The 139,800-nt window shown below is 36.9% G+C and overlaps 3 protein-coding genes across 3 annotated transcripts; all 3 read right to left on the reverse strand.

The window, feature by feature from the left end:
* Positions 1 to 32,712: 32,712 nt before the first annotated feature.
* On the reverse strand, positions 32,713 to 33,504 carry LOC142354215 (uncharacterized). Its single transcript, XM_075406467.1, has one exon. The coding sequence runs from the start codon at positions 33,502 to 33,504 to the stop codon at positions 32,713 to 32,715; it is 792 nt and encodes a 263-aa protein (XP_075262582.1).
* Positions 33,505 to 34,006: 502 nt separating this feature from the next.
* Positions 34,007 to 34,684, reverse strand: LOC142354216 (uncharacterized). Its single transcript, XM_075406468.1, has one exon. The coding sequence runs from the start codon at positions 34,682 to 34,684 to the stop codon at positions 34,007 to 34,009; it is 678 nt and encodes a 225-aa protein (XP_075262583.1).
* Positions 34,685 to 59,465: 24,781 nt separating this feature from the next.
* Positions 59,466 to 107,381, reverse strand: LOC142354461 (Na(+)/dicarboxylate cotransporter 3-like). The gene is made up of 10 exons (XM_075406763.1): positions 107,187 to 107,381; positions 103,102 to 103,353; positions 101,145 to 101,343; positions 88,879 to 89,010; positions 87,795 to 87,942; positions 71,334 to 71,604; positions 70,085 to 70,211; positions 67,893 to 68,065; positions 67,456 to 67,638; positions 59,466 to 59,698 (listed from the first exon to the last, which is right to left on the reverse strand). The coding sequence occupies exons 1-10, from the start codon at positions 107,272 to 107,274 to the stop codon at positions 59,568 to 59,570; spliced, it is 1,704 nt and encodes a 567-aa protein (XP_075262878.1). The 5' UTR covers positions 107,275 to 107,381; the 3' UTR covers positions 59,466 to 59,567.
* Between the last annotated feature and the right edge of the window lie 32,419 nt (positions 107,382 to 139,800).

The raw sequence follows: 139,800 nt of genomic DNA on the forward strand, positions 1-139,800 counted from the left end.
ACAGTGGATCAACCACCAATACCAGACTCAGAAAAGATGAGCCATCTGAAGACTCTGCTGACAGGCAAGGCAAGGTCAGCAATCTCTGGAATGGGCTATTCTGGACAGTTCTATGGTGCTGCATGGAGCATTCTGGAGAGGAAATTTGGAAGGCCTCATGTGATCATTGATGCACAACTGGAGAGTCTCCGCAAAGCAAGTCAGGTGAAACCTCACGACTCAACAGGTCTGATCAGTTTCTCAGTTATTTTTTCGAACTTTGTGAATTTGCTCAAAGAGTACAAGCAGATTGGTGATCTGCAATCGAGCTCGACACTCTATATGGCAGTAGATAAACTACCCCAAGTTCACAAAGAGAAGTGGTGGCTCTATGTTGATGATAAAGATAAAGATTGGCCTGATCTGATTATGTTTGAAAAGTGGCTATCTAGGATAGCATTCGTGCACGAAGAGTTTTCAGCTTTCAAGGGAGAGCGAAGAGAAGAAGACCGAAGAAGCGCAAATAGAGACGAACGGTTCTCGAAAACGTCGAACTTCAGTGCAAGTTCCAACGTGAAAGAAACGAAGCAAACGCAAAGTGATCACTGTCCGTTAGCTGATTACACTCATAAAATATGGAACTGTCCACTATTCAGGAACATGAGTGTGAATCATCGGTACGCAGCAGTGAGAAAGCAACGCTTATGTTACGGATGTCTAGGCAAAGGACATACAATCAAAGATTGTAAAGTCAATGCGTGCGGCATCAATGGATGCATCAAGAAGCACAACCGATTGCTGCACTCAGAAAACCAAATGCACGAGGGCAATCATGCAGTCAACGTAAGCGCAGCAACAATCAACCAGAGTAACGAAGTTACTAGCTTTCTTCAGATAGTTCCTGTCTCAATACAGAGCGGTGGCAACAGGCTGAACACATATGCTTTCCTCGATAGTTGATCAACGGTTTCATTCATCGATCAAAGTGTGCAAGAGAAGTTACGAGCCCAAGGCACCGATGTGACGCTCAACATAGCTGGCATACACGGAACGAAGGATCTGAAGACAGAAAAGGTTCCTCTAAAAATAAAGGGAGTACATTCAAAGGTGCATTCAATCGAAGCGTTTGCACACCCGTCAATCTCCTTGGGAAACACAAACTACAACTACAACAAGCTGAAGCAAAGCTTCAACCACTTGAGTGTTTTACCAAATAAAAGCTTCAACTTGATGGAAGTTGGCATCATCCTCGGTCAAGATGCTTATGAGCTACAACGCCCATTGGACTATAAGATAGGAACACGAAGTGAACCTTTTGCCGTTCTAACAGAGCTAGGATTGGTAGTCAGTGGACCCATGACGGGCAAAAGAAGACAAAATGTGTGTCATTTCGCCTTTACTGAAGATGTGAAAGTGGCTGAGAATATCCAAACCTGGTGGGACATAGAAACCTATGCTTCCAAAATCAACGTCGTCAGTCAGTCAAAAAAAGGAACTGCAGGCACAAAAGATGCTAGAGAGTACGACAAAGTTCACAGGCGAGCGGTACGAAGTGGGAATGCTGTGGAGTGAACCGGAGCCAAACCTACCGAACAACTACAGCTCAGCCTTGGGTCAGCTTTACTCATTGGAGCGAAGATTCCAAAGGGACCCAAACCTGAAGAATTTGTATCAACAGTCAATAGATACAGACGCAGAAAAAGGATTCGTAAAGATATTGGACGAGTCCGAAGTGAAAGGCAACTTCGGGAAAGAATGGTATTTGCCACACCATCCAGTGCTAAACCCGAACAAGCCTGGCAATGTAAGACTTGTTTGCAATGCTGCCTCAAAGGACAAAGAAGTCTGCCTAAATGATAAGCTACTAGCAGGACCTGATCTGCTACATGGGTTAATTGGAACAATATTCAGATTCCGTGAAGGACCAATAGCCCTAACAGCCGACATCGAATCGATGTTTCTACAAGTGCAAGTTCCCGAACAGGATAGAAGTTGCTTGAGGTTTTTATGGCGTCCAAGAACTAACGAACCTGTTCAGATATACGAATATCAGCGTCACGTATTTGGAGCTAAAAGTTCTCCAACTTGCGCGAACTATGCTCTCAAGCGAGTGGGACTGGACAACGAAAAAGAGTATCCAATAGCAACCAAGGCAATACAAAACAACTTCTACATGGACGATTTCATCAAATCGGTAGAAACCCCTGAAGAAGCAATTCAAGTCTTCAATCAACTACAACCTCTTCTCTCACTACACGGATTCAAATTGAAGAAGTGGATAAGCAACAACGATGCAGTTACCAAAGCAATCCCAGAAGACTTGAAGTCAATCAGCAACACAAAGCAAGTCGAAGTGGAACCCAATACGGAGGGATCCTCAGTGCTAGGGCTACAATGGACCGTTACTGATGACAGTCTTCAAGTATGCAGAGGTACAAACAAGGAAGTTGAAGCACCTATAACCCAGAGGAAGGTTCTGTCACTGGTATCTTCAGTATTCGACCCGATCGGATTGTTTGCTCCGTTCAGTGTTCATGTGAGACGACTTCTGAAAGGCATCTGGACTAAGAATGGACAACATTGGGACAACGAAGTGGAGCCTAGTGAAGAAGAAGAATTCCTGAGATGGAATGAACAAGTTCCAATAGTGGCTGAAACCAGCATCGAAAGAAGATACTTCAACACAGAGAGGGATAAAACCGAACTTCATGTGTTTGCTGACGCATCTGAAGACACGATGTGTGCAGTGGCCTATCTACGTTCACAACCAAAAGAATACTCAGCTGACTTAGCATTTGTCATTGGAAAATGCAGAGTGGCACCGATGAGGCATCTTTCAATACCGCGATTTGAGTTGCAAGCGGCAGTCATGGCAGTGAGGTTGAAAGAACAGATAGTCAAGGAAAATGAAATGAAGATAAATAGTTGCAGTTTTTGGTCAGACTCAACTACGGTATTGCAGTGGATACACAGTTCCCATCGCAAACAACAAGTGTTTGTGGCCAATCGAGTAGCTGAGATACTAGATACAACTGATGTATCGCAGTGGAAACATTTGAGCGGTATCAACAACCCAGCGGACATTGGCACCAGAGCAATCAACATTGAAGAACTCAAGAGAAGTGAGTGGCTCACTGGGCCGGCCTGGTTAAAACGACCAGAAAGAGAATGGCCGCAGCAGGTGAACCTAGTCTTTGCGTCAGATGAAGAGAATATACCCTCATCAGTATTCATGATACAGGCTGAAGAGAAGAAAGCTGTTATCCAGTGGGAACGATTCAGTAACTTCAACAGACTAGTAAATACAGTGGCATACGTACAGCGAGCATTGAACAAAGACAAACCTGCAACACTCGTAGTCAACATTGAAGAAAGAGAAAAAGCAAAAGCAACAATCTTCAAGTTACTACAGCAAGAACAGTTTGGTGAAGAGATGAAATCTCTCAAAGCTGAAAAGGAAATTCCAAAAGTCAGCAAAATTCTACAATTCTCCCCCTTCCTGGATGAAGAAGGACTTATTCGAGCCAAAGGCAGAATAGGCAAAAGTCAATTGGACTTCAGTGCTACATCCAATTTTGCTACATTGGAAACATCATGCGGTTGAATTATTCTTGCGAAACGAGCACAAGGACAATCAACACGAAGGCACTGAGCATGTGAGAAACCTTGTTCAGCAGAAGATGTGGATACTAGGCATACGGAACGCCTTAAGATCAATCAAAAACAAGTGCGTTACCTGCAGAAAGGGCAGAGCGCAAACGATAGCACCAGTAATGGCAGGTCTACCCGAAGAGCGGTTAGATGCTTCAACAGCCTTTGCCAATGTTGGAGTTGACTACTTTGGTCCTTTCATTGTGAAGATTGGGCGAAGAAATGAAAAGCAATGGTGTTGTCTCTTTACTTGTCTAACTAAGAGAGCGGTGCATATAGAAGTGGTACCCAAGTTGGACACAGACAGTTGTCTCAATGCAATAATGAGATTTATTGCCCGAAGAGGCAACCCAAGTACAATCATCAGTGACAACGGAACAAACTATGTTGGAGCTGAAAGAGAGTTTGCAGAGTACGTTGCGGCATGGAACAAAGAAGGGATCGAAGAACATCTAATTCAACGAGGAATCAGATGGAAGTTCAACCCACCCGCAGCACCTCACTTTGGAGGAGTATGGGAGCGGTTGGTGAGAAGTTGCAAGAAAGCAATGTATGCAGTGTTGGGGAACAGATCAGTCACCGAGGACGTTCTTTCAACAACGATGTGCATCGTTGAGCAGACTTTGAATGCGAGACCTTTGACTCCAGTCAGTTCAGATGTTAATGACTTAGAAGCATTGACCCCCAATCACTTCTTGCTTGGCAACAAGAACGTTTGCTTACCCTACCTACCATGCGCGGGGGAATTTGTCGATCATCGAAAGCTCTTTCGACAAACTCAAGCCTATGCAAATCTCATATGGGACAGATTTCGGAAAGAATATCTGCCAACTCTGAATAATCGGCAAAAATGGCGATCTACGGCGAACGAAACCCTTAAAGAAGGCGACCTCGTTTGGTTGATCGAAGACGGCAATAAGCGTGGATATTACAATCTAGGTCGAGTTGCGGAGACCATCGATGGGTCTGACGGTGTGATTCGGTCAGCTATAGTTCGAACGAACGACGGAGCGTACAAGAGACCAGTAGTGAAGCTCGCCCCAGTACTACCTGGAAAAGATGTTTTCGCTATGGAAAACAGGGCCGGCGATATTGCGGCTGAGCTTAACAACTCAGAAATCAAATTGAATAGCGCTTCAAGGTCATTTCAAGCCTTAAAGCTAGAATAGCACGACAAGCGAAATTTAATGCTACATTCTATTGAAGTCATACGGATTTGTTCATTTTCTTGAACATTTATATTTAGCAACTATTATTAGTACGCAATCTTCATTCATGAAGTCAAACTATAACTCAAACTCGAACTACCTCAACAACCAGCAAAACAATACTACGACTTAACAGTATTGCATCAGATTCTTTGCGATTGGATTGCAAATCAACCTGTTATTGATACAGAATATTCGACAAAACTTCTACATGGTTAACAAATTTCCCATGACATCAAATTTACACTGAAAAAAGTGACGTTATGGAAAAGTGTTCACATTCTGTCGACATTCTTATCTACCACCAATCAACAGTTGAATTTGACATGTAAATCCACGTGACTAGCAGCATAAAAGGAGCTTGAAAAACTACCAAAAATCAGTTGAAACTTGTTAATTTTGTCTTATTAAACTAACATACAGTGCGTATTAAAGCACACTTTCTTGAGCGGTAAATTACTTGTTGTCGTGTCTTGTTTCTGTAAATCATAGTAGTGATTGAACAGTCTTAACTTTACTTTGACTTGTGAAAAGAGAATTAACTTTGATAATCTCAAAACATTCTTTCTGAGGAACGAAGTTCCTAAGCAAGAGAAACTTTGAGCAAATCATAAAGTCAGTTTTTCTTACTGGTTTTAACGGAGCCTACTCTAGTTTAACATTGATGTTTTTGAAACCAATAGAGAGACTTGCTAATTCTGAAATTTGAAAAATATTATTATTATCAGATTTGCAACTGGTATGATATCCTGTTTTACAACTGCTTACAGCAGCAGGTTGAAACTTTGCATAGTTATAGCCAAGCTATAGGGCTACAATTTGTACGATCGGGAATTTCTATATTTGGTTTATAACTTGAGTTATTAACAAAAACTCAACAAAATTTTGATTGTTTCAATTTGAATTATTTTGTTATTCTGAGAGAAACAAGTTTGTTATACAGCAAAGCTGAGCAATTAGTTATCAAGAATAATTGTGCAACAAGTAATGCAACGGTATTCTACAGCATAGCGGATAATACAGTTCACAAAAGTTAACTGCAAAAACACAATATCCGGACAGATTTGAAACCGCTGAAACGAACTGGGCGGTGTAAAGTTTTCCTTGACTTTGATAGGAGAGCATCCGTTACAATGGCATGTACATACGTCATTGCAAAAAATCCCTTTTTATCTAAAATTATGAATATTGCAAAAAATCTTCAACTGGCTTCTCCTCCACGCCAAACATGAAATCATTTTCGCCGCGCCATAAAAAAACAGAGTTTTGCAAAACTTATAATTGAAAATTTATTGTTGATCTGAAAAAATCTAGCAAACGCGTCCAGCTCAATGGTTTAAAATATTTTTTAATTGAAAGAAAGGTTAAAATCATTAAAGTTTCCTGCTATCAAATTCAGTTATATAGAATTAAATTATATTTTATTACATTTTGATAATTATAAATTACATTTTGCTCAGTTTGAACAATGAATGTAGACCTGACAATCATAGTTATAGCTAAACTTTTGATTTTTTTGTTGACTCATTTCGAACTGAAGCCAGCATGTAAAACTGAAGTCCATTTTCTGTTTTGTTGTAACTATTTGTGGACTAGTTTAGGATGGTTGTTTTCCAATGCTTATAAAAAACGGATATTTTACTTTATTGCCCTCCTTTACTAGAAAAAAAAATTGTACGAAAAGACGATTGATTTTGTTTTTGTAACAAAAGCTTATCTCATTAAATGGAAAGGTTGGTGCGTACAATATTATTAGATGTGTGTACAAAATAAGAACACCCCCACATACTCAATAAACTGATTTTGATATAATTTGATTTTTTGGTTGGAGTTAGATTAATAAAAACTAGTTGCTTGTATGAATTAAAATGCAATTAAATAGTTTGGATTATCTCGAAGTCTCTCGTTTTTTAATTATTCGTTTCCAACTAAATTTTGCATCTGAGTTTCATATTCCAAGTAAAACAGCAAGAAAGCTATTAAGTGCATTGTTTATCACCCGAGTTGACGACAGAACTTAATATTAATCTTGTTCTCTCAATCTCTCAGCGTACCTTTTGTAGATTCAACAGAGCGCCCGGCTTTTGAACTCCACCAAGTTGTTCCCAGTTTGACCAACAAGGTACCTGTGGTTGTAGGTTGTGGTGATGCCTACAATGCTATGGATACTATGTTCTCCTTTTAAAAAATGCTAATTTTCCTTATACCCTCATTCACACGAAAAACCGTGTAATTTTTATCTCACGAGGAAAATTTTCTAGTGTGAAATCACACGAGAGAGTTTTAGAGTGCAGTAAAATATATTTTTCAAATTTGAAGATTGCAGTGCGCTTTGAGATTTTGTTTGATATGGGACAAGGCGCTCATTGCTTTGCTTGTTTAATAATTTTTTGATTAAAGGTTGTTTTTGTTCGACAGGAAGCTTTTCCATAGATCTGCCGAAAGTCTTCGGGTTCGAATTTAGCAGAATAACCTAAAAGTCGTCAGCGCAGGCATCTTTTTTGTCTTATGCGCTTCGGGAAAATCGTTGTTGAATTGAAGAAAGAAAAATGCCCCTAGTATTAATCCTTGTGGTACTGCGCTTGTTTCTTTTTTTTGTGAGTTGAAAATGTGTCCTCACTTTTTACTGACTGTTCCGGTTTTTATCAAAAAAACTCAGCAGGGAGAAAAGTTTTCATCCCATTCCAAAAGATTTGATCTTTCCAAGTAAATGGTGTTAAGGAAGTGTTGAACACTGTTAGAAATAACAGTGTTGGAAGAACTCCATGTAAAAACTCCTGTACGTTCATGTACATGTTTTGCTCGGTTTCTTCATATATTTGGTCCAAAAAAATGCATAAACGGAGACAGACGCAGCTTATGTTCCCGTTTCCTAAAGCTCTGTTGACATTTTGGTAGCTGATCTTTGACTCTCCCATTGATGTCGTCAAATTTGACATTTTCAAAAGCTTTGGAGCAATAGCATAGCACACGGATTGATTTGTAGCAACTATCTTCCTTTTTTCTCTGAATTTTGCTGTTATTTGGCTGATTTTGAATGTCTCAGTTCTTTGCTCAGTTTGAAAAAGGTTCTTAAGCCATCGCAATTTGCCGACATTCAGTTGCTTCAGTATTTTGATACTTGCCTCTGATGGAATGTGAATTTGTTCAAACAAAGGGTTCAAATTATGGTGATGATTTCCCTAGACGAACTGGGACGGTTATCTGCTAAAATCTTGCAAGATTCTTGCGAAAAACGGTAATATGCTACGATCTTGTAAGAGTCTTGCAAATAACGGTTATGTGCTGAGACGCAAGATTGCAGCGGTTTTCTGGTAATACACTTACAAGAATCTTACCAGACAAGCGTTTCATCTTTTTTGGTTAAAACACTAAAAAAAGACTGTTTCATTGGAAAACACAACAGAAAGAAAGGTAACACAACGAAAAAAAAAATATTGGTGTTTGACAGCATGGCTAACATTCAAAATTTTTATGCCGCTCAATTCACAATTTCCGTGGCCGCATTCTGTTGCTTCTTATCATTTGTATCATTTGTTACTTTCTAAAAAAATAAGCACAAAAACAGCACCTTTGCACCAAAAAATTAATGGAGAAGCAAAATGGATTAGAGATGCGTAAACCATCCAAAAAGCCGGTTGTATTTATAGCTTTAAATAGTAAACAGTGTTTGCAGTAGACCAGAGACACAAATGGGTGACTTCAAATTAAAAGCTATAGACTGACTTTTTGTTGTATTAGTACAAATGAGAGTTCCAATTATATACATAGTTCCAGTTATACACATAGATATTGAGCTCAGACTTGTTGAGACCATTTTTTAGGTGTTATTTGTTGTTTAAGCCCCTTATGGGCGTTTATAGGTATGTTCGGGGGTCATTTTTTTGTGTTTCAGAACGCTTTTTATAGCAAGGGTGTTGATTTTTTTTGTTTAAAATCTTTCTGGAACGAAGGATGTCTGGCAAGAGTCTTACAAAGTCGACGGTTATCTGGTGAGATTCTTATAAGAACAACGGTTATCTGCTAAGAATCTATCAAGATTAACGGTTATCTAGAAAAAGTCTTGTAAGAGCCCTTACAAGATTACTCATAATCATACAAGAGTCTTGCAAGATCTTAGCAGATAACCGTCCCAATTGTACTAGGGTTTTTGTACTTTTTGCGAAGAAATGATAAAGTTAATGTCGAAATAGTTCGCCATTCTCAGATTCAATTTTGTAGAATGTTTTGAATGCACAACGCGTATTTCTCTGTTTTGCTGAAGACCTCTTCTTGAAAAACATTTTTTATTCAAGATCTGCTAAATCGTTCTCATGTGATTTATGAACTTCTCTCTCTAATTTTTTATTTTTCAGGGGCATCTAGAGACTTGGTTTTCGTTGTTGCGTCTGTTGTTTTTCATTAGGTGAGATGTTTTTACCAAGAAATTGAGCAAAAGGTTCGCTTTGTTAACCGTTTGAGCAAATTTCTCAACTTTTCCTCACAACCAATCGCACTATTGCCCATCAAGTTTAATATATTTCAGAAACTGTAAGGGCTGAATGCTTCACTTTCGATTAAAATTTTCAGATTATCCCTTAAGTCTAGTAACAGCAATCGTTTAAAAGCGTCTGAAGGGCGTCTTTAGGCTTTGTTTGATTTTCGTTGCCGCCTTTTTTCATTAGGTGAGATTTTTAATTGCTGAATGCTTCATTTTCGATTGTACAAAAGCCTTCGATCGCTCCAGAAGTCTTGTTCGCAATTTCGTCTGATTTGTTGTTCCCAAAACAAATCAAATTTGAACACATAAAAGTGGTACGTTTTGAACTCAGAGAAAACCACAACAACAACAATACAAGCAAATATAAAGATTTTATGAGGACCAGTTAAATTTCGTTTAATAAAGAGGGGTTAACTGACATATAAGTGACCAAAAAAACAAAGCAAAAAAATCAAAGTTATTTCGACTACAAGACAAAAAAATGAAGCATATTAAGCTGCCTGCTGCAAACCACAGTTCAAAGCAAAATAAAGAGAAAAGCAAGCAAGCCGGAAAAAGCACATAAAGTTTACGGTTGATGGCTTCAAGAAAAGTTTTAGAACGATATCTTAAATTTCTGCATTAATGCTGCAAAGAAATACAGCATTCAAACCTGTTTTCAAAGTGTTCAAAAATTTAGAATTTTCGGTCCTAGAAATAATAAGGTTACAAAAAAAAGATAGCAGGTTATGACTTTAATTTTTTTTAACACACATTACAAGCAAGGACGAAAAGATTAAGAGTTTTCATGCAAAATCTGTGGTTTTTGCAACAATGTTACATTAACTCACCGGATTCATATCAAATTTTTATAAATTTTGCTAAGGTTGTTTTGATTGTACCAAATTTTTATGTTTCCTGTAATTTTATTTATCAGCAACTTCAGAAGCAGAATAAATAATTAGAAACAAACTTTTTTGCGTAATATTTCAAATCACGAAAAGAAAATCTAACGACTGTAAATTCATTCACTACGAAAAAATGATGCGTTAAAATTAACACTCTGTGCAAAAAAATAAACATCTTTAGAATTGCGAATACTTGGCAAAACGACTTATCTAATTTTCTAGAATTATCTTCATTTTTAAAGCACAAATTTTCTGTTGGATTTTGAACTCAAAGTTGACGTCTGTAGCCTACTCGGCAATAACCACCGCATCGTTAATACCAACATAAAATACACAATAATCAGTATAAAAATATCTATTCAGATTGATCCAAAAAAGGAGGCGACATATCAACAACCTGGTACTATATAAAAAACAGAAAAGTTGAGTAATTGAATATCTATAATGATTAGTTCTTTTTGAAAGATAATGCTCCAGGAAACGCATAATAGAAGGTGCAAATTTTTTGTACCAAGACCCGAATATTCTCATTTCAGCGGTTTTTGCGTAATTCTTGATGTTAGGTCAATCTGAGATCAGCGATGAACAGTTATTTTCCGAACAATTCTGTAAAGATTGCTATTTGCAGATTCATCAATTGATGGCAACTAAGAGAAATGAATTAACCAGTTCTTTTTTTTTGGTTAAACAACAGAAACGTTTGGTTAAATATTTACATTTTCAAAATTGCCTCTTAAATATATGAATAGTTTGGTCTTTATACTTCAGTAGAAAAAATTCCTAAAGCCTCTTACTTGTGTATCTATTGGAACACGTTCATGCAGTTTGACCATTTCGCTGCTTAGTTTTTCCTTAAATTTGTTTTTAGTTTTCTCTTTTCGGATTTCAATTGGCAAATTATTCCACTTCCTAGAAAAAATTCTGATTAGTGACCTGTCACTCCATTTGGATTGGCACTTATTCTTTGGAAAAAACTGGGCAGTTCTGCAGTTCTTGGTCAATTCGTACTTTTCAAGAATCCTGAAAGAGGAGTTTTTGGTTTCTCGACTACTCTCTTTATATTTTGAGAGGAGGTCAAAAAATTTAAGAAGACAAACTTTTTTAATGAAAAGCTCTGCTGGTAAAATTTTGTCTTTCAGTAATAGATCTCTTGCACTGTCAAACTTTTTGCGCAGGTGGCAAACCTTTATTCCCCAATTTATTTGTTTATTAACTCTTTGAAGTGACATAACCGACAACGATTGAAAAAAAATTGCACTGAAATTGAGATGGGACAAAACAAGTGATTTAAAAAGACCGATTCTTGCTTTTAGTGGTAGAAAATGTTTGACTAAATAAATTGACATAAGAGCATTTGCCATTTTTGTTAATGTTTTGTTCAGCTGAATGTCAAAACTTAGATTGTTATCAATCATTGTACCTAAATAACGACAACTTGTTTTTGGCTCTATGAAAATTCCACTATAATGAAATTGTTCAATTTTTGATTCACCATTTTTTGAAAAAACCACAATTTCTCTTTTATCTCTGTTTAAAGTTAGCATATTTTGTCTCATATTACTGTCAGTACTTTCAAATACACTGTTAATTTCGTATAAGAGATTTTCATCGGATTTGGAATGACAAATAATGCATGTGTCATCTGCAAACTGTAAAACGTCCTCTCTTTTTTTCATTTTTTCAGGGAAGTCGTTGATATATATATTTAAAAAAATTAAAGGTCCGAGAACTGTTCCTTGAGGTACTCCGTGATTTATTGTCACCCAGTTCGAATATTCAATGCCGTTCTTTACGCATTGTTTTCTGTTAGACAAAAACGATTCTTGCATTGCAATTGATTCCGTACTAAATCCATATTTTGTAATTTTTTCGAGAAAAACTTTGTGAGATATTGAGTTAAAAGCTTTGGCTAAATCCAAGAATATACTAACAACGGTTTCGTTTTCTTCTAACAAACTATTCACTGATTCTGTCAACGATATTACTGTGTCATTCAAATATTTTCTTTTCAGCAACCCAAATTGATTTTTATTGATTATTTCATACTTTTCAACATGTTCTAGCATTTGTTGGAGCAAAAGCCTTTCAAAAATTTTGGCAAGAGTTGGTGTAACTGAAATTGGTCTGTAGTTTTCTGCTTCCAGGGGATCCCCTTTTTTTGTAAATTGGAGTTACATATGCTTTTTTATGTATGTCAGGAAAAATATGTTTTGATATACATTCGTTTATTGCAAACTGTAGATGTGTTCCAATAGACATTTTGCTACATTTGATGGACCATGTAGTAAGTAATCCAGGACCCGCTGCTTTGTTTTGTGGTAATTGATCAATTACAGTAAACAGTTCTTTTCTCGTTATATGTCTGAAGGAAAACTCAGTTTTGTCAAAAGCAAAGTCCGGTAGCTCAATCTTTTCTGTCTCGCCTTCGTATAAACCTAATTTAGAAAAACAAATATTAATTGTGTTAGCATTTTCTTTTTGTCTTTTAAAAAATCTTGGTTGAACCGAATTCTAGAAATTTCGCCATTTTTATCCTCGGGTTTTATTTTTGTTTTAATGAATTTCCACTGTTGTTTTGAACGGGGAAGACTTTCGAACAATTTCTGCGAATAATTGTGACTCGCTCTTCTAAGTAGTCTGTTGGTATGGTTTCTCATTCTTTTGTATGATTTATATGTGTCAACTTCTGCTTTTTTCTTCCAAATATTGAAAAGCCTGTGCTTTTCGTTGATTAGATTCAAAATTTTTCTTGATAACCATTTCTTTTTCGTTGATTTTGATGATGGCTCTCCTAATTTGATGGGAGCTATACTATTCAGAATATTTTCAAACACAATTGAAAATTTTTCAAGAATTGAGTTTGCATTGTTTTGTTGATACATGAAACTCCAATCCGCGGATGCAATTTTTTTGTTAAGATTAGCTCTAGTAAATTTGCTAGTATCCCGGTAAAAAAAATTGAGTTTTGTTGTCTTCATAATCAATGTCCAGTGACGAAAGGAAAACTTGTGTAAAGTGATCACTTCCAAATAACTGCTCGATAACAGTTGTATCAAGAATTTGGTGATTCGGTGTTAAACAGTGATCAATTAGTGTTTCCTGATTTCCATTTGTCCAGGTTGGAGTATTTTTATTTACTATCTCAAGCCCATTGTTGGAAGCAAATTCTGTCAATAACTCTTTTTAACTTTGATTGAAAAAATTGATGTTATAGTCTCCGAATAGTATTACATTATCAGTTATTGAATATGCGCCTGAAATTTCTGAAGTCAATTGTTCTAGAAAAAATTCGCCCAAGTTTTTATTGGAACAATAAGAAACGTTAACTAGAAGTTTTTCCTTAAACGGTGCTTGTATTTCAAGCCATAGTGATTCAAAAAAACTTCTGTTAATAGAGTTGAGATCATTCCGTATTTTATATTTGAACGTATTAGGTACCCATATCCTACTCCACCACATCAAAAATTTTCGCAAGAGTTGGTGTAACTGAAATTGGTCTGTAGTTCTATGCTTCCAGTGGATCCCCTTTTTTGTAAACTGGAATTACATATGCTTTTTTGTGTATGTCAGGAAAAATATTTTTTGATATACAATCGTTTATTGCAAACTGTAGATGTGTTCCAATAGACATTTTGCTACATTTGAAGGACCATGTAGTAAGTAATCCAGGACCCGCTGCTTTGTTTTGTGGTAATTGATCAATTACAGTAAACAGTTCTTTTCTCGTTATATGTCTGAAGGAAAACTCAGTTTTGTCAAAAGCAAAGTCCGGTAGCTCAAACTTTCTGTCTCGCCTTCGTATAAACCTAATTTAGAAAACCAAATATTAATTGTGTTAGCATTTTCTTTTTGTCTTTTAAAAATCTTGGTTGAACCGAATTCTAGAAATTTCGCCATTTTTATCCTCGTGTTTTATTTTTGTTTTAATGAATTTCCACTGTTGTTTTGAACGGGGAAGACTTTCGAACAATTTCTGTGAATAATTGTGACTCGCTCTTCTAAGTAGTCTGTTTGTATGGTTTTTTAATCTTTTGCATGAGTTATATGTGTCAACTTCTGCTTTTTTCTTCCAAATATTGAAAAGCCTGTGCTTTTCGTTGATCAGATTCAAAATTTTTATGGATAACCATTTCTTTTTCGTTGATTTTGATGATGGCTCTCCTATTTTGATGGTAGCTATACTATTCAGAATATTTTCAAACATAATTGAAAATTTTTCAAAAGTTGAGTTTGCATTGTTTTGTTGATACATGAAACTCCATTTCGCGGATGCAATTTTTTTGTTAAGATTAGCTCTAGTAAATTTGCTAGTATCCCGGTAAAAAAAATTGCGTTTTGTTGTCTTCAAAATCAATGTCCAGTGACGAAAGGAAAACTTGTGTAAAGTGATCACTTCTAAATAACTGCTCGACAACAGTTGTATCAAGAATTTGGTGGTGTTTCGTTGTTAAACAGTGTTCAATTAGTGTTTCCTGATTTCCATTTGTCCAGGTTGGAGTATTTTTATTTACTATCTCAAGCCCATTGTCGGAAGCAAATTCTGTCAATAACTCTTTTTCACTTTGATTGAAAAAATTGATGTTATAGTCTCCGAATGGTATTACATTATCAGTTGTTGAATATGCGCCTGAAATTTCTGATGTCAATTCTTCTAGAAAAAATTCGCCCAAGTTTTTATTGGAACAATAAGAAACGTTAACTAGAAGTTGTTCCTTAAACGGTGCTTGTATTTCAAGCCATAGTGATTCAAAGAAACTTCTGTTAATAGAGTTGAGATCATTCCGTATTTTATATTTGAACGTATTAGGTACCCATATCCTACTCCACCACCTCTCGTTAACTGCGTCAATTTTGATCTACTTTGATTAACAAAGTGAAGATTGTTGCTTAAAAAAATTAAGGGTATCTTCTGATTATCGTTTAACCATGTTTCCGTAACAGTAAAGCGTGTTTGTCTGTTCTGCTGCTGCAAAAAATCCGAAATCTCTTTGTGTTTGTTGTTAACGCTTCTAATATTTGTGTATACAAAACATGGATGCAAGTTTCCATTTGCCTTATGTTTATCGTAGCTTTCAAATGTTTGTAAATTATGTACATTGGGCCCTGGATTAGATTCGACATCACCGCAAAGTAAAATTAAGTAGGTTATAGTTAGGAACTGATATATTATATTTAAAGACCAAAATCCATGACATACATTATCAACCATTGTTTTGGTTTTTGAAAATCAAATAAATTGAACTGCTTGGGTGACAATTGATTCAACACTTACATTTTTTATTTTCTGCAAGAAAAAACAAGCTAAAAAACACGAGAAATTTCAAATAGGAAAACATATGTTTCAAAGTCACCCAAACGCATTATATCCCATATGACCATTTCTGTTCCAGTTATTGAAGAGTTATTGACATTATCTATTGGCTGCTTTTTGATTTGTCACATAGATACGTTGCTGACAGAAGGTTGATACCCCACACTTGATATGTAATTTTTTAAGCTAAAAACCATTTTCTGGATTCCATTGTGATTAGGATGAATGCCATCCATTCGTATATCTACATTTTCCAAATTATAATCCAGAACTTTTATGTCGGCATTTTGAAACTCGCCGCGTAAATCATCTGCTATATCGTCTAAAGCCCGGTTAAATTTGTTTATTTCATTGTTGTTATTTTCGCGTCCAAAACTGCCGTTCATGAATTTGGGTAATTTACAAATCGCTGCTTTGTAAGGTTTTATTTTATTAACGCACTTCGATAGAACGACTCCCAACTCTTTAGCGGCATCTTCTCCTGTCGTACCTTGATCAATGGAATTATGCCCTGTATGAATAATCAGATATTCTGCTTTCGTTGATGGCGCATAATTGTCAATGATATTATTGATGTCTTTTATTGTCGAAGATGGATAAGAGTGAATAGCAGCATCAATACTGATGTCATTTTGGCGGACCAGTTTATACGAGCTGTCAGAAATAATTAACTGTTTTGTGAAACGAGGAATAAACTTTGGATAAAAATGACGGTTGACAGTGGATTTTACGACATCTTTTTCTGCTGTTTTTTCGCTAATTAAATTTGATATTAATTTACCATTCTGACTCCTCAAAAATTGAATCTCAGATTGAGCTTGGTTATAAAGTTCTTTCTGATGTTCCAATTCAAGCTTAAGTCTGTCCAATTCTTGGTTATTGTCTTGATTCTGTTTTGCTAAGTTAAGTGACTCCCTTCTTTGATTTCTTAGTTGCATCACCTCGCTTATTAGTTTCTCATTTGTCCATTTCGACAACCCGAAATAGTATCTTTCATCTTGATATATATGCTCAAGGGTGATTTGGTTTTAGTTTTTCGTGCATAAACCAGAAAAAAAAGTCTCGCCCTGAAAATGACACTATTTTAAATTAAAAGTTCAATTGGTTTGGTGTCACCAGTTTGAATTCCAGATATGGAATACCCAATAATTCGGTTTGCTTGTTGAAGAAAAAAAACTTGTTTGCTTTATCGCAAAAACAAAAAGGTCTTTGTCAGATAACGTTCTCAATGATTGGAAGCAGAAAAAAAATCTATCAGCGTGTTCTTTCACATAAATTTACGCTGCTGACTTTGCTTTTGACTGACGTTTTTTTGAGGATCTTTCACTGCGTATTTGAGGATCTTAGAAATAGCGATAAAATTTAGCTATTCCTAGAAGAGTTCCGGTGAGTTTTTCAACTGGAAATGTAGCAGAGTAAATAAAAGAAAGCGGGACAATATGGGGATTCAATGGATCCCCGGAGATTTAAATTCTGGGATCTTCTCCGTTTGCGCTCTAGTAAGTTATGCGCCCTGCAGTCGCAGAGCACGTGCCATTACATAGTAAATCATTATGTAAAAATATTGCACGTGCAACGGGGGATGCAAATAATATGCACCCACTAAGTTGGGGGGGGGGGGAGAAATGGAAAATATCCACTTTCCAAATGACTCGTTACAACCTTTTTAGCCTTCCATCGTTATGTTTGGTCAGAACAATAGAAATCACGGTCTGATCAGAAGTGTGTGTGTGTGTGTGTGTGTGTGTGTGTGTGTGTGTGTGTGTGTGTTTGTGTCATACAAAAACGCCTGACCCAATAAAATATTGATCTCAGCATGAGATTTCAGGCCGAGCTGCCTCAAAGAGCCCTATGTTGAGGTGCCAGTTGGATGTGACCTCTGATCAGACCGCTCCAGACCAAAGTATTATGTGATCAGAACATCTCAGATCAAAAATGAGTTTGAAGCGCACGCGCACTCAAAACCTAGTATGCTCTTGAAATGCGCTCGATGCTGTCTCTGGTCAGACCTTCCCAGACCGACGGCAGCACTGATCAGAACTAAATCAGAACATTGTCCAGACTTTTGTGCCACTCCGGCCTAGACCAGTTCCAGACCGTTGTCCAGACGATTTGAGATGCTTCCAGATGCTTGAAATGGCCATAGGTGGATGGCCACTGGTTCGTGATGCTATAGACAAAAATAGGCATCTTTTCTTTTAAAATGTTTCAAACTGCAGTTATTCAACATTCCTTGTAAAGGGATTGGCAGTTATTGCGCTCAGGTGATTCGCTTGATTCTGGTCAGCGCCCTCAGACTCTAGATGAGTCTCTGATCATAACGTTGTTTTATTCTTGCCTCTTGGCTGAGCCAATATTTCTCAGTAATAAAAAATACAAAAAAAATGCGCTCGAAAGGGCTCTTGAACAGATCCAATTGTACTGCAAATTTTATCTGATGATGCCAGAACTGGCTCTGATCAGAGCATCCAAGACAGACGTGACCTCTGTTCACACCGAAATCAGCCCTTTCTCCAGACTTTCGTTCGCTCGAACCGATTCCCAGACACTGAGCTTAGGTCTGGAAACACACCCTGTGGATTCCACTTGACTCCACGTGACCAGAGGTCACTACCGTCCTCACCTTGACCTGGAACATCCATCGTAAATGGGTTTGAACTCAAATTTCAATGCAACTGTTATATTTGACAGCTTACCAAATACTTTCATTTTGAGAGTATCCCTAAATGTATAAATTTTCCATTTTTTTGACACTGAGAAATTTTAATTAAACCCGCCAGTCCAGTTCTATTCGGCGACGTGATTGTTTTTGGCACCATATCAAGTTCGTTACATTGTCGTCTAATTTTGTAGTAAATGCATTACAATACTCTTTCGATGTCATATTTTGTAACGGGTTATTGTTGCAAAGACAGCTTGAATTTATCAGGTTTCTCTCCCCCCCCCCCCCCCCCCCTCCCTCCTCGCATTGTTTTTATGCTCTCTATCCGTGTTTTGTATCCACCTCAATAATAATTTATGTGTTGTTATATAGCATTTTATCATGTGAAAATAACACATACCCAAGAGGCCGTAAAAGTTATTAAATAACGCGTTCCTTAATCCCCGAAAAGCAGGCAAAGTGGAATGCGGGGATGGGAGGAGGACAAGTTATAAGTTTACGGACAAAATGTTTTTGATGAGAAAAAAATAGTTGCAAATTTACAAACGTTATAATTTTTTGCGTTTCGCATTATAGTCCCCCGCCTTTCAAATCATACAGCATAGAATACCGGATCTATTCTGCTCCCCCTCCCCCAGTGTTTTTATGATCCCCAGTTGCAAATAATATGTTGTTATATAGCACGTTACTATGTAAGAAAATAGCACGTGCGCACAAACTCAACAGAGATTTGGCTAATAGAACTTGTTTTTACGGTTGAGGCCCAAGACGATAGAAACCATTTTCTCTTTTCTTGGAAAGTCTGGACAATGGTGCAATCTGGTCACAGGTCACTTCGAGCGCAGAAAAATTCTCTGGCAATTGTCTGCGTTCATTCTGGCCATGGTGACACAAATGTCTGGACAATTGCCTGACAGAAGTTGATTTGGACCGGATGGTCTGATCAGAGATAAACTGAGCGTACCAAAGCCTGATCACAAGCTATTTTGGAACTACAACGCGGAGTGCTTTCATTTCATTGGTAATCCAGACTTTGGATCATAAAATAGGCAAGATGTCTGAGGATTTTATAAATTTAGCTGTTTCTAATCTAGAAACAATTAAACGTTAATTTTTGAATTTGACATGAGAAAGAGGGTGTTTCCCATTACAGCACCCCCCCCCCCCCACAATTCAATGGTCATATAACGTTTAGCCGCCAATCATTGTAATTATACCATAATTTGGGGGCTATATTTCGGTGAGAGAAAGGGGGGTGTAAAGGGAAACAAATAACTGAAAATAAAAAAAAACATGAAAAAATAGCAATAAAGCGAAATAGAATCAAAAAGGAAATAAATGGTTTTTCCCATTATAGCCCCTCATGAAAATATAGCCCACCATTATGGTATATTTATCGTAATTGGGGTGTTATAGGTTATCTGACCACTAAACTGGGGAGGGGGGGCTATAATGGCAAAAGACCCGACCTAAAAATTACTTGATGTTAAGTTTATGCATCGAAATTAGGATTTCTCAATGAAAAGAAAAAAGACTTCGGTATTGATAAATGCAGCTGAGAAATCAAACAAACGGAAAAAAGCACAAAATAATTGGATTTAATTTTCTTCCTAAGTGTCGTAAACCATGTTTCAATCCGTTCCGTTTTTCCGCTTGTGTCCTCCTCCAGGAGGAGGGGGGATTTACAAACGGACAAGATCCTGTTTTCCTTACTTGTCCACTTTTATGACTTTCTAAGTAATTCACATCCTTTCACGAAAACGTTGTGTTTAGAAAAACGAGCAAATTATTCATTACTAATCAACCATCAGAATAGCATTTGTAATGGTATATTCTTCTAAGCTCGAATCTTCAGCTCTGAACAAGTTGGTCAATTTATAAAGATCGTAGAGATCTTGAAGATCCCGAGGAATAAATGGTGTATCTGAATTCACACTGTTCTTGTGAAAAATTGCCGTTTGACGTTTGGAACTCACATCGAATTTAATTTAAATTTGGAATAGGAAATAGACGAATCTATTTCCTAACATATTCTAAGGTTTCTGTTGTTTTTCCCATTATACCCCCCCCCCCACGCAGGCTGAGAGCATGTAAAGTATTTCAAAACCGGGCTTCAATTTCGTGTGGGGCTATAATATAACCGTTGCATGAACGAATACAATTTCTATCTGGTGGCGGTCAAGCAAATAAGAAGTTCATGTACAACCATTAACAATCAAGTTTATTACAACAGCAGTTTCAAGAGTTTGTGAGTTTGAATTTGAATTTGTGACCATGGCTCTAAACTGTACAATGTTATTGAGATACGAAGCCATTTTAAACACCGTGGAGGGTTTTTACTGGCTATTCCTGATTTCTATTACTTGTCGTTGAGTACTTCTGGCTAGCCGCGTTTGCAGTTTTTATTGGACATTGTTGCGCAGGAAGGTAAGTTTTGTCTGAGAGGGGGAAGAAAGAAAGAATAAGTAAGTAAGAGAGAGAGAGAGAGAGAAAAAAAAAGAAATTTGATTAAGCTAGAAGTGGACGAAGAAGGGCTGAACATCAATCAGCTAGTCTAAAAAATCAGCAGGTCCAATGTGCTTTTGCAGTTGTTCTTTGGACATTGCTTTTTCTTTCCTATGAGGCGTAAAATTGTCTCAATTTTGTTTTTCTTTGTGCGCTCTTGATGTAGTCTTTTGCAAGTCGTATCTGAATGTTTCTTATAGTAGGTGAATTAGATTCTTCATGTAACTTTTGCACGCTATACCATCGAGGTTTCCTTAAACAAATTCTTAGCGCTCTGTTTTGCGCTTTTTGCATGATAGAGATAACCGCTTGCGATTGGTTGAGCCAGCAAGCGTTTGCATATAGAAATATATGTCGGATCCAGGACTTTTACAGGAGAAGTAAACTTTCCTGCTCAACATTGAGGTTGCTTAGACGCCACAGTTGGTAGATTCGCCTGTTTGCTCTGGTTGTGATGTCTTTACAATGCTCATTCCAGTTTAGGTGGGGCGTCATAGTTATTCCTAGGAACTTGATGGTTTTCGCTTCTTCAATTTGGTTTCCATTGATGTTTAGGCTGAGACTTAATTGTCTTTTCGAAGGATTTCTGAATAGCATGTACTTTGTTTTGGCGGGATTTATTTTGATTTCCAGCCTATCACACCACTTTATGAGTATATTGAGTGAGCCTTGGAGTTTGCTTTTTATTAGATGACTGAATTTTGGCCTGTAAAATAGTGCAAAGTCATCTGCGAACTGGGAAATTTCTGCTGGAGTTTCTGGAATGTTAGAGACATAAATCAAGAACAATATGGGCGCCACAACGCTACCCTGGGGAATCCCGGTTGTTGGTGAGAATTTTTCGCTTCTTGTTTTCTTGATTTTTACGTCATAGTTTCTTTGTGAGAGGAAAGAATTCACCCATCTTATGATTTTCTTCTTTTCTTCTGTATTCTGATTTTGTTAAGTTTGTCAATCAACCCTAATCTCCAGACTGCATCAAAAACAAGGAGCTGAGTCAAAACAAGGAGATTATCAGGTGTGCATCTGTTTGCTCTGTATGCACTTTGTTGTGATCCAAGGACTTTGTTTGTTTCACAGTGGTCTAGGATGAGATTTTTACCAACAGTTTCACAGACCTTTGCAATGCAATTGGTAAGGCTATAATTTTCTGCTTTCGTCCTGTCTTTTTGAGGCCTTGGAAGCATTGTTAATTGTGAGTCTTTCCAAATGCATGGTACGTAAGAATTGTTAATTGAGCAGGAAATAATTATGCATATGAAAGCTTTCATGTTTTTTGGTAGCGCCTTCAGTAGTTGATAGCCTATTTTGTCCGGCCCGGGACATGATTTACTTGTATGTTTCAAAAATTTATTGAAGTCTTCAACGTTTAAGAAATTGTCTTCAGTTATTTCATTTGGATCGGCTTCTAATAGATGTTTTGTCTTTTACTCTGTCTCGAGAAAATGCATCTGCAAGTCTTCATTTTCGTATTGGTGTTCTTTCATTGTCTCACTCAGTAGGCTTTTAAACACTTCACTTTTTTCATGGTCAGTTACAGCGATTTTGTTTTTAAAAGTTATTTGTGAATGTGATACGCTTGACTGTTGTTTATCGCTGGTGATGGTATTTATGGCTTTCCAGAACCCTTTATTGCCTGAGTGTTTCGCTGTTTCACTTATTTTTATATTTTGTCTTTCAACCGAACGTTTGGATGCGCTTCTGATTTCTCTTTGCAAGAAATTGATTTCCTTTCTCAGTCGATAGAAAGTGTCATTCTTTGCACTTTTTAGTTGCCTCCTTATCTCTTTCTTTTGCTTGATTAGACTGATTATTTCTGGACTAATTTGGTGACTCGTATTTTTTACGTATGATTGTTCAATTGATTTATGAATTAGATCGATGAGGCTATGGTTTATTTCATTTAGATTGTATTTGTTTGGATACATTGGTGGAGGCAAGCATGAATTTATGTAATTGTCTTTCGCATGTTTTCTGAAATTGACATTGGCTTTTAACTCGAATTCTGTTTGAATTTTAAGCTTCAATGAGGTAAGTGTCGCTGAGTGGTCGCTACCAAAATCTTCTAATACTTGAAAGTTGTCAAAATATTTAAAGACTGAAAGACTGCAGAAATGTAAATCAAGCATGCTTTGGCTCTTATGCTGATTAGAATGAAAGGTTGGATAGCCGTTGTTCAGTAGTTTGAACTTTCCGTCATCAATTATTTCCAGCAGTTTTTCACCGTTTTTGGTGTTGTATGTACAATTGGGCTCTTGTTGAGGGGAATTGAAATCTGGTGGCAGTCAAGCAAGCCGATAGGCAAGCAAGCCGAATTTTGAAAATGAGGTCAAGTAAGCCAAAAAATTTTCGGATACCCGTATTTTAAGTTGCCCCTGGCTTCGCTGCGATAACCGGCCCGCTATTTCCTGATTACATCCCACAGCGGATGCGAGGCATGGCCATGGACAGCGGTCCACTGAGGCTCGTACCCACTACATGTCTAAAAATGGACTTATTTTTGTTTCTTTGGTGCATTGGAATACCTTATGCACTACAATACTACGCGCAGTATTGATTGTAGCGGCTGACAATGTATTATTTCTGATAGATTAAAAAACTATTACATAACTTTCGGCTTGCTTGCCTATCGGCTTGCTTTGCATTCGCCTTTTCATCTTATTGTCGTCAGTCTGTTGCTTGATTCGTAAATATAATTCTCTATTTCTCTATCCCGCTCGGCCAATGCAAAGTAAGCCGATAGGCAAGCGAGCCGACAGAAAAGCATGCCGAAAGTTATGTAATAGTTATGTAATCTATCACAAATACTACATTGTTAGCCGTTACAATCAATACTGCGCGTAGTATTATAGTGCATAATGTATTCCAATGCACCAAAGAAACAAAAGTGCGTCAATTTTTAGACATCTAGTGGGTACGGGCCTCAGCAAACCGCTGTCCATGGCCATGCCTCTCAACCGCTGTGGGATTTAATCCGGAAATAGCGGGCCGGTTATCCCGGCGAAGCCGCGACGCGCGCGAAGCGCGCCCACCAGCCCGCCAGGGGCAACTTAAAATACGGCTATCCAAAAATTTTTCGGCTTACTTGACCTCATTTTCAAAATTCGGCTTGCTTGCTTATCGGCTTGCTTGACCGCCACCATCTCGCGCATGTAATTACTCCCCGTCTTCAAACTGTGGAATTCTGTCGCGCTTTCCCAATGCTTAAATTTGAACTAGGGCATACGGAAGAGGAAAGTTCACCCAAGTCGAAGTTTTTTCCCAAAAATAGCTCATAATCACGTAGACCCCAAAGCGAAGGTATAAGTTTATAGCAAATAGTTAGAAGTTCCACAAAACGACCAATTGAATTAACGTTTCAATAAACTGTATAGTGACGTTGCTTTGATGATGTTAACCTGATGATGTTGCATTCAACGTGTTTTGATGCTATACACGTACTGACAACCGACCCTTCAAAGCCTTGTGAATATTTTTGCCACTTTAAGTGAGTCTATATTTTTCACATTACGTGTGGCCTTTTAACTCTAACAAAAATACTATTATTTCCTAAAAAATTCCAGATCGTACCGGCAAATCAGATTTTTTTTGCCAAGTTAAAAAAAAGAACACTGAATTCAATCCATTATTGCTGTGCAAAAACAAATAAGTAGATTGCGCAAAACAAAATGGCAGTGCAAAGTATCAATAATAATAGCAATGTCATTACTGAAAAAAAATTTTATTTATTCGAATTGGAACCCAAGAAAAGTTAGTTTTTAAACCTTACTTGTTTCCAAGAAAAACAATCTGATAACTGCATGCAAGGGTCTCCTTTAAATTCCTCAAAAATATGATTAAAGATTTGTTTTTTGAATTTTTTTTTATTTTCGTTTTTCTTAAGAGACAAGGTAAAGAATTCCAGTCCTTTAAAGCTTTTCTAACAATTGAATTTTCTAGTTTTGAGCTCTTGAATTTATAGCCCCAGTACTCGAGTCCAGTTCTTTCATTTTGTTAATTTTCCAGGTTTTAAGTTCACGGTCCCTGCTTTTATCAAATGCTGGTAGTTGGTTGGTTTTAATCTTCCAGATGTAATTAATTCGCTTTAATATAAAAAATTATGCATAGGTAGAATTTTATGCTTTTGTTTCAGATCTCTAGATTAATTAAACTTTTTCCTTAAGAAGCTAGCTTTAACTGCCCAATTAAGTTGTCTGTCAAGTGTTAGAAAAAGATTTTGGTTGATAGACTGGATGATAGTTGCTGAATAATGTATGTGACTCAACACTAATGCGTTGAGAATAAATTTTTTCATATTGTCTGGAATTGTTCTTCTTATTGTATAAATAGTCTTAATACCGGCAGCCATTTTTTGGTATGTGTTTTGTTTCTACTTGGAAAGTTAATAATCTATCAATGTGGACGCCTAAGTATTTGATCGCCTCTTTTTCATTAATGACTACATTGTCAACAACCATTTGTGTATTGGCAGTTCGTTTTGTTTTGCTAAAGACTATGAACTCTGTTTTAGAGGCATTGAGACTTAACTCATTTGATTGGAAAACGGTAATTAACTTTTGTGTTTCCATTTCTAAACTTTTTTTGCCATCTTCGATTGAGGTATTGGATGCGAGAACGATTGTGTCATCTGCATATTAGAATTATGCTTTAGACTGTTCAAATTCCATGGATCTGTTCAGTTTGAAGATTCGGAATTTGAACAGTCCGAATCTCCGAACTGTCACTACCTACAGTCCATTAATATCAAGTTAACTTTTTGACTTTTATCGTTTAAACGTTTCAATTTTTATAAATTTTTTTAACTCCGTAAATTTATTCTGATTGAACAGGTGGTCAACACGTAGAGTCATACGAAATGATATCAATTTAACGGTTTTATCTATCTGTCTAATCTATTTGATGAATTTTAACAGTCTGAACTTTTTGAAGTCGATCCCTGAATCCCACGAACACTCTTGAACTCTCTTTAACCCTTCATCATCACGGAGATAGGGATGGAATCGAGAGTGGAATTGAGTGGATTCGGAGAGTTGCAAGTAAAATCGAGCGGAATCGGACAGTCGCAAATGGAATCGGTGGAATTAGAGAGTCACAAGGGAAATATGGAGAATCGAAGCCTAAGCCGAGTGCTTAAATTTGATTGGCCAAGTAATCTGACTGGTTTAAATTAAAGTACAACAAAAGCACGAAATGGCAAATTGATCAGTAAATCAATTGATAATCTAACATGTACGGTCGAGTTGCCTGTCAGCCTCCCGACAGAGGGAGGGGGATGTGTTCCACCAACACGGATTGAAATTTGATAGTACATAAAAAATTGCAATATAGAAACAGAAATAAAAACCGAAATAGTAAATCAAACCGAATAATTTGTATCTGAGTGTCATCCTCTTTATGACATCTGAGATGCAATATGACTCATAGTTTTTTTGTATGGTATCTGTGAAGCTGACAGAATCAGACTTTCGATTCACTCATGCCATATAATAAGCAACAACGTGTAAGCATTATAAACGTATTTATATTACGGCGGTCATATCAACAAGTGGTTTTTTTGACGGCAATTTTTGATGCTCATTTGGCCGGTATTTTGTCTGATAACGAATCAGTTCAATGCCAGTCACCATTTTGTAGCAATGAATCCAAAGACCCGAAAATTATTGAGCCGAATCAAGTCTTATTTGATACGTCCTATGATTAGATTTACTTAAAATTATGTTATTTGCACTTTTTCCGAGCTTTGTACATAAATTGGAACGATTTCTATGCGTATTTAAATACGCGATTTTGATTGGCTAATAAAATGATGAATTTTTATATATTACTCGCTTTACTCAGTAACAATCTGAGATGTCTTTATGATTGCCAAGAGAAAAAACAGTAACTAATTGTGTTTGTTATAAGCTTCTTTTCTCTCTCAAGAGTTGATTGAAATGTGTCCGGACCGCGCAGCATATTCTGGGAAAACTTCATATATCATGTCAAACCAAACATTATTTCATCAGTTTTCTATTTCTCCAAAAACATTTGTTCTAATGCATACGGTTAAATTCATCGATCAATTTGGAAAAGAACAATAAAAATAAATTTTAATTTTAAGATTTCAGTATATCTGGCAAGCAGTACCTAATAGTCCTGAATAATTGCAAATATAAAATAAATTTGGCATATTTGTATCTATAAAATCAAACAAAATTGAATTTGCATTAAAGTAGGCAGAACATTTAATTCTGATTGTTGAAAAAAAACGGTCACATGAATATCAAAAAGACAATCAAACTGTTTCTACTCCTTACATAAAATCTTTTTTTTCGATTGTTGCTGTTTCGCTATAGTTTTTGTAAAACAGCGATTATTTTGAGTTGTTTGTGATTTGAATCATCATAAGAAAACTCCCAAATCTGTACAACCGGTTGCTGGTTTATTCATATCTTACGTTTAGACCTCAATTTATGAAAAGACGACGCTCGACCGAAAACTAGTATGAAAAAACGTGCTCGACCCAAATATTTGGCCTCATAATAACCACGCTGGCATTTAACTAGGCCCAAATGTTCTGCTTGAAATTTGCTCGACTCAAAATCATGAATTTTCCAAATCATGAGTGGCTCAAGTGTCTTTTTTCTTCTCTTTTGTCTTGAGTCTGCAATTCTGGTGTGAAAATTTTACCTGCCATGTGATGGCTCATTCTTGCTTATAAGGTAGTCAGCATAAATCTTTTGCAATTCTCAGGAACTAGTACTCGATCAAAAATCTGCAATGTTTTTTTTAGAAATGATAATTCATAATTCTGATAGCGGAAATCCGCATGTTTATCATAACTGAGAGTGTAGAAGACTATTGAAATTTGAGCAACTTAGTTTCTTTCAAATAAGTAATGCGCAATATACTAGAGCTGCGATAACTGCCTTATCTTGAGATTTGACATCCTTGAAATTTTAGGTCGGTCCTTTAGCAGTTTTTCCACTGGTTTTTAAGTTGAACTGCTTCAGTGCAATGCCGTTTATTCTTACTCCGTTGACTCTTTTGCATGAACAGAAGAAGAGTTTGTTTAAAATGTCCAAATTTGCTAAAGGCAGACTTATGAAATTTTTTGCTGAGTCAATGGAAAGACCGCTGACTTTTCCTTGGCTGAACTATTGAAATTGTATTTCTTGACCCAAAATAACCATGAAAAAATTTTGTTCGACCCATGAAAAGACTTTTCCTCGAAATTAAGAAGGACGCCCGACTTTGTAGTTTTATTCAATAAAATTAGAGTTTTTGAGTCTTTTCAAAAGTCGAGGCCTAAACGTGGGACAGTTTCAAAGCATCTGTGTGGAGTTTTCATCAATAGGGAAAACGTAATACATTTACTGCTCAGTTGTATCAAGTTTTGATTTAAACATTGTTGTTATTGGGCAAAAAGATAATCAGCAAAAATCAGAACAAAAATAATTCCACAGCAAAAGGTCATCTGAATCAGCACTGAAAATATTTCTCTTAAATATTAACTTAAATATTTCTCTGCTTTGAAACTTAATTCTGGTTAAGGTTATGTATGAACTGTCTTTAGTTATGAAATAAATGCATTTTATACAAAGCTCTTTCTAAACTTTGTTTATCGGTAAAGAGATGAATTTATGGTCATTTTTATCCAATCATTTGCTATTTTCTTTACTATATCTCTATCATTTTCTCTGACATATTTGTTATAAAGTTTGAAATGGTCCTGACAACTATCGTCAATTGCGTACGATATGCAACGCACAGCTAGACTGTCGTTTTTCTGCAATTTTTCCCAGTTTAATTTTATCCCCGAAAACTGGTCGAATATCGAGCGAGATACTCCACAGGAATCTTCTAACTTTCTGTTTTCTTCCTTTAATTCGTCGATTTCATTTCGGCAATTATATGAGCTGCAATGTTGGGCTTGAAATTTTCCGAATTTTTGGTTGAATACGGCCAGAGAATGATTGTAAAACCAAATTGCTTTTTCATGATAAGACAATAAAGTTGACATGTTTTGCTCAGACATTTTAAAACTAGTCGAGCTTATTTTTTTCGTCATATATGCAAAATCGGACAAAGGCAAACAGGAATATTTATGAAGCATGATCAAACCTTCGTTTAGTTTTTTAATCGGAATGATTAAATCAAATTCTCGTGAAACATTTTCAGCGCAGAGTTTGAAAGTTTCAAAGTTGTGATGTCGAACGCACTGATCAAGCAGGAAAGATATTCCACCGTTTACAAACGGACTTACAATTCCACCAGACCCATCACTTTGTTTGAATTTCTCCAGAGTTTTAGAAAAATTTGCTGGATGATAATGATCCTCTAATTTGAGGAACCGTATAAGTGAATTGACTTGATCGGGGACATTTCGAACGGTTGATAACCATAAAGTTTCCCGCTTGGGAAAACGTTTTTTAAACTTAGGAACGTCCAGGCCCCAATGGGTAAAATGATAACCAATATTGGGTTGCCCATGCGAGAGATAATGACTGATTTCATCGTACTCCAAAATCTCGTATTTGTGATAATGGGTGGCAATTTGAGCAATAAGCGACGAAACTGTTGTTCCACCTGTTTTCGAATTTTTCGAAAACATAAACTTTGTTTTGTTTTTGCAGCTAGAAATTTTCAACGGCTCAAGAGAACTGATATTTTCCATTTTAAGGGAAAAATTGTCAGTAATGAAATATTTTCGGATTGGAAAAATATCACCTTTAAGTTTGTGAGTAATTTGCATAAATACAAATAGCATCACGATAAAAGAAACGATGAATACAGTTTTTATCGTCATAGTATACTAACAAAAATAACAAATTTTTATTTCAAAGACAAATTTGTGAGCAGGCTAAAAAATGCTTAGACCACATATATAAATGGTTATCAGTACATAGCTGTAACTGTACTCCAGTGACTTTGCCCTTGTCACAAAAAAGATGGAAATATTTTGCATCAAAACACGGTTGATTTAGTCAAAGTATAACGTGTCTGTGTCAACTTGAGATTTTGGTTAATGATATCATTAGCATGCGCTGTTTACAATGGCTTTATGAGGGGACCCCCCCCCCCCCCTTATGATACATTTACCATGATTGCGGGGGGGGGGGGGGTGGTTATATGACCACTAAGCGCGGGGGGGGGGGGGGGGGGGAGGGACTATAATGGAAAAGACCCAAAAAATTCATAAGTATTCATCAAAAAATGATTCCTGAGAAGTGAATAGTTTTCACCTATTTAGAAAAGTGGTCTAAAACAATTAGAGGACAACTTGTGATGCCTCGTTGATTGGTGTTGGGCGTCGTTTCAACTCTGCCCGGTCCGTATATTTGTACACTCAAATTAGTAAATTAGTACTCTAAATATTAACTGAGTTCTATATTATAAAACAATCTTTTGTGCGAACGTTGCAATAAACTGCGGACAGAGAATAAAATCTGTATAAGTCAACAATTTTATTTGTTCGAAACATGTGGCATCATTTGACGCAAAAAAGTGGTGGAATTAAAAATTCTTTATTAAACTTTTCTTCATTAAATGCTTTCGTATGATATACATCATGACATTATGCTAATAATAATAAATTGTTTTGTGGGGCTATTGGTGCAAAAAATATACAGTAAATGAACATAACTTCTAACGATTAGGCACGAGCGAGACATCATGACATGATGCCAATAACTGGAGTTTCAGTATATTTTACATTATAATTGTGTTAGGAACTTTATACCCTTTTTTTTCTAAAACCATTTTTGGCCGATGGACATCTTGTGCTGTGCGACACAATAGATACCGCAAAAAAATCCTAAGAGATGATCCGATTGTTGCCAAGACACTTTCAATTTTTGTTTATTTATCAATGAATTTGGAGGCTCTAAATTTTTAAATTTTGTTTATTCTTTCGACTTCCCACGCTTTTAAAAAGCCAGTCTTGCAGGCTTATCTTCGTCGCATTATTCCTTTGACTAGACAAATTTGACCAATATTTTTTGTTTGGTGTGTTTTAGATGGTTTTGTTCGGAAATCAAAAGAACTGAAAAGAGTTCTTTTATGGGATCGAACAAACAAAAAAAATCCACACAGGAACATTTTGTGGGAAACAAATAATTAATGGTTATTTTACAATCTAATCGTTTTTAGGTTTTAAATAATTTTAAGTCTCGATTTAATGAAGAGCAGCTTCCGCACTCATATAGAAAAAGAAAATGATAGATTTCTTCTCTTGGTCCAAAAAAGTTAATCAACGTTATCAAACGAAATGTTTCGAAAGTATTAGTGAAATTGTTTGTTTTATGTACTTATTTTGGCTATGAAAACACAGGTCAAAGCAAACTTAACTAAGTTAAAAATTAATGCTCACCTGATGAAGGCATAAAAGTAGGCAGCGCACATGCAACATTTAATTGTTTGAAAAAAACGTAATGAATTTTTCCAACAATCAAAAGTCCGTCGAGCGTCAGTTTTATTTAGTTAGGTTTTCCGATTGAAAAACAATTAAGGAAATTTCGAGGTGAAATAAAGTAATTTGTCATCAGTATATTTGATTCAACTTTGCTTAATTTTTTTCAGTTAGTTCAAGACATAATTGTGTTTCAATCTGTACGGTCGTCGCTTAGTTCATCAATTTTTCTTTGCATCGGATTATAGCGGATAGTTTCAGTTTACAAGACCCAATATTCATAAATAAAAGAAATGAAGAAAAAGAAGTTGTCAAAATAAATTTTTAAAGCAGCGAAAATTTTGATTCACAATTGATTCGATCTCATCAATGCAATCAAGTAGCAATTGTTCAACATTTAAAATTAGATAAATGAAGTGCAGCTGAAGAAGTATAAAAGATAACCAAAAGAGAGTTGAGACATTATTTAGATTTTGTGAATTGATCAGAAAGATATTTGGAATTTTTCTCTAGCTTTTGCGAAAAAATTTTTGAGTGAATTGTTCCTGACTCAGTGCTGTCTCTTTTTCTAATAAGTAAATAAAATCGTCTTCTTTTTTAAACTGGCCCTCTAATTTCCTTGCTTAAAAAAGTTATGCAAACTTGATAGTCGAAAAAATCTTTGTACTGTTTACATTGCGAAAAGAGAATGCTAGAAAATTTTGATTTGTTTGTGTCCTATTAAATCACCAGAAACAGAAAGAATCCGAAAAGCTTCTAATAAAATATTTTTGCTGGTAGTGAACTTTGGTAGTATCGAAACAGTTATTATCTCTTTTTAAGTTTTAAATCCAATTTTAAAAACAAATTAAAATTTTTTGTCATTCTCGCCAATCACACCTTAGAAAAGATCGCGAGAACGGAAAATGATGCTTCTCTTCTTTGCTATTTTAATTTATATACTTTATATACTTGTTCTGTTAGCGCAAATTTTAAACAAATTTGAGAGACAGGAAAAAAAAGTTTTCAAAGAAACAAGTTTTCAAACTTTTTCTTTCCAGGTGTAAAATATTTTTCATTCTTAATACGCTATCAAAAAAGAAATTCAAATAATTTGAGCTTTGTTGCATCAAAAAGCTGTTTCTCTTGTTTATTTGGTAGGAAAATGTTTATCAATTTTGTCCGCTCTCGTTGCGATAACTTTTAAAAAGGATCAATAATCGAAGTCATTATAAAAAAACTAAAAAGAATTCAAGACTTAATTTCCTGAGATCAGCAATGTATCGGTACAAAGTCGATATAGCAAGCAAAATCTTGTTTCGGCACAGAAAATTTTGTATTTCACAACGTATAAGAATCAATGTATAAGACTAAACGTATAAGACTCAACACTATATAAGACTCAACACTCATAACGTATGTAAGATTTAAATCAGACAACTAGCAAGGTTGTCGGCCAAACGTAACTGATGCTCTTTTCAAGGTAGGAATAGGTCAAAAATGCTATTAATTTGACCTCTGGATGACGTCTATATCAAAAAAGAGAATTGGTCTCACCGGTGTTCGAATCACAACCTCCTGATTAAGGGCCCTAGGTCCTAATCATTATGCTATATCCCAGTTGGAACAATCTGTGCGAACAAACAAGTATTATGCTCTTTTATTTACGCTTACACGCAGTTGCGTCAGCAACATCTTCAGGCCCCAAAACTGATGATTCGAAAATTCGTATCAAATTAACAATAGGACGAATCAATGAAACTGATTTTGTTTGAATTTGAGCGGACCGTGCGATGCCGTCGTTACCATAACGTAGACTTAAAATGCGAGCCAGTGGATGATAGCCTCTTGGGCTGTCGCTATCGATTATCCAAACTAGGTCACCGGTTTTCAAGATTTCATCTGACGGAGTATTCCATTTGTAACGACGATTCAATGGGGGAAGGTATTCTTTTAACCATCGTTTCCAAATGGCATTTGCGTAAGCTTGCGCTCTGGCGTATCGCTTTCGGTGATTGAAGTCATCGACAGGGTTGACTGAAGGAAGGCAAGTACTGCGATTCGCCAAAAGAAATTGGTTTGGCGTTAATGCATCTAAATCGTTGGCATCGGAACTTACGGAAGTCAATGGGCGGTTGTTTAGTGACTGTTCCACCAGACAGAAAGTAGTGAGGAGTATTTCGTCTGTAAGCCGACGATTGCCATGGATTGCGTAAAATGTTTGCTTGAAACTCCGCACTAGCCTTTCCCAAACACCTCCGTGGTGCGGTGCAGCAGGTGGATTAAACTTCCACTTGACTCCCTTTTGTGCCAACTCCGAAGCAATTTTCTGTTTGTCTAAGTTTAGGAAACATAGCAACAGTTCTTTTTCTGTACCAACAAAGTTAGTGCCGTTGTCAGAACAAATGACCAACGGCATTCCACGACGAGCAATGAAGCCTTCAATACCCATAACACACGAATTTGTATCCATCGAATGTGCAATCTCAACATGAACGGCTCTGGTCGTGAGACAGGTGAGCAGGAAACCCCACTATTTATCAGAGGAGCGACGGATCGTGACGTGAAACGGACCAAAGTAGTCAAGACCGACATTCGTAAAGGGCGGACACTGGAAGGCGAGACGTTCGGAGGGAAGATCAGCCATCATAGGTTGAACAGGCTTAGTGCTTCGTTTTCTGCAAAGGACACAATTAAAACGAATCGAACGGAGGATAGAATGAAGCTTCAGAACAGCATACTGCTGTTGGACAAGTGCGCGAAGATAATCGTTACCTTCATGATTTTGAGGTGCATATGGCGTAAGAAAACGTACACCAGTGGGTGTCGACCGTCGAGGATTATGGGGTGCTTCAAATTGAACTCGAGGTCGGTGAAGTGCTTAATTCGGCCACTGGAACGGAGCAGGCCACCGGGCACGACAAACGGCGAATAAGCGGCAATAGGGCTTTTTTTTACTGATTTTTTTTTGAGCTGCGGAATTGCATAAGCTCAGTTGGGAAAGACTCTGCTTGTGCAAGAAGCTGCAGTTTCTTTTCTGCTGCGGTAATTTTCTCAGGATCTACTATGTTTCCATCTACAGATCGATAGGTGGCGTGCTGTGGAAGAATACGTAGGAGATAAGCAACGATTCGAAGAAGTTTTGGATACGAACTGTATTTGCGCAGATGAATGCTGAAATCAGAATTTAAAGAGTTGAACTGTAGGGCTGAACAGTTGTCCAAAGGGTTGGGATCAGATGCTTGACGCTTCAACTTGACGTTTGACACCACTTCGGTGCCCGGGCCAAACGGAAAATCAGATGTACGAAGAAAATCAAGACCACGTAACCAAGCGCTGTTCTGCAACGCCTCCGAGGCCAACCCCCTCGTGCCGGCGTCGGCCGAGTTGTTCTGCGTTGCCACGTGATGCCATTGATCGACTGTTGTTCCCTCTAGAATCTCGAAGACACGATTCGCGACAAATATAGGCTGTTTTTCTAGGGAATTCAACCATTGAAGGCCTGTGATACTGTCTGTCCACATAAACGTGCGTTGAATCTGAATGGTGAGCGCCTCGCATATCTCTTCTCTGAGGCGGGATGCCAGCAAAGCCGCTTGGAGTTCAAGTTTAGGAACAGTGAGCACTTTCATCGGAGCTACTCGTGCCTTTCCAATGACGACGGCTAGTTCTGTTCTTTTTCCGTGGTCTGAAGAATTCACGAGAGCACGCAAAAACGCAACTGCGCTGAACACCTACTGTGAACTGTCACCAAGGACATGTAATTCCAAGTGCTCGAACGAACCGAAGAAGTAGCTCCTAGGTATTTTCATTAGCCCAAATTTTGGTAATTCTGAGCTCCAGGACTCGAAACGCTCAATCATTTCCTTTGGTAGTACATCATCCCTTGAAGTCGCAAGACATCTTTGAGAAGGAGCCGCGCTTTCACAGTAAAAGGGGAAACAAAATCAAATGGGTCAAATATTTTTGATACAAGACTCAATACCAGCCTTTGTGTAACAGCTTTCGAGGCATCACATATTGTTCCGCGGCTTACAACTATTTTGTGATTTACATGATCCCACTTCAAACCTAGAACGTGGGATGATGACTCCTCTTTTGAGGCGCCTATTTCTTTTGGAGCCTGTTCAACTGATTTGTCCTCCAGCTCTTCGAGAAGGCCAGGGACATCGCTGCTCCGGGTCGGTGGACTAAAATGTCCGCTCTCGTTGCGATAACTTTCAAAAAGGATCAATAATCGAAGTCTTTATAAACAAACTAATAAGAATTCAAGACTTAATTTCTTGAGATCAGCAATGTATCTGTTCAAAGTCGATATAGCAAGCAAAATCCTGTTTCGGCACAGGAAGTTTTGTATTTCACAACGCATAAGAATCTATGTATAAGACTAAACGTATAAGACTCAACACTATATAAGACTCAACACTCATAACGTTTGTAAGATATACATCAGACAACTAGCAAGGTTGTCGGCCAATCGTAATTGATGCTCTTTTCAAGGTCGGAAAAGGTCAAAAATGCTATTAATTTGACCTCTGGATTACATCTATATAAAAAAAATGGATGTGGTCCCACCGGGGTTCGAATCGCAACCTCTAGATTAAGGACCCTAGGTCCTAACCATTAGGCTATATCCCACTTGGAACAATCTGTGCGAACGCACAAGTAATATGCTCTTTCATTTCGGCAATTAAATGAGCTGCAATGTTGGGCTTGAAATTCTTCGAATTTTTGTTTATATACAGCCACAGAATGATTGTAAAACCAAAATGCTTTTTCATGATAAAACAATAAAGTTGACATGTTTTGCTCAGACATTTTAAAACTGCTCGAGCTTTTTTTTCGTCATATATGGAAAATCGGACAAAGGCAAACAGGAATATTTATGAAGCATGATCAAACCTTCGTTTAGTTTTTTAATCGGAATGATTAAATCAAATTCTCGTGAAACATTTTCAGCACAGACTTTGAAAGTTTCTAAGTTGTGATGTCGAACGCACTGATCAAGCAGGATAGATATTCCACCGTTTACAAACGGACTTACAATTCCACCAGACCCATCCTCCTGTTTGAATTTCTCCAGAGTTTTAGAAAAGTTTGCTGGATAATAATGATCCTCTAATTTGAAGAACCGTATAAGTGAATTGACTTGATCGGGGACATTTCGAACGGTTGATATCCATAAAGTTTCCCGCTTGGGAAAACGTTTTTTAAACTTAGGAACTTCCAGGCCCCAATAGGTAAAATGATAACCAATATTGGGTTGCTCATGCGGGAGATAATGACTGATTTCATCGCACTCCAAAATCTCGTATTTGTGATAATGGATGGCAATTTGAGCAATAATCGACGAAACTGTAGTTCCACCTGTTTTCGAATTTTTCGAAAACATAAACTTTGTTTTGTTTTTGCAGCTAGAAGTTTTCAACTGCTCAAAAGAAATGATATTTTCCATTTTAAGGGGAAAATTGTCAACAATGAAATACTTTCGGAGGGGAAAAATATCACCTTTAAGTTTGTAAGTAATTTGCATAAATACGAATAGCATCACGATAAAAAAAACGATGAATACAGTTTTTGTCGTCATAGTATACTAACAAAAATAACAAATTTTCATTTCAAAGACAAAATGGTGAGCAGGCTAAAAAATGCTTAGACCACATATATACGTGGTTATCAGTACATAGCTGTGGCTGTACTTCAGTGACTTTGCCCTTCTCACAAAAAAGATGGAAATAATTTGCATCAAAACACGATTGCTTTAGTCAAAAGTATATAATGTGTCTGCGTCAACTTGACTTTTTAGGTAATGATATCATTAGCAGGCGCTGTTTACAATGGCTTTATGAGGGGACCCCCAATTATGGTACATTTATCATGATTTTTGGGGGGGTATAGGTTATCTGACCATTAAACGCGTAAACGCGGGGAGAGGGGGGGGGAGAGGTGGGACTATAATGGAAAAGACCCAAAATGTTTGATCAGTAGCTATCAAAAACGATTCTTGAGAAGTGAAAATTTTTAATCTATCTAGAACAATTGTCTAAAACAATTAGAGGACAACTTGTGATGCCTCGTTGATTGGTGTTGGGCGTCGTTTCAACTCTGCCCGGTCCGTATATTTGTACATTCAAATTAGTAAATTAGTACTCTAAATATTAACTGAGTTCTATATTATAAAACAATCTTTTGTGCGAACGCTGCAATGAACTGCGGACAGAGAAAAAATCTGAATAATTCAAAAATGTTATTTGCCCGAAGCATGTGAAGGAGTTAAAAATTCATTATTAATATTTCTTCATTAAATGCTTTCATATGATATACATCATGAAATTATGCTAATAATAATAATAAATTGTTTTCTGGGGCTATTGGTGCAAAAAACATACAGTAGATGAACATAACTTCTAACGATTAGGCACGAGCCAGACATCATGACATGATGCCAAAAACTGGAGTTTCAGTATTTTTTTACATTATAATTGTGTTAGGAAGTTTATACCCTTTTTTTGTATAACTATTTTTGTCCGATGGACATCTTGTGCTGTGAGACATAGTAGATACCGTAAAAAATCCTAAAAGATAATCCAATCGTTGCCATGACACTTTCAATTTTTGTTTATTTATCAGTGGAGGCTCTAATTTTTTAAATTTTGCTTTTTTTTTAGTTCCCACGCTTTTAAAAGCCAGTCTTGCAGGCTTATCTTCGTCGCATTATTCCTTTGAATAGACAATTTCGCCCATCATTTTTTGTTTGGTGTGTTTTAGATGATTTTGTTCGGGAATAGAAAAAAACCCAAACGAGTTTTTTTATGGAATCAAACACAAAAAAAATCCACGAAAGATCATTTTGTGGGAAACACATACTTAATGGCTAATTTACAATAAACCTCATCGTTTTTAGGGTTCAAATAATTTCAAGTCTCGATTTAATGAAGAGCAGCTCCCGCACTCATATAGAAAAAGAAAATGATACATTTCACCTCTTGGTCCAAAACAGTTAATCACCGTTATCAAACGAAATGTTTCCAAAAATTAGTAAAATTGTTTTGTTTTATGTACTTATTTTGGCTGTCAAAACACAGGTCAAAGCAAACGTAACTAAGTTATAAATCAATGCTCACCTGACGAGAACATAAAAGTAGGCAGCGCACATGCAACAATTAATTGTTTGAACAAAACGTGATAAATTTTTTCACCAATCAAAATCCGCCGAGCATCGATTCTTTTTAGTTAGGTTTTCCGATTGAAAAACACTTGAGAAAATTTTGAGGTGAAATAAAGTAGGTTGTCATCAGTACCTTTGATTCAACTTTGCTTAATTTTTTTCAGTTAGTTCAAGACATTATTGTGTTTCAATCTGTACGGTTGTCGCTTAGATCATCAATGTTTTTTTACATCAGATTATAGCGGATAGTTTCAGTTTACAAGACCAAATATTCATAAATAAAAGAAATGAAGAAAAAGAAGTTGTCAAAAGAATTTTTAAAACAGCTAAAATTTTGATTCACAATTGAATTGATCTCATCAAAGCAATCAGGTAGCAATTGTTCAACATTTAAAATTAGATAAATTAAGTGCAGATGGAGAAGTATAAAAGATAACCAAAAGAGAGTTGAAACATTATTTAGATTTTGTGAATTGATCAGAAGGAAATTTGGATTTTTTCTCTAGTTTTTGCGACAAAACTTTTGCGAGAAATGTTCCTGAGTCAGTGCTGTCTCTTTTTCTAATAAATAAATAGAACCGTTTTCTTAAACTGGCCTTCTATATTCCATGCTTAGAAAAGTTATGCAAACTTGATAGTCGAATAAATCATTGTACTGTTTGCATCGCGAAATGAGAATACTAGAAAATTTTGATTTGTTTGTGTCCTAGTAAATCACAAGAAACAAAAAGAATCCAGAAAACTTCTAATAAAATATTCTTGCTGGTAGTGACCTTTGGTATTGTTTCTGAAACATTTTGCATCAAAACACGGTTGATATAGTCAAGAGTATATTACGTGTCTGCGTCAACTTGACATTTTAATTAATAATATCATTAGCATGCGCTGTTTACAATGGCTTTATGGGGGGACCCCCCATTATGGTACATCTAACAAGATTTTCGCTGGGGGGTATAGGTTATCTGAGCACTAAGCGCGGGGAGGGGGGTTGGGACCATAATGGAAAAGACCCAAAATGTTTTATCAGTAGTTATCAAAAAATGATTCTTGAGAAGTGAATTCACCTATTTAGAACAGTTGTCTAAAACAATTAGAGGACAACTTGTGATGCCTCGTTGATTGGTGTTGGGCGTCGTTTCAACTGTGCCCAGTCCGTATATTTGTACATTCAAATTAGTAAATTAGTACTCCTAATATTAACTGAGTTCTATATAAAAAACAATCTTTTGTGCGAACGTTGCAAAAAACTGCGGACAGAGAAAAAATCTGAGAAGGTCAACAATTTTTATTTGCTCGAAATATGTGGTATTTGACGCAAAAAAAAGATGGAATTAAAAATTCTTTATTAAACTTCTCTTCATTAATTGCTTTCATATGATATACATCATAACATTATGCTAATAATAAAAACAAATTGTTTCTGGGGCTATTGGTGAAAAAAATATACAGTAAATAAACAAAACTTCTAACGAATAGGCACGAGCGAGACATCATGACATAATTCCAATAACTGGATTTTCAGTATATTTTACATTATAATGATTTTAGGGTCCTTATACCCTAATTTTTTGTAAAACCAGTTTTAGCCGATGGACATCTCGTGCTGTGAGTTACAATAGATACCGTAAAAAACCCTAAAAAATGATCCGATTGTTGCCAAGACACTTTCAATTTTTGTTTATTTGTCAGTGAATTTGGAGGCTCCCCCATTTTTAATTTTTTTTTTATTTTTTTGACTTCCCACGCCATTTAAACGCCAGTCCTGCAGGCTTATCTTCGTCGCATTATTCCTTTGAATAGACAAATTTGACCAATATTTTTTGTTTGGTGTGTTTTAGATGGTTTTGTTCGGAAATCGAAAAAACTCAAAAGAGCTCTTTTATGGAATCAAACACACGAAAAACATCTACACAAGGACATTTTGTGGGAAACACATAAATATTGGTTAATTTATCAAATGTCTCATCGTTTTTAAGTTTTAAAAAATTTCAAGTCTCGATTTAATGAAGAGCAGCTCCCGCACTCATATAGAAAAAGAAAATGATACATTTCACCTCTTGGTCCAAAACAGTTAATCACCGTTATCAAACGAAATGTTTCCAAAAATTAGTAAAATTGTTTTGTTTTATGTACTTATTTTGGCTGTCAAAACACAGGTCAATACAATATTAACTAAGTTATAAATTAATTCTCACCTGACGAAAACATATGATTAGGTAGCGCACATACAACATTTAATTGTTTGAATAAAACGTGGTAATTTTTTTACCAATCAGAAGTCCGTCGAGCATCAGTTCTATTTAGTTAGGCTTTCCGATTGAAAAACAATTGAGAAAAATTTGAGGTGAAACAAAGTAAGTTGTCATCAGTACCTTTGATTCAAATTTGCTTAACTTTTTCCAGTTAGTTCAAGACATTATTGTGTTTCAATATGTACGGTTGTCGCTTAGATCATCCATGTTTTTTTTGCATCAGATTATAGCGAATAGTTTCAGTTTACAAGACCAAAAATTCATAAATAAAAGAAATGAAGAAAAAGATTTTGTCAAAAAAACTTTAAAACAGCTAAAATTTTTATTCACAGTTGAATTGATCTCATCAATGCAATCAGGTAGCAATTGTTCACCATTTAAAATTAGATAAAGGAAGCGCAGGTGGAGAAGTATAAAAAATAACCAAAAGAGAACTGAAACATAATTTAGAATTGTAAAATGATCTGAAAGATATTTGGAACTTTTCTCTATTTTGTGCGACAAAGTTTTTGTGTGAAAAATTTCTGACTCAGTGCTGTCTCTTATCCTAATAAAAAAACAAAACAATCTTTTTTTAAACTGGCCTTCTAAATTCCTTGCTTAAAAAAGTTATGCAGACTTGATAGTCGAATAAATCTTTGTAATGTTTGCATTGCGAAATGAGAATAATAGAAAGTTCTGATTTGTTTGTTTCCTAGTAAATCACCAGAAACAAAAAGAATCCAGAAAACTTCTATTAAAATATTTTTGCTGGTAGTGACCTTTGTATTACCGAAACAGTTATTATCTCTTTTTAACTCTAAATCTAATTTTCAAAACAAATTACAATTTTTAGTCATTCTCACAAATCATATCTTAGAAATGAGTGCGAGAACGGAAACTGATGCTTCTCTTTCTTGCTATTTTAATTTATATACTTGTTCTGATAGCGCATATTTTAAACAAGCGACAGAAAAAAAATGTTTTCAACGAGACTGAAGTTTTCAAAGTTTTTCTTTCCAGGTGTAAAATACTTTTCATTCTGAAAACGCTATCAAAAAAAGTTTCAAATATTTTGAGCTTTGTTGCATCAAAAAGTTGTTTCTCTAGTTTATTTGGTAGGAATTTTTTTTATCAGTTTCTTACTTGAGAAAAACGAATCAGTTTGAATCTAAAATTTGGGATAATTCATCTAAATACACGACAATATTTTTTTCATGCAAAAAATTAAGTATAAATATTTATCACATATTATTCAATGGTTATTATTGTTGATAATCTGTTAACCATTTGTTTTAAGGAAGTTCAGAATAAGCTGACTTCAAATTATTAAAACAATCGAAGATATAAAATTACTATTATGAATGAGATCAATTATGGAAATAAATGTATGAGCTAATCGCCCTTCACGCTCTAGTTTAAAACATTAAGTAAGCAGAATCGGAAATTTATCTGCTGCTAAAAAAATCCAGTCTTTTTTTTGAATCTTTGTGGAGAACAAATCTCAAATTTTGAGTTTGAACAGCCAAAAATAGTCTAAAGCGTCTTATATAAGAAAAACAACTCAAAGAAGAAAAATACTTCAAGAAGAAAAAAGGAAAAATTGTTGACTGGTGAATAATTTCCTCAGAGTTTATTCAAAATCCTTTTGTTTTATCAGCAGAAGTTTGGAAAAAAGATCTTGACCAAGAAATTTTTTAATCTTGTGCAACTATATAAACAGTAAAAAGTGCTGCTATATTGTCTCATTTTTTCATTTGTTCATACGTTCAATAGTTCAATTTTTTCTGATGCCATATTTTTTCTGAAATAATTTGCATCAAAAGACGATTGCTTGAGTCAAAAATATATAATGTGTCTGCGTCAACTTGACATTTTGGTTAATGATATCATTAGCATGCGCTGTTTACAATGGCTTTATGAGTGTACCCCCTTATGGTACATTTACCTTGATTGCGGGGGTATAGGTTATATGTCGACTAAGCGCGGTGAGGGGGAGGGACTATAATGGAAAAGACTCAAAATAGTTTATCAGTAGTTATCAAAAAATGCTTCTTGAGAAGTGAATGGTTTTCACCTATTTAGAACAGTGGTCTAAAACAGTTAGAGGACAACTTCTGATGCCTCGTTGATTTGTGTTTTGCGTCGTTTCAACTCTGCCTTGTCCGTAAATTTGTAGAATCAAATTAGTAAATTAATAATATAAATATTAACTGAGTTCTATATTATAAAACATTATTTTGTGCAAACTTTGCCATAAACTGCGGACAAAAAATAAAATCTGTATAAGTCAACAATTTTATTTGCTCGAAACATGTGGTATTTGACGCAAAAAAGGGGTGGAATTAAAATTTCTTTTTTGAGATTTTCTTCATTAAATGATTTCGTATGATATACATCATGACAATATGCTAATAATAATAATAAATTGTTTTCAGGGGCTATTGGTGCAAAACACATACAGTAAATGAATATAACTTTTAACGATTAGGCACGAGCCAGACATCATGACATGATGCCAATAACTGGAGTTTCAGTATATTTTACGTTATAATTGTGTTAGGAACTTTATACCCTTTTTCTGTAAAACCATTTTTCGCCGATGGACATCTTGAGCTGTGAGACACAATAGATACCGTAAAAATCCTCAAAAAGATGATCCGATTGTTGCCAAGAAACTTTCAATTTTTGTTTATTTATCAATGAATTTGGAGGCTCTAAATTTTTAAATTTTGTTTATTCTTTCGACTTTCCACGCTTTTAAAAAGCAGTCTTGCAGGCTTATCTTCGTCGCATTATTCCTTTAAATAGACAAATTTGCCCAACATTTTTTGTTTGGTGTGTTTTAGATGGTTTTGTTCGGGAATAGAAAAGACCCAAAAGAGTTCTTTTATGGAATCAAACACACGAAAAACATCTACACAAGGACATTTTGTGGGAAACACATAAATATTGGTTATTTCACCATAAACCTCATCGTTTTTAGGTTTTAAACAATTTCAAGTCTCGATTTAATGAGGAGAAGCTTCCGCACTCATATAGAAAAAGAAAATGATACATTTCATATCTTGGTCCAAAAAAGTTAATCAACATTATCAAACGAAATATTTCCAAGTATTAGTGAAAATGTTCTGTTTTATGTATTTTTTTGGCTATCAAAACCCAGGTCAAAGCAAACTTAACTAAGATATAAATAATTTCACCTGACGAAAACATAATATTGGGCAGCGCACATGCAACATCTAATTGTTTGAATAAAACTTGATAATTTTTCCACCAATCAAAAGTCCATCGAGCATCAATTCTATTTAGTTAGGCTTTCCAATTGAAAAACAATTGAGAAAAATTCGAGGTGAAATAAAGTAGGTTGTCATCAGTACCTTTGATTCAACTTTGCCTAGTTTTTTTTCAGTTAGTTCAAGACATTATTGTGTTTCAATATGTGCAGTCGGCGCTTAGTTCATCAATGTTTTTTTGCATCAGATTATAGCGGATAGTTTCAGTTTACAAGACCAAATATTCATAAATAAAAGAAATGAAGAAAAAGAAGTTGCCAAAAGAAATTTTTAAAACAGCTAAAAATTTGATTCACAATAGATTCGATCTCATCAATGCAATCAGGTAGCAATTGTTCACCATTTAAAATTAGATAAAGGAAGTGCGGGTGGAGAAGTATGAAAGACAACCAAAAGAGAACTGAAACATTATTTAGAATTGTGAAATGACCAGAAAGATATTTGGAACTTTTCTCTAGTTTTTGCGACAAATATTTTGAGTGAAATGTTCCTGTCTCAGTGCTGTCTCTTTTCCTAATAAGTAAATATAACCGTCTTCTTTTTTAAACTGGCCTTCTAATTTCCTCGCTTAAAAAAGTTATGCAAACTTGATAGTCGAATAAATCTTTGTACTATTTGCATTGCGAAATTAGAATACTAGAAAATTTTGATTTGTTTGTGTCCTAGTTAATCTTCAGAAACAGAAAGAATCCAGAAAATTTCTAATAAAATATTTTTGCTAGTAGTGGCCTTTGTTATTACCGAAACAGTTATTATCTCTTTTGAACTTTTAAATCTAATTATAAAAACAATTTACAATTTTTTGTCATTCTCACAAATCATAACTTGGAATTGAACGCGAGAACGGACTGCTTCTCTTCCTTGCTATTTTAATTTATAAACTTATTCTGTCAGCGCAATTTTTAAACAAATTGGCGATTTTCAGAGACAGGAAAAAATTGTTTTCAAAGGAACAGAAGTTTTCAAATTATACTTTCCAGGTGTAAAATTTTTTTTATTCTAAATACGCTATCAAAAAAGAAGTTCACATAATTTGAGCTTTGTTGCATCAAAAAGCTGTTTCTCTAGTTTATTTGGTAGGAAATTTTTTATCAGTTTCTTACTTGAGAAAAACGAATCAGTTCGAATCTAAATTTTGGGATAATTCATCTCAATACAAGACTATATTTTTTTCATGAAAAAAATTAGGTATAAATATTTATAACAATATTATTCAATGGTTATTATCTTTGATAATCTGTTAACCATTTGTTTTAAGGATTTTCAGAATAAGCTGAAGTCAAATTAATAAAACAATCGAAGATATAAAACTACTATTATGAATGAGATCAATCATGGAAATAAATGTTTGAGCTATTCGCCCTTCACGCTCTAGTTTAAAGCATTAAGTAAGCAGAATCGGAAATGTATCTGCTGCTAAAATCAATCCAGTCTTGTTTTGAATCTTTGTGGAGGAAGAATCTCAAATTTGAGTTTGAACAGCCAAAAAAAATCAAAGCGTCTTATTCAAGAAAAACAATCCAAAGAAGAAAATTACTTCGAGAAGAAAAAAGGAAAAATTGTTGACAGGTGAATAATTTCCTCAGAGTTTATTCAGAAATCCTTTTGTTTTATCAACAGAAGTTTGAAAAAAAGCTCATGACCAAAAAAAATTTTTTTAAATCTTGTGCAACTATAATAACAGTAAAAAGTGCTGCTATGTTGTCTCATTTGTTCATTTGTTCATACGTTGAATAGGTCATATTTTTTCTGATGCCATATTTCCTCCAAACATACGTCCGTAAGTCATCTCATTTGTTCATTTTTTTCATATGTTTATTTGTTTTCAGTTTGAAACGATACAAATGAAAATTTAATCCATTTTTGTAACATGCCAAGTAAAATATTTTTAAAATAGTGTTCACACCAAAGAGCAAATTTTTTTTTACAAAAAAAGCTCTACTGACAGACCAAATAGAATTAATTTGTAATTAGCTTGTAAAAACAAATAGTTTGTAATTGCTCTGAAATCTTTTGCCCAGCTTGACCTCATCAATTACCTATCTTACATAATTGAGACAAAGAGCTATGTCTCTGAAATTTGTAAGAAATACAAAGAATTTACAGGTTATCACCTTATTTGCCCAATGCATCCCCCAGTTACAATAACTGAGCCCACTCAGCTTCACTAGAGGGGAAAAACATCCAAAAAAATCTTGATTGTTGCTATACTTATAAGGTACTGAACATAACCTTTTGTCTCGTGGACAATGTTTTGAATTTTTGTCTGTCAATAAACAATTTCTAGGTAATAGTAACCGAGAACTCGTTTTGTGGAACTTCGCCAAGAATATGACAGCGTTGAAAGCTGAAGCAACTCAAGAATAACGCGCCGAAACTCTAAATTTGTGTAACATATACGCGTAAAAAATAATTTAAGATATTCGTTTAGAAACGCAATGCTACGTATGAAAAAAAGAAACATGATTCTATTCCTAACATCCGTATATGATCACAAGGGGTTAATCCGACTGGATTGAGCAATGAAACAAAAGAGGGCGTTTCGATTGTTTTCAAAATGAAGTAGTCAAAAATATCAAAATTAATATGAGCGAATCACAACAACTCCAGACCAAAGAAACATAATATTCTAAAAATATTCAAACTACATTTAACGTGCTCTTCGTATAAACACACAGTTCTCCTCTCGGCATCATATCACACCAAACTCAATCTTAAATATTCTAAATAGACAAAAAAAGAATAGTTTGATCAACTAACTCTAAAAAGCAAGACGATTAAAAGACTGAAGAAGAAATGGAAGGGTCAGTGATTCCGGGTAAAATTTGAAGGGACAGAAATCACATTTCCACACTAAATTGGCAAAAAAGAATTCAATACTAATAACAAACGCATCCATTTTGCAGTATATGGCACCAGCACACAGAAATGAACAAGCCAAACTAGCCAGATGAGCCAATAAGAAGGCAAGATCTCAGGAAAACTTGGCTTATACGGATCATATACGGATGCTAGGAATAGAACCACGTTGTTTATTCTTACCTTGTATTGCTTTTATAAACGAATATCTTACGCTGTTTTGGGTTTTTTAAGCGAAAATCCTGCACAAATTTAGAGTTTCGACGCGTTGCTCTCGCATTGTTTCAATGCTTAGACCTTTTTCTCTGAGATTTGAACAGCTGTATCAATATGCATTAGCTTTCTTAAACAATATAATCTCTACAAATCGGACTCTAACTTCACGTATCTTAGCGTTTCTTATCGTACATCTTATACAACTTTATTTTGATCGTAGCGCTGATCGTACATAATTCTGCGTTTCAGTCATTGTGTATAATTGCTTGCTTCTCAGTTCAGTATTGTCGCCGAATATTAAATTGAGCAGACTTATAACTCTTATCCGAGATTAATTACTAAATGTTGGATATCGAAGTTTCCGCAAAACAATCTGGATATCTAATCATTCTGCAAATATAAGAGCTTGTTCGAAAGTTGTTTTACGGCAGTAAATTTTGTACCCGAGAAAAAATTGGTAAGCTTTCTTATCTGATTAAAAATCTGTGTAGGTCTTGTAAAAAAACTTTCAGTTTTGAGCGCTAAATACTTGCGCAAAATGAAAACTATGATCTCTCTTCGAAAAGCAATATTCATTTTTTCAAAACAGGTATGTTTTTGTCCTTCTCAAACTCAAACTCTCATCGGTGTTAATATGTTTCACTTTCTTCGCCACTTCGATATGTTTTAGAAAACTTTGGTGTCAAACTTTTAAAATTCTGAGTAGTACTTTGTTTTTTTTTATTTTTGCCCCATCTGTTATATAAGCAATAAATTCGCCACTTTCGTTTATTTTTTTTCATCAACTTTGAAAAAATGCTTTAATAATATTAAGCATAAATGCTTAGGAAAAAGCTTAAAATATATTTTTCTGAAAGAGACCTTTCGGGTCAAGGCTGCTCATGTTTTTAAATAAAGTTTTTGTAGTTTTTTTTTAAAAAATGAAGGAATATCGAATGAAAATTTTTCAACAACTGGATAGTTGGCTTCGAACCTCAAGAAAACCAGTAAAAGAGTAAAAGTGTCAAATTAAAGAATTTCATCTAACACTGTTTGCAGTTAAAAGTAGCCAGATGTTTTGCCGTACTTTTTTCCGATCAGAGTAAAACGTTTGAGCTGCGTCTTTGTCTCCTTATGCTCTCTTTTGTCTCTTTATGTTCGCTTAGGTAACCTTGTTATAGTTATAATTCACCATTCGGCCACTTACAAATTTTTGTCAAACTCTGAAACGACCTCTCTTCTTTACAATGAGACTGAAAACCTGTGGGTTTCGGCACTGAAACAATAGACAGAGCAAATAAAACGTTTTAAAGGATCAGGTTGACTACCATAAAATAACTTACCAAGCATAAAAACGCCATATAAGAATTATATGGAAATTTACTAAAAATGCAATAATCACAAAAATTTATAAGTTTAGCTTCAGTTTTTTCTTTGTTTTGCCATAATTAATCATAAAACTGACCAAATATGGTATTTTACTAGCCATAAAACGGACCAAATATGGTATTTTACTAACCATAAAATGCACCATACATGTTACCAATAAAATATCAGCTTCTCCAAAAAAAGAAAAAAAATGGAAAACCTACTTATCACTACACAAGCCATATGCGGCAACTTACGAATAATAGCAGGATCATAGAACGAAAACAAGTTATGAATTTTATGGGCCATATATGGTCCGTTTTATAGTAATTAGAGTACCACATGTGATTCCTTTTATGGTAAGTAAGTTTGGTCGACTCGAGGGGGTCTTTCCCATTATAGCCCACATAGAATTATAGCCCCCTTATGGCATATTCATCATGATTGCGGGACCATGATTGCAGTAATCTGACCAAGCTGGTAGGGCTACATTGGAAAAGAATCGGAACAGTTGTTTACCAGGTTGACGTCCGCAACCCAAGCCAGCTCTGATGAGACCAACTTGGATTGCACACGGCGGGTAAAAATCCTTCCACAAAGCCTGGCAGCAGTACCAGCTACTGTCTGGGCAGTCTAAATAGTTTCCAATCCTACTGATCAGTGTATGGTATAGGGTCTAGAGTATGGATAGTCTCAATGGTCTGAAAGATAGGAGCATGGACGGTCTGATCAAAGCTTCTTCCAGGGTCGGGATAGTGTGCTCAGAACCGAAGGTCCGATCCAGAGAAAAAAAATCAGTCTCCTTAAAAGAATGTTCGTTGACCCGACAAAAAGACTGTTCGTTGAAGAATTTTTTCGAATTTCGATTGATGAGAATGGACGATAATGCCAGAGACTGGCCCACTGATTTTTGTGTTTGATAAAAAAGTTTTTTTTCATTGAAAAATATTAATCTCATAAAAAATATACGAAAGTATCGCAGACAATGAGAAGATGGAACACGCATTTGTCATTTGAAGAAACCTTCGGCATGCATGTTGTTTTTCAACGTAGGACATCTTCTGTACTTTTGATATGATCGGTATCGTGATATTAATCGTAAGAGACATTCAACATTGTCCATTTCGAACGTAAGAGACAATCGATTTCGTTGGCATGGAACAAAAGAGAGATTTGAAATTGTTGTTTTCAGACGTCAAAAGGATTCGGAATAGTCGATTTTGATCATAGGAATGATATGTCATCAACAGTTTTAAATGGAAGGGATCTGTGGTCCACTAAGAATTAGACCAATTATTCTCATAATTTCTAATTGGGTCATAAAAAAATTGGAAGGGGGCAAAACAGAATTGGAAGGGGCAAATATGGTATCTTACTAACCATAAAATGCACCATAAATGTTACCCATAGAATATCAGGCTCCTTCATAAAAAAATATAGAAATATGGAAATAAATATGGAAAACCTACTTATCATTACACAAGCCATATGCTGCAACTTACGAATAATAGCAGGATCATAGAACGAAAACAAATTATGACTTTTATGGGCCATATATGGTCCTTTTATAGTAATGAGAGTACCACATATGATTATTTTATGTTAAGTAAATTTGGTCGACCCAAGGGGGTCTTTACCATTATAGCCCACATAAAATTATATTCCCCCTTATGGCATATTTACCATGATTGCGGGATATAGGTAATCTGACCAAGCTGGTAGGGCTATAATGAAAAAGACCAGTAATGGTTATTTACCAGGTTGGCGTCCGCAACCCAAGCCAGCTTTGATTACACCAACTTGAATTGCGCACGAGGGTAAAACGCAAGAGTATGGATAGTATGAATGGTCTGAAAGATCTTAACAGAGCTATTTCCAGAGTCTGGACAGTCAGATTAAAGCTTCTTACATGGTCGGCATCGTGTGCTCAGAACCGATGTTCCGAGCCAGAGAAAAAAGCCAGTCCCCTAAAAAATGTTCATTGACCCAACAAAAAGACTGTTTGTTGATGAATGTTTCCGAATTTTGATTGTTGAGCCTGAATCATGCCTGGACCATGCCAGAGGCTGAACCGCTGATCTACAGTTTTTCGATTGCTAGAAAATATTATTTTCAGTGAAGAATTCAGAAAAAAATATACAAAAGTATCCCAGACAATGAGAAGATGGAACACGCATTTGTAAGAAGTTTTCGGCATGTTTGTTATTTTCAACGCAGGACGTCTTCTGTACTTTGGTATGTTCGGTATCGTGGATTTTAAATGTAGGAGGCAATCAACATCGTCCATTTTGAACGAAAGAGACACTCAATTTCGCTGGTATCAAACGTGAGAGAGATTGGGAATCGTGATTTTTAAACGTCGAAGGCACTCAAAATGCTTGGTTTTGAGCAAAGTAGCGATATGTCATCAACAGTTTTAAATAGAAGAGATCTGTGGCCTACTGAGAATCAAACCATTTATTCTCATAATTTGTAATTGGGTCATTACGGAGGAGGCAAACATTGAAGGGGGCAAAACAGAATGGATCCCTTAAATATTTTGGTCTAGGTACCCTTAGCGCGCCACCCGAGGTTTTCTGTCACCTCAAAGCGCAAACGAAGTGGTTCTGATACCCCCAAGAGTGACTCAAAATAATCTGATATTTTCCGCTTGGCGCTTTCCGCAGTTTACAAAGAGATGGAGTATTTTGAGAGGTCAGTTGTACTTTAAATCCTTGATTTCCCAAAACGATCATAAAAAATTTCCTCCATAACATACAAAGATCATATATGGTTTCAGGAGTCTCCTATTTCTCCATATTTATTTGATTTTTTAAAGTATGATGAGGTTTTTCCAGCAAGGATCATATATGATTTCCTGGGTTTCATTCAAGCACCATCCCGGGTCGAGGTGTCACCGCTAAAAATCGCTAAAAGATGTTAGATTTGCGGTGAATTTGAGAAAAAAGTGTAAGATTTGCGATCAATGCGCTCAATGCGGTGAAAAAAAACTTGTAAGCCGTGAAAAAATTTTTTTCACCGCTTATGCGGTGAAAAAAAATTTTCACCGCTAAAAATCGCAATTCTTACAAAAATTCACCAAAAATTTCACCGCTAATCTTACAAATTTTCATCATTGGAAAAGTTGTATTAAAAACATGCAAGAGTAGTGCTGAATGATCAGAAACCTCGTAATATTAAAAAAGATAAAACACTATAAGCTATGTCGAACACGCTTTCCATAGAGGATCACCTAATGGATAGACAATCAGCTTACGGATAAAAGATAAGAATATTAAACAAAGATGTTTTATTTTTACCCATCTCTGAGGATAATTGTTTTCGTACTTTTTAACTTAGAAGTATTATAACATATTGATCTCAATCTATGTGTCATTCTATAGGTAAAATTGAATTTCAGTGTTGACTCTGTCTTGTAAGTTAATGGGTACTGGTCGTCCTTTTTGATGTTTAGGGTAAAAATTCTTATTATTGTGTATTATCCCCTATATATTTAGAGAGTTCGAGTATAAAAAACTTAAACAATTTGGTCCAGCTTCTCTAAACAGTTATATTTTTTTGTTGGAAAAAGAACAAACGCAAACTTCCAAAAGCAGCGTTTTCTAATCGGGTCTGAGAATTATGATCCAACTAAACCCACAATTAGAATATAAGGAGTATGAAAAACAAAATTTTACTTCCAGCACCTGCTTTCGTTTGGCTTTCGTCTCCTTTTAGTTTCAAATAATCAAAAAATCGAATATTGTTTTGGTTTAAAAGAGCATCTGATTTTGTCGGTTCAAAGAGTCGTTGGAATGAAACCAAAATCAGTGTCAGAACTGCTTCAGTTGTGGAATTCATTACACACAACGAAACTTTTGTCCAGCATATCTCGAAGAATTTGTTCTTTTTTGGCTGCAAATTAGCGGGAAAATCTATTAAAATTAGTCTATTTTCATCGGTTCAATGATTTGTTGGTGTCATATTGAACTCATTGCTATATTATGTTTAAGCGTGGAGAGCGTAAAACACCAAACACTGGTGGTCCAGCTTCACTAGACAAAATTCAAAGTTACATCTAATTTTAGTTTCAAACAAGCCAACAGTCGGATCAAAAATATTTTATAAAAACTGGTTTGTTGGTTTAAGAAGTTTCAACAGTTAAACCAAATGCATAAAACGCCAACCATTGTCTTCAAGAAGTATATAACACTGAGTTTTTGTTTTAGCGCCTCTAGAAAACTTAGGCCTTAGTTAGGTTAGGTCAAAAAACGATGTTAGGTCAAAAAAATGATGTCATTGAATCAAACTCTCACTCATTTTTTTGTATGCACTGAATAGTGGTAAACCGATGTAAAGCTGACCTCAAACCAAGGGCAATTTACAGAAATTGTCAAACAAGTCAAAAGAGCATAAAACAAAAAGAATTTTTGGTATAGCTTGCCTAGCAAAAACAGTTCGTATTTCAATCGAAAATATCGACTTATTCGCTTATTCTATTTTCAAAAGTATAAAACTTTTATCGGGCCAAGGAGTTGTTCAAATCGAACCAAATTGATATCCCAGACTATCAGTATTATTTAGGTTGTAATGCAAAAAGATTGGTCCACCTAACTTTCCTAGAAAAAAGTTCGTTTTTGAATCGGAAATAACGACTTATTCGATTATTCTATTTTCAAAAATATAGAAATTTGATCGGATCAAGGAGTTGTTCAAAGTGAACCAAACTCGGTATAGAGGTGCACCCAAACCCCGAGTCACGGTAGCGCTTAAAAATTTTTTTTTCACCGCATTCTGACGGTAGAGCTGAAAAATTTTTTGTCACCGCTTCGTGGTAGCGCTTAAAATTTTTTTTCACTCAGTATAGAGGTGCAACCCCCCTGCCCCGTTGAGACGCCGGTTAGTCGGTTCCCCCCCCCCCATGGGATGTTCTGCACCTCATGTTGGGGACGTAGTTGGCACATGTCTGCAGCTGTCTGGATTGTCATTGTCAAAAAACCAGCTTGGGTGCTGGTTCAGGTAATGTAAAAAAAATCATGTTGCTTTGAAAACCCCGAGTCGTTGTAGCGCTTAAATTTTTTTTCACCGCATTCTGACGGTAGCGCTGAAAAATTTTTTGTCACCGCTTCGTGATAGCGCTTAAAATTTTTTTTCACTCGGTATAGAGGTGCACCCCCCTGCCCCGTTGAGACGCCGGTTGGTCGGTTTCCCCCCCGCTGGGATTTTGTGCACCTCATGTTGGGGACGTAGTTGGCACATGTCTGCAGCTGTCTGGATTGTCATTGTCAAAAAATCAGCTTGGGTGCTGGTTCAGGTAATGTAAAAAAAATGATGTTGCTTTGAAAACCCCGAGTCGTGGTAGCGCATAAAATTTTTTTTTTCACCGCATTCTGACGGTAGCGCTGAAAAATTATTTGTCACCGCTTCGTGGTAGCGCTTAAAATTTTTTTTCACCGCATTCTGCTCGTAGCGATGAAAAATTTTCTTTCACCGCTTAAGCGGTGAAAGAACATTTTTCACCGCTACTAGCATAATGCGGTGAAAAAAAATTTTTCAGCGCTACCACGAAGCGGTGAAAAAATATTTTCACCCCTAAAATCGCTAATCTTACAAAAATTCACCGCTAAATTAACCACTAATCTTACAAAAATTCACCGCTATGAACGCATTGAACGTTAAAAGATGCGGGCGCTTTGCGGTGAAATTTTTTTTTCACCGCTAATCACCGCTAATCTTACATTATTTATTGACCAAACCTCGACCCGGGATATACGACTACCCATTAATCATACAATGATCATAAATGATTTGTTCTTTTAGTTGTTGTTGTTGAGGATTTTCGACTGTCGTCGATGGGACGTTTTTATCTCTTGAGCCTTTACAAGTTGTTCAAGATATTTCTGCACTTCTGGCAATCACATTGTGTTGCGAAGTCAAGCTATTGAATTCACTGACACTTTCGTCTAAGTACGTACCTCTACAATAGTTTTTATTCGATTTTTGATACCTTTGTTCATCAAGAAGTTTGCTTCGCTATCAATTCTGCTGCCTTTTTTGCAATTTTTGAAGATGAAGTTTCCCTACGTTTTTTTCGCCAACAGAAAAGGTCGTATATTATTTCCGTCTCGTCTCTCCCCAACGTTCACTAACATTTGTTCCCTTCACTTCTTTTCAGAGAGTTTATGTCTTTCGCATTATACCCAAATTGTGAATTATACGCAAAAAAAAATTATCTTCAACAGAATTATTGTTTTCCTTAATAAAGAAAAATTGTTAAATAAAAATCAATGAGGTTTTAGACAAAACCGCAGCACAATTGATGCACTGGTGGAACTCAGCGAAAATGCTCGATTAAATTGGCTAAATAGTAAACAAAATATGATCAGTACTTTCTTGGATCTCAAAAAAGCCTTTGACACCGTGGACCACCAAATCTTACTAGCAAAGTGCTCCAGTTATGGTCTAAGAGGACATGTTTTGAAAGTATTGAAGTCCTATTTGAGCAGAAGATCTCAATACACTGAAATAGGCTCGAAGAAGTCATCTATGAGGAGCATAAAAACTGGTGTCCCACAAGGTTCAATAATGGGTCCCTTGCTTTTTATTATATACATAAATGATCTGACCCTCAAAACATCTGACATAAAATCCGTCCTCTAGGCAGATGACACTGTAGTTTACACAAAAATTGAACCCAAAACAAATGAAACTAAAATCAGTGTAATTTTTCAGAAAACAGCCTCCAGGTTGAATAGAAATCGACTGACTTTAAACGTTGAGAAGACAAAATGCGTCAATTTTTCTAAAAGAGTGCAAAAAAATTCAAAGAAAGGGTGTATATTAACAGTAAAACAATCCAAAATGTTGAAACTTTTAAGTATCTAGGGATTCAGGTAGACCATAAATTAAGTTTTCAAGAAAATGTTAAAAATTTAACGAAAAGAATGTTAGGTTTCTGCTCACTTCTCTACCGAATTAGGAAGGTCCTAACAACAAATCAGTTAGTTCAAGTCTATCGAACATATGTGCAACCAGTAATTCAATACGGAGTCTTAGTTTAAGCTTACACAAGCAACCAAATACTCAAACACCTGAATCAAATGGTGAATAGAATAGCCAGAATCATAACATTCAAAAAAAAATTTGACTGCTACTCTATAATGTATCAGAGCTCCACCTGTATGAAATACTCAAAATGGCAATAAACAAAATACGAAAAGAATGTGAAATCCCAGTTTTAAAAAACTGTATCTCAAGGGAAGAGCTTCTCAAAATAGCAAAAGCGCGAAACAGTTCTCGCAAATTGTGTTTATTTAAGAACAAGTTTGAAAGTTTCTCAGTGCAACCAAAAATTCGTGAAATGGTTAATTGCTTGCTTAACTTTTTTCCCAATTTTGTCAACTTTGTTTTTGATCTCTCAAAAAGGGCAAGTAAAGGACTTTTGTCACAAGTTTTTGGACTTATATATTATTGACAATGATGAGTTGCTATATTGGTTTAAAATGTGAGACCAAACCGAGTAGTAAACTCCAAGCTCCCAACAATTTGTTTTATGTAGCTAGTAAAATTTTTATTAATCTTTACATATAATCTTTGATGTTTACGATCTCTTTCGTTAGAGACACTTGAAAACAGGCCAACCTTGGCCTAAAAGTGTTCTCCCGGAGTATTAAATGCATAAATATTTTTCGATAATAACTTCTAAATGTAAGTTTTTTTTCTAATCAAAACTCTGGAAACAATTTATTATTATTATTATTTATTACGGTCACTGAGGATTGCCTGTTGGGATATACGATTTAAGGGGCTGACATATGCGTTTAATGGTCGCTACTCATGTGTCTGTGTTCTGGTGATGACGAGTATGTGTATGTGACTGAGGAAATTTTCGTGACTGTTGCAATTGAACTGAGACTGTTACTAAAAGTTGGTGTTCCATTTAGAAAAAAGTTTACGTGGCTGTGCTTGAAGTCACTTCTGGCGTTTATAGTCAATCCCATAAATTTGCAGCGCTATCGGAAGTTTCAAAGGTCAAAGTTCAAATTTAAAACTTGCAGCTATCCAGTCAAAAAACTGCCCATTCGCATGCCCCGAGCTTTTTAAACGTTCGCTTGCGTTGCAACCAACTTTATGGGACTTGCTATAGCGTGTCCCATAAAGTTGCAATAAGCGAACGTTTCAAAAACACTGTCAGTACTGCTCATTTGCATGCTCAATTGCATGTTTTGGTGTTTTCGGTGATTTCAACTTTATGGGACAGACTATACTTAGCCAGAAGTAAACCTCCGTTGACTTCCGTGTTTTTCTCACGTGCGCGTTTTGTGTTTTATAGTCGGTCCCATAAATTTGAAATAAGCAAACCCTCGAAAAACGCCAAAAACGTGCAATTGAGTATCAATGTGCTCATTTGAATGTCAACGTTTTATCCATTAATCTTTCTTTCATCATTTTTTTTCTACATTCGTGGAAACGTTCGCTTATTTAAACTTTTTGGGACACGCTATATATAGCGTGTCCCATAAAGTTGAAATAAATGAACGTTTCAAAAGCCACAAGTTGGAGTTCAAAGGTCAAAGTTCAAAATCAAAACATGTAGAAAAAATTGATGAATAGAAGCTTAATGGAAAAAACGTTGACAATCAAATGAATTTGATGCTATCTTGCCTGTTTTTGACGTCTCGCTTATTTCAACGTTATGGGACAAACTATAGTGAGTCCCATAAAGTTGCAACGCAAGCGATCGTTCGAAAAACTCTCGACATGCAAATCAACAACGAAATGCTGCTCTCTGCAAGATTTATATTTGAACTTTGACCTTTGAAACGTTCGATAGCGTTGCAACGTTGTGGGACTGACTATATTTGACGTAATGGTTCCTTGACTCAACTTTTGGCGTTTATAGTCAGTCCCATAATGTTGCAGCGCTATCGGATGTTTCAAAGGTCAAAGTTCAAACTTAAAGCAGGCAGAGTATTTGTTAAGTCAAAAAGTTGAGTCAAATCATTGTTCATTTGCACGTCGGGGTTTTTTCGAACGTTCGCTTGCGTTTCAACTTTATGGGACTGACTATATTGAGAACCACAAAGCGGTTCGAGATATAGTCAGTCCCATAAAGTTGCAACGCTATCGAACGCTTCAAAGGTCAAAGTTCAAATTTAAAACATGCAGATAGCTAGCAAAACACTGCTCATTTGCATGCCCCGAGCTTTTCGAACGTTCGCTTGCGTTGCAACTTTATGGGACTTACTATATTATAGGTCAGAATTTCGAAGAGACTTCAGCAGAGTTGCGTAACCATTACTCAAAGGAAACGCGCACGTTTTAAAATGCCCAAAGTCAACTGAGGTCAACTTCTGGCTAAGTAGCAACTTCTGGCACCGCAGATTTTCGGCATTTTAAAATTTGAATTTGAGTGTTTCAATTGAGACGTTGTTTCAATTAGTGTTCTTGAAATCTTCGTCTAATGCAATTTTATGGGACACGCTATACTTAACGCTGAAGATGAAGTTATCAACGTAGGTACTTCGCATCAGTATAGTCAGTCCCATAAAGTTGCAACGCTATCAAAGGTTCCAAAGGTCAAAGTTCAAACTTTAAACATGCAGAGATCAGTATTTCGTTGTTCATTTCTATGTCAAGAGTTTTTCGAACGTTCGCTTGCGTTGCAACTTTATGGGACTTACTATATCAACAAGCAAGGTATCAACAAGCATCAGTAATAAGATTTTTCACTCCCAATTTAAAATAGGGGATCTTTTACTTTTGTGCCCCCTACGCCATCTTAGTGAGTGCATATTATTCGCAGACCCCAGTCGCACGTGTCATATCTTTACAATAGTGATTTACTAATGTTATGACAAGTTCTGTAACGGGGGGGGGGGGGGGGTCAAACGTACTGGGGGTTCCAAAATTGCGTTCTTTAGGCATATCAAAGAAACGAATAAAAAGCTAACAAAGGGAGGACATTTCTTGCTATAGGTGTCTTGGAACCGTAGTGGCACTATCTACAGTCATAGTACTTGTGGTTCTGATGGTCTTCGCAAGGTCAAGAGGCAACAGGCAATGCTAGCCAGACTGAGGACGACCAGACAAGAAGTTGTCGATTGTAGTGCTAGCAATGATAGTACCAGTAACTCCACAGAACGAGAATGGAGAAAATGCCTTTTATATAAAGGCCAAGTACACTAGCCGTAAAAACGACAAGGAAACTGAGCAGGCTAAAGACGACTCAACATCGGTAAAACGTCGGGGCAGTTGTCGAAGATGAAGTTGTTGGTGATGATAGTGTGACTAATTCCACTGACCGAGAACGGAGAAATACCTATATTAAGGCTAAACACGCTACCCAGGTTGAGGTGGCCAGACCGAAGTGACCCCTGATCAGACGAGTTTCGAGCGCACACATGTTCCCAGTGTGCTCGAATTACATGGTCTGGAAAAAAGCTTCAAGCGCACTTTCGTCTGGACAATGGTCTGGAACTTGTCTGATCAGAGGTCACTTCGGTCTGGGACGATCTGATCAGAGGTCCCAATTGTCTGGGACCATTTGATCAGAGGTCCCAGTTGTCTGGAACTTGTCTGCTCAGAGGTCACTTCGGTCTGGGACGATCTGATCAGAGGTCCCAGTTGTCTGGGACGGTCTGATCAGAGGCGATTTCGAGCGCGACCTCAACCTGGATAGCCAGAAAGGACAAAGCAGCGAGCAAGAAAAAGGGGCGAGTGATGTCCTAATCTTGCATATCTCAAACGTTCTCATGACATTTTGCCATAGCTTTCTCATGAGCCATTTTTATGTCACTTTTGTAACCCTGGTCAATAGTGTGCTGTAAACCCTTATCACCTTATTATGCTTGCCATATAGGCTTGTTATGATTTCATGCGAATTATAACGACGGACTCTGTCATTTATGCATGCATATTTAAATAGCGTTTGGATAATTCACGAAATTTCTCATAACTTTGTTTTTAATAAGCAATGAGAACATAAGCAATAGTATATTTAGTGTATTTAGGCGAAAGAGTTTTAAAAATGGGGGCTGGGTAAAAGCGCTCAATTACCGCGTTTATCCGGCCCCAATTTTTACCCAGCCCCGTTCAGTACTGTTTTACAATTTATTGAAATAGGCAGTTTGAGTACTGAAATACTCTGGGTTGGGTTGTCAGCCCGGGTTTTAGAGTAGAGGCGAGACGGAACGTCGCGACCAAAATTTCATGCATACTATGATCTCGGTCTTAACCCTTTTCTGCGACCCAAATCAGTCTAGCCCATAACTGTATTACAGGGTTGCAGACCTCATTTTGGGTAGGTAAAATAAAGTTGAAAGCAAAAATTTGGTTTCAGTTTTTTTTTCAATATAGAATAAGGAATATTCTGAGTTTTTAGTTCTAAGTTTTCATATTTGACCAGTTTTCCACGATGTTAGGGCGATTGCTGTGACGTCATCGAGAACATTAGTTCGCCCCAAGTGAAAGCCCAGACTGTTGCAACTGAGAAGCAGAGAATGTTGAGCATGAATCCGCATTTGACCATGTCTCGAACTCGGAGCGTACCTTTAAAGAGTTAAAATTGATTTCATGCGAAAGTTACGCTACAACGCATTCCAACGTCAAAACAGCACCCACTTTTAAAAGGGACATCACCTAAACGAGAGCTGTAAAGCGTATCTGAAAATCTCAAAAAAGTCATGTTTTAACTTGACTTCAGAAGATTTTCCGACAGTTGATTAACTATTTCAGCTCAACCAACAGCAAAAAAGCGGCCAGGTAACCAGGACAAAAAGGTAAATGTAAATTCAAAATCTTGCAAGATTCTTGCAAGATGGATGCAAATCTTGCAAGAATCTTGCAAGATGGATACAAATCTTGCAAGAATCTTGCAAGAAAAATGGAAGAACTATGCATTCCCTTGCAAGATTTCTTGCAAGATTCTTGCAAGATTTTAAATTTTTTCATCACTAGGGGTACCTCTTGAAAACGTTTATAGTTATTAGTTGTAAACAGTTCAAGGAACTTAATTCAACTTATAAAAATGAAAATACCTTTAAAATTATGTGCCTGCTTATACTCTCTATGATGAGTGTTTTTCACAATTTTTGCATCGAGCTTAATGTCTCGGGAGTGAGTTTTAAAAATTTGAATCGAGTTGAGACGCCAATGATGACTTGGTTGTTAATTTCATTAATTTTCACTGGTCGTGGAAATGATAAGAACTTGTATATAGCTCCATAAAGCTCTTTAAAAAATATATGAAGTTCAAGCAATTGGAAATTAATTTTCGAATGGGTTACGTCAGTTAGTCAAAAACTGATCTTGTAACCAGCCTAAAATTTTTGACCAAATGGAGTGAAAAATGGCGTCACAAGCAAAATTCAGTTGATGAGTGCTCGGACTTGAGCATTTCAGCGCTGAACCAGCATATTTAAAGAGTATGAACATGTATTCAGTTCTGCAACATTGCATCTTCAGAACTTTATTTCTTTATGTGCAGTTTTTCTTCATCATGATTATATTGAGGTCATAGAGCTGGCCCATGCTAAACTTATGCATACCCCAAAATTAAGTCTGAGCATAGTAATGTCATAATTTTGTAACTTATAAGTGGAAATTTCTATAATAGTATACAAACTCTTTTTACTCAAGCTAGTTTGTAGGCAATTACCACAACGCCCATTTAGATTAGTGGTTACGACTTGCTACGCAAATTAATTGTTACAAGTACCAAAGTGGAATTTCGAATTGCATATAAAGCAAGCCTTGTTGGCGGGAATAATCTGATCATACTTTTTTCATGCAGCATAATTTACTAAAAAATGAAGACTAGCCAGTGTAATTTTAGACATGAACAGAGTACTGGCCATCCAGAAAAATAGAATGTCTCTAGACTGATTCAGCGCTGATTTGCTCTGCCACTATCCTCCGGCTGGCAGAAAACCTTGATAAGATCGCAAATGGAAAGATCGCAAGAACTATTGACAGGAACGATATATATAAAAAGCACGGTATCCTGGGTTGACCTCATAATTGAAAAGGGTTGAAAAATGACAACTTCATATTATGTCGTCTATGAAAATTTGTAATATTGTAATAATTTGTAATCATGACAATTTCATTACATGAATATTGTAATCTAAGAACTTTTTAGAGAAAACATGAACAGGGCTAAAACAAACACCAATTATGTGCGTATGATATATGAATGTATATATGAATGTACATATGATATCCCTAAATACAATCCAGAGCAGCTTTGAGTGAAAATTTGAAAAAAAAATACATGACATAAGCACCAAAGCTTTAAATGGAATTCAGTTTGTGATTGTCTTATTGGGTAAAAATTACAAAAAAATGCAGAGCATATGTAAAAGATGAAGTCAGAGTGCAGAAACTATGTGGCAGAAGCGCTTAAAACGGGAAATGTTAGGAGAGCGTTGAAGTTGTATAAAACTGGGGTGGCTAATTGTAGAAATAAGCGAGAAAATTGTGGAGAATAGGTCAAAAGAATTCACGAAAGTGAAGAAATTATGTAAGAGAAGTGTTGAAAGTCAGGAAATTATGACAGAAAAGCGTGGAAAAAGTAATGAAAATTGCTGAATGAGAGCGCACCAAAATTTGACAAAAAGTGCTCAAATGTGATGAATACAAGTAAGAAATACCCTTGTGATGAGTGAATTTAAAACTTGCAAGAATCTTGCAAGCTGATTCAAAACTTGCAAGGTTCTTTCAAGAATCTCACAAGATATCAATCAAGGCGAAAAAAATCAGGGTAGAAATGTTTTAGAAAACATCATTAAGGCAAATTATTATGTATTGAAGAATTTACAAAACCGAATTCATTGAAACAATTTTCAGCCCGGATTCAAAATCTTGCAAGAATCTTTCAAGAATCTTGCATGCTTTGAATTCTGCGAAATTGATTTGTGTATATTTGGCAGCTATAACTAACTGAAAACTAAATGAAATGACTGATATCAGAATCTTTGATGAGCAGAACTGAACCTAATTGATTTTTTTCGTAAACGCGTTTTGAATTTGAAATCTTGCAAGAATCTTCCAAGTTTCTTGCAAGATTTTGAATTCAAAAACAAATTTTCGACAAAAAACTAGAGACATGTCGAGCCAACCAAATCCGTCCTTTTTAAGATTAAGTAACCTACTCTAGAGAGCGACGAAAATAAACACTTTCAATTTTTTTCTCATTTTTTATTCAAGCAAATTCTTTCTAAAGAAACAATCAGTTGGAATATTTTGTTACTGATCCTATCGATAATTGAAGATCTTTTTCAGTCGTAAAGATTTTTCTGATCATTTTTAGGTCCAATTATCTTCCTAATGAGATTTAAATGAACCTATTTGACACCTTCAGTTGATAGCTATTAATATTAATGTCCTTTAAGTTATTTCATTCGAAAAGTACTGATAAATTTTGAAATTTCTTTCATTCCAATTATAGTTTAGGCTCATCATACAGAAAGTCAGCCTCACTTTCTGACAACCTATTTGCAGTATTGTTTTCACATTTGTTTCTATTGTCTGGTTTTGTCGTTTTGTTTATTTTGGAAAACTGTGTAAGTGCGGTTTTTTGCCGTACTGTATCAGTACTAATATAGGTTACTCTATCAATACTCCTATAATTGATTTCAGTAACTCCGCCACTGCCGGTCGTAAGGCCGGAATGAAAACAGAGTAGCGAAGAAAATTATACCGGAAAATCTCGAAAAAGTCGGTTTTTAAATTGACTTGAGATCATTTTCCGATAACTTCTTTGCTGTTTTGTTTTCATATTGATTTCTTTTGTTTGGTTTAGTCGTTTTGTTCGTTTCGGAGAACTGTGTTAGTGCGGTTTTTTGCCGTACTGAATCAGTACTCCTATAATTTATTTCACTAACTCCGCCACTGCCGGTCTCCAGCCCGGAACGAAAAAGGAGGAGGGATGAACCACAAAAATCATACTAGAAATCTTGAAAAAGTTGATCTTTTAACTAGACTTAATTAGATTTTCCGATTTTCCGACAGTAGTTTAACTATTTCATCTTGATCAACCGCCGAGTGCAGCCAGCGAAACAGGTAACAAAATATCGAAGGATTCAAAATCTTGTAGGAATGTCACAAGATATCAATCGAGGCAAAAAAAAATCAGGGCAGAACTTTTTTAGGAAACATCTTTGAAGCAAATTATTGTGTATTAAGAATTTACAAAACCGAATTCATTGAAAGAATTTTCAGCCCGGATTCAAAATCTTGCAAGAATCTTGCATGCTTTGAGTTCTGCAAAATTGATTTGTGTATTTTTGGCAGCTAAAACTAACTGAAAACCAAATGAAATGACTGATATCACATTTTTTGATAAGCAGAGCTGAACCTAATTGACTTTTTTCGTAAACTCGTTTTGAATTTGAAATCTTGCAAGAATCTTCCAAGTTTCTTGCAAGATTTTGAATTCAAACACAAATTTTCGACAAATAACTAAAGACATCTTGAGCCAACCAAATCCGTCCTTTTTAAGTTTTATTAACCAACTCTAGAGAGCGACGAAAACAAACACTTTCAATCTTTCTCTCATTTTTTATTCAAACAAATTCTTTTTAAAGAAACAACCAGTTGGAATATTTTGTTACTGATTCTATCGATAATTGAAAATCTTTTTCAGTTGTAATGAATTTTGTGATCAATTTTAGGTCCAATTATCTTCCTAATGAGATTTAAATGAACCAATTTGACCCCTTCAGTTGACAGCGTTTGATATTAATGTCCTTGAAGTTATTTCATTCGAAAAGTACTGATAAATTTTGAAATTTCTTTTATTCCAATTATAATTTAGACTCATCATACAGAAAATCAGCCCCTTTTTCTGACAACCTATTTTGCAAAATTGTTTTCATATTGGTTTCTATTGTCTGGTTTTGTCGTTTTCTTTGCTTTGGAAAACTGTGTAGGTGTGGTTTTTTGCCGTACTTTATCAGTACTACTATAGGTTACTCTATCAATACTCCTATAATTGATGTCAGTAACTCCGCCACTGCCAGTCGAAAGCCCGGAATAAAAACAGAGTAGCGGAGAAACATATTTATACCGGAAACTCTCGAAAAAGTCGGTTTTTAGATTGACTGGAGATCATTTTCCGATAACTTCTTTGCTGTATTGTTTTCATATTGATTTCTTTTGTTTGGTTTAGTCGTTTTGTTTGTTTTGGAGAACTGTGTAAGTGCTGTTTTTTGCCGTACTGAATCAGTACTTCTATAGTTTATTTCATCAACTCCGCCACTGCCGGTCTCCAGCCCGGAATGAAAAAGGAGGATGGATGAACCACAAAAATCATACTAGAAAATCTTGAAAAAGTTGGTCTTTTATCTAGACTTAATTAGATTTTCCGATTTTCCGACAGTAGTTTAACTATTTCAGCTCGATCAACCCCCGAGTGCAGCCAGCGAACCATATAAAAAAAATATCGAAGAATTCATAATCTTGTAAGAAACTTGCAAGATGAATTCATAATCTTGCAATATACTTGCAAGTTGAATTCAAAATCTTGCGAGATTCTTGCAAGATGATTCAAATCTTGTAAGAATCTTGCAAGCAGCTTGCAAGTAGTATGTATTCCCTTCCAAGATTGCTTGCAAGATTCTTGCAAGTTTCTGAATTCTTCGATCACTAGGGTAAAACTATTACAAAGAGTGAAACACTTCTTTTTGCAACAAAAACAGCCAAAGTTGTGTTTAATAAGAAGACAAACGGCGCTGTGGAAGAAATTGGACGTATATTGTTCTATACTGAACTGAAGGTTCGAAAACTATGTAGTGAAAGCACATAAACTATTTAAAATCAGCACTGAAAGTGTGGAAATTGTGGAAGGAAGTGTGTATTTACGGCAAAACCCTCGTCCCGGGCCTATAAGTTCGGCAAAACCCTCGTCCCGGGCCTATAAATTTATGAAAATGCGGCTGTCGATCATAATGGGATTTGAAACGGCGATCAATTTCAGAACCTTTTCCGTTTTCACCCCCCCCCCCCAGCTTAGTGAGTGCATAATATTTGCGCCACCCCCAGACGCACGTGCCATATTTTTAAAACATAGCCGGCAGATTGCCGGAAAATAGCCGCGATAGACGCTTGTGGCCTTCCATGAATTGAAACACCTAAAGAAATAAGATAGACAGATCGACCACCAGTCCTTTGATAGACCACTAGACTTTTTGGGTTAGCTTCGGACTGTCAATTTTATGACACATAGGTCTATAAGGAGAGCTTTTTCAAAATTGATATTCGAAATCAAAAACTCAAGACTAATTTTCAAGAATTAGGGCATATAAGTTTGCAACTACTTAGATGCACACTATTGATTTTTAATTAAAATATTCATAAAATATTCATAAAAGTTTCATAAGTAAGTTCAGAAGTCATTTTTTCGAGTGAGGTAAGTCACGCAATTGACCTAAAAGCAGAAATGACGTCACGCACATAAATTTTAATTGCAAAGGAATAGAAGTCACTGAAGTCAATTCCAAGAAGTCAATTCCACGAACTCAGGTCGTAAGTATCATCGATGGAGACGACGAATTAAAAAAACATAGCAGGACAAGTCCTGAATTACAATCCAAGGAATTGAATGCAAAACAGACCCAATATATTTGACCAACAGATCAATTGAACAATTCCTGCCAAAAAGACAATCTCAAAAGTTGAGAAAGTAAAAGAATGAAACGAACTAAACAAAAAAAATAATTATTGCCAGACCTTTTGAAGCTTTTAACCTGAAGACCATATATATGACACAAATCAATATACTTATTAACTCACGCAAAAGCCTTGAAACAGATCAATTTGCCACAAAAGGTAAATAAACTTGAGAAATATAACAAATGCTTCAAAATATTAAAAAATGAAAAGCGAAAAACTTACTGAAATATGGCTGGAAAAATGTTCGAAACCATTTTTTATTTTCTTCTGGAGTTCTGTCTTGTAACAAGTCGGCAATATTTAATGTTTCGTTGGCCAGTACAGATCGCTTAACTAAGAAAATGGCAAGAAATTAAAAAAAAATTAAACAATCAAAAATTTTAAAATGCAAGCTCTATTAAAAAAATTGCCTACAATTGCAATATTAAAAAACTGAAAACTATTTCATTGCTACTAGAAATTATGCAGTAACATGCTAGAAAACCCTAAAGGAGGTTCCCTGGCCACTGAGGAAAAATAATAAAATTTCAGAAATTGAAAGAAAAAATTGCAATTTGAAAATCGATAGAATTTGTAAAATTAAAATCTGGAAACACATTCCCCATACCACCAGCAACTATGAAATAACTTTTTATCAACATTTAGAGGAGATTCACTCACAGTTAAGGTTAGATAAGCCTGAAAAATCACAAAAATTTTTAAAATTAAAAAAAAGCAAGTTTATTAAAAAAAAATGGCAAAATTTGTGATATTAAAATATTTTCAATAAACCAATAAAACCATTCCAAGGCCAATAAAAAATTTTCAATAAACTTATTTATTAGCAAACCCTAGATTAGGTGTTTTGCCACTGGGGCTAGAAAACTTGAATAATGACAATAAATGTTAGAAACTTTGAAAAAAAACTGCAATTTTTATCAAAAAAATTGTTAAAATTTGTGAAGTAAAAATTTTGCAAACCATTTCTTTACCACTAGAAACATTATAATGACCTATTAATTGGCCCCACAAGAGGTTTCTTGACTCCAAGGGCTGAAACAACTCAAAAACGCCCAAAATTTTCAAAAAACTTGAAAAAAAATGTTAAAAATTGGTATAAATTACCATGTTTATGTTTAGAGTAGCAAAACATATAGCTCGTAAAATGGCCATAAAAAGGAATTTCGTCTTGCAAAAACCCTTTATCGACTTTTACAAACCTCAATTGTAGGCTGATCCAACAAAAAATCCAAAAACATGACGAAAAAAGCGCAAAATGGCATTATTTTGGGCTCAAAAACTTCTAAAAATGACCTTTTAACCTTGAATAACGGCCTTCCCAGTAGCTTCACCACTATAAGTACTTGAGGGACTACTAAACGCTGGCCTCTAATGAAACTTGATGCCCGCTGAGCGTTACCTGTTTATCCCGTTTTGAAAGCTCAAAGTCACGAAAAAAGGTGTGAAAACATCTTACAAAAATAAAAAAAAGACAGAGCACCAATACAATCCAATTCTTGGATTGTAAAAAACCACGATGTCCCCAATAATAGCCGCTATCGCTTCGCGGCTATTAATAATGATTTACTGTGTAATGACACGTGCTTTGTAACTTTGGGGGGGACAAACGGAAAAGATCTTCCCAATTTAATTACCTTCACTGAAAGCGATGGCGTTGGGTGGAGTTGCGACTGGGAAGCAGAAAGCGAATGAGCATGCAATGGTAGTTGGGATCATGAACAGGAAGGGGTGTACCCCCAGTGCCTCAGCCAGACTAGCCATGATTGGCTGGATTATCGAAGCTGTTGAAGTGTTACTCGTGAACTCAGTCAGGAACCCTGAAAACATGGATTAAGTTGTGGATTTGTTTCCTCAAACAACCCCAACCCCCTCACCTCACGCGCCCTCCCCTTCAACCCCCCCCCCCCCCCTCATAAATCTTTTCAGATACTTATAACTGAAACTGATTTTTTAAGGGCCTAAAATAATTCCCGGTCAATTTTTTACCTAATCTGAGGAAAACCCGTTTTTCTTTCACATCATGGGAAGAAAAGACACCTGAAAACACAAATTGAAAATTGTCGCTATTTACCTACGACAGTTACAATGATGAAAAGTAGGAAAAATATGGGAATGTTGCTGAAGTATTTGAGGCCCTCCATGATGACCAGATCCAGTCCAGAAGATTTCACTCCGAAGGCCATCGCAAATCCCCCTCCCAAAAGGAATAACATACTCCACGACAGTTTCTGGTGTATCACCGGCCTGAAAACTTTATTGATGATAGATAAACTTTTTTCGCCTTCACTTGCTTTAACCTCCCTGTACCGAACTCCGAAATTTCATCAGTTCTGGGCTAGTCGATAATCAAGTGTAAGAAGTCTGCCAAATCGGATCTAATCCCCCCCCCCTCATACTGCCCGAATTTAGGGAGCGTATAAATTTCACACCATCAGGCATACGTGCTATTTTATACAATGTAAAGTCCGAAATAGCAACACAAAGTTTGTAAGTGAGGGGTCAAGAAAACACTGCGGAGGAGGGGGGGGGGGGTAAAATAGATCCGCCGGATCTTTTCCGTTTGTGCACCCCCCCCCCCCAGCTTACTGGGCACATATTATTTGCACCCCCCAGATGCACGTGCCATATTTTTATATGATGATTTAGCATGTAATGTCACGTGTTCTGTATCTGCGGGGCGCATACCGTATTGGGGGGGGGGGCACAAACGGAAAAGATCCGATCCGCCAAATCTTGGTGATTCTCAATTAAAAAACAACTTTTCCAATTTTTTTTTGGCCTTAGACTTTTATGCGATCTTGATTTACACTAAGGTTCTTCAAACTCATGTGAGAGAAGTTTTAGGAGAAAACACGCACGTACACGTTCTTTCAAGTGTTGCATCGCAGTTCCAATTAAAAAAAGTAGAGTTCAAAATTTCAGGAACTATTGTATTGGCAACTCATATCTCTCAAAAAAGTGTAGAAGTATAGAGACTCTTCTTGAAGTCAGACGGAACTTCTGGCATATTATCTAGAACTGGCTTGTAGCGATTCGATATTTTAAGTCATAATTTTAAAGTGACTTCTGCAGAGTCACGTAACCTTGCTTGATACAAAAAACGAGCATGTTTTAAAATAACGCGCTTCTTTTAAAATAATTCAAATGTCAAGGAAAGTCAACTTCTGGCTAGGTCTATAGCAACGTCTGGCATTTTAACTGTTGGTACTGCGGACTTTTGATTTCTATAACGCGCACCTGTGTTTTTCAATCGCGTACAATTTAAACATCATTTAAAAATTCTAACTTAATATCACGAACCGCTTCTCGATAAACTTCTCGATAAACGCCTTCTCAAAGTCACGTTATCTATAATTAAATATCTCAAACCATGGTTCGAAACAAACTCCAGAAATTCTTATTTGCTTTGAGAACTTTCCAGCAACTTGTATTTAACTACCCGCACTAAAAACTCGGGGTGTGTTTTTGATCTTATAAAAATTTATTGCTCATTAAAAGAGGAATGATGTGTCAAAAAGAGGAATTAAAATTAATGCCGCGGAGAAAGTAGGAACAAATACTAGTTCAATGGAAAAAAGTTTACATCACGTTAAAACATTTGCGTGCACATTTTAAAATGCCCAATATCTGTAGTGCCAGAAGTTAAAATGCCAGAAATTCCTACTTAGCCAGAAGTTGACTTCAGTTCACTTTCGTCATTTTAAAACGTCGGCGTTTCGTGTTTTAAGCATGTTTACGTGACTCTACAGAAATCACTTTGAAATTCTGACTCAATATCTCGAACAGTTGAGTGACACTCGATGAACTCCAGAAGTTTTCAGTGACTTCAAGCGGAGTCACGTGACCATTGATGACAGTACAGAAGTGACTTCAAAATTCTGCTCAACCTTTGCTTAGCCGTTCGTTTGTTCTGCCGCAGAGAAAAATCTGATTTTCAACTTGATAACATTCGTTCGCGTAAAAATGAACACCATTGAAATAATTGCTATCAAACTGAAGTAAGTTGTGATTTATGAAAATTATCTTTTCATAACAGAGGTATATCTAAATGGAAAATGAATCTCTCGGATATCGGTTATCTTAATCATATTGCGCATGTATACCAAATCGGCAAACGTTTTTTAACCCTATGCATTAACAGCACCACGGATTTTAGCTAAACGGTTGGTCAAATTTGACCAGACGACGATTTAGTTATGTATACAACTGAAGCGCAATATGTAACAGTAAAAAGTTGTTCAAAATTTGTTCAAATTTTTGTACCATGTGAGCAAAGTTTTGTCGGCCTTGGGTTCGTCTGAAAAGGAAGGACAAGCAAACAGGACGAGGACAATTGTGATCACAACTGATGAGTCAGAAATACCTGTCAGACCCAACACATCTGCCCAACCTATAAAAACAAACAAACAAATAAATAAAAAAAATCACACAAAAAGGAATATTTTCATTAACGAAACCGATGAAAGGCAAACATATTCTTAAAATAAAAAAGATAAACAACTTATATATGTATTAATATCGGGTCTATTACTGCATATTTTTGAAACTGAGAAAAGGAGAAAAGTCTTTTTTGTATCCCCCAGTCGTAAACCGACGGTTATCTTTGCGAGATCGTTTTAGAATCTTGCAAGACTCGTACAGGATTATACATAATCATACCAGAGGCTGACATTTTTCTTGCAAAGCACTTGCCAGATAACGGTCTTCATCAAAATTTCGCAAGATAACTGTCGGAATTGGACTATGTTTCTTCATCATAATACTAATTGTTACTTTAACATAAATATATATAACAACATATAAGGATCATTGTAAAGCTCTTGTAATAAACTTCAACATTTCGTTTGATAATTTTACTAAAAATAAACAATTATGTACTGCAGAAAGTTATTTAAAAAGTTAAGGTAATTTTACCTTAACACAGTTCAGGTAATTTTTTACCTTAACTCAAGTTAAGGTAAAGTTGAGGTAAATTTTACCTTAATTTTACCTTAAAAGAGGTTTACCTTAACTGCGTTAAGGTAAATTTACCTGAACTTTATTTAGTGTGTATTTACACTTAATTGAAGTTTGTGTACACCAGGCAAAAACATGATATTAAGGGGGGGTTAATGGCATTTATATTTTATATTAAACCCTAAATTTCAAGTTGCAAAGGGCACAGGAGCTTTAAAAACCAGGCGAAAAAAATTTGGTACAAAATTCAAATCAAGTCAAAATTATTTTTGATCGGAATTATCTTCGAAACTAGTAGTCATAGTTGCAACCTTTTAACTCCTCAGTATTCTTAACCAATTCTTACAACTATTTACTTAAATGTAACAGAAAGCGGCATTTTGAATTTTTGCCTAATATTATTTCTCATGAAAAGGTTTGAATATATTTACAATGCAACTTTCTAAGAGCAATAGTGTCAAGTTTTGAGAACACCGAAGCTCTGAGAACACAATTATTCATTAATCAATTTAAGGTTTTACTAATGAGATGCAGAATTAACGATGACGTTTCGTACCAATTATAAATTTGGGTGATCTGAAGAACCAGAGCAATGCCAGAGCGACAAACAGCGAAATGACAATCATCTCAGCCGGTTTCCAACACCCCAGTTCTTGATACTGTTGGGCTATGACCTCCCGGAAAGATTCGTTTTCCTGATTGTCTAATTTGGATTTTTTGAAGGTGTGGACTTGCAAGAAATAGATGACAGTCCAAGCTATTAAGAGACAGATGAGCGATTGAGGCAATGAATATATCATGTATGTGCCGAAATTGAAAGCGGTGGCCTAAAACAAACAAATGTTGAATTAAAATACCAAAAAGAAAAAAAAACTGGCTATAAAGAATAGACAATTTCTGACCGAAGGGAATCCCAAAGAAACCGAAGACTCGTCTCATGGGAGACAAGTTTTGGAATACATTTTGGACTTTTAATTTAATTCTGAAACAAGATTTTTTTCATTTTCAGTATAAATCATTAATCCAATTCTAACATTTGCTATTTTTCATAAAGCATTTGTAAATGCTCCTTGCATCTACCAGTCATTCGCCTTCATTAAAAAACTTAAATTAATTAATCTTTAAGTCAAGTTATGATACAAAAACGTTTTCTCAATTTCTCGCCAATTATGGTGATATTTCGTTCAATTTATCAATTTTGGAGTTTTTGTTTCTTTCTGCAATCAAATTGACCCTTATTGAATTTTCTTAATGGAGGATTAAACTAATTTGAACAGGTTCTCTGGATACTTGTATATATCTGAAAGAAGTTTTTGCAAAGAACTGACTCCGCTCAAAAATTGAAAATCAAGAAAAAAATTGTTTATAGAGAAAAATCATTTAGACTGTTAATCGAGCAAAAGCAATAAAAATGCAACCAAAAACATTGTTTATTTGCAATGCCTCTAACCTATGTTTTCTGTTTTTCTTTTTTTTGAGAGATTCTGTTGATTTCCTGAACAATCTATAAGCTCAAATTTTGCTGTGTTTCTTACTTTCTCTGCCAAAATTTAGTCGGATCTTGTGAAAAATTATAATTTTCGAACTCTCAAACACCTTTGCAAGGAATTTCAGCTGATGAATAATTTATAATTTCCTTAAGAAAAACTTTGGTTTTGTTTACGTATAATTACGTATATCGAATATATTTTTTGCTGCTGTCGCTGAGGAAGCATCAGAAATTTGAGTTTAGTTTTGAGAAAACCACCCTGTTTTACGACAAATATTCGCTGTTTTTTTTCAATTGCGACGCTTACAGCTCAATTAGAGTGACAAAATGTTTAGGCCAGCAGATTCTGGTCATTCACTAATGTTTGTTTTTGTCCACCAAAAGTGAATCTCACCAAAAGTGCACCAAAAGTGAATTTCACCAAACAAGTGAATATTTCCATTCTTTCTTGAAAAAAAGGAACATAACCGTTAACCGTTGTTGTTACTATTCAGACATTATTCTAACTATTGCTCCCTTAAACTTTTATTCTTTTCAAATAGGATTGGAGACTGTATTATAAAGTTTTCACAAAGTTTTCAAAAAGCAAGTTTTAATGCGAAGATATTCTTTTGTCTTGATTCGTAGAACATATCTGCATATCTTTATAACTGAAATTTCGAGGTATCGTGATTGTTTCTTTTACTGTCAGGAGTGAAATTTTGCTCAGGAGGAAAAACCGATGCAGAAAAACAGAACAGAAATTTTAGCGGTTTTCATTCAATTTTTGAACCAAATCTTTTTGAAGTTTGTCTACGAAATCAAAAAACTATATGGGACCTTCAATGATGTTTTGGAAGAAGATTACAGCAAAAATTTTTCATTTTCTCAGTAAAAACAATCAGAATTGGACTGATAATAGAGAAAAACAAGGCGGCTCAGTAATGTGCGATGGCACATAAGGTTCCGACCCCGCCCATCCACAATTTAGGCGTAATTGTCTACCAAATGAGGAACAGATAGAAAAACCCAAAATATATTTTTTGGGAATCCCAAAAAAGCCCAAGCACTTTTCAAAACAATTGTGTATGAACGATAAGATATCAAAGCAAACAACTCAGTGAAGTAAAATTGAAGCATTAGATCGCTGTGATATGCCAATATTAAGAAAGCGAGTCAAGACGAACAGCAAAATCAAACAGCAACAACAACAAACATTAATTACATCAAAAACTTTATGTCCGTTTTAAAAAACAAAATTTAATAACAAAGTCAGCATAACGTCAGATAAACCTAAAACTAAACAAAATAACTTATAAATTACCACAAAAGATACGAACCAGTCCATAAAAAGGTTCGGTAACAATTAGATAAAAAAGAACAAAAACAGTAAAGATAAAAATTCGCTTAATTTTTTTTTATAACAATTAGCTTAAAAGTAATGAAAACCATTAGAAATCAGGTAATGTATCCCAAAGGTTTACGATTACCAAAGCCTCTATAGAAGGGCATTAGAAACTGTTTTTATTCATTTTATTAAGCGGCTAAAATGAACAACAAAAAAAACAACAAACAAAACTTCAATTGAAATTTGCCAGAAAACGCTGTCAAAACCGTCAAGCCATATTTTGGCCCTCAAAAAATATTTGATTGCGCCTTCTTCAGACACCGATAATATAGTATGTGGCCATTTATTAGTGAGACTAGGTAACAAGTAGACAAAAAAGAGAAAAGCCCAAAAGTTTATAATAATTTTGATTTTTTTTTCGTAAGAAAATTATATCCAAAGTCATGAAAGTCATAAATTACAAAATGAATTATTTAAATAGGGTCGTTTATTCATCCAAAGAAACTCGTTGAGACCTGCAATTATTCAGGATAAATCGTGCATCTACAAATAGAACGTCAAACATGACAAAAATCAAATTAATTTACTTTTTTGCGAAAAACCGGTGTCAAAGTCAGTAAGGTCTTAACGCATTCTTTATAAAAATGGATTTCGGGACATCAATTCCTTTTGACAACCTCCCTTGACACCCATATTGTCATATTTGACCTGTAATTACAGAAGAGTAGGTAAAATAATAAAATAAAAGAACATTCTAGCGAAGTTAAAAAATTTCTTTTTTTTTAGTTTTGGAAAAAGATTGTTTTCAAATTCATGAAAGCCATCAGCTATCTATTATTAGCAGAATTTTGGCCCATCTGTTTTTTCATGAAAAGCCAGTGAAACCTATCACTATACAGGAAGTTTCATACGACCAAAACGACAAAGTAATAATGACAGTTAAAGACAAAATTAAAAAATTCAATTAATTTCTTCAAGAAAGAAGTGTCGAGGACGTGAAAAAGATAATCTATATTTTTCAGGATTTTAATATATTCAATTTTGTTTTATTACGCTAATTATTTGATATGAGAACTGTCAATAATGTGATAATGTGACTAGAAAACGCAAATATCTAAAAACAAAAAAAAATCTGAAATCTAGTTGTATCAAAGCCAGAAAAAAATAACTTTAGGCTTAGAGTCGCAATCGATGATAAATTTTAATTCAGTAGATTGAAGATTGAAGAAGCATTCTTTAATTGTTAACACTAAGCTACAAGTTGACCAAATTAAGAAAAAATCTGAGGAAAAGCTCACTAAGCCATTATTTCTTTAAGAATCAATTATTTTTAAAAGTCGAAACGATCATAAACTTTCAAGTTAAAAACTAAATGCATTAGCTTGTAGCTGCTTAGGAAGCCAATTAGACCTATCGCTCCTGAGCTTTAATTTGATATGTTCTGTTTATTTTTTTTTTAAAAAAGTTCTTTTTTCAAAAAAAAAGACCGACTGATTACAATACGAAATCTTATTGGATTGTAACAATCGAAGATCGGCCCAAAATCAGTCCTAATAATGCTTATTGTCCGATACGATTAGTTGATTTTCGACTGTTGTAGCTATAAATAATTTGTTAGTTGAAAACTCAAAAATAAATTCTGCATTTTTGATAATCAACGAGTAAAGTTACAAAAAACGGCAAGTTTTAATTACAGAGCACTCTCAGCGCAAGTTGAAGTAGGAATAGCCCCATTCTGAGTCAAAAAAGATTGTATTACTGTTGTCTGGGTGTATACTGTCGGTAAATTTGATCAAAATGGACTAAAGTAGCTTATTTCGTGCTGTTTTTAATGAAAAATGCAAAATTTTTAAATATTTATAAAAATTTTTGACCAAAAAAATTAAATCAGAATAGTCAACAAAGCTTGTTTGTCTTTAAAAGTGAAATCAACGACCCTATTCGTAAAAGTTTTAACAAATTTTAGCAAAATTGACGAAAAATAATGCAGAAATTTCGGAAAAGGTGAATAAAAACATCGTGAATTCACTCTACTTTTCCTAGATGTTTAAATCTCGATAACTCCCTTTAGAAAACGAAAAATAAAAAAATTTTAATTTCATATTCTACGCTGGGCGAGCTTTCTAATGATACCAGTCTCAACTCTCTACGATGAATATATCGATCGGCGAAAATTGACTGAACAAAAAAAACCAAGAGGGGTCGGAACAATTAATTTAATAATTTCAATTGTTTCAGCATAAAAGACGAATTTCAACAGAACCACTACTTTTCTTTTTGTGTCAAAAATAGCGCAGATTTATGAAAGTTTTCTCAAAGATGATTAATTTTTTTGGAGGGTCGGTAGACAAGTTTTCCTTAGCGATTATAATAACCTCATTATTTGGACAAATTATTTTCACTGAGCAATGCTTCATTGTTGACATCAATTTAGAACGAAGCCCAGAAAAACAGTTCTTGTCATTTTGGTGGTAAAATTTGAATACAACAATAGCTCTAAAAACAAACCCAGTTTTGTTTTTACGTTTTTGAAAATATTTATCTTTTGCTTTTGAGTCTGCTAACGATTCTAATCTTTCGAGCAAAATTGCTCTGCATTATTTGATGGTGACGTAGGAGTTTTCAGACTTCCACAGAAAATCATCATTGAATCTTTTCATATATAGAACGAGACAGAAATTGAAAATGAGGATTAAACAATTGCAATGTTTTAGTAATATCTGTGGGAGATTAAATAAATTAAATATTATTTGATGGCAGCTAAAATAAACAACACATAATTTATACAATTTCTCCTAAATCAAAATAAATTCTATCAGCTCTTATAGCCCTTATCTAAATAAAAAAAGAACTGAAATCTATCTTCGTCGTATTTTTTCCATTATGTTTGCGACCTCAAATCTACAAAGATATCGCAGCTCTTTTATTAGCAATCTGCCTGCTATGTTACGTTATTACAATAACTATTAAAAGGAGTCTTAAAATTGAAGAAGGAAATTGAAAACAAAACTGAGAGGGAAGATTTTGATTCAATGATTAATTCCCATTCCGAGTCAATTTTTTCATCCTTTCGTTTCAGCCTCCTGTTGATACAAAACGTTTTGCTTAAAGAAAAATTCGCTGCATTGCTCTTACCATGTCAGTGAAATAATGCATTGCGCGTGTATGAATGTTTGAATATTTTGTGCAGCGCTTAAAATCACGCGAACCTTCTTGTTACCAATTTGAGTCTCTCAAAAACAGATAGCAATTGAACAGAGAAGAAACAACGATGTTTTTTGTTTTTTTTTTGAAAACTGATGCAATATCGATCCAAAAAAAGAAAATTAGAAAATTTTTTTAAGGTTTCGCAGATACTAAGAGAAACAAAGAATTTGAGTGTTTAGCAGATACATAAATGGCAATACAAATTTTTGATTAGATGACTTTTTGAATCTATCTAGTCCATTTGAAACTCTGATGAGGACAATAGATAGTAAGAAAGTTATCTTTTTCAAAATATACTTTTGGTTATCAAAAACATATTTTTTCAAGAGAAACAATTGTTATAAAAGCAAGGTTTCACAAAACAAAGAAACGTTTTTTATATAGTTTTTTTTCAATTGCCATGTATAATAACTGCTTTTTCAATTCAATGCAATCGACAGTTTTTGTATATGGCATGCTGAAAATTTCGTCCCAGCAATGTGTAATATAGCAACTGCAAGAATATTGGTATATTTTTGTGGTCCCACCGTACTTGCAACATAGTTCCTTTTGATCAACAAATCTGTCACAGTTGTTTTCCATATCTTAGAAACCATTTTCCGGTAAAAGCAGTAATTATTTATAATTTTCAATTGCATAAATTGCTAATTGTTCCGACCCCTCTTGAGAGGGGAGCAATTATATACTCAACTGGTGTTTTTTTGCAGACAATTCTGACCGATCGATATATTCATCGTAAAGAGTTGTTGAAGGTATCATTTAAAAGCCCATCCAGTGTAGAATATGGAATTATGGTAGTTAAAAGATTTTCTTGAATTGCATTTTCTATAGCGAGTTATCGATGTTTTAATTTTTGTGAATACTGACCAATTTGTTTTGTTTTTATTCACATTTTCCGGAATTTTCGCCTAAATTTTTCTCATTTTTGCTAATATTGGATCAAATTTTTTAAGAATATTGTTGTTGATTGTATTTTTAAAAACAAAAAAGTATTGCTGATTATTTTGATTTAATTTTTTGAAAAAAATTTTGGATATTTCAAAATTCAGATTTTTTCATCAAAAAGTGCCCGAAATAAGTTTCTCTAGAACACTTCTTAAAGCTCAATGTTGATAGGTCCAATTGGCTTGATAAGCAGTTCCAAATTATTATATCTAGTTTCGTTACGCGAAACATTGTGGTCGCTTTGAATTTTAAAAAAGTTTGATTTTTGAACAATAAATGGCTTATTGGACTTTGTCAATTTTTTTCTACTTACTTGGTCAACTTGTAGCTTAGTTTCAGCTAAGAAAGAATGCTTCTGCTTCATCTTATTTCTACTGAATTAAAATTTGATTTTTCTTGATGGTCAAAATATGCTTTTCTGGCTTTTATACTACTAGATTTTACAACTTTTCCTTATTTTTAGGCTTTGGCCCATTGTTTACATTTTTTCTCGCTTTGTCACATTATCGCATTATTGAAAGATCACATATTACTTTAATGACTTTCAAAATAGGGCACAATTGAATATATAAAAATCTTTAAAGGCGTGGATTATGGTTTAAGCGGCTTCGATACGCCTTTCTCGAAAAATTTATTTAATTTTTTTACATTTTTCTTTAAGTGTCGCTTTGACTTTGTTTTTGTAGTTGTATGAACTTTCCTGGATTTTGACAGGTCTCATTGGCTTTCTAATGAAAACATCTTTTAATTTTAGTTCATTTTGTCTATTTGTTACCTAGTCTCGTTTTTACAGGTCACATATGACAATTTTTTTCTCGAAGGAAAGTGCAGGTGTGCTAAATCTAATGTGTTGTGTTCAAATAAATTTACTGGCTCCGACACAGGTTTTTTTGAAAAAAAAATTAACTTTTGATTTATCTCTAAATTTGACGCTATTTGGTAGATGAGTAGAAGTCATATTCTGAATAATTACAAGTCTCTCATGCTTCCTGTGGACAAATAAAGGAACCTATATAATTATTTCATTGTGTAGCTAATGGCTTTCATGACTTTGAAATTAATTGTTTTCGAAAAATACAAAATTGGTACTTATTTTTGCCCTTTTCTTTTTTTACCTACTACTTAATACCTATTCTCACTAAAGAGAACCCGTATTCAACATTACTGGCAATCAAGGAAGGCTCAAATAAACCTGTTTTGAGGGGCAAAATTTGCCTTTAGTGCTTCGACAGCGTTTTCTTGTAAGTTTTACTTGATTTTCATTTGTTGTCTCTATTTTTTGTTTTTTTTTGTAACTCAATAAAAAATTGAATGAAGACAAGCATTAATGCCCTCCTTCAGCTCCTGATCGTAATCATGTTGGACGTCTTCAATTGCTACCTAATGATTTTCATTACTTTGAAACTAATTGTTTTTAAAAATTTAAGCCAATATTCTATTTTTGCTGTTTTTTGTTTTTTTTGTCTAATTGTTAACGAGCCTCATTGTGGAGTGTTCTCATATCTTTTCTCTTTTCTAGTTAAGTACAAATTGCTTTGTTTAGTTTCATTTTTTCTGACGCCTTTTTGACCTGATTAATCAGTTGTTTTCATTTAGAAAATGGACACAAAGTTTTGAATGTAATTGATGTTTGTTGTTATTGTTGTTTGATTTTGTGGTTTGTCTTGACTTGTTTTCTTAATAATGGCTGATCTCATCAGTCTATTGCGGCATTTTTTACACCACTGAGATTTCTGCTATCTGCGTTGGAGGCGATCTTTTTGTTCATACACATTTTTTTTAATTACTTAAGTTTTAGCGTGTTTTCTATCTGTTCCACATTTGGTAGACATTTATGCCAAAACTGCGGATGAGCGGGGTCGGAACGTTATGTGCAAACGCACATTACTGAGCCTCCTTGTTTTGATGCGTTTGGTTGTGACCTTAAATCCAGTGTTCCTCTATTTTCATGAGAATTGTTTGTTGCGAATGTTTTAACCAAAAAAACCTTGGATCAACATATATCACACTAACTGTTTGCTGGCAGATCAATAATGTAGAGTTTTCTACGTCAATCAGGCTCGGTTGGAACAATTTGATCATTTTTTTGCTGTAAAAACATGCGAAAAAATGAAGAATCCCTGTAAAATTTTACTGCTCTAATTCTGTTTGTAACGGCTGCTCTCCTTGTGTTTCACAAAGAAAGTTTTACACCGCCCAGTTCGTTCTGAGTGGTTACAAAATCTGTCCGGATACTTCGTTTATGCAGTTCGCTTTTGTAACTGTATATCCGCTCTGCTGTACTTACCGTTGCATTAAATATTATGTTCGTAATTATTGGCTAATCTTAGTTTTTTCAACTATCAATTTGAACTGGATTGCTACAGATCACACAATACGGGATCTCTTTATGTATACCAGTTCAATCCCATAGAAAAAACAAATCGAAGACAAAGATATATGTCTAAGATCTGTTTGTGCAAAAATATTTAAATTTAATCTTAAATTGGCTTTTGCTTTTTGTACTCACAAGTTGAGAATGCCAGAAGTTGGGGTTGTAACAGTTGAATTTCAGCTCCAATAATTCGTAGATACAAGACACAGTAACAGCATTTACTGCTCAAGAATAATATTTTGAATACAAGACACAGTAACAATTTACTGCTCAGGAATATTTCTAGTTCAAGACACAGTAACACGTTATTTACTGCTGAAGACAATTTGTTTTTTGCAATATTTTGCTGATTTATACTTTCAGCCGTTTTCTGCGGCTACTGCGTTGAGTTCTGTGTGTTGCTTTTGTTATTTCCCCCTTTTTCTCTTTTTTCTCACGTGACAAACTGTAACTAGAACTAGAACTGTAACTATAGCTGTTAAATGACTAAGACAACAGAAAGTGTTTTGTTTCTATTTTCCCCAACTACGCAAGCTTGTTATTCCTTAAGCTCAGCTCCAACATCGCCGGCCCTGTTTTCCTTCGTGAAAACATCATCGTCACTTGGTAGTACTGGAGCGAGCTTCACTACGGGCCTCTTGTAGTATCCATCCTTTGTTCGGATTTTCGCTGATCGAATCACTCCGTCGGAACCTTCAAAGGTTTCGATTATTCGACCCAGATCGTAATATCCACACGTTTGTCACTGTCCTCCGCTAACCACAGAAGATCACCCTGCTGAAGACTTCTGTCCGTTGTGGTCTGCGGTTTCTTTCGACTATTCAACGTTGGCAAGTATTCTTTACGGAATCTGTCCCAGATGAGGTCTGCGTAAGCTTGTGTTTGTCGGAAGAGCTTTCTATGATCAACAAATTGCTCTGCACCTGATAGATACGGTAAACAAAGGTTCTTGTTGCCAAGTAGGAAATGGTTTGGAGTAATAGCTTCTAAATCGGTAGCATCAGAACTGACTGGTGTCAGTGGTCTAGCATTCAACGTCTGTTCAACAAGACACATCGTGGTTGACAGAACGTCCTCCGTGACTGATCGATTGCCCAGCATTGCGTACATTGCCTTCTTGCAACTCCTAACCAGTCTTTCCCACACTCCTCCAAAGTGTGGTGATGCAGGTGGGTTGAACTTCCATCTGATACCTTGTTGAATCAGATGTTCTTCAATTCGCCCCTTGTTCCATGCAGCTATATACTCTGCCAGTTCTTTTTCAGCTCCAACGAAGTTTGTCCCGTTATCGCTAATCATTTTGACCGGTTTGCCTCTTCGTGCAATGAATCGCATAATTGCGTTCAGACAACAATCAGTGTCTAGTTTTGGTGCAATCTCTATATGTACCGCACGTACAGTAAGGCAAGTGAATAGACAACACCAACGCTTTTCGTTTCTTCGACCAATCTTTACTGTGAATGGTCCAAAATAGTCTACGCCCACATTCGAGAACACTGTTGATGCCACTAATCGTTCTTCAGGTAGATTTGCCATTACTGGTGCCTTTGTTTGGGCTTTTCCCTTTCGACATCTAATGCATTTGTTTTTGATCGATCTCAAAGCATTTCGTATGCCTAGGATCCAGAATTTTTGCTGGACTATGTTTCTGACATGTTCAGTACCTTCGTGGTGATTGTTCTTATGTTCATTTTGCAAGAATAATTCAACTACATGGTGCTTCCAATGTAATAGTATTGGGTGCTTGGTTTCGAAGTTCAGATGACTTTTACCTATTCTGCCTTGAGCACGAATAAGTCCTTGCTGGTCAATGAATGGTGAAAACTGGAGGATTTTGCTGTTTTTTGGAATTTCCTTTTCAGTGTTGAGAGATTTCATCTCTTCAGCAAACTGTTCTTGCTGCAGTAGTCTGAAGATGCTTGTTGTGCATCCTCTCTTTCTTCAACACTTAGTGTTTTTGCTGCCGGTTTGTGTTTTCTAAATACGCGCTGTACGTATGCCATTGTATTTACTAGTCGATTGAAACTGCTAAATCGTTCCCACTGAATCATCGGCTTCTTCTCTTCAACGTTTGCTGAGAAGACCATTTCGTCGTTTTGTTCGTCTGAAGCAAACGTTAAATTCAACTGTTCAGGCCATTCGTTCTCTCGTTGCTTCAACCAGGCCGGCCCAGTGAGCCATTCACTTCTCTTAAGTTCGCCAACATTGATCGCTCGTGTCCCGATGTCAGCTGGATTGTTAATACCACTCACATGATTCCACTGTGAAACATTAGTGATATCCAAAATCTCAGCCACCCTGTTTGCAACGAACACCTGTTGCTTCTGGTGGGAGCTGTGAATCCATTGCAGAACAGTAGTGGAGTCGGTCCAAAAATTAGAACTGTGAATCTTCGATTCGTGTTCCTTCACTATCTGCTCTTTAAGTCTCACCGCCATCACTGCTGCTTGTAGTTCCAAGCGTGGTATGGAAAGGTGTCGCATCGGTGCGACTCTGCACTTTCCGATTACAAATGCTAAGTCTGCTGAGTATTCTTTGGGCTTTGAACGTAGGTATGCCACTGCGCACATTGTATCTTCAGATGCGTCGGCAAACACATGAAGTTCCCATTTGTCCTTGACTGTGCTGAAGTATCTTCTATCAATGCTGGTTTCTGCTACTTCTGGAAGCTGCGCTTTCCACTTCATAAACTCTTCTTCTTCGTTAGCTTCTACTGAGTTGTCCCAATGTTGTCCATTTTTGGTACAGATGCTCTTCAGGAGTCGTCTCATATGGACACTGAATGGTGCAAACAGTCCAAGAGGATCAAACACTGAAGAAACTAGAGATAAGATCTTCCTTTGGGTGATTGGGGTCTCAACTTCTTTGCTTGTACCTCTACAAACCTGTAGACTATCATCGGTAATCGTCCACTGAAGCCCAAGCACTGATGACCCTTCCTGGCTGGGCTCTACTTCAACCTGCTTTGTTTTGCTGATTGATCTTAAGTCCTCTGGGATTGCGTTGGTTACCACGTCGCTGTTGGTGATCACTTCTTCAGTTCAAATCCATGTTTTGAGAGAAGAGGTTGCAGTTGTTTGAAAACCTTGATTGCTTCCTCAGGTGTTTCGACTGACTTGATGAAATCGTCCATGTAGAAATTGTTTTGGATTGTTTTTGCTGCAATTGAGAACTCGTTCTCGTTATCGACCGCTACTCGCTTTAGAGCGTAGTTGGCACATGTTGGTGAACTCTTTGCTCCGAAAACATGACGCTGATACTCGTAAATTTGCACAGGTTCGTTCATTGTTGGTCGCCACAAGAATCTCAAGCAGCTTTTATCCCGTTCAGGAACTTGCACTTGCAAAAACATTGATTCAATATCTGCGGTTAGGGCAATTGGTCCTTCTCGAAATCTGAATATTGATCCGATCAATCCGTGTAGTAGATCGGGTCCGGCTAACAACTTGTCATTTAGACATAAATCCTTGTATTTTGCTGCAGCGTTGCAAACACGGCGAACTTTACCCGGTTTGTTGGGGTTTAGTACTGGATGGTGCGGCGAATACCGTTCCTTTCCAAAAGTGCCTTTGACTTCCGATTTACTAAGGATCTTCACAAATCCTTTTTCAACATCTTTATCAATTGACTGTTGATACAATTCTTTTAAATTTGGATCTCGTTGGAATCTTCGTTCCAGTGAGTAGAGCTGACCAAGGGCTGAGCCGTAGTTGTTTGGGAGATTGGGTTCTGGTTCACTCCAGAGCATGCCCACTTCGTACCGCTCGCCTGTAAACTTTGTCGTGCTCTCTAGAGATTTCTGAGCTTGCTGCTCTTTCTTTGAATGACTTACAACATTTATTTTGGAAGCTTAGGTTTCTATGTCCCACCATAATTGGATATTTTCTGCCACTTTCACATCTTCTGTGAAGGCGAAATGACAAAAATTTTGACTTTTCTTGCCTGTCATGGGACCAATGACTACCCATCCTAATTCTGTTAAGACGGCGAAAGGCTCACTTCGTGTTCCAATCTTATAGTCTAATGGACGTTGAATTTCGTAGGCATCTTGTCCAAAAATGATGCCTACTTCCATCAGGTTGAATCTTCTGTTGGTGAGAACATTCAGATGTCTGAAGTTGTTCTTCAGTTCCCTTTAATCTTATATTGTGTTTCCCAACGAGATTGATGGGTGTGCAAACGCTTCAACTGAATGCACCTTTGAATTTAGTCCCTATATTGTGATAGGAACCTTCTCTGTCCTCAAATCTTGCGTCCCATGTATGCCCGCTATGTTCAAGGTAACGTCCGTGCCTTTGGCTTGTAGTTGATCTTTGACACTTTGATCGATGAATGATACTGTTGACCCACTATCGAGGAAAGCGTAGGTAGTCAAACTGTTACTACCACTCTGAACCGATACAGGAACTATTTGAAGAAAACTAGTAATTTGGTTACTCTGGTTGATTGTTGCTGCGCTTACGTTAACTGCGTGACTACCCTCGTCCATTTGGTTTTCTGAGTGTAGCTGTCTGTTGTGCTTTTTGGTACATCCATTTATACCGCACGGGGGGACTTTACAATCTTTGATTGCATGCCCTTTCCCCAGACATCCATAACATAAACGTTCTTTTCTCACTGCTGCATAGCGATCGGTGACATTCATATTCTTAAATATTGGACAGTTCCATATTTTATGAGTGTCATCCGCTAGTGGGCAGTTGTTGTTTTGCATTTGCTTCGTTTCGTTCGCATTCGAACTCGCACTAATATTTGACGATTTTGAGAATCGTTTTTCCTTGTTAGCGTTTGGTCGATCATCCTCCTTTCGTTCGCTCTTGGTTGATGGCATTCCTTCATGGACAAAAACCATTTGAGCTAACCATTTTTCAAGGAGATTGAGATCGGGTCTATCTTCTTGACACTCGTCAACGAAGAAGAACCACTTTTCTTTCAAGTTTGGGGGCAGTTTTTCAATTGCCACTTGCAGTGTTGAACTTGATTGCAGATCGCCTTCATAGTTGTATTGCTTCAGTACATTAACTAGGTTGCTGATTGTTGATGAGTAATTAATTATAGCCGTTGAGTCGTGCAATCGAATTGGTTGTTGTTTGCGCAATGTGTTAAGCTGAGCGTCGACAATTAGGTAAGGTCGCCCAAACTTCCGTCCCAGTAGTTCCCATGCTTGAGCGTAGAATTCTCCCGAATAGCCCATTCCTGATGTAGCTGACTTTGCTTTACCTGTCAACAAAGTTTTCAAGTGGCTCATTTTCTCTGAGTCGGGTATATCGCGATGCTGAACCGTTGCTTTGAACATATTCGACCACTCCGGCCACTCTAGCGGGTTTCCCTTGAATGAACTCAACTTCAACTTAGGTAGCTGACTACTACTGCTTGGTTTATTACGCTTAAATTTGTCTTGTTCCCAGGCTGTGCTGGCACGCTCTCCACTTGGTGACCGTGATTTAAGTACACCTTCGCGATTGAAGCTTACCCTGGGATAATTGTTATCGATCCTGGTTTTCGCACGCTCGAAACTATGATCGTGCAAGTTGGAGAATTTATCCGAGTTATCGAGCCAACCAGAAACATCTTTATCCTTCGGGGTTTTCCAGTTGAATGGTGATCTACTTCGAATACTAGGGGTTGCACTGTCATCAGATTCTGGTGCTCTTGCGTCAAGAGCTTCTTACTCGTATTCCATTTTCAGTGCTCCTTCTTCTTCAAAAAGTTACATCTCCATTTCAAGCTCCCTCCTTTTCAATTCGAATTCAATTTTCTTCAACCTCAATTTTGATGCAAAGTCTTTGTCTAGAGCCGCAAGCTTTTCTGCTTTTTTAGCCCGTTTATCAGAGGAGGTCTTTGAATAGTTGTCTTTGTTTGGGTTTCCATGTTCAGCAGTTTGATGAGAAACTCCTACAACAAATTGTGAAGACTTAGCGTCAGTTGGTTCTGCATCGCTTGTCAATTGTGCGGTTTGATTCTGTTGATCCGTCATGTTTGTTTCTCCGTGAATGTATGGTAACCAGTCTGCGTTTAATTTTTGTAAGAAATTTAGTCGTTCGGCTTCGTAACCTTCAAACAATTCGGAACCACAAAGAAAATTTGCTCGCTTTCGGTTAAGAATGCAAAGAGAGTCGTCAAGTTTCAGCACCTGTTTATAGACGGTCTTGAGTTTGCTTGATCTATCGTTGTTTTTGATCAGCTCCTGGCCCTCCTGAATTTTTGCTTCGATTTGTTTTTTGGAGTTGCTAATCTGTCTCTGCAAAATGTTTTGACTCTTTGAAGGAGTCACTGCGTTTGTACTTTGGGACTGCAGCTTGAATCTCTACAGTACCTTTTGTTTATTTGCTTTAATTAAGCCTTGCTATTTAACTTCTAATGCACTTCGCCTAATTGGCTTGGCGTCGTTTAATTGCCTGTTGAGTTTTGTTCTCGTTCGTCGATGACTTTGTCACTTCGACTGTTGGGTTGGACAGCAGTTTATTCCACTGTCCGGGTCAGCGGACCAAATGTAACGGCTGCTCTCCTTGTGTTTCACAAAGAAAGTTTTACACCGCCCAGTTCGTTCTGAGTGGTTACAAAATCTGTCCGGATACTTCGTTTATGCAGTTCGCTTTTGTAACTGTATATCCGCTCTGCTGTACTTACCGTTGCATTAACTATTATGTTCGTAATTATTGGCTAATCTTAGTTTTTTCAACTATCAATTTGAACTGGATTGCTACAGATCACACAATACGGGATCTCTTTATGTATACCAGTTCAATCGGATAGAAAAAACAAATCGAAGACAAAGATATATGTCTAAGATCTGTTTGTGCAAAAATAATTAAATTTAATCTTAAGTTGGTTTTTGCTTTTTGTACTCACAAGTTGAGAATGCCAGAAGTTGGGGTTGTAACAGTTGAATTTCAGCTCCAATAATTCGTAGATACAAGACACAGTAACAGCATTTACTGCTCAAGAATAATATTTTGAATACAAGACACAGTAACAATTTACTGCTCAGGAATATTTCTAGTTCAAGACACAGTAACACGTTATTTACTGCTCAAGACAATTTGTTTTTTGCAATATTTTGCTGATTTATACTTTCAGCCGTTTTCTGCGGCTACTGCGTTGAGTTCTGTGTGTTGCTTTTGTTATTTCCCCCTTTTTCTCTTTTTTCTCACGTGACAAACTGTAACTAGAACTAGAACTATAATTATAGCTGTTAAATGACTAAGACAACAGAAAGTGTTTTGTTTCTATTTTCCCCAACTACGCAAGCTTGTTATTCCTTAAGCTCAGCTCCAACACTGTTCATTTCGCTGAAAAACGTAATAAGATCTTTCACACCCCTATTAACCCCCAAATGTGTACCTAAATTCAAAGGGGGGTAAAGGGCTTCTCCTAGGGGGCGGGGGGATTTGGGGCTCGGTTTCTGGTTTCCTTATCATTCCGCCCAATTTGTATTAGGTGGGCTTAATAGCCCCGTTTATCTGTCCTCTCCGAGATACCTCTGATATGTAAATAATTTTAATTGATATATTTTATGAGTTATTTAATGGATTATGTAATTTATTAAATTGTTGATAATTATTATGATAAAGGAGAAATTTACTCTTTCTTTCTTTCTTATTTTTCTCAGTCAGTTCCTTGACTTGCATAGTGAATTGAAAAACTACGAAATAAGTGCTGGAACTGGACAGACCTTTCCATATCTCTCCTCGATGTTTCCCAGAAGAAGTGCGTTTGGTGCAGTGCCAGTTATAGTCGCAGTTCCCCCGATACTACACGCATAAGCCACAGACAAAAGTAAGCCACGTTTGAAGCTTACAAAAGTCTCCAACTCCGTTTTGCTGAAACGCCAATTTAAAAAATGTATTTTCTATACATCTCAATTTAGTTCTTTACTGCCCGTACCCTATAGTCATGCTAGATCAGTACTGAATCATTAAAAATTACATTCTGGATTTTTGGATGACCCTGTTTCTGATCATGTCACTTTTAAAAAATTACAGGACAAATTCCAGAGTGATTCATTTGAATGATTCTGATCAACTTCTTTGCATAATTTTATACAGACGGGTTTCCTTCTTTTTATAAGTAACACTTGAAGGACTCTCTATGATATTAATTACACCGCCTGGCTTTTATCTGTTCGCGCGTAATTACCTCCCCCCATTAAGAGTCGAACAGTCGGGCCCTTTCGATGTAGCTCTAATTCTGAGTATAAGTTCTTGTCTTCGATATTGGTTTTCAAGACTCTCTAAAATTTCATGATAAGCTTCATGCATGATGGGAAAGAAAACTTCAATAAAAATCACTGGGGGGGGGGGCAAAACAGAATAGATCCAATTTTTTTCAGAGGGAAGACAATAGCTTAAACAAAGAAAGGCAGATAATTAAATTTATCCGAGACATTTTCAATCCGGCTAAGAATGCTAATAAGTGTGTTGAAATCGCGGATCTTTTCCGTTTGTGCCCCCCCCCAGAGCTTAGTGGGTGCATATTATTTGCGCCCCCAGACGCACGTGCCATATTTTTACATAATGATTTATTGAGTAATGACACGTGCTCTGTAACTGGGGAGCGGATTACGTACTGAGGAGAACGAACGGAAAAGACCCCAAAATCGTTTAGAACTATTCATTCCCCCCCATTCCCACCCCCGACGAGGAGGCATATAATTTTTAGGCCCCCAAGCGTGCCCTAACCAGTGTTGGGCGCTCTTTTTAAAACAAAGGGAGGTTGCAACCATCGCTTTCTAATCGGGTTTTTAAAAGTGAAGTTACTTTATCTGACTCTCGTTTTCAGCTGGGTCGTTTGCAAAAGTGTCCAGTTCCTCTTTCTGGTCCAAATTTGTCTCCTTGATTCCAGATTCAAAACTGTCTATCACATTCTCGCACCCACTAATGGCCTTTTCCCTGATTTGATTTTTAGTTCACGTTTCCTTCATCCAAAAAAATAGCCCAGCATGCGAAAAATATTATAACTGAAAACCTCGTTCATGATTACAGAAGCACCCTGATTATAATAAGCCATGTTTGGAGAATTATCCTGCTCCGAATCAGACAACTGTGACCCCCCTCTTTCACTTCATTCCTCCCAAAATGATAAACATTACACTACGACAAATAATTTTGATGAACATTATATGAAATATAGGTTCTCAATTTCATGTCGACTTCAGAAATTTAAATTTCTTATAATCGTCTCAAACAGTTCAGGCATGAACAACTAAAATGCAAAATCTAATATTTGAAAAACCACTAATTGTAGACAAAAATAGCACAAGTCCTGTCCGCTCTCGTTGTGATAACTTTCAAAAAGGATCAATAATCGAAGTCCTTATAAAAAAAAACTAATAAGAATTCAAGACTTAATTTCTTGAGATTAGCAATGTATCGGTACAAAGTCGATATAGCAAGCAAAATCCTGTTTCGGTACAGGAAATCCAAATTTTTTGTATCTCACAACGTATAAGATTCAACGTATAAGACTCAACACCTATAAGACTGATAAGACTGATAAGACTCAACGTAAGAGAAAAACGTACGTAAGATTTACATCAGACAACTAGCAAGGTTGTTGGCCAAACGTAATTGATGCTCTTTTCAAGGTCGGAATAGGTCAAAAATGCTATTAATTTGACCTCTGGATTACATCTATATCAAAAAAAAGAGATTTGGTCCCACCGGGATTCGAACCGCAACCTCTAGATTAAGGGCCCTAGGTCCTAACCATTAGGCTATTTCCCAGTTGGAACAATCTGTGCGAACGTCAGCAACATCTTCAGGCCCCAAAACTGATGATTCGAAAACTGGTATCTAATTAACAATAGGACGAATCAATGAGCCGGATTTTGTTTGAATTTGAGCGGACCGTGCGATGCCGTCATTAAAATAACGTAGACTCAAAATGCGGGCCAGTGGATAATAGCCTCTTGGGCTGTCGCTATCGATAATCCAAACTAGGTCACCGGTTTTCAAGATTTCATCGGAAGGAGTCTTCCATTTACAACGACGATTCAATGGGGGGAGATATTCTTTTAACCATCTTTTCCAAATGGCATTAGCGTACGCTTGCGCTCTGGCGTATCGCTTTCGGTGATTGAAGTCATCGACAGGGGTGAGTGAAGGAAGGCAAGTACTGCGATTCCCCAAAAGAAAATGGTTTGGCGTTAATGCATCTAAATCGTTGGCATCGGAACTTACGGAAGTCAATGGGCGGTTGTTTAGTGACTGTTCCACCAGACAGAAAGTAGTGAGGAGTATTTCGTCCGTAAGCCGACGATTGCCAAGGATTGCGTAAAGTGTTCGCTTGAAACTCCGAACTAGCCTTTCCCAAACACCTCCGTGGTGCGGTGCAGCAGGCGGATTAAACTTCCACTTGACTCCCTTTTGTGCCAGCTCCGAAGCAATTTTCTGTTTGTCCAAGTTTAGAAAACATAGCAACAGTTCTTTCTCTGTACCAACAAAGTTAGTGCCGTTGTCGGAACAAATGACCAACGGCATTCCACGACGAGCAATGAAGCGTTCAATACCCATAACACACGAATTTGTATCCATCGAATGTGCAATCTCAACATGAACGGCTCTGGTCGTGAGACAGGTGAGCAGGAAACCCCACCTTTTCTCAGAGGAGCGACGGATCGTGACGTGAAACGGACCAAAGTAGTCTAGACCGACATTCGTAAAGGGCGGACACTGGAAGGCAAGACGTTCGGACGGAAGGTCAGCCATCAAAGGTTGAACAGGCTTAGTGCTTCGTTTTCTGCAAAGGACACAATTAAAACGAATCGAAAGGAAGATAGAACGAAGCTTCAGAACAGCATACTGCTGTTGGACAAGTGCGCGAAGATAATCGTTACCTTCATGATGATTTTTGAGGTGCATATGGCGTAAGAAAACGTACACCAGTGGATGTCGACCGTCGAGGATTATGGGGTGCTTCAAATTGAACTCCAGGTCAGCGAAGCGCTTAATTCGGCCACTAGAACGGAGCAGGCCACCAGGCCCGACAAACGGCGAATAAGCAGCAATAGGGCTTCTTTTACTGATTTTCTTTGAACTGCGGAGTTGCATAAGCTCAATGGGGAAAGACTCTGCTTGTGTAAGAAGCTGCAATTTCTTTTCTGCTGCGGTAATTTCCTCGGGTTCTACTATTTTTCCATCTACAGATCGGTAGGTGGCGTGTCGTGGAAGAATACGTAGGACATACGCAACGATTCGAAGAAGTTTTGGATACGAACTGTATTTGCGCAGATGAATGCTGAAATCAGGATTTAAAGAGTTGGACTGTAGGGCTGAGCAGTTCTCCAAAGGGTTGGGATTAGCTGCTTGACGCTTCAACTTGATGTTTGACACCACTTCGGAGCCCGGGCGAAATGGAAAGTCAGATGTACGAAGAAAATCAGGACCACGTAACCAAGCGCTGTTCTGCAACGCCTCCGAGGACAATCCCCTCGTGCCGGCATCGGCCGGGTTGTTCTGCGTTGCCACGTGATGCCATTGATCGACCGTTGTTCCCTCTAGAATCTCGGAGACACGATTTGCGACAAATATGGGCTGTTTCTCTAGAGAATTCAACCACTGAAGGACTGTGGTACTATCTGTCCACATGAACGTGCGTTGAATCTGAATGGTGAGCGCCTCGCAAATTTCTAATCTGAGGCGGGATACCAGCAAAGCCGCTTGGAGTTCGAGTTTAGGAACGGTGAGCACTTTCATCGGAGCTACCCGTGCCTTTCCAATGACGAAGGCTAGTTCTGTTCTTTTTCCGTTGTCTGAGGAATTCACGAGAGCACGCAAAAACGCAACTGCGCTGAACACCTCCTGTGAACTGTCACCAAAGACATGTAATTCCAAGTGCTCGAACGAACCGGAGAAGTAGCTCCTAGGTATTTTCATTAGCCCAAGTTTTGGTAATTCTGCGCTCCAGGACTCGAAGCGCTCAATCATTTCCTTTGGGAGTACATCATCCCAGCTCTGACCGTGAAGTCGCCAGACATCTTTGAGGAGGAGCCGCGCTTTCACAAAAAAGGGGAAACAAGACCAATTGGGTCAAATATTTTTGATACAAGACTCAATACCAGCCTTTGTGTAACAGCTTTCGAGGCATCACATATTGTTCCGCGGCTTACAACTAGTGTGTCATTTACATGATCCCACTTCAAACCTAGAACGTGGGATGATGACTCCTCTTTTGATGCGCCTATTTCATTTGGAGCCTATTCAACTGATTTGTCCTCCAGCTCCTCGAGGAGGCCAGGGACATTGCTGATGAACTTAGTCAGCTTGAAACCTCCCCTGTTCAGTAATTCGATCAAATCGCGCGATATTTTTTGTACTATGATGGGTGACTCCATTGAGTCAAGGTAATCATCCATATAAAACTTCTGGCTAACGGCTTGCGCCGCCTCGGGAAAATCTGAATTATTGTCTCTCGCGGTACGCAGTAACGCATAATTAGCGCAAGTTGGTGAATCTTTTGCGCCGAATATGTGTCTTGTGTACTGGTATACCTCAATGTTCCTTGAGGGATCTTCCCGCCAAAGGAAACGCAAAACCGACTGTTCCGCTGGCAAAACACCTACTTGTAAGAACATACCCTCAATATCAGCGGAAACAGCGAATTGATGCTGACGAAAGCGCATCAGAGTGTGGATTAGTCTCTGCAACAGATCTGGACCGGTGAGTAATACACTGTTCAAAGATATACCCCGAAGCTTTGAAGCACCGTTCAACACCCTACGAACTTTTTCTGGCTTGTTAGGGTTTACAACCGGGTGATGAGGTAGGTACCATTCTCTTCCGGCGCAGTGTTTGTCGTCTCGGCTTTCCACTTTGATAACATATCCTTTATCGAGATCGTCTTGAATTGTCTGTGCATAACGCTTGTACAAAACGGGATCTTTATCTATTCTCTTTTCCAATGATTTGAACTGCACCATTGCTGAAAAAAAATTGTTGGGGAGTTTTGCTTCGTCTGAAGACCAAAGCATGCCTACATGATATCGGCCCTCATTGTGTACGGTGGATTGTTCGAGGATCGCAGTTGCTCGATGGTCAGATGCTGAACGGGGATCGACCTGCTTGACAGCCCCATATGACTCCATGTCATACCAGGATTTTATTTGGGTTGCTAACTCCGAATCTTGTTTAGCTACTGCCTTGAAACAAGTAGAAACCAGACCAGATGAAGATGGCAACGGACCGCTTAATACCCATCCCAACGGTAAGCGAACGGCAACGGGTGAGGATTTTGATTCGGTTTCAAAATACTCGATCGGGCGGATGGCGTGGTAAGCGTCTTGGCCTAGTATCATCTCGACGTTTGCGTAGTCATACGTCTTGTTCGGTAACACGCTTAAGTGAGGATACTTTTCTTGAATAGCAGTATTATCAATAATGTCGGAACCTACTCGTAAATTTGTTTTTACATAAGGGAGTAGATCAAACGGAGAGCAAGTGTCTTCACCTATTGGTTGGACAGTAACCTGTACAGATTCCGTTGTTATAGTTTCTTGAGTATTTATGCCATTCACGGTCAGCTTTAATGGGGTACCCTTCAATTGAAGACGACTAGCGAGCTCACTGGATATCCAAGAGTGACTACAAGCTGTGTCACAGAGAACAAGTGCTCTAGTGCGTACATCTGAGGGACTTAAAAGATCGACTTCAAGAACCTGAAGAAGCCCTTTTACATCAGTTATTGAAGTGAGTCCCGAGGAACTAGCCGTTCCCATAGACTTTGCATTTTCAACTGTATTTGATGACGTTTTTGTGGAGTTTACTTTAGTCAGCGTGGCAACGTTGCTTTTCTTCTCAGTGCTTACGGGAAAAACGCGTTCTGCCCTGTGAAGTAATGTGTTATGAGTGCTTCGACAGCCCTCAATAGTGCATTTTCGTTGACGTGGACATGTTCGGAATGAGTGCTTGCCGTCCAAGCACGAGAAACAAAGTTGGTTTTCTGCAGCAATCTTAGCACGCTGCGTAGGAGTCTTTTCCTTGAAAGATTGACATCGCCAAATGGGATGTTGACATTTGCAAAGGGCGCAGGGCAATTGATCATTTTTTGCACTCTGGGAAGCTTTACTGGAGATATGTTGTTTTGCATTTGCATTAGCAGTAAAGACTTTTGAGGAGACTTTTGTTTTTGTTACACTTATGTTACCATTATCCTCGTGTTTTCCCTTGAAAGAGATTGCTTTCATGCGCTCATGAGCTTCTGCTTTCTCTTTCAGCCAATCGTTAAAATCTAACATGGTTGGCCTCAACCACTCTTTCTTCACGGTGTGCATTGACCAAGATTCTTTTAAATTTGGTGGAAGCTTTTGAACTGCCTGGTTTAAGAGGGACGAGCTACGAAGATCTGTGTCATATGACAATGACCTGAATACGCCAACGAGACTTGAGACTACAGTAGCAAAGCTGATTATACTGTCTGAGTTGTGCATTTTTACTGGTGGATAGCTTGACAATTTATCAAGATGCGCAGTTACCACTGCCTGTGGCTGTCCGAACTTACGCTCAAGCGTTTTCAATGCATCTCTGTACATTGAACCACAATAAGCAAATTCCGCAATTGCAGCCTTTGCTTTCCCTGTTACCAATGTTTTCAGTACGTTAGCTTAACCTCATCACTCAATGTCTGCGAATCAATCGCACTACTAAATTGGCCGTACCATTCGTGCCATTGAAGGGGGTCGGCGTTGTATTGAGAAAGTTTCCACTCGGGTAGGGGATCTCTCTTGCTGAAGCTAAGTAACTCGGCAAGATCTTTTACTGTTACTTGTTGAGATGTTGAAGAGTGCGGCAAACAAGGATGTTGCATGGGTAGTGGATTTCGAGAGTAAGGCAGCGAGGATGAAACGGGGGGATATCCCGGTAGGAATGGTGCTGTTTGCAGCGCCTGGTTATCTACTATTGCACTGGAAATTGGATTATGGTAGTACGTTGTACCACCTACGGTGCTTACTGAAACAGGTACGCTTGCCGTGACATTAACATTGGACCTCTGCGGAGCGATCAGGAAAACATTTGATTTGGTGTTTGATGGAACATTAGCGAGGGTCCATGTATTCAAGTTAGGCCTGTAGTGACTGTGTGGTATTGCTAAAGCCTAGTTGTGGAGTGGGCTTGCCGAAGCTGCAGGCAAATTTGCTTCTAATTGCGCTGCCAAGTGGTTGAGTTGAGCGTCGGCCGGGAAAGCACTATCTTGATTATGTTGAGGGGTGTATGCTGCTGTGGAAAAATCATGAGCTGGAGATGAAGTTTGTAAATTTCCGGTGTTTTGCGGCTGGTTCGCGTATGCATTGCCTTTCAGAGACAAGCTAGGTTGATTTGTTTGAAAAAACAAACCACGGTAGTAAGCAGATTCTTGATCAGCAAGAGACTGCCAGAACTGCAGTGTATTGTTCGGCAGGCCTTCGTTTTGATTGTTTACTTCGGAGATCGGATTATTGAGTTCAGGCTTTTCGCTGCCTTGATTGATTTGCTGGATAAGATCATCATTTCCAATCAGATCTGACGGTTGAGAAATCAATTGTGGTAAATGCTGTTGGTTTTGATCGTTCATTTCTGATCGATGGTTCTCAAAAGTATGATTCTCGACAGTATTACCCTGTTCTTGGACAATAGAGTTACTATTTTGTGCATCTGCTGCCGCGGAAGAAATAGCTTGATCGAAACAAGCGCTGGATTTTTTCTGTTTGCGCGTCAAGATGGCTGTTTTTTGACTACCAACTGACTCAACCCAATCTTTGACGCGATTTTCGCTCTTTGTTGAGTAGATACTGCCATGTTTTGAGGAGCTATTAGTGGCGGTCTCTAAAAGCAAAGATTCATCGTCCATTAAGTTGACTTCCTGCATTTTAGCTTCAACGAGACGTTTTCGATTTTCCTCGTGCATTTTCTCGAGGTCTATTTGACGTTTCTTAGAAAACAATTCTATCTCATGTCTTCTCTCAGCCATTTCACGTTCTCTCTCTGCCATCTCAATTTCATACTCTCTTTCAGCTATTCGAGCAGCCGCTTTGTTTTCTTCCTCCACTTCTTCTCGTCTAATTTTTGCTAATATGAAATCTTTTCTGCAAGCCGTTGAAGCCTTCGAAGAGGTACTAGCAGACAAGGATTTGTGGGATCTTTGAGAGCTCCTTTTGAATTTTCGTTGCCCTGAATGGAGTCTATATAGTCTCGGGCATTTTCCATATACTCATCGTGTCTTTTATTCACAACTGCCAGCCATTCTTCTAATTCCGACTGCAGTTTCTCTGCTTGTTCAGTCTTAGCTGCAAGGCCTATCAGGTTATCATTTTTTGCTATACAAGTTTCGAGTAGGTCTTTGCATTTGGTAACAAAACTTTCTACACTCACTCGCCTCGCTTTTTCGTAGATAGCGTCGTCAATGCTTTCGTAAAGTTTGCACAACTCTTTCTCAATCTTGGCCCTTGCATCATACGCCTTAGAAACTTTGCTTGTAAAGGGATTTGACATAATGGGAGGAAGGATACAACAATAGAATAACTTACAGATTTGGTGTACAAACAAAAAGGAAAGATGAAACAATATTTAACCTGGTCTGCGAAATTGGGATTTTAGGACAACAGTTTAGGAGATAGAACAAATTGGGAGATAGAACAAAGTGATCAATAATTGGACAATTCTAGTGACAGGGGAAATAGAGGGTGGGGCGTAACTCGAGGAACGGGAGATTGGGAGGGGAGAATGACCGAGTCTCAATTACTATAGTTTCTATAACCCCTGTAGTTTAAACTGGGGACACAGAACACATAATCTTTTGAGACTCAGAGAGCAAAACCCCAAAGCGTAATAGGAATATAATATCCGCGCGCAAGAGGAGGAGCGGAAACGGTCGCAGCGAGCGACGAAACGGGAAAAACGGTGGAGCGGCGGATGCGATAATTGAAAACCTTGACAAAGTGAGTGGTGCCAATCGAACGACACTAAAATAATCAAGCAACGAAAGCAGGACACGACGTAGCGACTGAGTCCTACAACTAACAAGCTCTATAACCCCTGTAGTTAAACTGAGGTCACCGAGCCGGAAAGAAATAGGACTCAGTGGAGACTCGAAGTTAACGCCGCTTCAGCGGCGAGTTTATTCTTTTTGGCTCTACGGCGTCGTTTATTGAGTTTGCTATGACGAGTTTTCTTAAGCAAACGCCGAAGTGATTCCTGATGCGTTAAAATTAATGTTAACGATTTAAGTTCTAAATGAACTTTCTGGTGCAATTGATAGTACTCTTTTACTAATTTTGGATCTTTCTGTTTCCGCTTTGACACTAGGTCAATCAGTACATGGATAGTCAAAACGTCTGTTTGCTTATGAAAACCAAAGATATTTGGTGCTCCGTTTCGTGGGCAATAAACTATAGCTTTCAAACGAGTTTGGTAACTTTCTAGCACTTTAGAAAGTTCGGAAAACGCTAGTGCTCGAAAATTATTCGTTCGGTGAGAGGTCAGCGAATTGTTTATAGCGTCGTGCCAGATTATGACATCAGTTTTGTGCCGGAAGACGTTATCCAACTGATATTGTACCGTTTTTGTTTCGTTAACAGCAAAAGGATTCAAGCTTAATCCCGGAAGTGAAAATACAGTGCTTTTATACCGCTTTTGGGTGCCTTTTGGTAGACTATTGATGGCGTGGAACAGCGAACTAGCACCCAAAATGAATACCATAAGCTCGCATCAACGTGTATTTACCGTATCGGGACAAAAACTACGAACCTTTCTTGTTTTTTGATGTTTTTTTTGAGAATTTTTCTCAAAAATCGGTAAAATCGACAATTTTCAAAAATTTGGTCAAAATTCAAATTTTTTGTTGAATACCTGTATTATACTGTTACCCCAACTACACTGAACAATAATTTATCAGTTTATCAAAAATTTGACCAAATTTTTGATTTTTCAAATTTTCGACCTAAAAATAGCAAAAAAATTCGATAAATTTATCGAATTTTTTTGAAAGCTGGTTTTTCAAGTTCCTACACCTTCATTACGTTCGACCAATATCAATTTATCAGTTACGAGTGAGTTTAATTTTTTTGAATATAACCAGTTTTTTTTTAAAGTTTTTACGAGTTTTTTCGTCAATTTTCGGTCACATTGGCCTTTTCTGGTGAAATCCGTCTTTTTCTAACCCAAATTGTCTCGGTCTTACAGTTTTTGTGATGCTCGGTTGCACTGCCCCGAAGACCACGTCAGGATGTTCCAGTCACCCGATTTGCATGTAAAAATGATGACTGAAACCACCTCTCTCACTTTTTGGGCTGGGAAGCCGACTCTTCACAAGTGTTCACAAGTCCAGTTGTTGTTGTGCTCCCTGACTTTTTCTCTCGGTGGACCAAAATGTCCGCTCTCGTTGCGATAACTTTCAAAAAGGATCAATAATCGAAGTCCTTATAAAAAAAACTAATAAGATTTCAAGACTTAATTTCTTGAGATTAGCAATGTATCGGTACAAAGTCGATATAGCAAGCAAAATCCTGTTTCGGTACAGGAAATCCAAATTTTTTGTATTTCACAACGTATAAGATTCAACGTATAAGACTCAACACCTATAAGACTGATAAGACTGATAAGACTCAACGTAAGAGAAAAACGTACGTAAGATTTACATCCGACAACTAGCAAGGTTGTTGGCCAAACGTAATTGATGCTCTTTTCAAGGTCGGAATAGGTCAAAAATGCTATTAATTTGACCTCTGGATTACATCTATATCAAAAAAAAGAGATTTGGTCCCACCGGGATTCGAACCGCAACCTCTAGATTAAGGGCCCTAGGTCCTAACCATTAGGCTATTTCCCAGTTGGAACAATCTGTGCGAACGCACAATTAATATGCTCTTTCATTTACGCTTACACGCAATTGCGTCAGCAACAAGTCCTGACATAAAAGTCAAAGAATTTTCAATGTCTAAACATAAAACTAAGCCGCGAAAAGACTGTGAATGAGCTTGAAAAACCTTTCGGCAAAAAAATCTGCTCAAAAAGTGGGAAAAAAGCTGGAGGAGTCGAATTACGCATTCCATTAGGCCTCCGCTGACCACTCAATGAATAAACTGAGTCAGCTAATTAAATATACGAGTCATTTTGATAAAATAACATCGAGTCATTTTTAAAAAAAAGAATATCCGGAAAATATCTGAAAAAACTCAATCCCAAGCAAGTTGCGCCACTGAAACCACATTACGACAGCTAATTTTGATGAACGTTATATGAAATATAGGTTCTCAAATTTCATGTCGACTTCAGAAATTTAAGTCTGTTATAATCGTCTCAAACAGTTCAAGCATGAACAACTAAAATGCAAAATCTAATATTTGAAAAACCACTAATTGTAGACAAAAAGAGGAGCACAAGTCCTGACATAAAAGTTAAAGAATTTTCAATGTCTAAACATAAAACTAAGCTGCGAAAAGACTGTGAATGAGTTTGAAAAACCTTTCAGCAAAAAAAGTCTGCTCGACAAGTGGAAAACATAGCTGGAGGAGTCGAAGTAAGCATTCAATTAGGCCCCCGCTAACCACTTAATGAATAAACTGAGTCAGCTAACTAAATATACAAGTCATTTTGAAAAAATAACATAAGAAAAATAGCATGAGAACGGCCAAAAAGAATATCCGGAAAAATGTCTGATAAAACTCAATCCCAAGCAAGTTGCGCCACTGAAACCACTGTTGCCAGAGCAAATCGCAACACAATTAATCTTCAACTATAAGCCTTCAATATAATAATCAAAAGAAACGCTATATACAGAAAAAACCGAAGAAAAGGGAAGAAAAAGAGAAAATCAGAGAAAAATGTTTCATAAAATTAGTAAAAGTGTAACTCCAGAAAAGATGAAATGCTAGCTTTCGATTGTTTTTCTGGAAATTTTTAATAATTTTTCTGCTTGATCAGTGCGCTACACAACTCTAGTCACGAAAATGCTCAACACTGTTAAAAATTGCGAACAACAAAAATCGGAAAGAAAATAGGAGTTCAATTAAACTATTTTTTGCAGGAAAGGTTGCGACGTATTAAAACTTGAGCTGTCCAGTTTTGGTAGCATTATCTATCTAAATAGCGAACGAAAAACTGCTGCCAAATGCTTAATCCAGAAGAATTAGGCAAACGATAATGACGAATAAGCAAAGGTTTGATTAAATTTACCCATCCTTCTTGAAGAAACACGTATCAAAATAAAATTTACCAAATGGAAAGACCAAGTATATCATTTAAAAAACTGATGTCAACCAGGATCCCCAAAGGTTTAAAACGGAAATGGAACAAAGTTACAAAAAATATCCAACGGTGCAAAAGGGCTAAAGAGCTCAAAATGGCGCCAAAAGAGCTCAAAATGGCGCCAACGCATTAATACTTGTTGAGTTTTTCTAGACAAATACAGTTAATCGATAAAGTTAAGCTAAAACTGAAAAAACTGCCTCGAAAAAACCGCAACAGATCAAAAAAAATTCGCAACTACTTTTCTCTCTCTCTCTCTCTCACACACACAATAATGCATTAGCAAAAAAAACACTCTAAATATTTCCTCTGCTTTTGACTTTTGAACAGCATTTTGACCTAAACACTTCTTTTCGCGTGCGTCATTTGACTTCCTCTAAAACACAACCTCTAATATAGAAGTTACCTATTAAAAAAGAGTCGTAAGAGCAGTAAAGAAACTTATAGTCTAATTATTGAACAAACAAACCATTAGCAAAAAGGCAGCGTTTTGTTCTAGCACTGTTTTTTGACTCAACTTTCAAAAACTTTCATTACTTGCTTAATCGCTTCTGGTTTCCGCGTGACTAAAAGAGATCCGGCGAATGCGGTTAAAAATTTTTTTCACCGCTATAAACCGCAAAAAATCACCGCATTCAACGCTAAGAGATGCGGGCGCTTTGCGGTGAAAAGAGTGCTTTGCGGGCACTTTTTCACCGCTATTCACCGCTAATATTACATTATTTTTTGACCAAATCTCGAACCGGGTTTGAATCGTAATGTTTCTTCGAATTTTTGAAACGTGGCTTGCTGAAGGAAACATGTCCAACTGTTGTTGTTGTTGTTGTTGTTTTCTTCTTTTCCTGTTGCTACTTGTTGTTGGGTCGAACTCATTAGCGACTGCAGTTGCAATTGGAATTAGCATAGATGTGGTTGCAGTGTTACTAATCCACATTGAGAGACACCAGCCAATCAACATGAAGCTAAGAAGCACCATCGCTTTGTTGCTCCCGAAGGCTTTCAAAGTCGCTGAAACAAAAGCTCAGTTGAATCACTCGATAAATAACTAATCTTATTACATATTCTGTATTATTTTGATGTCGTTAGATCAATAGATGTTCAATTGAATCGGTTAGATGACAAGTATCTGTAAGTGGTGTTTCAGATAACTCAACACTGGAATCGTGAATACACGGATACCTTAATTTTGTGAGTTTGTGAAAAATACGAAGAAATTATTCTGAAATTCTGGCGCAATTTCAACCCGGGTTGACCTTTCTTGGCAACCAGATCCAAGAACCATACATGGTTCCATAAAGGCCATGAAAAAAATCCTGCATGATGTTGCCATGGTTACCATATATGGCTTGAATGTGGCTGCCAGGAAAGGTTTATGGTGGTCAATCCAGCAACAATGGAGAAGCTAGCTGACCATGGTCAAGGAATAACCGGAAAAGAATTTTGGAAGCTCACGATAGTCATAAAACTTCCATTTATGAAAAAATTTTAGTCAGAACTTTCACTTACTTACTACAACGCTGTAAGTTTTACCAACGTTTTATAACTTTTTCATTATAAGTCAATGCTCTGTAATTTGGAAGATCTATGACTAATTTTTGTGAAACCGGAATAATCTTCATTTCACCTTTTATCACTGATTCGACACAAAAACGGTGAAAATTTTTTAAGCGTTAATATTACCCTGAAACTAGACGTGGCCTGTTTTCACGCATTTTGAAAGCATTGCAAAAAAACTCAGTTTGTCCTTCGAAATCATGTTGATCAAAGTAAAACATTTTTTTAAAATGGTGAAATTACTTATTTTTAATATACTATATGCTTTTTGATCATATTTGATTTGGAGCAGTTTGGGACTATAAATGTTTGCGATTTGTTGAGGTTACATAATATGGTTGGAACACGTTTGCAATAAAATATGCAGTCTGCTTAATATAACGAAACTTGACAGATTATTAGATGAAATTAAATATAAAATCATTTTATGAAATTCTTAAGCACTTGCAGCAACGTCCAGTTATACTTTCGGGTATTCAGAACTGGGTATAAATCAAACTATGACCGGATCGCCTGCACACACAGACGTGCTATCATACCTTTTCTGCGGTTATTAAAAACCTCAACTACAACAGGGTATAATTTCTGCAGATCAGCAAAATGTTTCAGTCATTTAATTAAGAAAGTTCAACGGCCTAATCTTATAACAAAATTCACAACAAAATTTCATTCATGGATAGGTGCGTTTTTTTTTCAAATTGCATTAAAGTTGAAATGAACCTTCTGTGATCGGAGCTCGTTGAAAAGGCCTACAATTTTGGATTTAAAAGATTCTGTGCGAGATTAAAAAAGAATTCAGGGAGATAGCACAATACGAAGGCCAAAAAGTGATGCTTATTTCTCATTTATAATAATTTAACTCAATTTATTGATATTCAAGATTTCCGTTATGCTCTTTCGCAACAAGTTGCCAGACACGCCAGTAAATAGATTAGAACTTATAAAAAATTGTGCAAATTTAGCAAAATGTCGAAAAACGACGGAAAATTTTGTGTAAAAAGACAAACATCCCAAATTATTGAGAAATTTTCATCACGTAAGATTCTTTAAACTCCTGTCAATAATGCTTTTTTTTCAAAGATATTTCATAAAGACCTCAGAACGGAAATAGTGTATTGCATTGCAAAATTGACCTTTTTTCTCAATCATACCGTTCATACAACCGGCAGAATTTTTGGTTTTGGGGTAAGTGATTCAATTTTTAAAACTAACCTAGTGCTACTCGCTTGTGAACGTTCCAATGTTCGATAGAAACAGCAAAAGCCAGTCCTCCAAACACTAAGACATTTATATCTTTGAAATATTGGACGGCCACTTTATCGGCTTCGGCAACCTCAAGCACAGGGAAAAATATGAGGGGTAGGAGGGCTGTAACTGCCAGAGGAAGAATTTCCAACATCCAGAAACACGACATTAACAGGACCACTATTGCACATTTTGCTTCTGGCTGCGACAGTAGCAGGCCTAAATAGAAATTACCGCAGTACAAATTTATACGCAGTTTTTGTTCGAATTTCGCTGAATGCGCACATGTTTGCACTATTCACCGCATTGTAGCTCACTTTGGACACTTGCAGCTCATTTCTTACTTTTCTTACCATTTTGTTCTCAGGTTGGGGACTTAAACGTGGCGCCAGTTTTGGGGAAAATTGCGCACAAAAAATGCACAGCAAAGAAAACTCGTATCTTGCTTGTTCGACCTAATATGACACAGATGATTGGCGGGTCTAAGATAAAACCCCCCACGGAAAAACCCCCACATTTGTTTATAATAGTAAATAACGCTCCGAGGAAAAAATGTTCTATATCGTTGCAAAATTGCAAGCTCTGGATTTTGTTAAATATTTTGAGGAAGTACATATTGGTCGTCTCAATAGGATTGGGAGTACACAAAAACCACGCTGTTATCTCATACTGTATAATGTGTATCATTGCACGATTGAACACCTACCGAGAACTAACAATGCGATAGAAGGTATCAATAGAGGTTTTGAAGCGATCATTTAAATTGGCCAGCCCGATGTTTGGAAAATCTCGGAGGCGTATCTAGACAACAACTGTTTCAAGAAAATTTACTTCAAATACATCATTTTGAGAAACTGTTGAAGTCTTTTGCTTTTGATTTGTGTAATTGCGTTGTAATATAATTCATTTAATTTAATTTAATTGATGCTACACCTTTTGACAATCAATTGGTGTTTATGTGCAAAGTTTTTTCCTTAGGGGATTGTTTCCGTGGGCTTTTTTTTCCTATTTAAATCCGGGCAGGGAATTCTTTTAGTGGGTTTTTTCCGAAACAGAGGATTGGCATTGAATGAGCACATGAAGTTCCAACCAATCAGAGTTAGATAATCTATTGCCACTCAATGTAGCCGAACAATTTCTGGTACTTACGTATATTATAATAAAAGAAGAAAAACCCAAAGAGCATATTGAGGCCACTCTTCTTTCAAAAATTAGTCTTATTTGGTTTGCAGTTTAAATTTTGATTTTGATTTCTTAATTGCACACTACTCAGCTTCTAAAATGAATGCTTTTTACGCTCAATTTTATAGCATTCTACTTTACAAAAATAGCTGAAAGTTAATAGGGTCGCTTTATTGAAATTGGTTACCCTATTGCACCAAAACTTAATGATTGACTTATCGGTTTAAACAGTTTCCTTAGGTTTTGTAAAACAGAACAAATCTCGAAACGTAAAAATTATATCAAAAATATAGAAGGACACCTGCTAAACAAGAGTCCAAACAGTTAAACTAGAATTTTAGAGATATCTGAGTTGATATTCAGACAAAATGGGCTTTCGGAGCCAATAAAATCCCGTGAATCGGAGAATAGCATCAGAAGTAGCATTGAAATTGCAAATAATTTTGGCTTTAAAATAATGAAAATTATTATTATCTTGTATCAACGCATGATCTCGAGAACAAAATAAGATGGTTTTTGCCACAGAAGTGCTTTCAGAAGCAGTGGTAAAAAGCAGATACTATCCAAAATTGACAAAAGAAATTACATACAACTATCCAAAGACCCTTGATGTTAAAACCTTCTATACCAGTAAATGTTTCTAAAAATATATTAGAACGCAGCTGGGAGTTAAAGAGAGCTAAATAAATGCTTCGGACTCAAACAACATGAAATTGACAGATTATTAGAAAAAAATTGAAGATAAATGTAAAATTAATATTCTGAGTTGTTAATTTCCTCTACTGATGGCGTGAAATATAAGTGCTTTTGCAAAACCAAAACAATTTACGTTACGGAACTAGCAAAAAACTTATTTGGAATCAGCGGATAAGCAAAAAAAGCAAAAAGGACAAACAGTGCACAAATCTAACAAAATGCATATGTCACCAACAAATTGCTAGAAACTTTGCAAGTTAAGTTTTACGAGTCAGAGATGCGTCGCTGAAATCTACCCAGTAAATGGAGATTAAATATCAAATTTATTTCTTTTCAATTGATATCAAAAATTAAAAATAGAGAAATACAAAAAATGTTTTGAAGAATTGAACACTTTTAATAGTCAAGAAAACTTGTTTTTGAGGTTTTAAGTACGATTACATATACCTCGAGATAAAGAGGCAAAAAATTCGGGTGTCAATAGATTTTCTATAAACTGTATTTAACATCTATTGAAGACGCATTTGAATTCACGTGTTTCCAAGAAATTAGTGTTCCATTGTTTTGGAAACTCTTGGAAAAAAATTTTCAATGTCAATTTTCCAAAAAAGACTGATCACCAATACGCTTTTATTTCTTTAAATTGTATAAGGAGTGCCCAAATTTAAGCATTTGATGGCAACAATTAGTAATCAATTTTTATGGAAGTTTGATTGGGAGCGTTTCAGAGTACAGAGTATAGAGGTTTGTTATCAACTAACTAATAAACACAGTTGAACAAAAGCTCTGTTCTACGTTACTTTAAACAACAACACTGTTAAAAAACGTCGGGATAAGTAACGTTAGATCCAATTATTGCGCGGCCCGAATGAAAATTTTAAAATATCTGGAAGTATGTTGAGAAGTGTTAATTGAACATTCTTTTTTTCTCAGGATCAAGGGCAGTTCCAAACAGCCTCTCAACTTTTGAAATAACTTTTGCAAACATATTTTGCAAAAATTAATTTCACATTTCTTGACATTTCTAAGGTGTAATTATTAACCCGCGTTGCCATTTCTTAGTAGTCATACAAGGATCATATATGATGTCATACAAATCATAACGCCCGCGTATTTCCTAGTACGATCCTGGTATGACCATCAATAAATCATGCATTATCCTTGTATGATTACAGGGAAATCATATGAACCTAGTATGATCACCAAAAACAATACATCTATTATTCATAATTTTTTTTTACCATTTATATTTTTTTTATTTTTTTTTCGGTAAAGCATCGCCTATGTGATTCCCCGGCATAACTTTTTGATCCGCCAAAATACACTTACGTGCCATATCATCTGCAAAGTCGGGTACTAAATAAAAGGGGAAGTCCAATTAGGTAACTAAAATTTTGATATTCTCTCAAGCCAGTTGATACCAACAAGTGCTCAGTTATAAGAAAATAAAAAATGCCTATAACCTCAAACTCGTTTTCTGAATATGTTTAAATTACAAGGTTATTTTTAGCGCACACAAAGAATCAAATGTGTATTGCAGATGCGATCTAATAGTTTAATAAGTCCTCTGACTACATTATACGAGGATTTGTGGCACCAGTCAATGTTTTATGTATCATATATGATCTTGTTGATTTCCAAGAATTTTCCTCAAATTCTATAAAAAATGAAAAATATACAGTTTTTAGGCTTTGAAGTTTTTAGTATAATCTCTGTATGACTTCTAGGAATTCATCTATGATCCTTGTTTGACTACCATGAGTTCATACAAATCAATTTGACCTAGTATGATTGAAAAGAATCATATATGACCTATAATGACTACTAAGAATTTTGTATGATGAGCAACCCGGGAAATATGCACAAAAGCTCCGAAATAATTTTTGTCTCAGCGAAGGCGGCTCCATTTTCCTCCAAGATTTGAAATTACAAATATTTTTCAAGGATCGGTTCAAAAGGTTTTCAATGATACCAATTTTGTATCTTCCTGGAGAATATATTGATCGGCCAATAATAATTAAAGAAAAGCCAGTGTAGTGTAAAACTCCGAAACCGCTAATTAAATTGCAGGGCTGAAACAAACAGAGTAATTTTTAAATTAGAAAATACGTTTGTTTAACATAAAATAACTACGAAATTTTAAGTAGATTTCAATTTATAACTATATAACTTACCAATTACTAAAACGAACGATGAAATTCCAATAACGAAAAGGAATCTAATAACATCTTGATTCGCATTTCTAAAAGCCGAGAACGCCATCTGAACAATGTAATGTTGCCAGCTAAGTTTCTAAGTACAAAATGTACAAAAGTCGAAACTTAACTTTGCATATGTATAAAGAAGACGAATTTAATCTGCTAATCTGTAAAAGAACTTGAACTTCAAGAGAGATTAAATTTGTATCTCTCTGTTTACATAAAAGATATTTAAATATCACCTTCTCATTTACGTTTCATTTAGAAATAACAACAATTTAATGAAACAAAAATTAATATTTGATGTTGCCATTTGATCTAAGCAAGTTCACACCAAATCAAGTCAAGATAATTTTACCTTAAAAAACATCATAACTAACCTTATCTGTTAAGGTAGATTTGCCTTTCCTTAACTCACCTAAACTAAGACTAACTTAACCTTAACTTTACCTGAAAAGTTAAGGTCTCTAAAAAAGAACCTTAAATTTTACTCTAACTTGACTTGAAGTTACCTTAATTAATTATCCTAACATTACCTTAATTCCCTTAACTTTGCCTTAACCCAGCCAAAAATTTAGGGTAAGTTTGCGTAAGTTAGGTTAAAAATTAAGGTAAGTTAGTGTAAAGTCAGGGAAAAATTACCGCCACAGTTAGGGTAATCATTTAAGGTATGAAAGTCGACGAGTCATAATAAGTCGACGAGTCATAATAAGTCGATGAGTAATAATAAGTCGATGAGTCATAATAAGTCGATGAGTCATAATAAGTCGATGAGTCATTACGTGGCCGAAAGGGCATATTTTAATTAACTGAACTGTAATGTATAATAATAAACTAGAATCTGTAGTTCATTATTATACATCGAATTTTTTTTAAATTTAAGTTTTATTTTTTTTTTATTTTAAGTGTTTTTATTTTAAGTGTTCGTTTTTTTTGATATCAATTTTTTTCTTTCAAATTTAAGTTTTTTGTGTCTTTTTGCAAATTTTAAGTGAGCTGACCTAAATAAATTCGAAATCTACCCAGTTATCGGAGAGACGCATGCATTTTCCTACGCAGTTTTAATAAGTAGCAGATCTTTTGATCCCTTTAGTTTTTTTGGACCCTTAAAACTCCAATATACGGGGTTTCCTACAGTTCACAGAGCTATCTGAGATGATTTTTTTTCGTTTGGTGTATCCCTTTTTTGTGTTTGGTTCATATACCAGAACTGGACACTACCGGAGGAGCGCTATTGTATTTTTAATTCATCTCAAAAAACCATATTATAAAAAATTATTTTGCGCTAAAATTCCTCGATAAAAAAATTTTGAGAGCAGATGAGTCACAGTTCGTATTGAGCTGTAAGACGTAAGCCTTCTCTGATAGAATTAAATTTTCAAACAAATCAGCATGTGATTATTGCAAGGAACATATGCTGCTCTTTAAATCACACACACAACATCCACTCGGTCAATGTTTCTCAAAAGAAAACTACTTATTTCAAGCTCTGGCAATGGAAGGCTTATTGCAATTTCTCGCATCTTTTCTAGTGAATGTCTGCAAAAAACTGATCAGCAATGCCAAAAAAAGTTTTCGCTTCCACTGCCAATTATATTTGTCACCATACATTACCGGCTCAAGCTCTTCCGCACATATAAATGTAAGAGTGGGCCTTCAAGGAGAGGATTTTTTACGAAAAAGCTGCACAGAAATCTTTCATCTTTTTGGGCTGCAATTTACTGCCAAGGGGGGTCTCTTAAACCTTTCTGATAGGTCAGTGGGAGTGGGGGTAAAAGATGATTCAAGAGAGGGGGGTTATTTTTTTTCATTAATCCTAAACTCTTACATCAATTTACCCCACTTGACAGACCAAAATGATGTAAGAGTAGGAGGTTAATTTATATTTTACTGTCTCACTCATAGATCAATTTACCCAATTGGCAGCCCAATGCAGTCAAAAAGGAATTTAAAAAAATGGGCCGAATTCTATAAAAAAACTCTATTGCAGCCCCCACTGTTACATCGTTATGCTCTCTTGGCAGCCCCACTCTTACACCATTTTACCCCCTCTTTACAAGTTAACCCCTCACTCATACATCAGTCAACCCCCTTGGAAGCGCCAATCTTACATTGTTTTAGACTCAGCTGGTTCTCCTTAGCCTCCAGATCATCAATGCTTGCCAATCTCTGGACGGTCCTTTCATATGTATCATATTTGTCAGAATTACCCTCATCTTAACAAATTACCGCTTCATTAATATATGAAAGTTCCTCCCTTGGCAGCCAATTCTTGCGAAAAAATAGCAAATTGCAGCCCACAGTTACATCGCAATTTTGGTCGAGGACATACTTTTCCAAAAATCCTCCAATTGTAGACCACCCTTACATCGCAATTTTGTTCCAGGGGTAATCATTCAAAAGTCCTTCTATTGCACTCCACTGCAGCGCACACTTACATAGCAACTTTAGTCATGAGATAACTTGAAAAAAGTCATGGGGACCCTTTTAGCCATTGGGTCAGTTTCTCTAAGATTCCTGCTAATAGAATCCATTGCGGCCCATTTATACGAGGCATTGTTGGCCAGGTCTTTTCCTCAAAAGTTATCAATTGCAGCCCACTCTTACACTGCATTTTTAATCACAAGGCTAACTCCTCAAAATTCCTCTAATTGGAACCCAGCGCATACCACTGATACATTACAAATTTGTTCAGGGGATAACTCTTAAAACGTCCTTTATTTTCTACCCTTACACCGCAGTTTTGTCGCGGGGTAATTATTCGAAACTATTCCCAATCTTACATAATTTGCCACCTCCTCCCTAGACCAATATACCCCATCACATATAAATGCCCCCTTACTATTAGCACAATTTACACCCTTGGCAGCTCTATTACTCCCCCAATGAATAAATTACACTCTCACTCACATAATTTGCCTACGTTTTTAACCCATTTATTAGCTTGGGGGTAATTCGTCCAAAGTTCAAAAACTTTCCGTTGCAGCTTTTTCTTGCGCAATTTTAGTCAGGGTGTATTTCCTCAAAAGTTCTCTCATTGGAGCTCACTCTTAAATTGCAATTTTGATAGTTCCCATTGCAACTCATTGCATCCCTCTCTTTCATTGCAATTTTGGCAATGGGGGTTTTGGCTCAAAGTTCTTTGCAGTGCAAATAATTTTAGCCATTTATTACATAGAAATTTTGACCTGGAGTTTAATTTCCAAAATGTCCTTCGATTGCACCCCCTTGCAGCCAACTCCAATCGCAGTTTTGGTCATGGAGTAATTCCTCAAAAGTGTTCTCATTGCACCCCCAAATTTACGTCAATTGTCAACATATAACTTGAACAATTTCAATTCCAGTGTATTCAATTCAATTCCTTTGTTTTTTTTAAAAAAAAAGAAACTGATCTATTCAATTTCCTGCATGTTATTATATTCCGTGTTACAGACACCCTGGCATTTTGCATGCAATAGGTTTTTTCATGATTCGCACTCGACTCCTTTCTCTCGGAAAAAACGCATGGGTTACAATCGATGCACATTCTCTTCATGTTGTCTTCTATCCTTCCTCATTTGGTTTGTGCATGGACTTTTCGGAAGATTTCTTTCACAAGTTTACCAAAATTGTCAACAGCGAGATATCCATTGCTGAACCGTCCGATTGAGTGCACTGCATATCATTACCCTTAAGATGAACTTTCGTTACGGTTAGTGTCAAAATGCTCATCATAGCTGACCTCGGAAGCTCAGGAACCTCGTCACTGGAGTACAGTTCTTTATGCGAAATTTCAAAAGCCACCTCAAACGATACATCGGTGTACAAGCTTTTAACATCGAGAGATACTACTAGTCCACCGTCCTCCAATTTCGTAGCATCAAAAAACCTCTGGCACCTATTGAGTTGGTTTCAGTATTTGCACCTGGTAACTTCTGTAAAAAGGGAGACAGAAATGTATTGAGTTAACTGCCACCCGGTTTTGACAGATCGCGTCGAAGCCGCTTTCCGTTTTCGTGTGCTTTAGCGAGCGAGTCCATGAAGCATAGCCGGTTGCAGTCCAGTTGGTCTAGACCTGCTCACTGGAGACAGAAATGTATTGAGTTAACTGCTACCCGGTTTTGACAGATCGAGTCGAAGCGGCGTTCCGTTTTTGTGTACCTTAGCGAATCCATAAAGCCTAGCCGGTTGCAATCCAGTTGGTCTAGGCCGGTGATAAATGTTTTTCTTATGTTTCCCTGTTTCATTAAATTATGCAAGCTGCTATTTATAAATTTCTCCGGTGTTATTGTTAGATCACCTCATTCACCATTACAAACTTCAAACTGAATCGCAATTAGGATTCCATTTAGTTCTACATCGGAAACGAAGTCCACTTCATTAAATTTTTCTCTGACCGCATGCTTCGAGCCTAATGATAAGACGTCCAGGACAAATTTGGCAGTTCAACACCGTTCAAATTAACAACATTATAATGAGCTCCACTCCGCAAAAGCATGTTCTGTCTCTCAGACAGCTTCGCCAACTTATCGTTAAGTCACTTAATAATCAATTTGGAATGGTGTCTCACTTTTTTTCTATACTGTTCAAAATTGATGGTAAAAGTTCTTTTAGTTTAGCTCTTTCCTGAGAAATTTTTAATTTTTATGTTATCAGTCAATTTTTGATACCAATTACAGTTTTTTTCCATAATCATTAACGTTTATGTTCAGATCTGGGAACGCCATGTCTCCAAAGATTGAATTGCAATTTTTTGTGAAAGAAATTTGCATACTCAAGGTAGTCTTGAGGGATCCCTTAACAGTGCACTTTGTTCCTTCAACATATATCTTGAATAAATTCAATTTCAGTGTATCAAATATAATTCCCGTGAAAGAAACAGGTCTATTCATTTTCCTGCATGTTATTATACTCCGTGTTGAAGATACCTTGGCATTTTGAATGAAATCTGTTTTAGCATGATTTGCACTCGACTCCTTTCCCTCGGAGATTAACTCGTAGATTACAATCTATGCACATTATCTTCTTGCTTTGTTCAATCCTCCCTCATTCGGTTTGTTCAAGGACTTTTCGAAAGATATTCACATTTTTGCCAACATTACCCAACAGCGAGCACCCATTGTTGAACCGTCCGATTGAGTACACAACGTTATATTACACTTAAACTGAACATTCGTTACGGCTAGTGTCAAAAGGCTTTTCATAGCTGACCTCGGAAGCTCAGGAACCTTGTCACTGGAGTACAGTTCTTTATGCAAATTTCAATTGCCTCCTCAACAGTTACATTGGTTTACAAGCTTTTAACATCGAGAGATACTACTAGCTCATCTTCCTCCAATTTGGTAGCATCTAAAATCCTCTGGCACCTTTCGAGTTAGTTTCAGTATTTGCACCTGGTAACTTCTGAAAAAAGGGAGACAGAAGTGTGTCGAAGTAACTGCCACCCAGTTTCGACAGATGGAGCTGAAGCGGCGTTCCGTTTTCGTGTACTTTAGCAAGTCCGTAAAGCCTGGCCGGTTGTAATCCAGTTGGTCGAGGCCTGTGATAAATCCTTTCTCTTACCTTTCCCTGTTACAATAAATTATGCAAACTGATAATTATCAGTTTCTCACTTTTTATTGTTAGATCATCACTTTCACCTTTACAAGTCTCAAACTGAACGGCACAAATAATTTCATTTAGTTCTGCATCAGCAAGGATCTGCACTTTTGTAAATTTGTCTCTGACCGGATGCTTCGGACCTAATGATAAGACGTCCAGGACAAATTTGGGCAGTTCAACAACGTCCAATTTAACAACATTATTATGAGCTCCATTCCGTAAGGGCCTGTTCTGTACCTCAGACAGCTTCGCCAACATATCATTAGGTCTCATACTAATCAATTTGGATTGATATCTCATTTACCTTCTAGTGCTGTACACAGTTGATAGTAAAAAAATGTTATCACCTCTTTCCGCAGAATGTCCCTATCCTTCTAAAGTTTTTCTTCGAACAATCTACGGTCTTGATTCGCACAACTTATTGTTTTCCCAATGAGTATAAGCTGAAAACTGTTCAACGCTTCTTCTGAAAAAAATTCGTTCTTAGGAATGTGAAACTTCAAAAAATCCGGAAAGATATAATTATTATTACAGTTTCTCAAACATTCTGTTCAACATTTAACGTTTGTTAGTTTATTTAAGAATTTTACATAGTTTAGATATTGTTTTAACCAGTTCTTATGCCTGAGAACGTATCTGAGCCATGGTTTCGGTAGAGTTTTGCACATTACGGAAGTTCACTCAAGGACAGTGGGCAAAGAAGCCGAATGGTTCGGGGCTTCAAACTCTCATTCTGTATCCTTTCTACCAGTCTTACCTTTGCTCTCTTCTTTCTCTGTCATTTCCTGAGGTTCTTCCAATTTCTTTTTTCAAGCAGAGCTTTCAGGAGCAGAAAAATGCCCAGTGATTTGATCTCACGTGCCGGTGGAGCTCACTGTAGTCTCCCAGCTATGTTTTCTGCTGTGTTAACCTATTGGCATGTTCAATCTTGTGCTGAACTCAATCAAATCACGCCGGATTTTTTCACGACACAGATAGCCTTTTGCAGCTTTCCGTCCGTACACAAGTATTATTAAGTTAAAAAGCAATTCTTTTTTATCAATAGGTGCTTTTCTGGTCTCTATCTTATTTCCGAAGTAGTACATAGTAGAGGCTGTGACATCATTATGACATTTTCTATAGCTGCACTTTATTGTTGTTGTTGGAATTTTACGACTGCTTGTCCAAGGGTCGTTCTGACTCTTGAGTATTGCTTTTAGAGTTTTGTCCGTAAATTTCTGCATCGGTGAAAAACGCAACACAGTTGCCACGTGCAGATATTTGGAGTGTTGAACAATTTATTAACAAACTTCCACATCAATTTTAGTATTCGGTTTTTCAGTCCTCGCGGTTCTATAAAATTCATTTCATTGTCGGTTCGATTTGCGACAGTAAAATTTTCGAAAAATAATGTACGAGCCACTATATGAAGACTTTGAAAAACACTTGAGCAAGCATCAGCTTCATTTTGTTCGAGGTAAATCTGTAATTACAAATATGCTTTCCTTCCTATAGATTTACGAGGCAATGGACAAGAACACAAGTGACAACATAGTTACCTTCTACTCTGACTTCTCCAAAGTTTTCGACAAAGTAACGCATAAAGAGTTACTCATAAAAGTAGGTCAAATGGTGTCGGCGGATGTTTCCTCAAATTTTTGGTTGACTATATCCAAAAGAGAAGACAATTCGTCAGAACTGATAACACAAGCTCCAGGATTCTTGAAATCACAAGCGGCGTCCCCCAAGGATCTCTTCTTGGAGCCCTTCTGTTCTGTATACTCATCAACGACCTCCCAGATTGCCTAAGGTTTAGCGATCCATACCTGTTTGCCGATGACCTGAAGATCCTGCAGTACATAAATGCAGTAAAAAACTGGGTAGCGACAAACAAAAGGGAACTTGCAGTCGACAAGTGTGCAATACTAAACATAAGAGGTCCTGAAAATAATTTTGAACTCTTAAATCAAAATTTGAACTCTCTTGAAGCAGTAGGGACCTTGTTATAAACGTCAGTAAGAAACTGACATAGTCGGCTCATATAAATGCTACACTCAAAAGCAAACCATGTCCTTTACTTGATGAGGAGAAAAGTAGCCTATGACGTAAAACCCTTCATAAAACATGGATTATACAAATCGCTGGTTCTGCCAGTCTTGTTATACAGAATCAACTGTACAACGCCCTCAAAATCTGATTTAGGCAATCTTGAAAAACTCCAGTGGAAAGCAGTTAGGGGGATAACAGGACGAAGAGAGGCCTATGAGAGTCAACTGAGGCTTTTGAACATCTTGCCATTTCGAACGTACATGCAGATGAACGATCTCCCAACGATCACCCTCTCAATGCTTACTCAAGAAAGAAGAGAAGATTTTAAAATACCTGAAATGAACAAAGTTCGAGGAAGATCCACAGAATTGTACTCGCTCAGAAATTTAAGGCTCGAAAAGGCGCGAAGCGAATTTTTTTCAAAAAAATGCAGACTAGCAAATCGAACCGACAATGAAATGTATTTTATAGAACCGCGAGGATTGAAAAACCGAATACTAAAATTGATGTGGAAGTTTGTTAATAAATTGTAAAATTAATCACCCCTAGTTAGTAGGGATTAGGGTGTAATGCGTATTCCACTGCTGCTCTCTTTGCAAGGAGTGTTATTTAGGGTGAACTGATAAAAAATTACATTCTTACATAATTCCCATAATAACCGAAATTGAAACGTTAAACGCAGTATCACATGGCGCAAGGGTTTACGCACAAGGCGAATGTAAGATGTTCGAGAGAGGTTCCTCAATACGTCCTCACACATTTTTAAAAAAAAATACACTCTTGTAATACTCTTTGACTCTTCCACTGTTAATTAAGCAGAGAAATATTGGTGTAATTTTTTCATGTTTACACACTTTACTCTCTATTCCCCGTTATTTTCGGGGAAAATCCTCGGCCCGGATGACTAAGAATTGCCAAACTGTTGCTGTTCAAGAAAAACCTGCCTATAATATTTTCAGGCTCGTTCAATAGAAGTGGACTTTGTAGGTTCTTAGACTATCGTTGATTGCAATGCCGCTTTTTTAATGTCGTTGCTACATTGTGTCTGTAACACAGTGAAATTCAAATCGACTATAGTAATTAATATAAATTGTCCTATTGAATGGGTGACGCAATTTTTCCCGGATGACGTGAATGAGTATGAAATACCTATTTCTTCAGGATAGTTTAACACTGTTTTTATCGGCTTTAGTTGGTAGATAGAGTCTCATTAGTCAGTCTACATGTTTTCCAATGGGGTGACAAGGATTTTTTGCAATTTTATCAATTAATCAAAATTAGGTGAATTAGGCCGCTTGAATTATCATAAAGTTTTTGAAGTGGTAGTCGTATGCCGCTTGGAAAATTGATGCCAAATTTTCCCAATGCTCTTGAAGAGACCTCTTTGCCATGACAAAGTGAAAATAAGTTTGCAATTTGACGAATAATTTTTTGGATAATTTGAAGAAAAGCAACTATTCACCTAAAATGTTCGACCTGAGCTCAGCATTGACAATGCATACAAAAAATTTTGCATGTTGTCAGTGTTGAAATCTGGCAGCACATTATGGGTAAATAACTGCATTTCTGAGTACAAGCAGCTGGAGGATTTTGTGCAGCTGTTGTAGCTGCAACCCTCATTTAACACTCTGAAACTGTTATATTTTTTATTTCAAGGCAACGAACTGATGAACCGAAGGGTGAAACCCCTTGGCTGTTCCCCAAAACCTCGACTACACTTGGGCATAATCCAGAAGTCTCAACTACTACTACTACTACTACTACTACTACTACTACTACTACTACTACTACTACTACTACTACTACTACTACTACTACTACTACTACTACTACTACTACTACTACTACTACTACTACTACTACTACTACTACTACTACTACTACTACTACTACTACTACTACTACTACTACTACTACTACTACTACTACTACTACTACTACTACTACTACTACTACTACTACTACTACTACTACTACTACTACTACTACTACTACTACTACTACTACTACTACTACTACTACTACTACTACTACTACTACTACTACTACTACTACTACTACTACTACTACTACTACTACTACTGTTTCAACACTTTAATTCCAAATATGAAATAAAGGCACGGTTGGCAACAAATACAAATACAAATACAAATACAAACAAAACAAGAAGAGTTATTTGTTTGGTTATTCTGTGAAGTGCTGTACGACGAAATTGTTGAAGGCATTCTTTGACCCGGTTGCTGCTTTCTCCTGCAATCTGGTGAACGATACTTTGTTTCGTACACAGTCTCCTTCGATTTGACTCATCCACGTTTTCCGTTGCCCCCCAGGAGCGCGTCTGGCATGGGCGTATTGATCGGGCGGGTCCCAATCGAAGGCACTGCGGGCTAATCTTCCTGGTTCCATTCTCTGGATGTGACCGTACCATTTTATCCGTTTGAGCATGATCATCGTGGATAGTTGGGGCATTCGCGATCTTGACATAATTTCATCGTTCGTTGCTTTCTCCAGATATGACACACGTAGAATTCTCCGAAGACAACCACAGTGGAAACTCTCAAGTTTTCTCTCCATTAATTTCGAAAGAGTCCAAGTCTCTGAGCTGTACAGCACGGCTGATAAAACGAGTGCTTTGTACAAATTGCACTTGAGGTGCACGCTGAGCTGCTTGCTCTTCCAGAGATTTTGGAAGTTAGCAAACCGTTGTCTACCTTCTGCAAGTTTGCAATTGACTTCCTGGAGGTCTCCATGCTTGAGGCTGACATATGATCCGAGATACTTGAACGCTTCTATGTTTTCAACCTCGTTTCCGATAACATCTTGTACTTTGCAGGAAAACACGCGTGTGGCAGCTGCTTTAGGTTTGCCACAGTATCTCGATTGGTGAACTTTTCGGCCATTGACTGTTTTGAACTTCCTTTCACACTTGTCACAGGTGAGGCTCGCCTCTAGTTGCTCGAACTTTGACTTGACATTCTTTGACAAACCGGCTTTGCAGAATCTTGTTTGGTGCACTTTGCGTCCGGTAACTGTACTGAATTGCCGCTGACAGTTCTGACATCTTAAAGACTCTTGATCAGCCACCGCTGACCCACTCTCATTTTCTAGCGACTCTAAATCCGCTACTGCAGATTGTTGTTGTGAAGCTACCAACGCTGGCTTAGCCTCCGCTAAGCTTTTCAATCTGAGCTTCCGGCCATCTTGTGTTTCGAACCAGCCCGCTTTCTTTTTCGTTCCCAGCAGCACCTCCGTGCCGATGGTTAGTCGTGACTGGCTAGATGTCTCTGCCAGGAGTCCTAGTTTGCCTTTATGTGTTCCAGTGAGTATCTCCACGTTCTGTTGGATACTAGGCACTGCAACAACATTTGGGCTGTCGCATTTTACGCCCATATTCTTTGTTTTGGCCACATTAATCTTCAGACCAGCGGCTTCCGCTAGGGCCTCGATTCGATGTAGGTTTTCTTGCACCTCACTGTCTGAGACCCCCACGAGAGCAACATCATCAGCAAAATCTAAGTCAGCCACCAATCTCCCAATGTCTAATCCTCCATGCACCGAGTTAGCCAAAATGTAGTTGATGACAAGGCCGAATAGGATTGGGGACCACACATCACCCTGCCTAACGCCTGTTCTGACATCAAATAAGCGTCCCTTCTCACCTTCGGCTTTGACTCGACATTTGAATCCATCATAGCTGTTTCTTATGATGTTTATCACTTTTTGCGGCAGACCATAGTGTTTCATTATCTGGTACATCTGCTCACGATCGACAGAATCGAATGCCGCTCGAAAGTCTATGAAACAAAAGCTAATATCCAATTGAAACGCCATTGATTTCTCTATTATTTGACGCAGGGCAAAGAGTTGATCGGCGCATCCTCTGCTTTTTCTGAAGCCGCACTGCTCTTCCCTTAAGACGCGATCCACTGAATCTTTGCATCGATTGAGAGTAACGGAAGCGAACACTTTGCCTGGTACTGACAATAGAGAGATCCCTCGGTGGTTTGAACACTCTGACCTCTTTCCTTTACTCTTGTATAATGGGACAATTTCTGCTACCTTCCAGTCATCGGGCAGAACTTCCGTCGACCAACATTTATCTATGATGTCCCAGAGCCACTCGACAATACCCTTGTGTGCTTTCAACATCTCACAGGAAATGTTATCGGGTCCACTTGCCTTGCCATTCTTCAACCTGCGGACAGCTTCAAGCACTTCTTCAAATCGAATTGGGCTCAGGTCAATCGGCAAGCTTTCAGCTGCTTCTTCGGGATCCAATCTCGTACTGCAACTGAATGTTGAGGGATTCAGGAGTTGACTAAAATGTTCCGTCCAGCGTTCAAGTCGTTCCTCTTTCGTCCGTAAGTTGACGCCAGTGCTTGAAACTAATTTGGTCAACTGGGGCCTCCAGTTTCGGCAAATCTGCTGTGATGCCCCAAAAACCTCCTTTAAGTTGCCTCTGTCCGCGAAGCTCTGCACTTCTTGGCCTTTGCGTTCAAGCCATGCCCGTTTGTCTGCACGTAGAGCTTTTCTGACTTCCTTACAGCAGTTTGTGAACTCTAACAGCGCCTCCGCGCTGCTGTGTTTCTTTAACTGTAGATCGGCTCGTTTCCGGATAAGTTCCAGAGAATCTGGAGAAATCCAAGGTTTGTTCACTCGCTTGTCCGGAAGGAGGCATTTCACTGCTGCTTGGTTCAGGGCTTTTCGAAAATTGTCCCAAGACTGCTCTGTATTCTCGAAATCGCCGCTCTTATCAAGATGTAACTTGACCTCCTGCGTGAATAAGTCACGCGTTGTTTCATCTTGCAGCTTTGCAGAACTGATTCTGGGCGTGAAGCATGACTTTTTAGACAAAAGTTTCATAGATACTTCCGCAATGACCAGTTCGTGATCGGTAATTGTGGTTTTCCCTCTTCTGGACCTCACATTCGTCAGACATCCTCTGTATCTCTCTGCAAACAGAATGTGATCCAGCATCTTTTTTCGACAACTCGGATCGGGAGGGTTGAAGGTGTACCGATGCACTTGTCGATGCTGGAACCATGTACCACCTACGAGCAATTTGTGTGAAGTGCAAAATGATAACAACTTTTCAGAATTTTCATTTTCTTCACCCATTCCAAACGGGCCTCTGCAGCTCATGGTGTCATTCAACTGGTGTCCAGGCTCTGCATTGAGGTCACCGATGACACAAATACGCTCCCTATGTTTGAAACTGGAAACTAGGTCTGAAAGTTGACTCCAAAACAAATCCTTCTCTTGGAGACTAGCTTCATTCGTAGGTGCGTAGCAGACAACAACAGCTAGATTGGCTCTCCTCCGAGCCGCGAACTTGACGTAGCAAATACGTTCACTTAGAGCCACTTGTTCTACGATGCTGTTTATCAATGACTTCTTTACAGCAACGCCCACTCCTCCTTGTCTCGACTTTACACCAGACAACCACGAGTCAGACAGGTAGAGCTTGTGGTCTCCGAGATCAATTTCTTGCTCCTGCAATCTCGTCTCCTGCACTCCCAGAATATCCAACTTGTATCGCGCCAGATCCATTTTCAAAGCCTCTAGAGATCCGGCTTGGGTCAGTGTTCTGACGTTTAAAGTTGCAATTCTGAGTTGGTTCCTCGGGAGATTCTTAGCACCCCTTACCCGGGACTCGGGGCCATGGTTGATTGTACTCATTGCTTTGGTGTTTGAAGGCTGAGATACGACTAGTTGCGCCACAAACTAGAAGACCAGTGCCTCGTTAGCTCGACCATGTGAGCGTAGAGCCGCAGCACATGACCTACCCCCAGGGGACACCACGTGGAGGTGAGGTTGGATTTTGTCCCCCACTACTACTACTACTACTACTACTACTACTACTACTACTACTACTACTACTACTACTACTACTACTACTACTACTACTACTACTACTACTACTACTACTACTACTACTACTACTACTACTACTACTACTACTACTACTACTACTACTACTACTACTACTACTACTACTACTACTACTACTACTACTACTACTACTACTACTACTACTACTACTACTACTACTACTACTACTACTACTACTACTACTACTACTACTACTACTACTACTACTGTTTCAACACTTTAATTCCAAATATGAAATAAAGGCACGGTTGGCAACAAATACAAACAAAACAAGAAGAGTTATTTGTTTGGTTATTCTGTGAAGTGCTGTACGACGAAATTGTTGAAGGCATTCTTTGACCCGGTTGCTGCTTTCTCCTGCAATCTGGTGAACGATACTTTGTTTCGTACACAGTCTCCTTCGATTTGACTCATCCATGTTTTCCGTTGCCCCCCAGGAGCGCGTCTAGCATGGACGTATTGATCGGGCGGGTCCCAATCGAAGGCACTGCGGGCTAATCTTCCTGGTTCCATTCTCTGGATGTGTCCGTACCATTTTATCCGTTTGAGCATGATCATCGTGGATAGTTGGGGCATTCGTGATCTTGACATAATTTCTTCGTTCGTTGCTTTCTCCATATATGACACACGTAGAATTCTCCGAAGACAACCACAGTGGAAACTCTCAAGTTTTCTCTCCATTAATTTCGAAAGAGTCCAAGTCTCTGAGCTGTACAGCACGGCTGATAAAACGAGTGCTTTGTACAAATTGCACTTGAGGTGCACGCTGAGCTGCTTGCTCTTCCAGAGATTTTGGAAGTTAGCGAACCGTTGTCTACCTTCTGCAAGTTTGCAATTGACTTCCTGCAGGTCTCCATGCTTGAGGCTCACATATGATCCGAGATACTTGAACGCTTCTATGTTTTCAAACTCGTTTCCGAGAACATCTTGTACTTTGCAGGAAAACACGCGTGTGGCAACTGCTTTAGGTTTGCCACAGTATCTCGATTGGTTAACTTTTCGGCCATTGACTGTTTTGAACTTTCTTTCACACTTGTCACAGGTAAGGCTCGCCTCTAGTTGCTCGAACTTTGACTTGTCGACGACATTCTTTGACAAACCGGCTTTGCAGAATCTTGTTTGGTGCACTTTGCGTCCGGTAACTGTACTGAATTGCCGCTGAAAATTCTGACATCTTAAAGACTCTTGGTCAGCCACCACTGACCGACTCTCATTTTCTAGCGACTCTGAATCTGCTACCGCAGATTGTTGTTGTGAAGCTACCAACGCTGGCTTAGCCACCGCTAAGCCTTTCAATCTTAGCTTCCGGCCATCTTGTGTTTCGAACCAGCCCGCTTTCTTTTTCGTTCCCAGCAGCACCTCCGTGCTGATGGTTAGTCGTGACTGGTTAGATGTCTCTGCCAGGAGTCCTAGTTTGCCTTTATGTGTTCCAGTGAGTATCTCCACGTTCTGTTGGATACTAGGCACTGCAACAACATTTGGGCTGTCGCATTTTACGCCCATATTCTTTGTTTTGGCCACATTAATCTTCAGACCAGCGGCTTCCGCAAGGGCCTCGATTCGATGTAGGTTTTCTTGCACCTCACTATCTGAGACCCCCACGAGAGCAACATCATCAGCAAAATCTAAGTCAGCCACCAATCTCCCAATGTCTAATCCTCCATGCACCGAGTTAGCCAAAATGTAGTTGATGACAAGGCCGAATAGGATTGGGGACCACACATCACCCTGCCTAACGCCCGTTCTGACATCAAATAAGCGTCCTTTCTCACCTTCGGCTTTGACTCGACATTTGAATCCATCATAGCTGTTTCTTATGATGTTTATCACTTTTTGCGGAAGACCATAGTGTTTCATTATCTGGTACATCTGCTCACGATCGACAGAATCGAATGCCGCTCGAAAGTCTATGAAACAAAAGCTAATATCCAATTGAAACGCCATTGATTTCTCTATTATTTAACGCAGGGCAAAGAGTTGATCGGCGCATCCTCTGCTTTTTCTGAAGCCGCACTGCTCTTCCCTTAAGACGCGATCCACTGAATCTTTGCATCGATTGAGAATAACGGAAGCGAACACGTTGCCTGGTACTGACAATAGAGAGATCCCTCGGTGGTTCGATCACTCTGACCTCTTTCCTTTACTCTTGTATAATGGGACAATTTCTGCTACCTTCCAGTCATCGGGCAGAACTTCCGTCAACCAACACTTATCTATGATGTCCCAGAGCCACTCGACAATACCCTTGTGTGCTTTCAACATCTCACAGGAAATGTTATCGGGTCCACTTGCCTTGCCATTCTTCAACCTGCGGACAGCTTCAAGCACTTCTTCAAATCGAATTGGGCTCAAGTCAATCGACAAGCTTTCAGCTGCTTCTTCGGGATCCAATCTCGTACTGCAACTGGATGTTGAGGGATTCAGGAGTTGACTAAAATGTTCCGTCCAGCGTTCAAGTCGTTCCTCTTTCGTCCGTAAGTTGACGCCAGTGCTTGAAACTAATTTGGTCAACTGGGGACTCCAGTTTCGGCAAATCTGCTGTGATGCCCCAAAAACCTCCTTCAAGTTGCCTCTGTCCGCAAAGCTCTGCACTTCTTGGCCTTTGCGTTCAAGCCATGCCCGTTTGTCTGCACGTAGAGCTTTTCTGACTTCCTTACAGCAGTTTGTGAACTCTAACAACGCCACCGCGCTGCTGTGTTTCTTCAACTGTAGATCAGCTCGTTTCCGGATAGGTTCCAGAGAATCTGGAGAAATCCAAGGTTTGTTCACTCGCTTGTCCGGAAGGAGGCATTTCACTGCTGCTTGGTTCAGGGCTTTTCGAAAATTGTCCCAAGACTGCTCTGTATTCTCGAAATTGCCGCTCTTATAAAGATGTAACTTGACCTCCTGCGTGAATAAGTCACGCGTTGTTTCATCTTGCAGCTTTGCAGAACTGATTCTTGGCGTGAAACATGGCTTTTTAGACAAAAGTTTCATAGATACTTCCGCAATGACCAGTTCATGATCGGTAATTGTGGTTTTCCCTCTTCTGGTCCTCACATTCGTCAGACATCCTCTGTATCTCTCTGCAAACAGAATGTGATCCAGCATCTTTTTTCGACAACTCGGATCGGGAGGGTTGTAGGTGTACCGATGCACTTGTCGATGCTGGAACCATGTACCACCTACGAGCAATTTATGTGAAGTGCAAAATGATAACAACTTTTCCGAGTTTTCATTTTCTTCACCCATTCCAAACGGGCCTCTGCAGCTCATGGTGTCATTCAACTGGTGTCCAAGCTCTGCATTGAGGTCACCGATGACACAAATACGCTCCCTATGTTTGAAGCTGGAAACTAGGTCTGAAAGTTGACTCCAAAACAAATCCTTCTCTTGGAGACTAGCTTCATTCGTAGGTGCGTAGCAGACAACAACAGCTAGATTGGCTCTCCTCCAAGCCGCGAACTTGACGTAGCAAATACGTTCACTTAGAGCCACTTGTTCCACGATGCTGTTTATCAATGACTTCTTTACAGCAACGCCCACTCCTCCTTGTCTCGACTTTACACCAGACAACCACGAGTCAGACAGGTAGAGCTTGTGGTCTCCGAGATCAATTTCTTGCTCCTGCAATCTCGTCTCCTGCACTCCCAGAATATCCAACTTGTATTTCGCCAGATCCATTTTCAAAGCCTCTAAAGATCCGGCTTGGGTCAGTGTTCTGACGTTTAAAGTTGCAATTCTGAGTTGGTTCCTCGGGAGATTCTTAGCACCCCTTACCCGGGACTCGGGGCCATGGTTGAATGTACTCATTGCTTTGGTGTTTGAAGGCTGAGATACGACTAGTTGCGCCACAAACTAGAAGACCAGTGCCTCGTTAGCTCGACCATGTGAGCGGAGAGCCGCAGCACATGACCTACCCACAGGGGACAACACGTGGAGGTGAGGTTGGATTTTGTCCCCAACTACTACTACTACTACTACTACTACTACTACTACTACTACTACTACTACTACTACTACTACTACTACTACTACTACTACTACTACTACTACTACTACTACTACTACTACTACTACTACTACTACTACTACTACTACTACTACTACTACTACTACTACTACTACTACTACTACTACTACTACTACTACTACTACTACTACTACTACTACTACTACTACTACTACTACTACTACTACTACTACTACTACTACTACTACTACTACTACTACTACTACTACTACTACTACTACTACTACTACTACTACTACTACTACTACTACTAATACTACTACTGTTTGAACACTTAAATTCCATGAAGAAATAAAGGAACAATGACAATAAGTACAAACAAGTTAAAAGATTGCATATAAGTTTGAGCTTATCTGGGTTTATTTATTGCAGGAAAAGCTGTTCGACAAAACTGTTGAAGCGGAATTTAGACTCTCTTTTCGCTTTCTGTCGTAAGGTGATGTAGCTCATGTTGGTCCTTGAGCAATCTTCTTCAAGTTGATCCATCCACGTCTTGCGTTGACCCCCTGGAGCTCGTTTACCATATCGATATTTTTCTGTCGGCTCCCAGGTGAAGGCTTGGAGCGCTAGACGATCGTCATTCATCCTCAGGATATGGCCAAACCATTTCAATCGTTTAATCATGATCATTGCAGAAAGTGTCGACATACGTGATCTAGCCAGTACTTCTTCATTTGTCACCCTCTTCAGATATGAAAAACATAGTATCCTTCGCAGACAACTGGTGTGAAAGCTCTCAAGTTTCCGTTGCGTTGATTTATTCATGGTCCACGTTTCAGAGCTATATAAGACCACTGATAACACGAGAGCTCTGTATAACTTGCATTTGAGGGGAATACTAAGTTGTTTGCTCTTCCAAAGCTTCTGAAAGCTCGCAAATCGCTGTCTCCCTTCCGTCAGCTTGACACTGATTTCCTTTAGGTCACCATGTTGCAAGCTCGCGAAAGAACCGAGATACTTGAAAGCTTCTACATTTTCGAACTCCACTCCATCTCGATCGTGGACATTGCAGGAGAAAATGCGAGATCTTCCAGCCTTTTCTAGGCCGCAGTATCGTGACTCGTGAATTCGTCGGCCTTTCACAGTTGCGAATTTCCTAGTGCACTTCTCTAGCCCAACAAACTTTGACGCGTTGTCTTTGACCCTCTTCGAATTCTTAGACTTGCAGAATCTGGCTTCATGCACTTTGCAGCCTCTTGCAGTGTCGAAGCGACGTTTACAACCTGAACATAGACAACTATCGTCATCAGAGACCGCAGATGATCTTTTATTCGCCGTAGACACTAGATCAGCAACCACTGACCTCTCGTCGCTGCTAACTGTCACAAGCTCAGCCTCCGCTGAACTCTTCAGTCTCAGTTTCTCACCAGCTAGTGTCTCGAACCAGCCCGCATTCTTCTTCTTGCCCACCAGCACCTCTCTGCCAATGAGTAGTCGGGATTGGTTTTCGGCCTCAATGAGAGTCCCAAAACAGCCTTTGCGGTTTCCTGTAAGAACTTCCACGTTCCTTTGAGCAATGGGTACACTGGCAGCGGGTTTTTTGCATTTAACACCCATATTCTTTGTCTTCCCAACATTGATCATTAGGCCAACAGCCTCGGCTAAAGATTCAATTCTATGTAGATTTGCTTGAACTTCGGAATCAGAGACGCCCAATAGGGCAACATCATCGGCGAAGTCAAGATCAGCAACACAGCGTCCAATGTCGATTCCTCCTTGAACTGAATTAGCCAACACATAGTTTATCACAAGGCCAAAGAGAATAGGCGACCATACATCACCCTGGCGAACACCGGTTTTCACGTCGAACATCTGGCCCTTCTCGCCCTCTGTCTTGACGCAGCACTTGAAGCCTTCGTAACTGTTGCGGATGACATTCACAACTTTTTGTGGGAGCCCGTAATGTTTCATTATCTTGTACATCATCTCGCGGTCCACCGAATCGAATGCAGCGCGGAAGTCAATGAAACAAAAACTGACGTCCAATTGGAAGGCCATGCATTTCTCTAGTATTTGCCTCAACGCAAACAATTGGTCAGTGCAGCCCCTGCTTTTTCGGAATCCGCATTGTTCTTCTCTGAGCACTTGATCAAGTGCATCTTTGCATCTATTCAGGATGATTGACGCAAAAACTTTTCCAGGTACCGAGAGCAGTGAAATTCCGCGATAGTTCCCACACTCAGATCTTTTTCCTTTGCTTTTGTTAAGTGGGACAATTTCTGCTAACTTCCAGTCTTGTGGAAGATTTTCTTCAGTCCAGCACTTGTTGACAATGTCCCAAAGCCATTCAGCGATTCCAATATGCGACTTTAGCATTTCGGCAGAAATATCGTCTGGTCCACTTGCTTTACCGTTTTTCAGTTTACGCACGGCATTTAGAACCTCATCAAACCGAATTGGACCTAGGTCTATTTCAAGACTCTCGGATGCTTCCACTATGCTCAATACAGAATTGCCGCTTGTCGTGGTTGGATTTATAAGATGCTTAAAGTGCTCGGTCCAACGTTCCAACCTTTCTTCTTTTGTTTTCAGAGGCTCGCCTGTGGTTGAAACTAGTTTACTTATATGAGGACTCCACTTCCGGCATAACTGTTTTGACTCCCCAAACACTTCTTTTAGGTCACCTTTGTCTGAGTGATCTTGTATTGTTTCACCTTTGTCTTTCAGCCACTGTCTTTTGTCAGATCTTAACGCTTTTCGTACTTCTTTGCAGCAGTTAGAGAACACTAGCAGCGCCTCCGCGCTACTATGCTTCCTCAACTGTAACTCGGCCCTTTTCCTAATCAAAGCCAGCGTTTCAACTGTAATCCAGGGTTTGTGCACACGCTTTTCGGGGATGAGTAGTTGTGTTGCCGCTGCATTAAGAGCCGTTCGAAAATTTGCCCAAGATTGTTCTACGCCTTCAACAATATCGCTCTCATCAAGATAGCGTTTCACTTCTGCGCAGAAAGCTTCACGCGTGACTTCATCGCGCAACTTGGTAGAGCAGACTTTCGGCTGACTGCGTGGCTTCTATGCCACTACTTTGAATCGCACTTCGGCAATGACCATTTCGTGATCGGTGAGAGTGATCTTTCCCCTCCTTGTCCTAACGTTGTGCAAACAACTCCTGTGCCTCGAACCGAATAAGATATGATCTAACATCTTCCTTCGCATCTGTTGGTAAGGTGGGTTAAACTACTACTACTACTACTACTACTACTACTACTACTACTACTACTACTACTACTACTACTACTACTACTACTACTACTACTACAACTACTACTACTACTACTACTACTACTACTACTACTACTACTACTACTACTACTACTACTACTACTACTACTACTACTACTACTACTACTACTACTACTACTACTACTACTACGAATACTACTACTACTACTACTACTACTACTACTACTACTACTACTACTACTACTACTACTACTACTACTATTACTACTACTACTACTACTACTACTACTACTACTACTACTACTACTACTACTACTACTACTGCTACTACTACTACTACTACTACTACTACTACTACTACTACTACTGCTACTACTACTACTACTACTACTACTACTACTACTACTATTACTACTACTACTACTACTACTACTACTACTACTACTACTACTACTACTACTACTACTACTACTACTACTACTACTACTACTACTACTACTACTACTACTACTACTACTACTACTACTACTACTACTACTACTACTACTACTACTACTACTACTACTACTACTACTACTACTACTACTACACTACTACAACTACTACTACTACTACTACTACTACTACTACTACTACTACTACTACTACTACTACTACTACTACTACTACTACTACTACTACTACTACTACTACTACTACTACCCTCACACCCTTAAACATAAAGGTTTCTATTGGTTGGCTTGGGACCAAAGTACTCTCAAATCGCCTCTCTTTTTGAAGTTTTGAAACAACTAAACAACTAAGCCATGGAACACATTTCACTTCGATATATGTAACTAAAAAATTCGTCAGATGTATGAAATATATTAAAACGGGGTCAATATATGGTCACAAAATTAAAGAAAAGGAACGCCCTGATTTTTCTGAGAATGAAATCTGGGGTCCAAATTCTCCAGAAAAGAAAAGAAAAAATATAAAAAGGAAACCGGGCATATTTCAAAGGCATCTTTAAATTTAATGCACACTAGTAGAGTGAGAAAAACCTGCTAGCTTATAATGAAAATGCATAGCGTTATTTTTCAGTTTTCTTTAAAACTGATATTAAAAAATTGAAGACTGTAAAGTGTGATGGAGAAATTTGTTTCCCAAATTTCACTTGGGTTTATTGCCTATTGGCTAGTGAGACCCGACTTCCCAAATTATATTTTTACTTTTCGACTTCAGACAACTAAATTGCTAGGATTTCGACTAGCTGATGACAACAATTGATTTCATTGTTTGGGTCAATAGATTGGTTTTAGTGTTGAAATTTATATGAAGACAGAAAGAGAAGTTCTTTTTGTCCATGCAATACTTTGATTATAGTGCCAAAGAAATTCGAACGTTTGAAAGTTTTTTTTGCAAAGTGAGAAAAAATTTTATTCTCACATGTTGCATTTTCAAAAAAATTTCTTGTTTCCTTGTTCTGACACTATTCTTTGCAACATTTTTTTTCACTTGTTTGAAACTTGTCCGATAAGGAGAAATAATGATCAATTTCAGCTTTTACGATATTTTGCTTTTTAACAATTGTTTTCTTTGTTTGCATTTTGCTCCAATTTGAAGTTATTCCGATACCTGAGAAGCTTGCTAGTTTTAGGTGATATTTGTTGAGAAAAAGTTGGGCTAATGTTTCATCTATTCAACTTTCATACGTTTCCTTCATATCAAAAACAATAAATTAGGCCAAAATATCTCTTTATTTTTGCCTGTTCTTTGACTTTTTGCTTACGTGTCTACACTTATGGTCTTTTGAGATATACGTTACTGGTTTTGTGTCTCAATTGCTGCCTGTCAACGCAAGTTTTCTTGGCTCTGTGCTAATCTTGAGTCTATTGGACCTACTATGGGCTTGTTTTTAATTCAACAAGCAATACTCTTCTTTTACTTCTTTCTTATACTTGTTGTTTTTGCTTAGTAATTCATTGGATTAGTAAGTCACTGTTTAAGGGTCTCTGGAGAATAACTGCAACCACAGAACTACTGCAACCCACTCATTTTGAACCTGTTGCCCTAATTCTTTTTCCTTTTTGTTTCCTGCTTTTTCTCGGTATGCACCGTTTTTACTATTTTCCTTTATTTGTTGAAATTTATAGCTTAGAAGTACGTTATCTCACTGTACGCAAAGAATATTTGAGTAAGAGGAGCAACCTATTTAAAATTTTTTAAAGATTTTTGACGTTTTTTCATGAAAATTGCTCTTTATTTTATTCATTTTTTCTATGTTTTGAGTTTGGAACACATTTCACTTCGTTATATGTAACTAAAAAATTCGTCAGATGTATGAAAAATATTAAACCGGGGTCAATATATGGTCACAAAATTAAAGAAAAGGAACGCCCTGATTTTTCTGAGAATGAAATCTGGGGTACAAATTCTCCAGAAAAGAAAAGAAAAAATATAAAAAGGGAAACCGGGCATATTTCAAAGGCATCTTTAAATTTAATGCACACTAGTAGAGTGAGAAAAACCTGCTAGCTTATAATGAAAATGCATAGCGTTATGTTTCAGTTTTCTTTAAAACTGATATTGAAAAATTGAAGACCGTAAAGTGTGAGAGAGAAATTTGTTTCCCAAATTTCACTTGGGTTTATTGCCTATTGGCTAGTGAGACCCGACTTCCCAAATTATATTTTTACTTTTTGGCTTCAGACAACTAAATTGCTAGGATTTCGACTAGCTGATGACAACAATTGATTTCATTGTTTGGGTCAATAGATTGGTTTTAGTGTTGAAATTTATATGAAGACAGAAAGAGAAGTTCTTTTTGTCCATGCAATACTTTGATTATAGTGCCAAAGAAATTCGAACGTTTGAAAGTTTTTTTTGCAAAGTGAGAAAAAATTTTATTCTCACATGTTGCATTTTCAAAAAAATTTCTTGTTTCCTTGTTCTGACACTATTCTTTGCAACATTTTTTTTCACTTGTTTGAAACTTGTCCGATAAGGAGAAATAATGATCAATTTCAGCTTTTACGATATTTTGCTTTTTAACAATTGTTTTCTTTGTTTGCATTTTGCTCCAATTTGAAGTTATTCCGATACCTGAGAAGCTTGCTAGTTTTAGGTGATATTTGTTGAGAAAAAGTTGGGCTAATGTTTCATCTATTCAACTTTCATACGTTTCCTTCATATCAAAAACAATAAATTAGGCCAAAATATCTCTTTATTTTTGCCTGTTCTTTGACTTTTTGCTTACGTGTCTACACTTATGGTCTTTCGAGATATACGTTACTGGTTTTGTGTCTCAATTGCTGCCTGTCAACGCAAGTTTTCTTGGCTCTGTGCTAATCTTGAGTCTATTGGACCTACTATGGGCTTGTTTTTAATTCAACAAGCAATACTCTTCTTTTACTTCTTTCTTATACTTGTTGTTTTTGCTTAGTAATTCACTGGATTAGTAAGTCACTGTTTAAGGGTCTCTGGAGAACATCTGCAACCACAGAATTACTGCAACCCACTCATTTTGAACCTGTTGCCCTTATTCTTTTTCCTATTTGTTTCCTGCTTTTTCTCGGTATGCACCGTTTTTACTATTTTCCTTAATTTGTTGAAATTTATAGCTTAGAAGTACGTTATCTCACTGTACGCAAAGAATAATTGAGTAAGAGGAGCAACTTATAAAAAATTTTTTAAAGATTTTTGACGTTTTTTCATGAAAATTGCTCTTTATTTTATTCATTTTTTCTATGTTTTGAGTTTGGCAATAACAATTATGAAGCAAACAGCATAATTGATTTCTTTGGCGGTATAGTCGGTACTAATTTGACTCAAGTATTGCTTCCTGTTTTTTTCGCTAATCTTTTTTTAAATTTCGCCTTAACTTTACCTCATTTTCTTCGATGAGGTCAAATCCATTCTTGATCTATCACTGACTTTATATACAGACTCCAAAGAATAACAGTTAAAATTTGTACCTAAAAATGTGCAATTCTCACTAATTATCTAGACATCTTTCGAGTTCAAAAGATTCAACTCATATGAAATGTGAGCAACTGATGAAGCCCGGTCTTGAAGTGCTTGACTACTAGGGTATCACAGTTCCTTAGATTCTATGCTCATTGCTAACAGCGTTGAGTTCAATAGATGTTAATTCCCAACATTTGTTTTAATTGTTGTGGTCCTGTTCGGAACGCTTAAATCCACTTTTAAAAAATGCGGACAATTTGTATCTTTCTTGTTCTGTTTCATTACAATGACGTCAGGAGCGTCACTTTGGCTATTCCGCTTCATAATATCTGCTACGTATCCGTCATATAATGCGCGTAATAAAGTTTTGATGAATCATCTGAGCGAAAAAATTTTTACTCAAACGGAAAATTGAATAGTTTTTCAAAATCAGGTTCAAAAACTTTTTTCTATTTTTAGAATTCATTATTTTTCTATTCTGCATCAATTTTAAATGATTGACTAACCAATACACATTAGCTCTAAGTTGTCTCATTTTTTTGAAAACGGTATAAAAGAAAAAACAGGAAAACTTTTTAAAAAACAATGACCATCATTTTTTTCTTATTTGAAATAAAAGCTTCTTATTTGAAAGCTTATTTTCTAATAAAAACCCGTATTTATTTGAAAATAGCTAGAGATAGAGAACATACAATCGAAAGAGGGAAATTAGGGAACTGTTAACGAGCTCTTTTTCTTCTAAAAAAATTTTTATTATTTTTTTGGTGAACAGAGTTTATCAATTTCAAGATAAAACAGTGTTTTTGTGAAGTTTACATTAGGGCGAAAGATGTGAATTGTTTTTCTCAAAACCATACACCGTTTTATGGCTTCTGCTGACCATAAGTATTCACCGGCTCCCGGGTCGAGAAAAAATTGGAAAAATATGTAAGAAAAGCTGTGAAAAGTTAGTATTTTCACAGCAAATTTTGTACATAATTTTGCGTTGAAATGCGGTGAATGCGGTGAAAATGTGTAAGCGGTGATATTACAAAAATTCACCACAATTCACCGCTAAAATGTGTAATTTCAACGCCTTTACAAGGATCCGAAGCTCTCACCTCCTGCATGTTATCCACTTCTTCTTCCACTGCGCCATCTCTCCCTTATTTTAGTATTTTTGTGATGAATATAAATCAAGTTCACTGTACTTTCCGTAAAACATGCAGGTGAATTGTTGTAAGATTTGCGATTTTTAGCGGTGAAATTACAGGTTTTACCGGTGAAATGTGGTGATTTTTTGTAAGATCACCGCTTACTCTAGTGATGAAATTACATATACTCACCGCTTAGAAAAAAGTGTCAAAACGATATGAGATGAAGGGGTAGTTTTAATGGGAGGGGAAATCTAACAATTCCTCCCTTACTCCCCATTAATTTCACCGCATTCTTTGCTGATTTCACACAATTTTTTTTCTACGCGGTGAATTTATGTAAGTTCACCACTAAGTTGAGCAGTGAATTTGTGTAATTTCACCGCATATACCGCTTATCTTACATTATTTGGACACATTTTTCTAAGCGGTGAATTTACGTAATTTTACCGCTTAATTCAGCGGTGAAATTATGTAATTTCACTGCTAACATGCGATAAAGGTTTTTTCACAGCATTCGCTGCCTGATTTATGTAATTTCACCGCATTCAGCGTTTATCTTACAAAAATTTCCGCATTCAACGCTTATCTTACATAATTTTGAGTTGAAATGTGGTGTAGAGTATGCGGTGATCTTACAAAATTCAACACATTTCACCGCTTAAATATGCAATTTTACCGCCCTTACAAGGATTCGAAGCTCTCACCTCCTGCATGTCATTCACTTCTTCTTCCACTGCGCCATTTCTCACTTATTTTAGTATTTTTGTATTGAATATAAATCAAGTTCTCAAGTTCACTCTACTTTCTGTAAAACATGCGCGGTGACTTTTTGTAAGATTTGCGATTTTTAGCGCCAAAACTAAATGTTTTAGCGGTGAAATGTGGTGATTTTTTTGTAAGATCACCGCTTACTCCAGTGATGAAATTACATATATTCACCGCTTAGAAAAAAGTGTCAAAAAGATATGAGATTAAGGGGTAGTTTTAATGGGAGGGGAAATCTAACAATTCCTCCCTTACTCCCATTAATTTCACCGTATTCTTTGCTGATTTCACACAATTTTTTTTCTAAGCGGTGAATTTATGTAAGTTCACCACTAATTTGAGCGGTGAATTTGTGTAATTTCACCGCATATACCGCTTATCTTACATCATTTGGACAGATTTTTCTAAGCGGTGAATTTACGTAATTTTACCGCTTAATTCAGCGGTGAAATTATGTAATTTCACCGCTAACAGGCGATAAAGATTTTTTCACCGCATTCGCTGCCTGATTTATGTAATTTCACCGCATTCACCGTTTATCTTGCAAAAATTTCCGCATTCAACGCTTATCTTACATAATTTTGAGTTGAAATGCGGTGTAGAGTAATCGGTGATCTTACAAAATTCAACACATTTCACCGCTAAAATATGCAATTTTACCGCCCTTACAAGGATTTGAAGCTCTCACCTCCTGCATGTCATCCACTTCTTCTTCCACTGCGCCATTTCTCACTTATTTTAGTATTTTTGTATTCAATATACATCAAGTTCACTCTACTTTCTGTAAAACATGCGCGGTGACTTTTTGTAAGATTTGCAATTTTTAGCGGTGAAATTACTTATTTTAGCGGTGAAATGTGGTGATTTTTTGTAAGATCACCGCTTACTCCAGTGATGAAATTACATATATTCACCGCTTAGAAAAAAGTGTCAAAAAGATATGAGATTAAGGGGTAGTTTTAATGGGAGGGGAAATCTAACAATTCCTCCACTACTCCCCATTAATTTCACCGCATTCTTTGCTGATTTCACACATTTTTTTTTCTAAGCGGTGAATTTATGTATGTTCACCACTAAGTTGAGCGGTGAATTTATGTAATTTCACCTCATTCACCGCTTATCTTACATAATTTGGACACTTTTTTCGAAACGGTGAATTTACGTAATTTCACCGCTTCCAGGCGATAAAGGTTTTTTCACCGCATTCGCCGCCTGATTTATGTAATTTCACCGCATTCACCGCTTATCTTACAAAAATTTCCGCATTCACCGCTTATCTTACATAATTTTGCGTTGAATGGCGGTGACACTCGCCCGGTCTGAGACCAAATTGGTTGAGCTTCGGTTTTGCTGTGATATTAGTCTTAATGGAAGAAAAGCAAACAATATGTGGAATTTCTTTGTTTAGTTTTTAGATTTCGAGAGGTAAAATCATTTGTGCCTTAAATTTGGAATAAGTATTAAAATATATATGAAAATTCAAAAGTATATTGAGAAGGCATTCTTAGCTGGGAGAGTCAACTGATTGAAGAAAATACAGACCTCACTGCCTGAAATGCCTAATTATGAAAAATTTCAGCATCGTTTTTGTTTCAGAAATTAATACATTGAAAATGTTTTGTCAAGCATCAATTCAGTCATTCAAGTGCTTTCTATTAATATCAACCATAAATTTCTATCTAAACTATATCTATCGGCCTGATGTGACTGAACAACCGAGCTAGGGTAGGATACCGCTTCTAAATTCCAATTAAATTGAAAGGTTGAACAGAAATTTCAGGAATAAAATTCTAAAACAAATCGCTCGACATTACTGAGACATAGTCGCTCGAACCAAAAACTTATGCTGAAGATTTGTACGAAACAAAATCTGAATTTTTGTTCAAAAGAAATGCACCACACCATAATCAAATCACCAGTCGAACGAAAACCGTTTCATTGATGTGTTGTTTCGCCCCAATAAATTATACATAAACGTTGTTTGTTGACTTTTCCTCATATCGTAGTCAATGTAAATACTTCTTCGTACTTCGCAATTTCTGATTACTCTCTAATGAAACAAGAAGGTTCGGTAATGTGCGTTCGCACATAAAGTTCCGACCCCGCTCTTCACGTTTTTGGTATAATTGTGTATCAAATGAGGAACAGATAAAACAACCCAAAAACTAAAAGTTCTTTCAAAAAATTTGTGTATGGACAAAAGGATCGCCTCCATCGCAAATAATCCAGTGGAGTAAAAACGCTGCAATAGATTAATGCCTTCTGCCATTTTTCAGAAAGCGAGGCCAGACGAAAAACAAAACCATACAACAACAACAAATTTTAATTACATCAAAAACTTTATGTCCATTAAGAAAATTTAATAATAAAGACAACATAGCGTCAGATAAAACTGAAACTAAACAAAATAACTTGTATTTATTTGAAAAGATATGGAACCAGTGCATAATAAGGCTCGGTAACAATTAAACAAAAGGACAAATTCAACAATTTTAAGAAATTTCGTTAATAATTTTTTAAAAACATTCATTTTCAAAAATAATGAACACCATTAGATACAAACTGAAGAAATCCAAATGTTTTATAATAACATATGCCTCTAATGCTTCTATATGAGGGTTTTTATGCGGTTACAAAATGAACAACAAATAGAGACAACAACCAAAATTCAATTAAAACTTGCGATAAGAAGCTGTCGAAGCAATAAAACCTTATTTCGCCCCTCAAAAAATTTGATTGCGCCTCCCTCGCTAAACCCCATAATATGGTAGAAGAACTCTCATTAGTATGACGGGATAAAAAAGTCGAGAAAAAATGGAAAAAGAGTAAAAATTAAGAAAAACTTTTGTATTTTTTGAAAACAATTGTTTTCAAAGTCATGAAAGCCATTAGCTAGAAAATGAATAAATTAAATAGGTACGTTTATTCCTCCAATGGAAGCGCTTGAAAACGTATTCCTGTTTTTTCTGAATATTGCCTACGTCTACCAATAGAACGTCAAATAAAGACAAAATCAAAAATTAGTTTTTTTTGCGAAAACCAGTGTTGCAGCCCGTAATTTTAAGACCAATTTTTTGAAGACATTAGATTTTGTACAATTGCATCTTCCCCTGACAACAGTTTTGTCATATGAGACCTGTATTTAACAAGACCAGGTAAAAAGTAGACAAAAAAACAAAAAGCGAAATGAAAGTGATTTTTTCCTCTTGAAAACGATTGTTTTCAAAGTCATGAAAGCCATCAGCTATCATTTCAAATCAAAATATGAGCTGTATTATTCCTCCATAAAAACCCAATGAGAACTGCTATTATCGCGAAAATTTCGTACGATCAAAATGACAAAGTGAAAACGATGGTCCACACCAAATGAAATCGAGAAAGGGTTATCGAACACCTTTAAACCATAACCTATGCCTCTAAAGACTTTTATATGCTCTATGATTCCTGATCCTGAACGCCTAAAATGTAATATGTGAACTGTCACTGGTAAGATAACGTGATAAAACGAGAGAAAAAACGTGAAAAAGGGCCAACGCCTAAAAATAATAAAAAAAGTGAAACCTAGTAGTATCAAAGCCAGAAAAACAATAACTTAACAAGTAAAACAACAGAAGAGATTAACTTTAAAATTAGCAGAAAAAAGAGCATGAAGAAGCATTTTTGCGTTGCTGACCCTAAGCTACAATTTGATCAAATAACGTGAAAATTAGTGGCAAAGTTCAATAAGCCATTGTTTATTCAAACAATCAAATTTTTAAAATGTCAAAACGACCAAAATTTTTCGGGTGAAGAAACTAGTTACATTAATTTTGAACTGTTGAGAAATACAATTAGACATATCAGCAGTGAACTTTGATTTGAGTTTCTTTAATTAAAATAGGAAAAATTGATTTTTTTTCTTTAAAATAAAAAGACCGACTGCAACAGTCCGAATTATTTTTTGATTGCAACAGTGCAAGCTTGGACCAAAACCAGCCTTGCTGTTGCTGTTCCTCCATTGAGAACACTCAGTTGATTCAGATGTTCTAGATCTAGATAATTTATTTGTTAAAAGGTCAAATGCTGCGTTTTCGATAACCATTGTGTAAAGTTAGAAAAAATTGCACAATTTTAATTCCTACTCTCAACGGATGTGGATGTAACCCTATTTCCCTTTGTAATTTAAAAATGTTGTGTTAGGTGTTTTTGGGTCAGTAATTCCAGTTAATTTAATTACAAAGTGAACTAAAGAAGCTTATTTTGGGCAATTTTTGATAAAAAAAGGCTGAATATTAAAATATTTAGACAAAGTAAAAATTTAATTAAAAGTAAAAATTAAGATAAAAAATTAAATAAAAATAAATGAACAATACTTTTTTGTCTTTTCAAATAAAATCAACAGTACTGTTGTTAACAATTGTTACATATTTTAGCAAAGTTGACAAAATTTCATGCAAAAAGTCCGGAAAATGTGAATAAAAGTAAGACAAATTGGTCTAACATTCACAAAAACTTAAACCAGGATAACTCGCTCAAGAAAACGGAATTCAAAAAAAAAATTTAGTTCCTTATTCTAAGCTGGACGAGCTTCTTAATGATACCACTCACAACTCTGTACGATGAATATTTCGACCGGTCAAAATTGTCAAATAAAATTGTCAAACCGGTCAAATTGTCGAACAAAAAAACCCATTTGAGTATATAGTTCCTCGCCCCTCAAGAGGAGTCGGAACAGAAAAATGGATAATAGTTTTTATTATCTCGCATTATCAAAAAGAACTAGTGAAGGGCTCCAAACTTCTGTCATGGTCAATGGGCTGAAAACAGTTGCAGTTAGCCTACGATTTTCTCTTGCTCATATAAAGAAAAGTACAATGGCAGATTTTCTTAGTGACTAATGTTTCTTTAGGTCTTTTGAATTTTACCAGCCTTTAAACGCACAGATCCAATCTAGCTAAAAAAGTTTTGGATCAGAAAAATTATAATCTTCATTGAGGGCGTCTGTCACTCCAACCCAAAATCGTCTCTTCAATTTTCTTCCATTCATAGCCAGATGTTCGTTTGTCGCGTTAAAATGGGTTATGAGTTTCGCATCCATCAATTCACAGCGAGTTTTTGCTCTTTCCCATGTCTGTCCGGAGTGGTTTATTTTTTTACCACTCGAGAACAGTGCTTTCACGTGTTTCTTCATCACAAGATATTCCTCCGGGTTTTAGTGCTGGTGGTGAACATTCCTCGATAGTAATCAATTTGCATACTGCCTCATTGTCAATTTCAATTTTGTTCACCTGGGGCAACCGCGTGGAATCGCGTCGTTTCAAATTATTTGCACACAATCCACGATTGATGTCATTTTTAATACTTTTTTGGAACTGTTTCAATTGTTCCCCCGCAGAAAATGAGCAATTTTAAACTTGTACAAGGCGGGCGCATATATTAAATATAGTATCAAGTCAATATAATATCAAATATAATATTTTTTTTCATGCTAGACACACCATAATTGGAACGAAAAAACTCTCATTATTTTGATCACACTCGCCTAAGAAAGAAAAAAGAAACTCAAAAAATTACTCTGAAAAAGAAACAGATCCCTTTTCTCCACTCCATTTTGTTCGCATACTGGCTTTGTGTCAATAAGCATTTCTTTCAAATAACAACTTGAGTCAATTTCAATATATTTGTCAGGGTCCAGCCCATTGATTGTATGAATATCTTCCAAATTTATTTCGCATAATTCATGGCTACAGAAATTGCATGACAAGCACAAACCATGCTTAGCACAGAGTTTATCATCTGATGTAGTTCACTGTTGAAGAATTGATCTGTTGGACTTCCTAACATTGAAAATGTGAGCTCTAAGACACCAGAGTAACACCCCAGTATACAATAGTTGACTTCCCTAGTCAAGACCGGATGGTTATCTTGCAAGATTCTTGCAAGGCGAATGATTATCTTGCAAGATTTTTGCAAGGCATATGGTTATCTTGCAAGAATTTTTTCAAAGAATCTTGCAAGATTTCTCACATCAAATTGGCTCTGAGTGAGGACAAAATTTTAAAAAATC

This window comes from Convolutriloba macropyga, chromosome 15 (assembly GCF_964194025.1).
Source record: "Convolutriloba macropyga chromosome 15, txConMacr16.3, whole genome shotgun sequence".
Classification (NCBI taxonomy): Eukaryota; Metazoa; Xenacoelomorpha; order Acoela; family Convolutidae; genus Convolutriloba; species Convolutriloba macropyga.

Excerpts from the sequence above, each read along its gene's own strand:
- LOC142354215 (XM_075406467.1), bottom strand. The coding sequence starts at position 33,504 with ATGGGTATTGAAGGCTTCATTGCTCGTCGTGGAATGCCGTTGGTCATT.
- LOC142354216 (XM_075406468.1), bottom strand. The coding sequence starts at position 34,684 with ATGAAAGTGCTCACTGTTCCTAAACTTGAACTCCAAGCGGCTTTGCTG.
- LOC142354461 (XM_075406763.1), bottom strand. The coding sequence starts at position 107,274 with ATGGCGTTCTCGGCTTTTAGAAATGCGAATCAAGATGTTATTAGATTC. Across the intron at positions 103,354-107,186 it reads ATCGTTCGTTTTAGTAATTG|GCCTGCTACTGTCGCAGCCA; the intron begins GTAAGTTATATA and ends ATTTCTATTTAG. Across the intron at positions 71,605-87,794 it reads TCGAGGAGAGATATGGAAAG|GCCACCGCTTTCAATTTCGG; the intron begins GTCTGTCCAGTT and ends TGTTTGTTTTAG.